This window comes from Anomaloglossus baeobatrachus, unplaced genomic scaffold (genome assembly GCF_048569485.1).
Source record: "Anomaloglossus baeobatrachus isolate aAnoBae1 unplaced genomic scaffold, aAnoBae1.hap1 Scaffold_188, whole genome shotgun sequence".
NCBI lineage: Eukaryota > Metazoa > Chordata > Amphibia > Anura > Aromobatidae > Anomaloglossus > Anomaloglossus baeobatrachus.
In genome coordinates, this window is record NW_027441958.1 from 23,689 (window position 1) to 167,867 (window position 144,179).

Consider the following 144,179-nt stretch of genomic DNA (forward strand, 5'->3'; position numbering starts at 1 on the left):
CACATTTTTCTCCAAAACTATAACAGATGCAAGCTTGTCCTGTTTGGTGGAGATAATATTTAATAAAATAAGTAGAAATCTACTAAAAGTTTCGTTTGTTTATATTGCCATCCTGAGATAATCGTCTCCATGCTCCAAATCCATTTTAAAGCCATTTCAAAGGCATTTTGCGCATACATGAAATGAACACATTTTTCTCCAAAACTATAACACATGCAAGCTTGTCCTGTTTGGTGGAGATGATATTTAATAAAATAAGTAGAAATCCACTAAAAGTTTTGTTTGGTTATCTTGCAATCCCGAGATAATCGTCTCCATGCTCCAAATCCATTTTAAAGCCATTTTTAAGGCATTTCGCGCATACATGAAATGAACACATTTTTCTCCAAAACTATAACAGATGCAAGCTTGTCCTGTTTGGTGGAGATGATATTTAATAAAATAAGTAGAAATCCACTAAAAGTTTTGTTTGGTTATCTTGCAATCCCGAGATAATCGTCTCCATGCTCCAAATCCATTTTAAAGCCATTTTTAAGGCATTTCGCGCATACATGAAATGAACACATTTTTCTCCAAAACTATAACAGATGCAAGCTTGTCCTGTTTGGTGGAGATAATATTTAATAAAATAAGTAGAAATCTACTAAAAGTTTCGTTTGTTTATATTGCCATCCTGAGATAATCGTCTCCATGCTCCAAATCCATTTTAAAGCCATTTCAAAGGCATTTTGCGCATACATGAAATGAACACATTTTTCTCCAAAACTATAACACATGCAAGCTTGTCCTGTTTGGTGGAGATGATATTTAGTAAAATAAGTAGAAATCCATTAAAAGTTTTGTTTGGTTATCTTGCAATCCCGAGATAATCGTCTCCATGCTCCAAATCCATTTTAAAGCCATTTTTAAGGCATTTCGCGCATACATGAAATGAACACATTTTTCTCCAAAACTATAACAGATGCAAGCTTGTCCTGTTTGGTGGAGATGATATTTAATAAAATAAGTAGAAATCCACTAAAAGTTTTGTTTGGTTATCTTGCAATCCCGAGATAATCGTCTCCATGCTCCAAATCCATTTTAAAGCCATTTTTAAGGCATTTCGCGCATACATGAAATGAACACATTTTTCTCCAAAACTATAACAGATGCAAGCTTGTCCTGTTTGGTGGAGATGATATTTAATAAAATAAGTAGAAATCCACTAAAAGTTTTGTTTGGTTATCTTGCAATCCCGAGATAATCGTCTCCATGCTCCAAATCCATTTTAAAGCCATTTTTAAGGCATTTCGCGCATACATGAAATGAACACATTTTTCTCCAAAACTATAACAGATGCAAGCTTGTCCTGTTTGGTGGAGATGATATTTAATAAAATAAGTAGAAATCCACTAAAAGTTTTGTTTGGTTATCTTGCAATCCCGAGATAATCGTCTCCATGCTCCAAATCCATTTTAAAGCCATTTCAAAGGCATTTTGCGCATACATGAAATGAACACATTTTTCTCCAAAACTATAACACATGCAAGCTTGTCCTGTTTGGTGGAGATGATATTTAATAAAATAAGTAGAAATCCACTAAAAGTTTTGTTTGGTTATCTTGCAATCCCGAGATAATCGTCTCCATGCTCCAAATCCATTTTAAAGCCATTTTTAAGGCATTTCGCGCATACATGAAATGAACACATTTTTCTCCAAAACTATAACAGATGCAAGCTTGTCCTGTTTGGTGGAGATGATATTTAATAAAATAAGTAGAAATCCACTAAAAGTTTTGTTTGGTTATCTTGCAATCCCGAGATAATCGTCTCCATGCTCCAAATCCATTTTAAAGCCATTTTTAAGGCATTTCGCGCATACATGAAATGAACACATTTTTCTCCAAAACTATAACAGATGCAAGCTTGTCCTGTTTGGTGGAGATGATATTTAATAAAATAAGTAGAAATCCACTAAACGTTTTGTTTGGTTATCTTGCAATCCCGAGATAATCGTCTCCATGCTCCAAATCCATTTTAAAGCCATTTTTAAGGCATTTCGCGCATACATGAAATGAACACATTTTTCTCCAAAACTATAACAGATGCAAGCTTGTCCTGTTTGGTGGAGATGATATTTAAATAAAATAAGTAGAAATCCACTAAAAGTTTTGTTTGGTTATATTGCAATCCCGAGATAATCGTCTCCATGCTCCAAATCCATTTTAAAGCCATTTTTAAGGCATTTCGCGCATACATGAAATGAACACATTTTTCTCCAAAACTATAACAGATGCAAGCTTGTCCTGTTTGGTGGAGATGATATTTAATAAAATAAGTAGAAATCCACTAAAAGTTTTGTTTGGTTATCTTGCAATCCGGAGATAATCGTCTCCATGCTCCAAATCCATTTTAAAGCCATTTTTAAGGCATTTCGCGCATACATGAAATGAACACATTTTTCTCCAAAACTATAACAGATGCAAGCTTGTCCTGTTTGGTGGAGATGATATTTAATAAAATAAGTAGAAATCCACTAAAAGTTTTGTTTGGTTATCTTGCAATCCCGAGATAATCGTCTCCATGCTCCAAATCCATTTTAAAGCCATTTTTAAGGCATTTCGCGCATACATGAAATGAACACATTTTTCTCCAAAACTATAACAGATGCAAGCTTGTCCTGTTTGGTGGAGATGATATTTAATAAAATAAGTAGAAATCCACTAAAAGTTTTGTTTGGTTATCTTGCAATCCCGAGATAATCGTCTCCATGCTCCAAATCCATTTTAAAGCCATTTTTAAGGCATTTCGCGCATACATGAAATGAACACATTTTTCTCCAAAACTATAACAGATGCAAGCTTGTCCTGTTTGGTGGAGATGATATTTAATAAAATAAGTAGAAATCCACTAAAAGTTTTGTTTGGTTATCTTGCAATCCCGAGATAATCGTCTCCATGCTCCAAATCCATTTTAAAGCCATTTTTAAGGCATTTCGCGCATACATGAAATGAACACATTTTTCTCCAAAACTATAACAGATGCAAGCTTGTCCTGTTTGGTGGAGATAATATTTAATAAAATAAGTAGAAATCTACTAAAAGTTTCGTTTTTTTATATTGCCATCCTGAGATAATCGTCTCCATGCTCCAAATCCATTTTAAAGCCATTTCAAAGGCATTTTGCGCATACATGAAATGAACACATTTTTCTCCAAAACTATAACACATGCAAGCTTGTCCTATTTGGTGGAGATGATATTTAATAAAATAAGTAGAAATCCACTAAAAGTTTTGTTTGGTTATCTTGCAATCCCGAGATAATCGTCTCCATGCTCCAAATCCATTTTAAAGCCATTTTTAAGGCATTTCGCGCATACATGAAATGAACACATTTTTCTCCAAAACTATAACAGATGCAAGCTTGTCCTGTTTGGTGGAGATGATATTTAATAAAATAAGTAGAAATCCACTAAAAGTTTTGTTTGGTTATCTTGCAAACCCGAGATAATCGTCTCCATGCTCCAAATCCATTTTAAAGCCATTTTTAAGGCATTTCGCGCATACATGAAATGAACACATTTTTCTCCAAAACTATAACAGATGCAGTCTCCGAAGAGTGCTCAAATGACATGGCAACAGCATGGGGAAGACCCCTTGAAGCATTTATCACTCAAAAGTCACAGCTGTGAATAATTTTGTCCGCGTTTTACGCCATTTTTACGGACTCTCCAGAAAACCTTCCAAAATGACACCAAAATGATTTTTCATAGCGGAAATGTTAAGGGCACATACCCAATAGTGAGATAGAGCTAATGTATGTTACTTTTTGAGATCAATACATGAAAGATTTTACGTAAAACAATTTGTGGCACTCCGATGTCCCTGAGAAGAGACGTACATAAAGGCTGTTTGGGTGGGAGAAGAGCGGAAGCTGTACCGTTGTAAAATGTTTATGATGCTTTTACATGTTTTACCGTTTTATTCTTTTTCAGTTGTGAAAATAAAACCGGTGATGGACGGGCAGCCCGCGGACGGTCTGCATTTTACTATAGGGGAATGTGGCGCCCTGGACAAGCCAGGTCGTCACAGGTACTACACCAACACACTCTACACTCCGGCTAGGCACACCGAAGCTAAACACAAATCCTAGTTGCCTTCCTCCAGGGGCTGATGTCCACACCAGGGGGTGGGCCAGGCGGTTGATCCCACCCACCGAGGAGTTCACAGTCCTGGAGGCGGGAAAAGGAGTCAGATTAGAGATCAGTTTTGGAGTTAGAGAAGTGAAGAGGAGAGGAGACTGACCGTGTCCGGGTGTGTGGCCCGGGCACTCAGCAAGGTTGGCAGACGGTGGTGACCTTCTGCAGGAGAGGCTGATTGGAGTGAACCGTACGGACCGGGGATGGGCGGTGGCCCGCCGGTACCAGATCGGGGAGTGAAGAGAAGCCAGCACCATCCGGCAGGGCCTACGGACCCCGACCAGGCTAGGAGTCGCCGTAAAACCGGTCAAATCCGTTAGCGACAGGAACCTCCAGGGTTTCCCAGCAGTCAAGACCCGATTGAAGGCAACAGCTCACACCGTAGAGGGAAGCACAGTCACCGCCAAGGCTACAGTTCCCAGGGCCAGAGCCTGCGGGCAAAAGGGGCTCCCTCAGAATCCATCCAAGCTGGGGAGCGGGTTACCGGTGGGAAGCCCGCTAGATTTTGGGGGAATAAAAGGGGTCCAACACCACATCCCCACAGGTGCACACCCACCCATCAAAGAGAGCTATAAGCCAATACCACCTTCACATTGCCAGTGTACCAAGGACATGTTGAGCAACATAAAGGCGGCTGCGGTTATCCGTGACAGTTGTAGCCTTTGGGCAGCTCTGTTGATCCTGTTAAAAAAGAAGGACGGCACCACTCCCCGTATTGAGGAATCGCTAGCTGCATTGAGAACTGCAAATTATTTTTCTACCCTTGATCTCACTAGTCACTATTGGCAAGTGTCCGTTGCTGAGGCAGACCGGGAGAAGACCGCCTTCGCCACCCCTATGGGTCTCTGCGAGTTCAAAAGCATGCCCTTCGAGCTGTGCAATGCGCCAGGAACCTTCCAGAGGCTGATGGAATGCTGCTTGGGACAAGATTTTAGGGTGTATAAAAAGGGAGATTAGATCCCGTGATCCCAACGTATTGTTACACCTCTATAAATCACTTGTAAGGCTACATCTGGAATATGGGAACCAGTTTTGGGCTCCACATTTTAAAAAGGACATTCAGAAGTTAGAGTCAGTTCAAAGGTGGGCAACTAGACTACTACAAGGAATGGAAGGCCTCCCATATGATGACAAGTTGAAAAAGTTATTAAGTGATTATTGGCTGCAATGGGGCTTTCTGGCTGGTGCCAGCCTCTCTTCTTAGCACACAGGAACCACAATCCCTACACCATGCTTCAATGGATTCTCTCATCCCAGCCCAGTAAAACTACATATTTTACACAGTCATAAGCAGCCAAAAGGGATCTATTCTATTCAATTGCAAATGATCTAGATAAGACTGAGAATAAGATACTGCACGGGACATAGCAGAGTTGGTCAAGTTGAGTGGAGATGAGTTTGCTATTTGGCACAGCTTTTTGCATCAATAAAGCAAGTAAAAGGTGTGAAAGATAAAAAAAAGGGTGAAAGTGTGAAAAGTGAATTGGCCAAATTGAGGTGCATATAAAGTTTTTGCTGTCTTTCAATTCACTAATGGGGCTCATTTGAATCAGGTGAATTGAGCTCTGCTTTTGGAAACTGGGTTAAGAAGGGGTGCACCGGTCCTGGAGGTACTGCAATACCAGGTCAATGCGTGGAGTGGACAGAGCAAGATTTTTTCCATCTCCTTGTTCTAAAAATCCATTTAATATATGGTCCCCAGAGAGGGGACGTATCAGATATTAAACTGATAAGAACAGATTTAATTTTTTTTTTTTTCTGTTTATCAGTAGGACTTCAAAATAACAAAGGTGATCGCCTCCCGTTGCCTGGGAACCGTCCAGGCACGAGAGGGCTATGTGTCACCAGAAGGCGCACACACTTCCTCAAGGCCGGCAGACGTGCAATCCCAGGCACCTTCCAGTACCGACCAAGGTAGCATCCTCCGAAACTACACTTGATCTTAGCCAAAAGGCCGAGAAGCTATAACCCGAATTGGTTACGGCCTTGAGTGGCACCCTGGCCTATACCGGACACATCTTAGGGAGAGGGAGACAAACCCATGCCTACAGAAGACATTTTGTCACCCAAGCCAACCCTTGAAAAGGCTGTTTTGCAGAGCAAAAACAAGAAGAATGGTGCTTTTTGCAGCCGCCGCCCACTGCAATGAATCTGAATAACTCCTCCTTTTGTACACAAGCACCTCCCCTCCCCCTTGCAGTCTTTCCAATTCATGATACAAAAAGACGGACGGACAGGACAGGACAGGACAGGCTGCCTGACTTTCCGTCACTGCCACCCTTTGCCATCCTTGCCCGTAGAAAGCCCTTTCATCATCCCCAAACCCTAATCTTTTCCCTTCCCTTCCCAGATGCGTCTCACTCCCTTTTATTAGGAAGTGAGCGCAGCCTTTTCTCCGTTCTGCACATGCGCGACGTTAAACACAAATGTGCAGGCGTGCGTTCCATTACCCTCACTGCATTCCACTCCCATACAGGAAGTGGGCGCAGCTATTACTACGGTCGCACATAAAAGAACCCACGGCCACCACTGCACATAGCTTACTCCACCACAGGACACCCACTTCTACACCAACGCAGGTAAGACAGGATCGGCACCTCTATGCTCCCGTTACAATCAGGCTCAGTCACCATGTGATAACGCTCTCAACTCTTTAGTTGCAGGCTCCCCTTGCTTCACCTCCACTGGCTGTGCTGCCATTTCCTCTCCCACCTGGAAGGTATACTTTATTCCACTATTTTCCTGTTTCTCTATTCCCCCTTTTCCCATAACCTACTTTTATCTGCATTTGTGGGGTATCTATATGCTATTTACATCATAGTTTTATTCATTAATATGGAAGGGAAGAGTGCCCATGAGAGTGTTGAACTGCGGAGAGCAAGAGATTAAGCTGCTCCGATTTGCCACCATTGATAAGCTGTTCTCAGTAGATACACATGCTATCCAAACAGCAGCATCCACCATTGCTTCAGCCCACCCATTCAGTGACAGCTCACCAAGTCAGCCAGAGGAGTGGTGTAAGGAATTACACGTAGGCACTGACTCCACACCTTCACATCACAAGAAGGGGGTCTACAGGCTAGTGCAAGAATACGAGCAAGTCTTCAGCAAACATCCGCTAGACTTTTGAAGAATAAAAGGGGTCAAACACTACATCCCCACAAGTGCACACCCACCCATCAAAGAGAGATATAAGCCAAAACTACCTGCACATTACCAGTGTACCAAGGACATGTTGAGCAACATGAAGGAGGCTGGGGTTATCCGTGACAGTTGTAGCCTCTGGGCAGCTCCGTTGGTCCTGTTAAAGAAGAAGGACAGCACCACTCCCCTGTATTGAGGAATAGCTAGCTGCATTGAGAACTGCAAATTATTTTTCTACCCTTGATCTCACTAGTCGCTATTGGCAAGTGTCCGTTGCTGAGGCAGACCGGGAGAAGACCGCCTTTGCCACCCCGATGGGTCTCTGCGAGTTCAAAAGCATGCCCTTCGAGCTGTGCAATTTGCCAGGAACCTTCCAGAGGCTGATGGAATGCTGCTTGGGACACCGAAACTTTGAAACGGTACTGCTATACCTTTATGATGTTATTGTTTATTCTAAAGCAAACAAGATTTTAGGGTGTATAAAAAGGGAGATTAGATCCGGTGATCCCAACGTATTGTTACCCCTCTATAAATCACTTGTAAGGCCACATCTGGAATATGGGGTAAAGTCCTGAGCAGGTTGATAACCATTGGTTTGAGCATGGTAGGGTGTAGTGCGCATCTTCCTGCATCGGTAAAAGCTGCAGAAGTCCTTGAAGATTTCCGCTTCAAAGGCTGTGCCTTGATCTGTGAGGACTCTCTCTGAGTAGCCATGAGGTCTGCATAAGTGTGCTTGGAAGACCTTCGCTGCAGTATGGGCCATTAGATCTTTGACTTGTACCACAACCATAAATCTCGAGTAGTTGTCTACCATCGTAAGTGCATACGTGAGCTCGCCTCGATATTCTGCAACAAAACTCCCTTTTTCGATTTCAGTTTCAGCAAACACTCCTCTTCCTGTAGAAAATATTTATCATTACCTAAGACAGTCATTCTAATGCATGACAATATTAAGGCAATTTAGTTAAAACTTGTTTTAACTCACCTTTAAGGGGATTGATGTATTTCATGGTCAATCCAGGTTTGTCAGTGATGGCACTGACATAATGTATGGCGTCTTTTTCGGGCGTTATCCTTTGCCTTTTCATTGTGAAAATCCAGTTGCCTATATCAAAGCAAATTCTACTACTTGTAAAGTATGCAGAAAATGAAATGTAGAACATATAACATCAACTGCTTAGGAACGCATCATAGGTTAGTACTTAAAAGGATATTGTCATGTTCTAGTCATAATGCAAGCTGGACATTTTTCATGTTACCCTGTAATCGCCGGCCTGTTCTAATGCTCACAAGCCAAGATATAGGCTCAGCTGCTAAGGCTTCCCTCTGCCTTCTGAATGAAACTTGAATATGTCTGGGTCACTGTGTATATAGCAGGTGCTCAGAAAAAATAAGAGTCAATTCAATAGAAATAGCTCTGGCACACTATAGTGATCAATAACGTAAGAAAAGAACTCTTGGAATGCTGAAAATTCTTTATTTGTGCAAAAGGATAATTCATCCAACGTTTCGACCTTGTTTTTAGGTCTTTATCAAGGATAAAGTTATCTGTTATCTAAGATCATAAAGGGTTACAAAACCATATAAACACGTAATTAGTACATAGTACAACATAACAGTACAATATATTGCTACTTGAGAGTACAATGGGTCAAATGACCATGATGCACATACAAAAAATTTTTCCAAAGCCATAGTGAAAACATTTGTACTGAGGAAAGAAAATTTCCACATGACCTATCTGGAGAAACATTCTGGATCAAACAACCAAAAATAGTCAAGCAGGTAAATACACACCTATATGGATAACAGGATGATATGTGTTCAATTGTATAGCGTCATTGCCATTAAGGTACAAATGGAAAACTTGCAATCCTATATAGTGAAGGAAATGAACACATATCATATCAAAGAACACAGGAACATGGGTGTGAGAAAAACCTCAATGTTTATACTTTGTTCTTTATAATGGTGTGAACATGTATATGTCTCAGTACCTTATGCACTTGAGAATTCTAGTGAGTAGATCATGAAAGCCTATTTCAGAACTGGAATCGGTAAATAATTGTAGGTGGAATCTAAATGAAAAGATGGTACAAGTGTTATCATGACACGTGGGCTATAACACAATGGACCGTGTGACAAAGAAGAAAGGAGAGAAAGAAGAGGAAGAAAATGCAACTACCTGTAACATTACGTGATAGTCACTGGTAAGTATCACTTGACAATTCAAGTGAAAAAGGATTCCTTTATTAAAGGGTTCTCAGTCGCCTCAGGATCATGAAATACTAGGGTAAATGATATGAGAATGGGTAAGAAGCACCACTAAAGGAAATATGAGATGCAGGACATATATCTATAAACCCCTGAACTACATGATAGAAATAAAAAGAAGAAAAAAGAAAAAAAAGAAGAAAGAAGAAGAACACATAGAATGCGGAAAGAGAATGGGTACAACTACCTGAGTTACTGCAGGGAGGCCCCTGGTTGGTATTGTGAGGGTTAGTGGAATTCCTTCACTGAAGGGTTCTCAGTTGCCTCAGGTTCGTGAAAAATGCTATAGACAAATAATGCCCGGAGAAAAGGGGTTCATATACAGCGAATAATGGTAATACAAGGTACATGTGTCACATGTAATAGTATATATATATATATTGTACTAAGCTCTACACCAGAAATAGAAAGTAGTCCCTCTGCCTTCTGTCTAGGTGCCCTGAGTTATGTCCTGTAAACTGTCACAGGGACCCAGACACACATGTGTAGTAGGGGAATATCCCTGCTGAGATGCCAGTGCTAGAGCACTCGTTTGCTGTGGAGTTGAACGCTATGTGAGCAGTTCTTACCTTCAATGAGCAGAAGTCTCTTTTTTCAGATTTCAATATCTCTGTGGGTATCTGGCAGAAATATGGAATACTCTTTACTGCTAAGACCCTGTACACCACTCCCACTAAAGGGGGCTTTACACGCTGCGACATCGCTAATGCGGAGTCGTTGGGGTCACGGAATTTGTGACGCACATCCGGCCGCATTAGCGATGTTGCTGCGTGTGACACCGATGAGCGATTTTGCATCGCTGCAAAAACGTGCAAAATCGCTCATCGGTGACATGGGTCTCCATTCTCGATTATCGTTACTGCAGCAGTAACGATGTAGTTCGTCGCTCCTGCGGCAGCACACATCGCTCCGTGTGACACCGCAGAAACGAGGAACCTCTCCTTACCTGCCTCCCAGCCGCTATGAGGAAGGAAGGAGGTGGGCGGGATGTTCCGGCCACTCATCTCCGCCCCTCCGCTGCTATTGGGCGGTCGCTCAGTGACGTCGCTGTGACGCCGCACGGACCGCCCCCTTAGAAAGGAGGCGGTTCGCCGGTCACAGCGACGTCGCCGGGCAGGTAAGTATGTGTGACGGGTCTGGTCGGTGTTGTGCAGCATGGGCAGCGATTTGCCCGTGTCGCGCAACAGATGGGGGCGGGTATCCACACTAGCGATATCGGGACCGATATCGCAGTGTGTAAAGTAGCCTTTAATAAACTGTGTAAAGGATTTTAAGTAAAAATCCACAATAAACCAGCGCTAGATGGGTTTTTATAATTTTATTAATAGACCACAAATAAAAATTTTTTTGCTATCCTTGTTTCAAGACAGAGTATTTGATAATATACAATACACTGATTATTACTAAAACCAAGGACCACATAAAACAAGGACCACATAAAATAAAAAATGAAAGTAATGAGAATAAAATTCTTTTGTATAACCAATTAACTTCGAGGTGATACAATATTCACATTGATTTAGTTTTACCAGTCTAATGTAATGCCCCGGCCGGTGGCATATATTTTGTTTGGTTAATAATTTAGACTTATACAATGAAAGATGTACTATACCACCCCTGGCTAACTTACAAGTTTTAAGTTGTACAATATAAGTTTGCGACGTTATATTCATATATAGGAAGGCAAACAATATTGGCAATTTAGTGGCACCCACCATACGTAATCTTACAGCACCTAATAAGGGAGGATTATTTGGCCTGAAAGGTTTTTTTCCATGCAAAAGCTGTATAGTATGTAAGAATACAAAAAATATTTCACGGAAATCCTTCTTACAGGGGCAGTCAGAAGTCATGATTAGAGAATTTATTACATGTCAATCAAAGGGAGTAGTATATTGCATTCAATGTCCCTGTCAGAAAAAATACATTGGGAGAACTATTAGACCCCTATGGAAAAGGGTGGGTGAGCACATTAGAAGTGTTAAAAATAAATGTACTAAGCACCCCCTATCCAGACATTATGTGTTAAAACATGGAGGGTCCTTTAAAGGATCCCAAGTATGGGGCGTACAAAAAATAACTAAGGATTGGAGAGGTGGCGATTTCATTAAAAAAATGTCACGAGCAGAAAGCCAAAGGATTTTTGAATTGAACACCTTGAAACCATATGGACTCAATAATGATATAAAACTGTTTGCTTTTAATTAATTTATATTTTTATAGGTAGAGGAGTAATAGGTACTGATAATAATACGGAGAGAAGGAAAAAAAAAAAAAAGCGATTGTCATGGAGATATATGTGTATATATGCATAATATATATTAAAATTGGTGCTTCACTTGCCCAAGGTTGATGTAGATATAAGGGGCTTTTCATATTATAGCAAATTTATATTACACCTTTATGATGTCCTTTTGTTAAATTTATTGTTGAAAAAAAGCATATGCATATATACACATTGTCTTCCCAGTATATGATGATACAAGCAAGGCTATATATAGGTCTTTTTAGAAAAACCTTTAGAAAAACCTTTGCACATAATTATATTATATGGCTATTATGAACGGTCTTTCACAAATTGATATATGTAGTGGTCATTGAATGTTGGTTGAATTTAAACATTGTTTAATTTTATGCAAATTATAACCAATTAAATATATGCATAAATAGTGCTCTAGGCAACAGCTGAGTTATCCTTGAGGAAGGGGGCCGTTACACGCCCCCGAAACGCGCGTCGGATCAGGACTCTGTTTTTGCCTACCTCACCTGTGCGGTGATAACCTGCCAAGTAATCTCTCCCTCGTGTGGAATCAACCGGCTTCCACTGGACACGGTACGGATTGCCTGCTGGAGAGGTTGAGAGGTTACCGCTGACATTTCCTTTGTCTGCAACCAGGATACATTGGTACCTCCAGCGGTTCTGCATTGCTCGTTTGGAAGCGGATCGGAGCCTTGTGTGGTGCTAACCTGCCAAGCAACTTCCTCCTGTGTGGAATCAGTCAGCTGACACTGGATACGGTCTGGACTGCCCGCTGGAGAGGCTGAGTAGTTACCGCTGATCTTATTGTTGTCCGCAGCCAACATCTTGGTGCTTTCAGTGGCTTCGTACTGCTTGATTTCGAAAGTACATTTGGGAGAATACGGGACCGGCTGGTTTGTGGCCTTGTGAAGTGTTATAAAGGCTCTGTAAAGAGGGATGTCGGTAACCATACATCTCCCCCAGAGCCAGCACTAGTCGCGGCCACTGGCCTCAAAACGTCCGCTCTGGAAGTCTAACAGGTCAATCCTGTACATAGCGGTTCCAGCCTAATCAACGGAGAAATCCGGGGTGTTTTTTGCGGTCAAGTTGTTGTGAGGTTTATTCCCCCAGGCCCTGGGGGCGAATATAACGTCGCAAACTTATATTGTACAACTTAAAACTTGTAAGTTAGCCAGGGGTGGTATAGTACATCTTTCATTGTATAAGTCTAAATTATTAACCAAACAAAATATATGCCACCGGCCGGGGCATTACATTAGACTGGTAAAACTAAATCAATGTGAATATTGTATCACCTCGAAGTTAATTGGTTATACAAAAGAATTTTATTCTCATTACTTTCATTTTTTATTTTATGTGGTCCTTGTTTTATGTGGTCCTTGGTTTTAGTAATAATCAGTTGGCTACAGATTCTATGCTGGGGATGGGCTGCATCTTAATGGGGAGGGTGCAGCTCTGCTGGGGCAGAAAATGGCTAGAAGGTTGGAGGAGTGTTTAAACTAGGAATGGGGGGTGAGGGTATTCACTTTATAGAAGGGGAATGTAGTGCAGATAGTGACCAGGGCACAAGTAATGAAATTGGGGGTGGTACGGGGGGAAGGGTTAGGACAGTCAATACAGTAAGCAGGAATATAGGTACAGAGTCATACGTAACGTGCATGTACACTAATGCCCGAAGCCTCACAAATAAGGTGGAGGAATTAGAATTAATATTGTTGGAAGAAAATTATGATATAGTGGGGATATCAGAGACATGGCTGGATGAGAGCTATGACTGGGCTGTTAATTTACAGGGTTATAGCCTATTCAGGAATGACCGTACAAATAAGCGAGGGGGAGGTGTGTGTCTATATGTAAAATCATCCTTAAAACCCATCCTGCGTGACAACATATGTGAGGGTACTGAGAATGTAGAGTCCCTATGGGTGGAGATAAGGGGGGGGGGAGTGAATAATAAAATACTGATAGGGGTGTGTTATAAGACGCCGAATATTATGGAAGAGGTAGAGAATCTCCTCATAAAGCAAATTGATAAAGCAGCGAGTCTCGGAGAGGTAATTATTATGGGGGACTTTAACTATCCTGATATAAATTGGGGAACAGAAACTTGCAGTTCCAGCAAAGGAAATAGATTTTTGATAACAATGAAAGATAATTACCTTTCACAAATGGTACAGGACCCCACAAGAGGGGGAGCACTACTAGACCTTGTACTAACCAATAGGCCAGACCGCATATCAAATATACAAGTTGGGGGTTACTTGGGGAATAGTGATCACAAAATAATAAGTTTTCACGTATTCTTTAGTAAGATGTATAGTAGAGGGGCTACAAGGACACTAAACTTCAGGAAAGCAAATTTTAAACGGCTGAGAGATGATCTTAGTGCAATAAACTGGGATGATGTACTAAGTAATAAAAGTACACAAAGCAAATGGGAGACTTTTATGAGCATCCTGAATAGGGCTTGTGCAGAAAATATACCCTATGGGAACAAACATGCTAGAAATAGGAGGAAACCCCTATGGCTAAATAGAGCTGTAAGGGAAGCAATAAAAGAAAAACAGAAAGCCTTAAAAGAATTAAAGAGGGTAGGTAGTGATGAGGCATTATATAATTATAGAAAATTAAATAAAATATGTAAAAAGCAAATTAAGTTAGCTAAGTTTGAGACAGAGAGACTCATTGCGAGAGAAAGTAAAAATAATCCTAAAATATTCTTTAACTACATAAACAGTAAAAAACTGAAAAGCGATAGTGTTGGCCCCCTTAAAAATAGTCTTGGTGAAATGGTGGAAGGGGATGAGGGTAAAGCCAACCTGCTGAATGACTTTTTTTCTACGGTTTTTATACAAGAAAATGCCATGGCAGATGACATGACCAGTGATGCCATAAATTCACCCTTGAATATTACCTGCTTAACCCAGCAGGAAGTACGCCGCCGCCTCGAAATCACTAAGGTTGACAAATCTCCGGGCCCGGATGGCATACACCCCAGAGTACTACAGGAATTGAATTCTGTGATAGATAGACCATTATTTTTAATCTTCTCAGATTCCTTAATAACAGGGTCGGTACCGCAGGACTGGCGCATAGCAAATGTGGTGCCAATATTCAAAAAGGGGACAAAAACTGAGCCGGGAAATTATAGGCCGGTAAGTTTAACCTCTACGGTTGGTAAAATCCTTGAGGGTTTCTTGAGAGATGCTATACTGGAGTATCTCAAGAAAAATAACCTTATGACAGAGTATCAACATGGGTTTATGAGGGATCGATCCTGTCAAACTAATTTGATCAGCTTCTATGAAGAGGTAAGTTCAAGCCTGGACCGGGGAAATGCAGTGGATGTTGTGTATATGGACTTTTCAAAAGCTTTTGATACGGTGCCACACAAAAGGTTGGTACATAAAATGAGAATAATGGGGATAGGGGAAAATATGTGTAACTGGGTTAAAAACTGGCACAGTGATAGGAAACAAAGGGTGGTTATTAATGGTACGTACTCGGACTGGGTCTCAGTTCATAGTGGGGTACCACAGGGGTCAGTATTGGGCCCGCTTCTTTTCAACATATTTATAAATGACCTTGTTGGGGGCATGCGGAGTAGAATTTCAATATTTGCAGATGATACTAAACTCTGCAGGGTAATCAATACAGAGGAGGATAATTTTATATTACAGGGAGATTTATGTAAATTGGAGGATTGGGCTGAGAAGTGGCAATTGAAGTTTAATGTAGATAAATGTAAGGTCATGCACTTGGGTAGAGGAAATAACATTTATGATTATGTACTTAATTGTAGAACACTGGGTAAAACAGACACAGAAAAAGACTTGGGTGTATGGGTGGATGGTAAACTTCACTTTAGTGGACAGTGTCAGGCAGCTGCTGCCAGGGCTAATAAAATAATGGGATGTATTAAAAGAGGTATAAGTGTTCATGAAAAAAATATAGTTCTACCTCTGTACAAGTCACTAGTGCGACCGCACTTAGAATACTGTGTACAATTCTGGTCACCGATATATAAGAAGGACATAGCTGAACTGGAGAGGGTGCAGAGAAGAGCGACCAAGATTATTAGAGGAATGGGGGGGCTGCAATACGAAGACAGGTTATTAAACTTGGGGTTATTTAGTCTGGAAAAACGAAGGCTTAGGGGGGATCTAATCACAATGTATAAATATATGAGGGGACAGTACAGAGACCTTTCCAAAGATCTATTTACACCTAGGCCTGCGACTGGAACACGGGGGCATCCGCTACGTCTTGAGGAAAGAAGGTTTAATCATAATCACAGACGAGGATTCTTTACTGTACGAGCAGTGAGACTATGGAACTCTCTGCCGCATGATGTTGTAATGAGTGATTCACTACTAACATTTAAGCAGAGCCTGGATGCCTTTCTTGAAAAATTTAATATAACCAGTTATGTATATTAGATTTTATGACAGGGTATTGATCCAGGGAACTAGTCTGATTGCCGGATGTGGAGTCAGGAAGGACATTTTTTTCCCCATTGGAACTTGTTTGCCACATTGGGGTTTTTTGCCTTCCTCTGGATCAACATGTTAGGCTACGGGTTGAACTAGATGGACTTAGAGTCTCCCTTCAACCTTAAAAACTATGATACTATGATACTATGATCAGTGTATTGTATATTATCAAATACTCTGTCTTGAAACAAGGATAGCAAAAAAATTTTTATTTGTGGTCTATTAATAAAATTATAAAAACCCATCTAGCGCTGGTTTATTGTGGATTTTTACTTAAAATCCTTTACACAGTTTATTAAAGGCTACTTTACACACTGCGATATCGGTCCCGATATCGCTAGTGTGGATACCCGCCCCCATCTGTTGCGCGACACGGGCAAATCGCTGCCCATGCTGCACAACACCGACCAGACCCGTCACACATACTTAGCTGCCCGGCGACGTCGCTGTGACCGGCGAACCGCCTCCTTTCTAAGGGGGCGGTCCGTGCGGCGTCACAGCGACGTCACTGAGCGACCGCCCAATAGCAGCGGAGGGGCGGAGATGAGTGGCCGGAACATCCCGCCCACCTCCTTCCTTCCTCATAGCGGCTGGGAGGCAGGTAAGGAGAGGTTCCTCGTTTCTGCGGTGTCACACGGAGCGATGTGTGCTGCCGCAGGAGCGACGAACTACATCGTTACTGCTGCAGTAACGATAATCGAGAATGGAGACCCATGTCACCGATGAGCGATTTTGCACGTTTTTGCAGCGATGCAAAATCGCTCATCGGTGTCACACGCAGCAACATCGCTAATGCGGCCGGATGTGCGTCACAAATTCCGTGACCCCAACGACTCCGCATTAGCGATGTCGCAGCGTGTAAAGCCCCCTTTAGTGGGAGTGGTGTACAGGGTCTTAGCAGTAAAGAGTATTCCATATTTCTGCCAGATACCCACAGAGATATTGAAATCTGAAAAAAGAGACTTCTGCTCATTGAAGGTAAGAACTGCTCACATAGCGTTCAACTCCACAGCAAACGAGTGCTCTAGCACTGGCATCTCAGCAGGGATATTCCCCTACTACACATGTGTGTCTGGGTCCCTGTGACAGTTTACAGGACATAACTCAGGGCACCTAGACAGAAGGCAGAGGGACTACTTTCTATTTCTGGTGTAGAGCTTAGTACAATATATATATATATATACTATTACATGTGACACATGTACCTTGTATTACCATTATTCGCTGTATATGAACCCCTTTTCTCCGGGCATTATTTGTCTATAGCATTTTTCACGAACCTGAGGCAACTGAGAACCCTTCAGTGAAGGAATTCCACTAACCCTCACAATACCAACCAGGGGCCTCCCTGCAGTAACTCAGGTAGTTGTACCCATTCTCTTTCCGCATTCTATGTGTTCTTCTTCTTTCTTCTTTTTTTTCTTTTTTCTTCTTTTTATTTCTATCATGTAGTTCAGGGGTTTATAGATATATGTCCTGCATCTCATATTTCCTTTAGTGGTGCTTCTTACCCATTCTCATATCATTTACCCTAGTATTTCATGATCCTGAGGCGACTGAGAACCCTTTAATAAAGGAATCCTTTTTCACTTGAATTGTCAAGTGATACTTACCAGTGACTATCACGTAATGTTACAGGTAGTTGCATTTTCTTCCTCTTCTTTCTCTCCTTTCTTCTTTGTCACACGGTCCATTGTGTTATAGCCCACGTGTCATGATAACACTTGTACCATCTTTTCATTTAGATTCCACCTACAATTATTTACCGATTCCAGTTCTGAAATAGGCTTTCATGATCTACTCACTAGAATTCTCAAGTGCATAAGGTACTGAGACATATACATGTTCACACCATTATAAAGAACAAAGTATAAACATTGAGGTTTTTCTCACACCCATGTTCCTGTGTTCTTTGATATGATATGTGTTCATTTCCTTCACTATATAGGATTGCAAGTTTTCCATTTGTACCTTAATGGCAATGACGCTATACAATTGAACACATATCATCCTGTTATCCATATAGGTGTGTATTTACCTGCTTGACTATTTTTGGTTGTTTGATCCAGAATGTTTCTCCAGATAGGTCATGTGGAAATTTTCTTTCCTCAGTACAAATGTTTTCACTATGGCTTTGGAAAAATTTTTTGTATGTGCATCATGGTCATTTGACCCATTGTACTCTCAAGTAGCAATATATGTTATGTTATGTTGTACTATGTACTAATTACGTGTTTATATGGTTTTGTAACCCTTTATGATCTTAGATAACTTTATCCTTGATAAAGACCTAAAAACAAGGTCGAAACGTTGGATGAATTATCCTTTTGCACAAATAAAGAATTTTCAGCATTCCAAGAGTTCTTTTCTTACGTTATTGATCACTATAGTGTGCCAGAGCTATTTCTATTGAATTGACTCTTATTTTTTCTGAGCACCTGCTATATACACAGTGACCCAGACATATTCAAGTTTCATTCAGAAGGCAGAGGGAAGCCTTAGCAGCTGAGCCTATATCTTGGCTTGTGAGCATTAGAACAGGCCGGCGATTACAGGGTAACATGAAAAATGTCCAGCTTGCATTATGACTAGAACATGACAATATCCTTTTAAGTACTAACCTATGATGCGTTCCTAAGCAGTTGATGTTATATGTTCTACATTTCATTTTCTGCATACTTTACAAGTAGTAGAATTTGCTTTGATATAGGCAACTGGATTTTCACAATGAAAAGGCAAAGGATAACGCCCGAAAAAGACGCCATACATTATGTCAGTGCCATCACTGACAAACCTGGATTGACCATGAAATACATCAATCCCCTTAAAGGTGAGTTAAAACAAGTTTTAACTAAATTGCCTTAATATTGTCATGCATTAGAATGACTGTCTTAGGTAATGATAAATATTTTCTACAGGAAGAGGAGTGTTTGCTGAAACTGAAATCGAAAAAGGGAGTTTTGTTGCAGAATATCGAGGCGAGCTCACGTATGCACTTACGATGGTAGACAACTACTCGATATTTATGGTTGTGGTACAAGTCAAAGATCTAATGGCCCATACTGCAGCGAAGGTCTTCCAAGCACACTTATGCAGACCTCATGGCTACTCAGAGAGAGTCCTCACAGATCAAGGCACAGCCTTTGAAGCGGAAATCTTCAAGGACTTCTGCAGCTTTTACCGATGCAGGAAGATGCGCACTACACCCTACCATGCTCAAACCAATGGTTATCAACCTGCTCAGGACTTTACCCCATATTCCAGATGTGGCCTTACAAGTGATTTATAGAGGGGTAACAATACGTTGGGATCACCGGATCTAATCTCCCTTTTTATACACCCTAAAATCTTGTTTGCTTTAGAATAAACAATAACATCATAAAGGTATAGCAGTACCGTTTCAAAGTTTCGGTGTCCCAAGCAGCATTCCATCAGCCTCTGGAAGGTTCCTGGCAAATTGCACAGCTCGAAGGGCATGCTTTTGAACTCGCAGAGACCCATCGGGGTGGCAAAGGCGGTCTTCTCCCGGTCTGCCTCAGCAACGGACACTTGCCAATAGCGACTAGTGAGATCAAGGGTAGAAAAATAATTTGCAGTTCTCAATGCAGCTAGCTATTCCTCAATACAGGGGAGTGGTGCTGTCCTTCTTCTTTAACAGGACCAACGGAGCTGCCCAGAGGCTACAACTGTCACGGATAACCCCAGCCTCCTTCATGTTGCTCAACATGTCCTTGGTACACTGGTAATGTGCAGGTAGTTTTGGCTTATATCTCTCTTAGATGGGTGGGTGTGCACTTGTGGGGATGTAGTGTTTGACCCCTTTTATTCTTCAAAAGTCTAGCGGATGTTTGCTGAAGACTTGCTCGTATTCTTGCACTAGCCTGTAGACCCCCTTCTTGTGATGTGAAGGTGTGGAGTCAGTGCCTACGTGTAATTCCTTACACCACTCCTCTGGCTGACTTGGTGAGCTGTCACTGAATGGGTGGGCTGAAGCAATGGTGGATGCTGCTGTTTGGATAGCATGTGTATCTACTGAGAACAGCTTATCAATGGTGGCAAATCGGAGCAGCTTAATCTCTTGCTCTCCGCAGTTCAACACTCTCATGGGCACTCTTCCCTTCCATATTAATGAATAAAACTATGATGTAAATAGCATATAGATACCCCACAAATGCAGATAAAAGTAGGTTATGGGAAACGGGGGAAGAGAGAAACAGGAAAATAGTGGAATAAAGTATACCTTCCAGGTGGGAGAGGAAATGGCAGCACAGCCAGTGGAGGTGAAGCAAGGGGAGCCTGCAACTAAAGAGTTGAGAGCGTTATCACATAGTGACTGAGCCTGATTGTAACGGGAGCATAGAGGTGCCGATCCTGTCTTACCTGCGTTGGTGTAGAAGTGGGTGTCCTGTGGTGGAGTCAGCTATGTGCAGTGGTGGCCGTGGGTTCTTTTATGTGCGACCGTAGTAATAGCTGCGCCCACTTCCTGTATGGGAGTGGAATGCAGTGAGGGTAATGGAACGCACGCCTGCGCATTTGTGTTTAACGTCGCGCATGTGCAGAACGGAGAAAAGGCTGCGCTCACTTCCTAATGAAAGGGAGTGAGACGCATCTGGGAAGGGAAGGGAAAAGATTAGGGTTTGGGGATGATGAAAGGGCTTTCTACGGGCAAGGATGGCAAAGGGTGGCAGTGACGGAAAGTCAGGCAGCCTGTCCTGTCCTGTCCTGTCCGTCCGTCTTTTTGTATCATGAATTGGAAAGACTGCAAGGGGGAGGGGAGGTGCTTGTGTCCAAAAGGAGGAGTTATTCAGATTCATTGCAGTGGGTGCAAAAAGCACCATTCTTCTTGTTTTTGCTCTGCAAAACAGCCTTTTCAAGGGTTGGCTTGGGTGACAAAATGTCTTCTGTAGGCGTGGGTTTGTCTCCCTCTCCCTAAGATGTGTCCGGTATAGGCCAGGGTGCCACTCAAGGCCGTAACCAATTCGGGTTATAGCTTCTCGGCCTTTTGGCTAAGATCAAGTGTAGTTTCGGAGGACGCTACCTTGGTCGGTACTGGAAGGTGCCTGGGATTGCACGTCTGCCGGCCTTGAGGAAGTGTGTGCGCCTTCTGGTGACACATAGCCCTCTTGTGCCTGGACGGTTCCCAGGCAACGGGAGGCGATCACCTTTGTTATTTTGAAGTCCTACTGATAAACAGAAAAAAAAAAAAATTAAATCTGTTCTTATCAGTTTAATATCTGATACGTCCCCTCTCTGGGGACCATATATTAAATGGATTTTTAGAACAAGGAGATGGAAAAAATCTTGCTCTGTCCACTGCACGCATTGACCTGGTATTGCAGTACCTCCAGGACCGGTGCACCCCTTCTTAACCCAGTTTCCAAAAGCAGAACTCAATTCACCTGATTCAAATGAGCCCCATTAGTGAATTGAAAGAAAGCAAAAACTTTATATGCACCTCAATTTGGCCAATTCACTTTTCACACTTTCACCCTTTTTTTTATCTTTCACACCTTTTACTTGCTTTATTGATGCAAAAAGCTGTGCCAAATAGCAAACTCATCTCCACTCAACTTGACCAACTCTGCTATGTCCCGTGCAGTATCTTATTCTCAGTCTTATCTAGATCATTTGCAATTGAATAGAATAGATCCCTTTTGGCTGCTTATGACTGTGTAAAATATGTAGTTTTACTGGGCTGGGATGAGAGAATCCATTGAAGCATGGTGTAGGGATTGTGGTTCCTGTGTGCTAAGAAGAGAGGCTGGCACCAGCCAGAAAGCCCCATTGCAGCCAATAATCACTTAATAACTTTTTCAACTTGTCATCATATGGGAGGCCTTCCATTCCTTGTAGTAGTCTAGTTGCCCACCTTTGAACTGACTCTAACTTCTGAATGTCCTTATTAAAATGTGGAGCCCAAAACTGGTTCCCATATTCCAGATGTAGCCTTACAAGTGATTTATAGAGGTGTAACAATACGTTGGGATCACGGGATCTAATCTCCCTTTTTATACACCCTAAAATCTTGTCCCAAGCAGCATTCCATCAGCCTCTGGAAGGTTCCTGGCGCATTGCACAGCTCGAAGGGCATGCTTTTGAACTCGCAGAGACCCATAGGGGTGGCGAAGGCGGTCTTCTCCCGGTCTGCCTCAGCAACGGACACTTGCCAATAGTGACTAGTGAGATCAAGGGTAGAAAAATAATTTGCAGTTCTCAATGCAGCTAGCGATTCCTCAATACGGGGAGTGGTGCCGTCCTTCTTTTTTAACAGGATCAACAGAGCTGCCCAAAGGCTACAACTGTCACGGATAACCCCAGCCGCCTTCATGTTGCTCAACATGTCCTTGGTACACTGGCAATGTGAAGGTGGTATTGGCTTATAGCTCTCTTTGATGGGTGGGTGTGCACCTGTGGGGATGTGGTGTTGGACCCCTTTTATTCCCCCAAAATCTAGCGGGCTTCCCACCGGTAACCCGCTCCCCAGCTTGGATGGATGCTGAGGGAGCCCCTTTTGCCCGCAGGCTCTGGCCCTGGGAACTGTAGCCTTGGCGGTGACTGTGCTTCCCTCTACGGTGTGAGCTGTTGCCTTCAATCGGGTCTTGACTGCTGGGAAACCCTGGAGGTTCCTGTCGCTAACGGATTTGACCGGTTTTACGGCGACTCCTAGCCTGGTCGGGGTCCGTAGGCCCTGCCGGATGGTGCTGGCTTCTCTTCACTCCCCGATCTGGTACCGGCGGGCCACCGCCCATCCCCGGTCCGTACGGTTCACTCCAATCAGCCTCTCCTGCAGAAGGTCACCACCGTCTGCCAACCTTGCTGAGTGCCCGGGCCACACACCCGGACACGGTCAGTCTCCTCTCCTCTTCACTTCTCTAACTCCAAAACTGATCTCTAATCTGACTCCTTTTCCCGCCTCCAGGACTGTGAACTCCTCGGTGGGTTGGATCAACCGCCTGGCCCACCCCCTGGTGTGGACATCAGCCCCTGGAGGAAGGCAACTAGGATTTGTGTTTAGCTTCGGTGTGCCTAGCCGGAGTGTAGAGTGTGTTGGTGTAGTACCTGTGACGACCTGGCTTGTCCAGGGCGCCACATTCCCCTATAGTAAAATGCAGACCGTCCGCGGGCTGCCCGTCCATCACCGGTTTTATTTTCACAACTGAAAAAGAATAAAACGGTAAAACATGTAAAAGCATCATAAACATTTTACAACGGTACAGCTTCCGCTCTTCTCCCACCCAAACAACCTGGCCCTGATGCTGCCCCTAAGAAGCGGGCAGCACCCCTTGACCCCAGTCCAGCACCAAGTTGCCCGAGCGGGTTCTGTCTCTTTCAGGGGGCCCACGTCCAAGGGGACCCCTGAACCCCCGGAGGATCGCCACCGGTTACGGTAGTGGCGGGCCTAGGCCATCCCTTTCCTCCAGGCCCATCCTCCCAAATCAGCCTCTCCGGAGGCGGTAACGGTGTCAAGCCAACAAACATTTTTATTTACATTGCACTAAGTTTGTGGTTGCCCTGCAAGTTCTCGGGCTTGTCCGTAAGCAGTTCCTTACGCAATGGTTGCACAGTCCCTACGGGGACAACAGTTGCCGGCAACGGCCGGTTTAATCACGGTTCAATCAGGTAAACTTCTTTGGTTGATCATCTTTACTTATCATTTAAAACTTTCAAACTGGTACACTCAACACATAAAGCCCCCCCCTTTTAAAGAGTAGTTTCCCTGTACCTAAGTGGGGGTCTACCTAGGTTGGGGCGAGTGGACCTTCGGGGTCCGGTGTCAGTGGTGACAGGCAGTGGGGCAGAGGGAACAGTCAGTTCCTCCTCCCTGCTATCATGTGGGGCAGGCGGAGGCGTAGGGGAGCTGGGTACAGGTACATCCCTGGGCACTGGCTCGCGGTTAACCGTTTCCATCATTTCTTCATCCACGGGTTGTGGGAACAGTATCACTGGAAGGATCACCGCACCGTTCTGTGTAGGCCAGTCTGCTGGAAAATCACCCATCATGGTGTGGATTACCTCTTTTTCCTTCTCCACTGGACTGGGAACTGGAGCCTCATCCGCTACTCTCAATGCTGGTGGGCACTTCTTCAGGTGGTCTCGGGAAACCGTGGCCAAAGTCCCCCCCTGGTCACGGCTGATCTGGTAGGCCTTCCCATTCTCCCATCCTGTGGGCTGGACTACATACGGGGTTTTTTCCCATTGATCATCCAGCTTGTGGGCCCTTCTTTTCCGCTTCAGCACTACATCCCCAGGTTGGAAGGAACCGGCAGGCGCCTTCTTGTTGAAGCACTGCTCCTGTTGTCCCCGACTCCGGCACAAGTTCTTTTCAACATACTCCTGGACCTGTCGGTACTGTGTCCTCCGCCGAGTGTCCCATTCAGCTGTCGACAGGAGTGCTTCTGAAGCTTCCAAGCCCATTTCCAGATCCACTGGTAGCCGGCCGGGACGAGCTCTCATCAGGTATGCTGGAGTGCATTTCGTAGAGCTGGAAGGGATGTTGTTGTACATATCGACCAGGTCAGGTAGCTTCTCCAGCCACAGGTTCCGCTCTTCCAGTGGTAACGTCTTGAGGAGGCCCAGGACCAAGTGGTTCATCTTTTCACAAATGCCATTGGTTTGGGCGTGGTAAGGCGTGGTCCGGATTTTCTTGCAGCCGTACAACTGGCAGAATTCCTGGAATACCTCTGCTTCAAAGGCCGGACCCTGGTCGGTAAGCACCCTCTCCGGGTACCAATGCGGTCAACAGAAATAAGCCTGGAAAGCCTTAGCAGCGGTGCGGCCGGTTAAGTCCTTAACTGGGACAACCACCAGGAACCTCGAGTAGTGGTCTACGATGGTCAGAGCGTAGGTGTACCCACTTCAGCTGGGGGTGAGCTTTACATGGTCAAGGGCAACCAGCTCCAGCGGTTGGTGTGTAATGATCGGGTGTAGGGGTGCCTTCTGGCTGGCCTCGTTCTTCCTTCTCAATGCGCAAGGGCCACATTCTCGGCACCAGGCCTCCACAGATTCCCGCATTCCACTCCAATAGAACCGCTCTCTTAACAACATCTCTAGCTTCTTCCACCCGAAGTGCACTGCACCATCATGGTATGCTTGCAGGACGGTGGGCACGTTAGCCTGGGGAATCACCAGCTGGCGGATCTTCTCGTGAGTCTTTGGATTAATCAGCTCGCGATACAACTTCCCCTGGTGTAGGTATAGCCGGGTCCGTTCTTGCCACAGACGTTGGGCTTCGGCAGGGGCAGCAGGGTCTATCCCAGCAGAACCCTGTTCCACTAGAGTCTTGACCAGGCGGACAGCAGGTGCCTGGTCCTGAGCTTCCTGCCAGTCCTGTCGGGGCAGCGGATCCAGGTTCACCCGTTGTTGGTAGACGTGCACCTTCTCAGTGAATGGCCGGTGAAATGCAGGCAACTCGATCTCTTTGAGGTCATCATCCTCTGGCCCCTCTTCCGACAGGTGGGGCATCCGGGAGAGTGCATTGGCATTGACGTTGGTACGGCCGGCCCGGTACTTGATGGTGAAATCGTAGTTGGCTAACCTGGTCACCCACCGCTGCTCCAACGCGCCCAGCTTGGCCGTATCTAGATGGGTCAGCAGGTTATTGTCTGTGTACGCGGTGAACTTGGCTGCTGCCAGGTAATGGCGGAACCGCTCGGTGATAGCCCACACCAGTGCCAAGAGCTCAAGCTTGAAGGAGATGTAGTTCTCAGGGTTCCTCTCAGTCGGTCGGAGTTTTCGGCTAGCATAAGCTATTACCTTTTCCCTTCTGTCTTGGACCTGGGATAGAACAGCCCCCAAGCCCACATTGCTGGCGTCGGTGTAGAGGATGAATGGGCGGCTGTAGTCAGGGTACGCTAGGATTTCCTCTCCGGTCAGGGCTGTTCTCAGCTGGCGGAAGGATTCCTCATGCTTTTCTTCCCACACCAATGGGGCTACTAGGGATCTACCACCCTTGGTCTGTCCTACGAGGAGGTCTTGCATGGGGGCAGCCATCTTTGTGTACCCCTTAATGAAGCGACGGTAATATCCCACCAGGCCCAGAAACTGCCTCACTTCCCTCACTGTGGTCGGTCTCGGCCAGTCTTGGATGGCGGTGATCTTCTCGGGGTTGGGGGCGACACCTTCCGCACCAACCACATGTCCTAGGTACTGCACTCTGGGTTTCAGCAGATGACACTTTGAGGGCTTCAACTTCATCCCATACTTGGCAAGGGACGCGAACACCTCGGCTAGGTACTCCAGGTGGGCTTCATACGTCTGTGAGTACACAATCACATCATCCAAGTACAGCAAAACGGTCCCATAGGCAGTCTTCTCTCGGTCTTCCGGTGCCACGGCCACCTGCCAGTACCCGCTGGTGAGGTCAAGGGTGGAGAAGTAGTTAGCGGTTCTCAGCGAGGCCAGGGACTCTTTGATGCGGGGCAGAGGGTAAGCATCCTTATGCGTTATCTGGTTAATCTTCCGGTAATCCACACACATCCGCATGGTGCCATCCTTCTTCTTAACCAGCACCAACGGAGCGGCCCAGGGACTACAGCTGTCCCTAATAACCCCTGCCTCCTTCATGTTCCTCAACATGTCTTTGGCGCATTGGTAGTGCGCAGGGGGAATAGGCCTGTATCTCTCTTTAATAGGGGAGTGTGTACCGGTAGGGATGTGGTGTTGAACCCCTTTAATCTGCCCAAAATCTAGAGGGTGCTTGCTAAAAACCCGCTCATACTCCTGTACCACCCGGTATACCCCTTCCTTGTGGTGTATGGGGGTATCATCAGTGCCGACATGTAGCTCTCGATACCACTCGCCTAACTCCCCCAGGGATGAGTGGGAACCGGCAGCAGGCGGTGTGACCGGGGGAACGGCTTCATGGATCGTGTGGGGATCTAGAGTGAGCAATTTGGCAAGGGTAGCGTACCGGGTGGTGCATGAATGCACACATATTGGTTTTATAATCTTATTGTATTACTTTATATTCTTATTTCACTTGTGCATATCTCCACCATAATCCTGGCTAAGAAATATAGCTTTTTTTGGGGTACACAGGTAGTAAGGTCTTCTTTCTATTTCTTTAGGGGTGATATAGCCTGGTGGAACTCTAGACCTCTAACATTATATATGCACCCTTTTTCTTTATGGTTCTTGGACACCTTATAACATTCTTCCATACATATATATCTTTCTCATAAATTATAAATAATTAGGCATTTTTATATATTTTATTTACATTTTCATAAATAACTTTTTACAAAGCATGGGGGACATTCTCACATACATATAATTTTCATGTACGCATTCTGAAAATTTACGCATAAACCGTACACACTCCTTTTTGTAACAATTTCTATAACTCATTCGCTGAACTCTCATCCCGGATATTCATTCTTACACCGAATTTCCTGTTATAACACAACATTCATGATTTTTATTCAATTTATTTTTATTTTTTAGGTTTATTAGTAGTGATGAGCGAGTACTAAAAAGCTCGGGTGCTCGAAGCTCGGGCCGAGCCTCCCAAGATACTCGTGTACTCGGCCCGAGCACCGAGCCCAATGTTATCCTATGGGAGACCCGAGTATTTTTGTGAAATGACCACCGGCAGCATGTAGAAACCCTAAAAATGGCACAAAAGTCTCCGAAGAGTGCTCAAATGACATGGCAACAGCATGGGGAAGACCCCTTGAAGCATTTATCACTCAAAAGTCACAGCTGTGAATAATTTTGTCCGCGTTTTACGCCATTTTTACGGACTCACCAGAAAACCTTCCAAAATGACACCAAAATGATTTTTCATAGCGGAAATGTTAAGGGCACATACCCAATAGTGAGATAGAGCTAATGTATGTTACTTTTTGAGATCAATACATGAAAGATTTTACGTAAAACATTGTGTGGCACTCCGATGTCCCTGAGAAGAGACGTACATAAAGGCCTCTGAGTCTAATGTGCCCATTTTGAGGAACTGAGTCTTTGTAGTATTTTCCTTTGCCAGGGCAGTCCAAAATTGTGAGGTTCACCAATGCCCCTGCATACAGACGTGCATGATGGCCTGTAAACCTGAAGTGCCCATTGTAAGGAAGTGGGTCTATTGTAGTATAGCCCTTAGGCAGGGCAGCCAAAAATTGGGAGGCTCCACGTTGTCCCTGGATAGAGACGTGCATGAGGGCCTCAAAACATTAAGTGTCCAGTGTCAGGAAGTGGGTGTATTATAGTATAGCCCTTAGGCAGGGCAGCCAAAAATTGGGAGGCTCCACGTTGTCCCTGGATAGAGACGTGCATGAGGGCCTCAAAACATTAAGTGTCCATTGTCAGGAAGTGGGTGTATTATAGTATAGCCCTTTGGCAGGGCAGCCAAAAATTGGGAGGCTCCACGTTGTCCCTGCATAGAGACGTGCATGAGGGCCTCAAAACATTGTTCCCATTGCAAAGGAGCGGGTCTCCTGTCGTTGTAACGTGGAGCCTCCCAATTTTTGGCTGCCCTGCCAAAGGGCTATACTACAAAAGACCCACTTCCTGACAATGGACACTTAATGTTTTGAGGCCCTCATGCACGTCTCTATCCAGGGACAACGTGGAGCCTCCCAATTTTTGGCTGCCCTGCCTAAGGGCTATACTATAATACACCCACTTCCTGACAATGGACACTTAATGTTTTGAGGCCCTCATGCACGTCTCTATCCAGGGACAACGTGGAGCCTCCCAATTTTTGGCTGCCCTGCCAAAGGGCTATACTATAATACACCCACTTCCTGACAATGGACACTTAATGTTTTGAGGCCCTCATGCACGTCTCTATCCAGGGACAACGTGGAGCCTCACAATTTTTGGCTGCCCTGCCAAAGGGCTATACTACAAAAGACCCACTTCCTTCCAATGGGCACTTCAGGTTTACAGGCCCTCATGCACGTCTCTATCCAGGGACAACGTGGAGCCTCCCAATTTTTGGCTGCCCTGCCTAAGGGCTATACTATAATACACCCACTTCCTGACAATGGACACTTAATGTTTTGAGGCCCTCATGCATGTCTCTATCCAGGGACAACGTGGAGCCTCCCAATTATTGGCTGCCCTGCCAAAGGGCTATACTACAAAAGACCCACTTCCTTCCAATGGGCACTTCAGGTTTACAGGCCCTCATGCACGTCTCTATCCAGGGACAACGTGGAGCCTCCCAATTTTTGGCTGCCCTGCCAAAGGGCTATACTACAAAAGACCCACTTCCTTCCAATGGGCACTTCAGGTTTACAGGCCCTCATGCACGTCTCTATCCAGGGACAACGTGGAGCCTCCCAATTTTTGGCTGCCCTGCCTAAGGGCTATACTATAATACACCCACTTCCTGACACTGGACACTTAATGTTTTGAGGCCCTCATGCACGTCTCTATCCAGGGACAACGTGGAGCCTCCCAATTTTTGGCTGCCCTGCCTAAGGGTTATACTACAATAGACCCACTTCCTTACAATGGGCACTTCAGGTTTACAAGCCATCATGCACGTCTGTATGCAGGGGCATTGGTGAACCTCACAATTTTGGACTGCCCTGGCAAAGGAAAATACTACAAAGACTCAGTTCCTCAAAATGGGCACATTAGACTCAGAGGCCTTTATGTACGTCTCTTCTCAGGGACATCGGAGTGCCACACAATGTTTTACGTAAAATCTTTCATGTATTGATCTCAAAAAGTAACATACATTAGCTTTATCTCACTATTGGGTATGTGCCCTTAACATTTCCGCTATGAAAAATCATTTTGGTGTCATTTTGGAAGGTTTTCTGGTGAGTCCGTAAAAATGGCGTAAAACGCGGACAAAATTATTCACAGCTGTGACTTTTGAGTGATAAATGCTTCAATGGGTCTTCCCCATGCTGTTGCCATGTCATTTGAGCACTCTTCGGAGACTTTTGTGCCATTTTTAGGGTTTCTACATGCTGCCGGTGGTCATTTCACAAAAATACTCGGGTCTCCCATAGGATAACATTGGGCTCGGTGCTCGGGCCGAGTACACGAGTATCTTGGGAGGCTCGGCCCGAGCTTCGAGCACCCGAGCTTTTTAGTACTCGCTCATCACTACTAATAAACCTAAAAAATAAAAATAAATTGAATAAAAATCATGAATGTTGTGTTATAACAGGAAATTCGGTGTAAGAATGAATATCCGGGATGAGAGTTCAGCGAATGAGTTATAGAAATTGTTACAAAAAGGAGTGTGTACGGTTTATGCGTAAATTTTCAGAATGCGTACATGAAAATTATATGTATGTGAGAATGTCCCCCATGCTTTGTAAAAAGTTATTTATGAAAATGTAAATAAAATATATAAAAATGCCTAATTATTTATAATTTATGAGAAAGATATATATGTATGGAAGAATGTTATAAGGTGTCCAAGAACCATAAAGAAAAAGGGTGCATATATAATGTTAGAGGTCTAGAGTTCCACCAGGCTATATCACCCCTAAAGAAATAGAAAGAAGACCTTACTACCTGTGTACCCCAAAAAAAGCTATATTTCTTAGCCAGGATTATGGTGGAGATATGCACAAGTGAAATAAGAATATAAAGTAATACAATAAGATTATAAAACCAATATGTGTGCATTCATGCACCACCCGGTACGCTACCCTTGCCAAATTGCTCACTCTAGATCCCCACACGATCCATGAAGCCGTTCCCCCGGTCACACCGCCTGCTGCCGGTTCCCACTCATCCCTGGGGGAGTTAGGCGAGTGGTATCGAGAGCTACATGTCGGCACTGATGATACCCCCATACACCACAAGGAAGGGGTATACCGGGTGGTACAGGAGTATGAGCGGGTTTTTAGCAAGCACCCTCTAGATTTTGGGCAGATTAAAGGGGTTCAACACCACATCCCTACCGGTACACACTCCCCTATTAAAGAGAGATACAGGCCTATTCCCCCTGCGCACTACCAATGCGCCAAAGACATGTTGAGGAACATGAAGGAGGCAGGGGTTATTAGGGACAGCTGTAGTCCCTGGGCCGCTCCGTTGGTGCTGGTTAAGAAGAAGGATGGCACCATGCGGATGTGTGTGGATTACCGGAAGATTAACCAGATAACGCATAAGGATGCTTACCCTCTGCCCCGCATCAAAGAGTCCCTGGCCTCGCTGAGAACCGCTAACTACTTCTCCACCCTTGACCTCACCAGCGGGTACTGGCAGGTGGCCGTGGCACCGGAAGACCGAGAGAAGACTGCCTATGGGACCGTTTTGCTGTACTTGGATGATGTGATTGTGTACTCACAGACGTATGAAGCCCACCTGGAGCACCTAGCCGAGGTGTTCGCGTCCCTTGCCAAGTATGGGATGAAGTTGAAGCCCTCAAAGTGTCATCTGCTGAAACCCAGAGTGCAGTACCTAGGACATGTGGTTGGTGCGGAAGGTGTCGCCCCCAACCCCGAGAAGATCACCGCCATCCAAGACTGGCCGAGACCGACCACAGTGAGGGAAGTGAGGCAGTTTCTGGGCCTGGTGGGATATTACCGTCGCTTCATTAAGGGGTACACAAAGATGGCTGCCCCCATGCAAGACCTCCTCGTAGGACAGACCAAGGGTGGTAGATCCCTAGTAGCCCCATTGGTGTGGGAAGAAAAGCATGAGGAATCCTTCCGCCAGCTGAGAACAGCCCTGACCGGAGAGGAAATCCTAGCGTACCCTGACTACAGCCGCCCATTCATCCTCTACACCGACGCCAGCAATGTGGGCTTGGGGGCTGTTCTATCCCAGGTCCAAGACAGAAGGGAAAAGGTAATAGCTTATGCTAGCCGAAAACTCCGACCGACTGAGAGGAACCCTGAGAACTACATCTCCTTCAAGCTTGAGCTCTTGGCACTGGTGTGGGCTATCACCGAGCGGTTCCGCCATTACCTGGCAGCAGCCAAGTTCACCGCGTACACAGACAATAACCTGCTGACCCATCTAGATACGGCCAAGCTGGGCGCGTTGGAGCAGCGGTGGGTGACCAGGTTAGCCAACTACGATTTCACCATCAAGTACCGGGCCGGCCGTACCAACGTCAATGCCAATGCACTCTCCCGGATGCCCCACCTGTCAGAAGAGGGGCCAGAGGATGATGACCTCGAAGAGATCGAGTTGCCTGCATTTCACCGGCCATTCACTGAGAAGGTGCACGTCTACCAACAACGGGGCCTCCCATATGATGACAAGTTGAAAAAGTTATTAAGTGATTATTGGCTGCAATGGGGCTTTCTGGCTGGTGCCAGCCTCTCTTCTTAGCACACAGGAACCACAACCCCTACACCATGTTTCAATGGATTCTCTCATCCCAGCCCAGTAAAACTACATATTTTACACAGTCATAAGTAGCCAAAAGGGATCTATTCTATTCAATTGCAAATGATCTAGATAAGACTGAGAATAAGATACTGCACGGGACATAGCAGAGTTGGTCAAGTTGAGTGGAGATGAGTTTGCTATTTGGCACAGCTTTTTGCATCAATAAAGCAAGTAAAAGGTGTGAAAGATAAAAAAAAGGGTGAAAGTGTGAAAAGTGAATTGGCCAAATTGAGGTGCATATAAAGTTTTTGCTTTCTTTCAATTCACTAATGGGGCTCATTTGAATCAGGTGAATTGAGTTCTGCTTTTGGAAACTGGGTTAAGAAGGGGTGCACCGGTCCTGGAGGTACTGCAATACCAGGTCAATGCGTGCAGTGGACAGAGCAAGATTTTTTCCATCTCCTTGTTCTAAAAATCCATTTAATATATGGTCCCCAGAGAGGGGACGTATCAGATATTAAACTGATAAGAACAGATTTAAATTTTTTTTTTTTCTGTTTATCAGTAGGACTTCAAAATAACAAAGGTGATCGCCTCCCGTTGCCTGGGAACCGTCCAGGCACAAGAGGGCTATGTGTCACCAGAAGGCGCACACACTTCCTCAAGGCCGGCAGACGTGCAATCCCAGGCACCTTCCAGTACCGACCAAGGTAGCGTCCTCCGAAACTACACTTGATCTTAGCCAAAAGGCCGAGAAGCTATAACCCGAATTTGTTACGGCCTTGAGTGGCACCCTGGCCTATACCGGACACATCTTAGGGAGAGGGAGACAAACCCACGCCTACAGAAGACATTTTGTCACCAAGCCAACCCTTGAAAAGGCTGTTTTGCAGAGCAAAAACAAGAAGAATGGTGCTTTTTGCAGCCGCCGCCCACTGCAATGAATCTGAATAACTCCTCCTTTTGGACACAAGCACCTCCCCTCCCCCTTGCAGTCTTTCCAATTCATGATACAAAAAGACGGACGGACAGGACAGGACAGGACAGGCTGCCTGACTTTCCGTCACTGCCACCCTTTGCCATCCTTGCCCGTAGAAAGCCCTTTCATCATCCCCAAACCCTAATCTTTTCCCTTCCCTTCCCAGATGCGTCTCACTCCCTTTCATTAGGAAGTGAGCGCAGCCTTTTCTCCGTTCTGCACATGCGCGACGTTAAACACAAATGCGCAGGTGTGACGCCCTAGCAGCAGTCGGACTGCTCGGCAGACACTTTGATGAAAAACAAAAAGGTTTTTTACGGGGGAGAATATTTGTGACGCCACCTGCGGTGTGCGGTAATAAGGAATACCGCCGCTGCTGTATGGGAGTGCCGGGGCTGATGGTGTTGGGGCAGCCTGGTGGTGATTCCCTCCGCAGGTAGGGGCCCCGGGACTCAGGGTAGGGAATAGGTAGGAACAGCCTATATTGATATAGGGCCGGCAGGACGCTGGGGGCCAGGGTACTCACTCAGGTGTGATGACGCATTCAGTGGACACAGACTCTGAGGTAAACAAAGTCTCTTGGTACTGCTGCACTCGGTGACTGCACGTGCGGTGGTCCCTTTCAGTGATTCTGTGGTGGACTGGAGCCTTCCTCCATACACTGTATACTGTGTGTGTCCCTGGCCCCGTTGGCTTGAAACCTTCGGGTCCCGTCCCTCTTTTTAATTGGGACCTGCTCTTAGCAGCTGGCACGTGGGATTTTCTGTGACTGCTCTGTGTGGGAAGTCCTATCCCTCCGCTGTGCTGACGCCGCTAATCTCTGAGCCGTCAAGTACAGGCCACTGTCTGCGACCCAGCCAGGCTCTCCTCAGGGAGCTCTTAATCCCCAGGTCCTCTCTCTTTTTCAGTTACTACCAACTGTCTAACTGACTCCTCCCACCAGCCTGTCTGACTCATAGGTGGGCGGTTCCTTTCCCAGCTGGAACCACGCCCCTGGTGTGCCTGACAAGTGTAGTGTTTGGGTGACTAGGATTTGTGCTGTTAGTACAGAATCACTGTTGCGGACCCCGGAACCAAGGAGGGTGGGCCCTGCACCAAGGATAGAGAATAGTGCAGTTCCCTGTGACACCCTGGATTAGTCCAGGGGCGTCACATTCCCCCTTGGTTAAACGTAGCTCGTCCCCGAGCTACAGTGCACCCAGAGTGTTTATTTTTATCTGCAAAAAGTGAACATTTTAATAAGAAAAACATATCTATCCATCCCACGCAGGGGAGGCACTTGAACCCAACGTTTCGCTTTCCCAGTCCTTCATCCCACCCCCAAAGTTCCAAAAGGAGGCAAGCCACCGTTCCTGTTGGTGGCCAGACCTGGGCCATATGTCTCCCAGGTCTCTCCTCCACCTGTGTCTTCTCCTGTAGGTGGGGATGCAGTCCGTGGCTATGAATGGGAAATAACCATTTACAATAGCACCAGTTCGTGCTGGCTACCACCAGTCCTGTAGCCAAAGGTCCATTTTCAATAAAACTTATCATTGGTCGTCAATCAGGTCATGAATCCAGGTAATTAAAATAAAATCAACATTCTTCTTATCAACACTCTATATCAACATGTCTTACATGACTATCTTTAGCATGGAAAATAGTAGAATTAAAAGCATGGAAAATACTAAACATTTTTAAATTTACTCTATATTTAGACTATTTACATTAGGGTAGAGTAGCCGGGTTCCGCTACCATTCCTCATCTCTGAACCTATGTGGGGGCTGACCAAAGTTCACACGGGTGGACCTTCTCAGCTCCTGGCTTCCCTCTAACCCTTGTACTGTGGTGTTTGCTACTACCTGTTCCCCACTACTGGTGCTAGGTGTTGTAGGTGGTAATCTACGTGTTCGTGGTGCTGGTATGGGTACTTCTCTAGGTGCAATGATTTCAGGCCTCCTTGGTTCTGGTTCTTCCGCGGGTTGCGGGAATGTGAGTACAGGCACAATCACTGCTCCATTGTACATAGGCCAATCTTCCGGGAAGTCACCTAGGATGGTGTGGATCACTCTCTTCTTTTTCTCAGTCACTTGAGGTTGGGGCTGTTCTTCCTTCTGGATGTTCAGGGGTTCAGGGCACTTTTTCAAGTGGTCACGGGAAATTACAGCTGTGGTTCTTCCTTGGTCCTTGCTGACAAGACAGGTCTTCTGGTTGTTGAAATTGGAAGGCTGGACCACATATGGCTCTCTTTCCCACTGGTCGTCCAGTTTATGCATCTTTCTTTTTCTTTTTAAGACCACTTCTCCTGGTGAAAATGGAGGGGCTTGGGCTTGCTTGTTAAAGCTTCTTTCTTGCTTTTCCCTACTTTGGTCCAGATTCTCCTCGACATACTCTTGAATTTGCCTGTATTGAGCTCTACGCTTGGTATCCCAATCTGCATTTGGGGAATAAACTTCAGGCATCTCAACTTCCATCTCCAGATCCACTGGCAGTTACTGAGGCCCGGTCCTGATCTGTCCAGGTCTCCGCCTCCAGCTCTGCGGCGCCTGATAACTGGCCGAGTAGTACAGACGCTTGCTGCCGGTCATTCATCCCAAACATATCCAGGAGTGTGCGGATTTTTCTTTTGAATCCTTGCAGAGTGTCAGGGGAACCATCATATTGTGGTAGCCAGGTAGCGCCTGGCACATACGGTAAAGTCATTGGCATTATCTGCGCGGTCGCTCGTGCGTCCATGTCACCTTGATCTTGAGGGGGAACTGCCGCTGCGCTCGCTTCACCCGGCGCCGACATCTTTCTATGCCCCCTTGGTTTTCAGCAGCAAGATGGCGGCAACTGAATTTTTTTTTTTTTTATTCACTTTGGGCTCAACAGTTTTGGAGAAGGCGCACGTCACCCAGGTTAGTGGGTCCAGTCCAATCCTGTTCGTGACGCCAAAAATCAATGTGTGACGCCCTAGCAGCAGTCGGACTGCTCGGCAGACACTTTGATGAAAAACAAAAAGGTTTTTTACGGGGGAGAATATTTGTGACGCCACCTGCGGTGTGCGGTAATAAGGAATACCGCCGCTGCTGTATGGGAGTGCCGGGGCTGATGGTGTTGGGGCAGCCTGGTGGTGATTCCCTCCGCAGGTAGGGGCCCCGGGACTCAGGGTAGGGAATAGGTAGGAACAGCCTATATTGATATAGGGCCGGCAGGACGCTGGGGGCCAGGGTACTCACTCAGGTGTGATGACGCATTCAGTGGACACAGACTCTGAGGTAAACAAAGTCTCTTGGTACTGCTGCACTCGGTGACTGCACGTGCGGTGGTCCCTTTCAGTGATTCTGTGGTGGACTGGAGCCTTCCTCCATACACTGTATACTGTGTGTGTCCCTGGCCCCGTTGGCTTGAAACCTTCGGGTCCCGTCCCTCTTTTTAATTGGGACCTGCTCTTAGCAGCTGGCACGTGGGATTTTCTGTGACTGCTCTGTGTGGGAAGTCCTATCCCTCCGCTGTGCTGACGCCGCTAATCTCTGAGCCGTCAAGTACAGGCCACTGTCTGCGACCCAGCCAGGCTCTCCTCAGGGAGCTCTTAATCCCCAGGTCCTCTCTCTTTTTCAGTTACTACCAACTGTCTAACTGACTCCTCCCACCAGCCTGTCTGACTCATAGGTGGGCGGTTCCTTTCCCAGCTGGAACCACGCCCCTGGTGTGCCTGACAAGTGTAGTGTTTAGGTGACTAGGATTTGTGCTGTTAGTACAGAATCACTGTTGCGGACCCCGGAACCAAGGAGGGTGGGCCCTGCACCAAGGATAGAGAATAGTGCAGTTCCCTGTGACACCCTGGATTAGTCCAGGGGCGTCACACAGGCGTGCGTTCCATTACCCTCACTGCATTCCACTCCCATACAGGAAGTGGGCGCAGCTATTACTACGGTCGCACATAAAAGAACCCACGGCCACCACTGCACATAGCTGACTCCACCACAGGACACCCACTTCTACACCAACGCAGGTAAGACAGGATCGGCACCTCTATGCTCCCGTTACAATCAGGCTCAGTCACCATGTGATAACGCTCTCAACTCTTTAGTTGCAGGCTCCCCTTGCTTCACCTCCACTGGCTGTGCTGCCATTTCCTCTCCCACCTGGAAGGTATACTTTATTCCACTATTTTCCTGTTTCTCTCTTCCCCCTTTTCCCATAACCTACTTTTATCTGCATTTGTGGGGTATCTATATGCTATTTACATCATAGTTTTATTCATTAATATGGAAGGGAAGAGTGCCCATGAGAGTGTTGAACTGCGGAGAGCAAGAGATTAAGCTGCTCCGATTTGCCACCATTGATAAGCTGTTCTCAGTAGATACACATGCTATCCAAACAGCAGCATCCACCATTGCTTCAGCCCACCCATTCAGTGACAGCTCACCAAGTCAGCCAGAGGAGTGGTGTAAGGAATTACACGTAGGCACTGACTCCACACCTTCACATCACAAGAAGGGGGTCTACAGGCTAGTGCAAGAATACGAGCAAGTCTTCAGCAAACATCCGCTAGACTTTTGAAGAATAAAAGGGGTCAAACACTACATCCCCACAAGTGCACACCCACCCATCAAAGATAGATATAAGCCAAAACTACCTGCACATTACCAGTGTACCAAGGACATGTTGAGCAACATGAAGGAGGCTGGGGTTATCCGTGACAGTTGTAGCCTCTGGGCAGCTCCGTTGGTCCTGTTAAAGAAGAAGGACAGCACCACTCCCCTGTATTGAGGAATAGCTAGCTGCATTGAGAACTGCAAATTATTTTTCTACCCTTGATCTCACTAGTCGCTATTGGCAAGTGTCCGTTGCTGAGGCAGACCGGGAGAAGACCGCCTTTGCCACCCCGATGGGTCTCTGCGAGTTCAAAAGCATGCCCTTCGAGCTGTGCAATTTGCCAGGAACCTTCCAGAGGCTGATGGAATGCTGCTTGGGACACCGAAACTTTGAAACGGTACTGCTATACCTTTATGATGTTATTGTTTATTCTAAAGCAAACAAGATTTTAGGGTGTATAAAAAGCGAGATTAGATCCGGTGATCCCAACGTATTGTTACCCCTCTATAAATCACTTGTAAGGCCACAATCATACATACATACATCTTTCATTGTATAAGTCTAAATTATTAACCAAACAAAATATATGCCACCGGCCGGGGCATTACATTAGACTGGTAAAACTAAATCAATGTGAATATTGTATCACCTCGAAGTTAATTGGTTATACAAAAGAATTTTATTCTCATTACTTTCATTTTTTATTTTATGTGGTCCTTGTTTTATGTGGTCCTTGGTTTTAGTAATAATCAGTGTATTGTATATTATCAAATACTCTGTCTTGAAACAAGGATAGCAAAAAATGTTTTATTTGTGGTCTATTAATAAAATTATAAAAACCCATCTAGCGCTGGTTTATTGTGGATTTTTACTTAAAATCCTTTACACAGTTTATTAAAGGCTACTTTACACACTGCGATATCGGTCCCGATATCGCTAGTGTGGATACCCGCCCCCATCTGTTGCGCGACACGGGCAAATCGCTGCCCATGCTGCACAACACCGACCAGACCCGTCACACATACTTACCTGCCCGGCGACGTCGCTGTGACCGGCGAACCGCCTCCTTTCTAAGGGGGCGGTCCGTGCGGCGTCACAGCGACGTCACTGAGCGACCGCCCAATAGCAGCGGAGGGGCGGAGATGAGTGGCCGGAACATCCCGCCCACCTCCTTCCTTCCTCATAGCGGCTGGGAGGCAGGTAAGGAGAGGTTCCTCGTTTCTGCGGTGTCACACGGAGCGATGTGTGCTGCCGCAGGAGCGACGAACTACATCGTTACTGCTGCAGTAACGATAATCGAGAATGGAGACCCATGTCACCGATGAGCGATTTTGCACGTTTTTGCAGCGATGCAAAATCGCTCATCGGTGTCACACGCAGCAACATCGCTAATGCGGCCGGATGTGCGTCACAAATTCCGTGACCCCAACGACTCCGCATTAGCGATGTCGCAGCGTGTAAAGCCCCCTTTAGTGGGAGTGGTGTACAGGGTCTTAGCAGTAAAGAGTATTCCATATTTCTGCCAGATACCCACAGAGATATTGAAATCTGAAAAAAGAGACTTCTGCTCATTGAAGGTAAGAACTGCTCACATAGCGTTCAACTCCACAGCAAACGAGTGCTCTAGCACTGGCATCTCAGGAGGGATATTCCCCTACTACACATGTGTGTCTGGGTCCCTGTGACAGTTTACAGGACATAACTCAGGGCACCTAGACAGAAGGCAGAGGGACTACTTTCTATTTCTGGTGTAGAGCTTAGTACAATATATATATATATACTATTACATGTGACACATGTACCTTGTATTACCATTATTCGCTGTATATGAACCCCTTTTCTCCGGGCATTATTTGTCTATAGCATTTTTCACGAACCTGAGGCAACTGAGAACCCTTCAGTGAAGGAATTCCACTAACCCTCACAATACCAACCAGGGGCCTCCCTGCAGTAACTCAGGTAGTTGTACCCATTCTCTTTCCGCATTCTATGTGTTCTTCTTCTTTCTTCTTTTTTTTCTTTTTTCTTCTTTTTATTTCTATCATGTAGTTCAGGGGTTTATAGATATATGTCCTGCATCTCATATTTCCTTTAGTGGTGCTTCTTACCCATTCTCATATCATTTACCCTAGTATTTCATGATCCTGAGGCGACTGAGAACCCTTTAATAAAGGAATCCTTTTTCATTTGAATTGTCAAGTGATACTTACCAGTGACTATCACGTAATGTTACAGGTAGTTGCATTTTCTTCCTCTTCTTTCTCTCCTTTCTTCTTTGTCACACGGTCCATTGTGTTATAGCCCACGTGTCATGATAACACTTGTACCATCTTTTCATTTAGATTCCACCTACATTTATTTACCGATTCCAGTTCTGAAATAGGCTTTCATGATCTACTCACTAGAATTCTCAAGTGCATAAGGTACTGAGACATATACATGTTCACACCATTATAAAGAACAAAGTATAAACATTGAGGTTTTTCTCACACCCATGTTCCTGTGTTCTTTGATATGATATGTGTTCATTTCCTTCACTATATAGGATTGCAAGTTTTCCATTTGTACCTTAATGGCAATGACGCTATACAATTGAACACATATCATCCTGTTATCCATATAGGTGTGTATTTACCTGCTTGACTATTTTTGGTTGTTTGATCCAGAATGTTTCTCCAGATAGGTCATGTGGAAATTTTCTTTCCTCAGTACAAATGTTTTCACTATGGCTTTGGAAAACTTTTTTGTATGTGCATCATGGTCATTTGACCCATTGTACTCTCAAGTAGCAATATATTGTACTGTTATGTTGTACTATGTACTAATTACGTGTTTATATGGTTTTGTAACCCTTTATGATCTTAGATAACTTTATCCTTGATAAAGACCTAAAAACAAGGTCGAAACGTTGGATGAATTATCCTTTTGCACAAATAAAGAATTTTCAGCATTCCAAGAGTTCTTTTCTTACGTTATTGATCACTATAGTGTGCCAGAGCTATTTCTATTGAATTGACTGTTATTTTTTCTGAGCACCTGCTATATACACAGTGACCCAGACATATTCAAGTTTCATTCAGAAGGCAGAGGGAAGCCTTAGCAGCTGAGCCTATATCTTGGCTTGTGAGCATTAGAACAGGCCGGCGATTACAGGGTAACATGAAAAATGTCCAGCTTGCATTATGACTAGAACATGACAATATCCTTTTAAGTACTAACCTATGATGCGTTCCTAAGCAGTTGATGTTATATGTTCTACATTTCATTTTCTGCATACTTTACAAGTAGTAGAATTTGCTTTGATATAGGCAACTGGATTTTCACAATGAAAAGGCAAAGGATAACGCCCGAAAAAGACGCCATACATTATGTCAGTGCCATCACTGACAAACCTGGATTGACCATGAAATACATCAATCCCCTTAAAGGTGAGTTAAAACAAGTTTTAACTAAATTGCCTTAATATTGTCATGCATTAGAATGACTGTCTTAGGTAATGATAAATATTTTCTACAGGAAGAGGAGTGTTTGCTGAAACTGAAATCGAAAAAGGGAGTTTTGTTGCAGAATATCGAGGCGAGCTCACGTATGCACTTACGATGGTAGACAACTACTCGAGATTTATGGTTGTGGTACAAGTCAAAGATCTAATGGCCCATACTGCAGCGAAGGTCTTCCAAGCACACTTATGCAGACCTCATGGCTACTCAGAGAGAGTCCTCACAGATCAAGGCACAGCCTTTGAAGCGGAAATCTTCAAGGACTTCTGCAGCTTTTACCGATGCAGGAAGATGCGCACTACACCCTACCATGCTCAAACCAATGGTTATCAACCTGCTCAGGACTTTACCCCATATTCCAGATGTGGCCTTACAAGTGATTTATAGAGGGGTAACAATACGTTGGGCTCACCGGATCTAATCTCCCTTTTTATACACCCTAAAATCTTGTTTGCTTTAGAATAAACAATAACATCATAAAGGTATAGCAGTACCGTTTCAAAGTTTCGGTGTCCCAAGCAGCATTCCATCAGCCTCTGGAAGGTTCCTGGCAAATTGCACAGCTCGAAGGGCATGCTTTTGAACTCGCAGAGACCCATCGGGGTGGCAAAGGCGGTCTTCTCCCGGTCTGCCTCAGCAACGGACACTTGCCAATAGCGACTAGTGAGATCAAGGGTAGAAAAATAATTTGCAGTTCTCAATGCAGCTAGCTATTCCTCAATACAGGGGAGTGGTGCTGTCCTTTTTCTTTAACAGGACCAACGGAGCTGCCCAGAGGCTACAACTGTCACGGATAACCCCAGCCTCCTTCATGTTGCTCAACATGTCCTTGGTACACTGGTAATGTGCAGGTAGTTTTGGCTTATATCTCTCTTTGATGGGTGGGTGTGCACTTGTGGGGATGTAGTGTTTGACCCCTTTTATTCTTCAAAAGTCTAGCGGATGTTTGCTGAAGACTTGCTCGTATTCTTGCACTAGCCTGTAGACCCCCTTCTTGTGATGTGAAGGTGTGGAGTCAGTGCCTACGTGTAATTCCTTACACCACTCCTCTGGCTGACTTGGTGAGCTGTCACTGAATGGGTGGGCTGAAGCAATGGTGGATGCTGCTGTTTGGATAGCATGTGTATCTACTGAGAACAGCTTATCAATGGTGGCAAATCGGAGCAGCTTAATCTCTTGCTCTCCGCAGTTCAACACTCTCATGGGCACTCTTCCCTTCCATATTAATGAATAAAACTATGATGTAAATAGCATATAGATACCCCACAAATGCAGATAAAAGTAGGTTATGGGAAAAGGGGGAAGAGAGAAACAGGAAAATAGTGGAATAAAGTATACCTTCCAGGTGGGAGAGGAAATGGCAGCACAGCCAGTGGAGGTGAAGCAAGGGGAGCCTGCAACTAAAGAGTTGAGAGCGTTATCACATGGTGACTGAGCCTGATTGTAACGGGAGCATAGAGGTGCCGATCCTGTCTTACCTGCGTTGGTGTAGAAGTGGGTGTCCTGTGGTGGAGTCAGCTATGTGCAGTGGTGGCCGTGGGTTCTTTTATGTGCGACCGTAGTAATAGCTGCGCCCACTTCCTGTATGGGAGTGGAATGCAGTGAGGGTAATGGAACGCACGCCTGTGTGACGCCCCTGGACTAATCCAGGGTGTCACAGGGAACTGCACTATTCTCTATCCTTGGTGCAGGGCCCACCCTCCTTGGTTCCGGGGTCCGCAACAGTGATTCTGTACTAACAGAACAAATCCTAGTCACCCAAACACTACACTTGTCAGGCACACCAGGGGCGTGGTTCCAGCTGGGAAAGGAACCGCCCACCTATGAGTCAGACAGGCTGGTGGGAGGAGTCAGTTAGACAGTTGGTAGTAACTGAAAAAGAGAGAGGACCTGGGGATTAAGAGCTCCCTGAGGAGAGCCTGGCTGGGTCGCAGACAGTGGCCTGTACTTGACGGCTCAGAGATTAGCGGCGTCAGCACAGCGGAGGGATAGGACTTCCCACACAGAGCAGTCACAGAAAATCCCACGTGCCAGCTGCTAAGAGCAGGTCCCAATTAAAAAGAGGGACGGGACCCGAAGGTTTCAAGCCAACGGGGCCAGGGACACACACAGTATACAGTGTATGGAGGAAGGCTCCAGTCCACCACAGAATCACTGAAAGGGACCACCGCACGTGCAGTCACCGAGTGCAGCAGTACCAAGAGACTTTGTTTACCTCAGAGTCTGTGTCCACTGAATGCGTCATCACACCTGAGTGAGTACCCTGGCCCCCAGCGTCCTGCCGGCCCTATATCAATATAGGCTGTTCCTACCTATTCCCTACCCTGAGTCCCGGGGCCCCTACCTGCGGAGGGAATCACCACCAGGCTGCCCCAACACCATCAGCCCCGGCACTCCCATACAGCAGTGGCGGTATTCCTTATTACCGCACACCGCAGGTGGCGTCACAAATATTCTCCCCCGTAAAAAACCTTTTTGTTTTTCATCAAAGTGTCTGCCGAGCAGTCCAACTGCTGCTAGGGCGTCACACATTGACTTTTGGCGTCACGAACAGGATTGGACTGGACCCACTAACCTGGGTGACGTGCGCCTTCTCCAAAACTGTTGAGCCCAAAGTGAATAAAAAAAAAAAAAATTCAGTTGCCGCCATCTTGCTGCTGAAAACCAAGGGGGCATAGAAAGATGTCGGCGCCGGGTGAAGCGAGCGCAGCGGCAGTTCCCCCTCAAGATCAAGGTGACATGGACGCACGAGCGACCGCGCAGATAATGCCAATGACTTTACCGTATGTGCCAGGCGCTACCTGGCTACCACAATATGATGGTTCCCCTGACACTCTGCAAGGATTCAAAAGAAAAATCCGCACACTCCTGGATATGTTTGGGATGAATGACCGGCAGCAAGCGTCTGTACTACTCGGCCAGTTATCAGGCGCCGCAGAGCTGGAGGCGGAGACCTGGACAGATCAGGACCGGGCCTCAGTAACTGCCAGTGGATCTGGAGATGGAAGTTGAGATGCCTGAAGTTTATTCCCCAAATGCAGATTGGGATACCAAGCGTAGAGCTCAATACAGGCAAATTCAAGAGTATGTCGAGGAGAATCTGGACCAAAGTAGGGAAAAGCAAGAAAGAAGCTTTAACAAGCAAGCCCAAGCCCCTCCATTTTCACCAGGAGAAGTGGTCTTAAAAAGAAAAAGAAAGATGCATAAACTGGACGACCAGTGGGAAAGAGAGCCATATGTGGTCCAGCCTTCCAATTTCAACAACCAGAAGACCTGTCTTGTCAGCAAGGACCAAGGAAGAACCACAGCTGTAATTTCCCGTGACCACTTGAAAAAGTGCCCTGAACCCCTGAACATCCAGAAGGAAGAACAGCCCCAACCTCAAGTGACTGAGAAAAAGAAGAGAGTGATCCACACCATCCTAGGTGACTTCCCGGAAGATTGGCCTATGTACAATGGAGCAGTGATTGTGCCTGTACTCACATTCCCGCAACCCGCGGAAGAACCAGAACCAAGGAGGCCTGAAATCATTGCACCTAGAGAAGTACCCATACCAGCACCACGAACACGTAGATTACCACCTACAACACCTAGCACCAGTAGTGGGGAACAGGTAGTAGCAAACACCACAGTACAAGGGTTAGAGGGAAGCCAGGAGCTGAGAAGGTCCACCCGTGTGAACTTTGGTCAGCCCCCACATAGGTTCAGAGATGAGGAATGGTAGCGGAACCCGGCTACTCTACCCTAATGTAAATAGTCTAAATATAGAGTAAATTTAAAAATGTTTAGTATTTTCCATGCTTTTAATTCTACTATTTTCCATGCTAAAGATAGTCATGTAAGACATGTTGATATAGAGTGTTGATAAGAAGAATGTTGATTTTATTTTAATTACCTGGATTCATGACCTGATTGACGACCAATGATAAGTTTTATTGAAAATGGACCTTTGGCTACAGGACTGGTGGTAGCCAGCACGAACTGGTGCTATTGTAAATGGTTATTTCCCATTCATAGCCACGGACTGCATCCCCACCTACAGGAGAAGACACAGGTGGAGGAGAGACCTGGGAGACATATGGCCCAGGTCTGGCCACCAACAGGAACGGTGGCTTGCCTCCTTTTGGAACTTTGGGGGTGGGATGAAGGACTGGGAAAGCGAAACGTTGGGTTCAAGTGCCTCCCCTGCGTGGGATGGATAGATATGTTTTTCTTATTAAAATGTTCACTTTTTGCAGATAAAAATAAACACTCTGGGTGCACTGTAGCTCGGGGACGAGCTACGTTTAACCAAGGGGGAATGTGACGCCCCTGGACTAATCCAGGGTGTCACAGGGAACTGCACTATTCTCTATCCTTGGTGCAGGGCCCACCCTCCTTGGTTCCGGGGTCCGCAACAGTGATTCTGTACTAACAGCACAAATCCTAGTCACCCAAACACTACACTTGTCAGGCACACCAGGGGCGTGGTTCCAGCTGGGAAAGGAACCGCCCACCTATGAGTCAGACAGGCTGGTGGGAGGAGTCAGTTAGACAGTTGGTAGTAACTGAAAAAGAGAGAGGACCTGGGGATTAAGAGCTCCCTGAGGAGAGCCTGGCTGGGTCGCAGACAGTGGCCTGTACTTGACGGCTCAGAGATTAGCGGCGTCAGCACAGCGGAGGGATAGGACTTCCCACACAGAGCAGTCACAGAAAATCCCACGTGCCAGCTGCTAAGAGCAGGTCCCAATTAAAAAGAGGGACGGGACCCGAAGGTTTCAAGCCAACGGGGCCAGGGACACACACAGTATACAGTGTATGGAGGAAGGCTCCAGTCCACCACAGAATCACTGAAAGGGACCACCGCACGTGCAGTCACCGAGTGCAGCAGTACCAAGAGACTTTGTTTACCTCAGAGTCTGTGTCCACTGAATGCGTCATCACACCTGAGTGAGTACCCTGGCCCCCAGCGTCCTGCCGGCCCTATATCAATATAGGCTGTTCCTACCTATTCCCTACCCTGAGTCCCGGGGCCCCTACCTGCGGAGGGAATCACCACCAGGCTGCCCCAACACCATCAGCCCCGGCACTCCCATACAGCAGCGGCGGTATTCCTTATTACCGCACACCGCAGGTGGCGTCACAAATATTCTCCCCCGTAAAAAACCTTTTTGTTTTTCATCAAAGTGTCTGCCGAGCAGTCCGACTGCTGCTAGGGCGTCACACCTGCGCATTTGTGTTTAACGTCGCGCATGTGCAGAACGGAGAAAAGGCTGCGCTCACTTCCTAATGAAAGGGAGTGAGACGCATCTGGGAAGGGAAGGGAAAAGATTAGGGTTTGGGGATGATGAAAGGGCTTTCTACGGGCAAGGATGGCAAAGGGTGGCAGTGACGGAAAGTCAGGCAGCCTGTCCTGTCCTGTCCTGTCCGTCCGTCTTTTTGTATCATGAATTGGAAAGACTGCAAGGGGGAGGGGAGGTGCTTGTGTCCAAAAGGAGGAGTTATTCAGATTCATTGCAGTGGGCAGAGGCTGCAAAAAGCACCATTCTTCTTGTTTTTGCTCTGCAAAACAGCCTTTTCAAGGGTTGGCTTGGTGACAAAATGTCTTCTGTAGGCGTGGGTTTGTCTCCCTCTCCCTAAGATGTGTCCGGTATAGGCCAGGGTGCCACTCAAGGCCGTAACCAATTCGGGTTATAGCTTCTCGGCCTTTTGGCTAAGATCAAGTGTAGTTTCGGAGGACGCTACCTTGGTCGGTACTGGAAGGTGCCTGGGATTGCACGTCTGCCGGCCTTGAGGAAGTGTGTGCGCCTTCTGGTGACACATAGCCCTCTTGTGCCTGGACGGTTCCCAGGCAACGGGAGGCGATCACCTTTGTTATTTTGAAGTCCTACTGATAAACAGAAAAAAAAAAAAATTAAATCTGTTCTTATCAGTTTAATATCTGATACGTCCCCTCTCTGGGGACCATATATTAAATGGATTTTTAGAACAAGGAGATGGAAAAAATCTTGCTCTGTCCACTGCACGCATTGACCTGGTATTGCAGTACCTCCAGGACCGGTGCACCCCTTCTTAACCCAGTTTCCAAAAGCAGAACTCAATTCACCTGATTCAAATGAGCCCCATTAGTGAATTGAAAGAAAGCAAAAACTTTATATGCACCTCAATTTGGCCAATTCACTTTTCACACTTTCACCCTTTTTTTTATCTTTCACACCTTTTACTTGCTTTATTGATGCAAAAAGCTGTGCCAAATAGCAAACTCATCTCCACTCAACTTGACCAACTCTGCTATGTCCCGTGCAGTATCTTATTCTCAGTCTTATCTAGATCATTTGCAATTGAATAGAATAGATCCCTTTTGGCTACTTATGACTGTGTAAAATATGTAGTTTTACTGGGCTGGGATGAGAGAATCCATTGAAGCATGGTGTAGGGATTGTGGTTCCTGTGTGCTAAGAAGAGAGGCTGGCACCAGCCAGAAAGCCCCATTGCAGCCAATAATCACTTAATAACTTTTTCAACTTGTCATCATATGGGAGGCCCCGTTGTTGGTAGACGTGCACCTTCTCAGTGAATGGCCGGTGAAATGCAGGCAACTCGATCTCTTCGAGGTCATCATCCTCTGGCCCCTCTTCCGACAGGTGGGGCATCCGGGAGAGTGCATTGGCATTGACGTTGGTACGGCCGGCCCGGTACTTGATGGTGAAATCGTAGTTGGCTAACCTGGTCACCCACCGCTGCTCCAACGCGCCCAGCTTGGCCGTATCTAGATGGGTCAGCAGGTTATTGTCTGTGTACGCGGTGAACTTGGCTGCTGCCAGGTAATGGCGGAACCGCTCGGTGATAGCCCACACCAGTGCCAAGAGCTCAAGCTTGAAGGAGATGTAGTTCTCAGGGTTCCTCTCAGTCGGTCGGAGTTTTCGCTAGCATAAGCTATTACCTTTTCCCTTCTGTCTTGGACCTGGGATAGAACAGCCCCCAAGCCCACATTGCTGGCGTCGGTGTAGAGGATGAATGGGCGGCTGTAGTCAGGGTACGCTAGGATTTCCTCTCCGGTCAGGGCTGTTCTCAGCTGGCGGAAGGATTCCTCATGCTTTTCTTCCCACACCAATGGGGCTACTAGGGATCTACCACCCTTGGTCTGTCCTACGAGGAGGTCTTGCATGGGGGCAGCCATCTTTGTGTACCCCTTAATGAAGCGACGGTAATATCCCACCAGGCCCAGAAACTGCCTCACTTCCCTCACTGTGGTCGGTCTCGGCCAGTCTTGGATGGCGGTGATCTTCCCGGGGTTGGGGGCGACACCTTCCGCACCAACCACATGTCCTAGGTACTGCACTCTGGGTTTCAGCAGATGACACTTTGAGGGCTTCAACTTCATCCCATACTTGGCAAGGGACGCGAACACCTCGGCTAGGTGCTCCAGGTGGGCTTCATACGTCTGTGAGTACACAATCACATCATCCAAGTACAGCAAAACGGTCCCATAGGCAGTCTTCTCTCGGTCTTCCGGTGCCACGGCCACCTGCCAGTACCCGCTGGTGAGGTCAAGGGTGGAGAAGTAGTTAGCGGTTCTCAGCGAGGCCAGGGACTCTTTGATGCGGGGCAGAGGGTAAGCATCCTTATGCGTTATCTGGTTAATCTTCCGGTAATCCACACACATCCGCATGGTGCCATCCTTCTTCTTAACCAGCACCAACGGAGCGGCCCAGGGACTACAGCTGTCCCTAATAACCCCTGCCTCCTTCATGTTCCTCAACATGTCTTTGGCGCATTGGTAGTGCGCAGGGGGAATAGGCCTGTATCTCTCTTTAATAGGGGAGTGTGTACCGGTAGGGATGTGGTGTTGAACCCCTTTAATCTGCCCAAAATCTAGAGGGTGCTTGCTAAAAACCCGCTCATACTCCTGTACCACCCGGTATACCCCTTCCTTGTGGTGTATGGGGGTATCATCAGTGCCGACATGTAGCTCTCGATACCACTCGCCTAACTCCCCCAGGGATGAGTGGGAACCGGCAGCAGGCGGTGTGACCGGGGGAACGGCTTCATGGATCGTGTGGGGATCTAGAGTGAGCAATTTGGCAAGGGTAGCGTACCGGGTGGTGCATGAATGCACACATATTGGTTTTATAATCTTATTGTATTACTTTATATTCTTATTTCACTTGTGCATATCTCCACCATAATCCTGGCTAAGAAATATAGCTTTTTTTGGGGTACACAGGTAGTAAGGTCTTCTTTCTATTTCTTTAGGGGTGATATAGCCTGGTGGAACTCTAGACCTCTAACATTATATATGCACCCTTTTTCTTTATGGTTCTTGGACACCTTATAACATTCTTCCATACATATATATCTTTCTCATAAATTATAAATAATTAGGCATTTTTATATATTTTATTTACATTTTCATAAATAACTTTTTACAAAGCATGGGGGACATTCTCACATACATATAATTTTCATGTACGCATTCTGAAAATTTACGCATAAACCGTACACACTCCTTTTTGTAACAATTTCTATAACTCATTCGCTGAACTCTCATCCCGGATATTCATTCTTACACCGAATTTCCTGTTATAACACAACATTCATGATTTTTATTCAATTTATTTTTATTTTTTAGGTTTATTAGTAGTGATGAGCGAGTACTAAAAAGCTCGGGTGCTCGAAGCTCGGGCCGAGCCTTCCAAGATACTCGTGTACTCGGCCCGAGCACCGAGCCCAATGTTATCCTATGGGAGACCCGAGTATTTTTGTGAAATGACCACCGGCAGCATGTAGAAACCCTAAAAATGGCACAAAGTCTCCGAAGAGTGCTCAAATGACATGGCAACAGCATGGGGAAGACCCCTTGAAGCATTTATCACTCAAAAGTCACAGCTGTGAATAATTTTGTCCGCGTTTTACGCCATTTTTACGGACTCACCAGAAAACCTTCCAAAATGACACCAAAATGATTTTTCATAGCGGAAATGTTAAGGGCACATACCCAATAGTGAGATAAAGCTAATGTATGTTACTTTTTGAGATCAATACATGAAAGATTTTACGTAAAACATTGTGTGGCACTCCGATGTCCCTGAGAAGAGACGTACATAAAGGCCTCTGAGTCTAATGTGCCCATTTTGAGGAACTGAGTCTTTGTAGTATTTTCCTTTGCCAGGGCAGTCCAAAATTGTGAGGTTCACCAATGCCCCTGCATACAGACGTGCATGATGGCCTGTAAACCTGAAGTGCCCATTGTAAGGAAGTGGGTCTATTGTAGTATAACCCTTAGGCAGGGCAGCCAAAAATTGGGAGGCTCCACGTTGTCCCTGGATAGAGACGTGCATGAGGGCCTCAAAACATTAAGTGTCCAGTGTCAGGAAGTGGGTGTATTATAGTATAGCCCTTAGGCAGGGCAGCCAAAAATTGGGAGGCTCCACGTTGTCCCTGGATAGAGACGTGCATGAGGGCCTGTAAACCTGAAGTGCCCATTGGAAGGAAGTGGGTCTTTTGTAGTATAGCCCTTTGGCAGGGCAGCCAAAAATTGGGAGGCTCCACGTTGTCCCTGGATAGAGACGTGCATGAGGGCCTGTAAACCTGAAGTGCCCATTGGAAGGAAGTGGGTCTTTTGTAGTACAGCCCTTTGGCAGGGCAGCCAATAATTGGGAGGCTCCACGTTGTCCCTGGATAGAGACATGCATGAGGGCCTCAAAACATTAAGTGTCCATTGTCAGGAAGTGGGTGTATTATAGTATAGCCCTTAGGCAGGGCAGCCAAAAATTGGGAGGCTCCACGTTGTCCCTGGATAGAGACGTGCATGAGGGCCTCAAAACATTAAGTGTCCATTGTCAGGAAGTGGGTCTTTTGTAGTATAGCCCTTTGGCAGGGCAGCCAAAAATTGGGAGGCTCCACGTTACAACGACAGGAGACCCGCTCCTTTGCAATGGGAACAATGTTTTGAGGCCCTCATGCACGTCTCTATGCAGGGACAACGTGGAGCCTCCCAATTTTTGGCTGCCCTGCCAAAGGGCTATACTATAATACACCCACTTCCTGACAATGGACACTTAATGTTTTGAGGCCCTCATGCACGTCTCTATCCAGGGACAACGTGGAGCCTCCCAATTTTTGGCTGCCCTGCCAAAGGGCTATACTACAAAAGACCCACTTCCTGACAATGGACACTTAATGTTTTGAGGCCCTCATGCACGTCTCTATCCAGGGACAACGTGGAGCCTCCCAATTTTTGGCTGCCCTGCCTAAGGGCTATACTATAATACACCCACTTCCTGACAATGGACACTTAATGTTTTGAGGCCCTCATGCACGTCTCTATCCAGGGACAACGTGGAGCCTCCCAATTTTTGGCTGCCCTGCCAAAGGGCTATACTACAAATGACCCACTTCCTGACAATGGACACTTAATGTTTTGAGGCCCTCATGCACGTCTCTATCCAGGGACAACGTGGAGCCTCCCAATTTTTGGCTGCACTGCCTAAGGGCTATACTATAATACACCCACTTCCTGACAATGGACACTTAATGTTTTGAGGCCCTCATGCACGTCTCTATCCAGGGACAACGTGGAGCCTCCCAATTTTTGGCTGCCCTGCCAAAGGGCTATACTATAATACACCCACTTCCTGACAATGGACACTTAATGTTTTGAGGCCCTCATGCACGTCTCTATCCAGGGACAACGTGGAGCCTCCCAATTTTTGGCTGCCCTGCCAAAGGGCTATACTACAAAAGACCCACTTCCTTCCAATGGGCACTTCAGGTTTACAGGCCCTCATGCACGTCTCTATCCAGGGACAACGTGGAGCCTCCCAATTTTTGGCTGCCCTGCCTAAGGGCTATACTATAATACACCCACTTCCTGACAATGGACACTTAATGTTTTGAGGCCCTCATGCATGTCTCTATCCAGGGACAACGTGGAGCCTCCCAATTTTTGGCTGCCCTGCCAAAGGGCTATACTACAAAAGACCCACTTCCTTCCAATGGGCACTTCAGGTTTACAGGCCCTCATGCACGTCTCTATCCAGGGACAACGTGAAGCCTCCCAATTTTTGGCTGCCCTGCCAAAGGGCTATACTACAAAAGACCCACTTCCTTCCAATGGGCACTTCAGGTTTACAGGCCCTCATGCACGTCTCTATCCAGGGACAACGTGGAGCCTCCCAATTTTTGGCTGCCCTGCCTAAGGGCTATACTATAATACACCCACTTCCTGACACTGGACACTTAATGTTTTGAGGCCCTCATGCACGTCTCTATCCAGGGACAACGTGGAGCCTCCCAATTTTTGGCTGCCCTGCCTAAGGGCTATACTACAATAGACCCACTTCCTTACAATGGGCACTTCAGGTTTACAGGCCTTCATGCACGTCTGTATGCAGGGGCATTGGTGAACCTCACAATTTTGGACTGCCCTGGCAAAGGAAAATACTACAAAGACTCAGTTCCTCAAAATGGGCACATTAGACTCAGAGGCCTTTATGTACGTCTCTTCTCAGGGACATCGGAGTGCCACACAATGTTTTACGTAAAATCTTTCATGTATTGATCTCAAAAAGTAACATACATTAGCTCTATCTCACTATTGGGTATGTGCCCTTAACATTTCCGCTATGAAAAATCATTTTGGTGTCATTTTGGAAGGTTTTCTGGTGAGTCCGTAAAAATGGCGTAAAACGCGGACAAAATTATTCACAGCTGTGACTTTTGAGTGATAAATGCTTCAAGGGGTCTTCCCCATGCTGTTGCCATGTCATTTGAGCACTCTTCGGAGACTTTTGTGCCATTTTTAGGGTTTCTACATGCTGCCGGTGGTCATTTCACAAAAATACTCGTGTCTCCCATAGGATAACATTGGGCTCGGTGCTCGGGCCGAGTACACGAGTATCTTGGGAGGCTCGGCCCGAGCTTCGAGCACCCGAGCTTTTTAGTACTCGCTCATCAGTACTAATAAACCTAAAAAATAAAAATAAATTGAATAAAAATCATGAATGTTGTGTTATAACAGGAAATTCGGTGTAAGAATGAATATCCGGGATGAGAGTTCAGCGAATGAGTTATAGAAATTGTTACAAAAAGGAGTGTGTACGGTTTATGCGTAAATTTTCAGAATGCGTACATGAAAATTATATGTATGTGAGAATGTCCCCCATGCTTTGTAAAAAGTTATTTATGAAAATGTAAATAAAATATATAAAAATGCCTAATTATTTATAATTTATGAGAAAGATATATATGTATGGAAGAATGTTATAAGGTGTCCAAGAACCATAAAGAAAAAGGGTGCATATATAATGTTAGAGGTCTAGAGTTCCACCAGGCTATATCACCCCTAAAGAAATAGAAAGAAGACCTTACTACCTGTGTACCCCAAAAAAAGCTATATTTCTTAGCCAGGATTATGGTGGAGATATGCACAAGTGAAATAAGAATATAAAGTAATACAATAAGATTATAAAACCAATATGTGTGCATTCATGCACCACCCGGTACGCTACCCTTGCCAAATTGCTCACTCTAGATCCCCACACGATCCATGAAGCCGTTCCCCCGGTCACACCGCCTGCTGCCGGTTCCCACTCATCCCTGGGGGAGTTAGGCGAGTGGTATCGAGAGCTACATGTCGGCACTGATGATACCCCCATACACCACAAGGAAGGGGTATACCGGGTGGTACAGGAGTATGAGCGGGTTTTTTGCAAGCACCCTCTAGATTTTGGGCAGATTAAAGGGGTTCAACACCACATCCCTACCGGTACACACTCCCCTATTAAAGAGAGATACAGGCCTATTCCCCCTGCGCACTACCAATGCGCCAAAGACATGTTGAGGAACATGAAGGAGGCAGGGGTTATTAGGGACAGCTGTAGTCCCTGGGCCGCTCCGTTGGTGCTGGTTAAGAAGAAGGATGGCACCATGCGGATGTGTGTGGATTACCGGAAGATTAACCAGATAACGCATAAGGATGCTTACCCTCTGCCCCGCATCAAAGAGTCCCTGGCCTCGCTGAGAACCGCTAACTACTTCTCCACCTTTGACCTCACCAGCGGGTACTGGCAGGTGGCCGTGGCACCGGAAGACCGAGAGAAGACTGCCTATGGGACCGTTTTGCTGTACTTGGATGATGTGATTGTGTACTCACAGACGTATGAAGCCCACCTGGAGTACCTAGCCGAGGTGTTCGCGTCCCTTGCCAAGTATGGGATGAAGTTGAAGCCCTCAAAGTGTCATCTGCTGAAACCCAGAGTGCAGTACCTAGGACATGTGGTTGGTGCGGAAGGTGTCGCCCCCAACCCCGAGAAGATCACCGCCATCCAAGACTGGCCGAGACCGACCACAGTGAGGGAAGTGAGGCAGTTTCTGGGCCTGGTGGGATATTACCGTCGCTTCATTAAGGGGTACACAAAGATGGCTGCCCCCATGCAAGACCTCCTCGTAGGACAGACCAAGGGTGGTAGATCCCTAGTAGCCCCATTGGTGTGGGAAGAAAAGCATGAGGAATCCTTCCGCCAGCTGAGAACAGCCCTGACCGGAGAGGAAATCCTAGCGTACCCTGACTACAGCCGCCCATTCATCCTCTACACCGACGCCAGCAATGTGGGCTTGGGGGCTGTTCTATCCCAGGTCCAAGACAGAAGGGAAAAGGTAATAGCTTATGCTAGCCGAAAACTCCGACCGACTGAGAGGAACCCTGAGAACTACATCTCCTTCAAGCTTGAGCTCTTGGCACTGGTGTGGGCTATCACCGAGCGGTTCCGCCATTACCTGGCAGCAGCCAAGTTCACCGCGTACACAGACAATAACCTGCTGACCCATCTAGATACGGCCAAGCTGGGCGCGTTGGAGCAGCGGTGAGTGACCAGGTTAGCCAACTACGATTTCACCATCAAGTACCGGGCCGGCCGTACCAACGTCAATGCCAATGCACTCTCCCGGATGCCCCACCTGTCGGAAGAGGGGCCAGAGGATGATGACCTCGAAGAGATCGAGTTGCCTGCATTTCACCGGCCATTCACTGAGAAGGTGCACGTCTACCAACAACGGGTGAACCTGGATCCGCTGCCCCGACAGGACTGGCAGGAAGCTCAGGACCAGGCACCTGCTGTCCGCCTGGTCAAGACTTTAGTGGAACAGGGTTCTGCTGGGATAGACCCTGCTGCCCCTGCCGAAGCCCAACGTCTGTGGCAAGAACGGACCCGGCTATACCTACACCAGGGGAAGTTGTATCGCGAGCTGATTAATCCAAAGACTCACGAGAAGATCCGCCAGCTGGTGATTCCCCAGGCTAACGTGCCCACCGTCCTGCAAGCATACCATGATGGTGCAGTGCACTTCGGGTGGAAGAAGCTAGAGATGTTGTTAAGAGAGCGGTTCTATTGGAGTGGAATGCGGGAATCTGTGGAGGCCTGGTGCCGAGAATGTGGCCCTTGCGCATTGAGAAGGAAGGACGAGGCCAGCCAGAAGGCACCCCTACACCCGATCATTACACACCAACCGCTGGAGCTGGTTGCCCTTGACCATGTAAAGCTCACCCCCAGCCGAAGTGGGTACACCTACGCTCTGACCATCGTAGACCACTACTCGAGGTTCCTGGTGGTTGTCCCAGTTAAGGACTTAACCGGCCGCACCGCTGCTAAGGCTTTCCAGGCTTATTTCTGTTGACCGCATTGGTACCCGGAGAGGGTGCTTACCGACCAGGGTCCGGCCTTTGAAGCAGAGGTATTCCAGGAATTCTGCCAGTTGTACGGCTGCAAGAAAATCCGGACCACGCCTTACCACGCCCAAACCAATGGCATTTGTGAAAAGATGAACCACTTGGTCCTGGGCCTCCTCAAGACGTTACCACTGGAAGAGCGGAACCTGTGGCTGGAGAAGCTACCTGACCTGGTCGATATGTACAACAACATCCCTTCCAGCTCTACGAAATGCACTCCAGCATACCTGATGAGAGCTCGTCCCGGCCGGCTACCAGTGGATCTGGAAATGGGCTTGGAAGCTTCAGAAGCACTCCTGTCGACAGCTGAATGGGACACTCGGCGGAGGACACAGTACCGACAGGTCCAGTAGTATGTTGAAAAGAACTTGTGCCGGAGTCGGGGACAACAGGAGCAGTGCTTCAACAAGAAGGCGCCTGCCGGTTCCTTCCAACCTGGGGATGTAGTGCTGAAGCGGAAAAGAAGGGCCCACAAGCTGGATGATCAATGGGAAAAAACCCCGTATGTAGTCCAGCCCACAGGATGGGAGAATGGGAAGGCCTACCAGATCAGCCGTGACCAGGGGGGGACTTTGGCCACGGTTTCCCGAGACCACCTGAAGAAGTGCCCACCAGCATTGAGAGTAGCGGATGAGGCTCCAGTTCCCAGTCCAGTGGAGAAGGAAAAAGAGGTAATCCACACCATGATGGGTGATTTTCCAGCAGACTGGCCTACACAGAACGGTGCGGTGATCCTTCCAGTGATACTGTTCCCACAACCCGTGGATGAAGAAATGATGGAAACGGTTAACCGCGAGCCAGTGCCCAGGGATGTACCTGTACCCAGCTCCCCTACGCCTCCGCCTGCCCCACATGATAGCAGGGAGGAGGAACTGACTGTTCCCTCTGCCCCACTGCCTGTCACCACTGACACCGGACCCCGAAGGTCCACTCGCCCCAACCTAGGTAGACCCCCACTTAGGTACAGGGAAACTACTCTTTAAAAAGGGGGGGGCTTTATGTGTTGAGTGTACCAGTTTGAAAGTTTTAAATGATAAGTAAAGATGATCAACCAAAGAAGTTTACCTGATTGAACCGTGATTAAACCGGCCGTTGCCGGCAACTGTTGTCCCCGTAGGGACTGTGCAACCATTGCGTAAGGAACTGCTTACGGACAAGCCCGAGAACTTGCAGGGCAACCACAAACTTAGTGCAATGTAAATAAAAATGTTTGTTGGCTTGACACCGTTACCGCCTCCGGAGAGGCTGATTTGGGAGGATGGGCCTGGAGGAAAGGGATGGCCTAGGCCCGCCACTACCGTAACCGGTGGCGATCCTCCGGGGGTTCAGGGGTCCCCTTGGACGTGGGCCCCCTGAAAGAGACAGAACCCGCTCGGGCAACTTGGTGCTGGACTGGGGTCAAGGGGTGCTGCCCGCTTCTTAGGGGCAGCATCAGGGCCAGGTTGTTTGGGTGGGAGAAGAGCGGAAGCTGTACCGTTGTAAAATGTTTATGATGCTTTTACATGTTTTACCGTTTTATTCTTTTTCAGTTGTGAAAATAAAACCGGTGATGGACGGGCAGCCCGCAGACGGTCTGCATTTTACTATAGGGGAATGTGGCGCCCTGGACAAGCCAGGTCGTCACAGGTACTACACCAACACACTCTACACTCCGGCTAGGCACACCGAAGCTAAACACAAATCCTAGTTGCCTTCCTCCAGGGGCTGATGTCCACACCAGGGGGTGGGCCAGGCGGTTGATCCCACCCACCGAGGAGTTCACAGTCCTGGAGGCGGGAAAAGGAGTCAGATTAGAGATCAGTTTTGGAGTTAGAGAAGTGAAGAGGAGAGGAGACTGACCGTGTCCGGGTGTGTGGCCCGGGCACTCAGCAAGGTTGGCAGACGGTGGTGACCTTCTGCAGGAGAGGCTGATTGGAGTGAACCGTACGGACCGGGGATGGGCGGTGGCCCGCCGGTACCAGATCGGGGAGTGAAGAGAAGCCAGCACCATCCGGCAGGGCCTACGGACCCCGACCAGGCTAGGAGTCGCCGTAAAACCGGTCAAATCCGTTAGCGACAGGAACCTCCAGGGTTTCCCAGCAGTCAAGACCCGATTGAAGGCAACAGCTCACACCGTAGAGGGAAGCACAGTCACCGCCAAGGCTACAGTTCCCAGGGCCAGAGCCTGCGGGCAAAAGGGGCTCCCTCAGCATCCATCCAAGCTGGGGAGCGGGTTACCGGTGGGAAGCCCGCTAGATTTTGGGGGAATAAAAGGGGTCCAACACCACATCCCCACAGGTGCACACCCACCCATCAAAGAGAGCTATAAGCCAATACCACCTTCACATTGCCAGTGTACCAAGGACATGTTGAGCAACATGAAGGCGGCTGGGGTTATCCGTGACAGTTGTAGCCTTTGGGCAGCTCTGTTGATCCTGTTAAAAAAGAAGGACGGCACCACTCCCCGTATTGAGGAATCGCTAGCTGCATTGAGAACTGCAAATTATTTTTCTACCCTTGATCTCACTAGTCACTATTGGCAAGTGTCCGTTGCTGAGGCAGACCGGGAGAAGACCGCCTTCGCCACCCCTATGGGTCTCTGCGAGTTCAAAAGCATGCCCTTCGAGCTGTGCAATGCGCCAGGAACCTTCCAGAGGCTGATGGAATGCTGCTTGGGACAAGATTTTAGGGTGTATAAAAAGGGAGATTAGATCCCGTGATCCCAACGTATTGTTACACCTCTATAAATCACTTGTAAGGCTACATCTGGAATATGGGAACCAGTTTTGGGCTCCACATTTTAATAAGGACATTCAGAAGTTAGAGTCAGTTCAAAGGTGGGCAACTAGACTACTACAAGGAATGGAAGGCCTCCCATATGATGACAAGTTGAAAAAGTTATTAAGTGATTATTGGCTGCAATGGGGCTTTCTGGCTGGTGCCAGCCTCTCTTCTTAGCACAAAGGAACCACAATCCCTACACCATGCTTCAATGGATTCTCTCATCCCAGCCCAGTAAAACTACATATTTTACACAGTCATAAGCAGCCAAAAGGGATCTATTCTATTCAATTGCAAATGATCTAGATAAGACTGAGAATAAGATACTGCACGGGACATAGCAGAGTTGGTCAAGTTGAGTGGAGATGAGTTTGCTATTTGGCACAGCTTTTTGCATCAATAAAGCAAGTAAAAGGTGTGAAAGATAAAAAAAAGGGTGAAAGTGTGAAAAGTGAATTGGCCAAATTGAGGTGCATATAAAGTTTTTGCTTTCTTTCAATTCACTAATGGGGCTCATTTGAATCAGGTGAATTGAGTTCTGCTTTTGGAAACTGGGTTAAGAAGGGGTGCACCGGTCCTGGAGGTACTGCAATACCAGGTCAATGCGTGCAGTGGACAGAGCAAGATTTTTTCCATCTCCTTGTTCTAAAAATCCATTTAATATATGGTCCCCAGAGAGGGGACGTATCAGATATTAAACTGATAAGAACAGATTTAATTTTTTTTTTTTTCTGTTTATCAGTAGGACTTCAAAATAACAAAGGTGATCGCCTCCCGTTGCCTGGGAACCGTCCAGGCACAAGAGGGCTATGTGTCACCAGAAGGCGCACACACTTCCTCAAGGCCGGCAGACGTGCAATCCCAGGCACCTTCCAGTACCGACCAAGGTAGCGTCCTCCGAAACTACACTTGATCTTAGCCAAAAGGCCGAGAAGCTATAACCCGAATTGGTTACGGCCTTGAGTGGCACCCTGGCCTATACCGGACACATCTTAGGGAGAGGGAGACAAACCCACGCCTACAGAAGACATTTTGTCACCCAAGCCAACCCTTGAAAAGGCTGTTTTGCAGAGCAAAAACAAGAAGAATGGTGCTTTTTGCAGCCGCCGCCCACTGCAATGAATCTGAATAACTCCTCCTTTTGGACACAAGCACCTCCCCTCCCCTTTGCAGTCTTTCCAATTCATGATACAAAAAGACGGACGGACAGGACAGGACAGGACAGGCTGCCTGACTTTCCGTCACTGCCACCCTTTGCCATCCTTGCCCGTAGAAAGCCCTTTCATCATCCCCAAACCCTAATCTTTTCCCTTCCCTTCCCAGATGCGTCTCACTCCCTTTCATTAGGAAGTGAGCGCAGCCTTTTCTCCGTTCTGCACATGCGCGACGTTAAACACAAATGCGCAGGCGTGCGTTCCATTACCCTCACTGCATTCCACTCCCATACAGGAAGTGGGCGCAGCTATTACTACGGTCGCACATAAAAGAACCCACGGCCACCACTGCACATAGCTGACTCCACCACAGGACACCCACTTCTACACCAACGCAGGTAAGACAGGATCGTCACCTCTATGCTCCCGTTACAATCAGGCTCAGTCACCATGTGATAACGCTCTCAACTCTTTAGTTGCAGGCTCCCCTTGCTTCACCTCCACTGGCTGTGCTGCCATTTCCTCTCCCACCTGGAAGGTATACTTTATTCCACTATTTTCCTGTTTCTCTCTTCCCCCGTTTCCCATAACCTACTTTTATCTGCATTTGTGGGGTATCTATATGCTATTTACATCATAGTTTTATTCATTAATATGGAAGGGAAGAGTGCCCATGAGAGTGTTGAACTGCGGAGAGCAAGAGATTAAGCTGCTCCGATTTGCCACCATTGATAAGCTGTTCTCAGTAGATACACATGCTATCCAAACAGCAGCATCCACCATTGCTTCAGCCCACCCATTCAGTGACAGCTCACCAAGTCAGCCAGAGGAGTGGTGTAAGGAATTACACGTAGGCACTGACTCCACACCTTCACATCACAAGAAGGGGGTCTACAGGCTAGTGCAAGAATACGAGCAAGTCTTCAGCAAACATCCGCTAGACTTTTGAAGAATAAAAGGGGTCAAACACTACATCCCCACAAGTGCACACCCACCCATCTAAGAGAGATATAAGCCAAAACTACCTGCACATTACCAGTGTACCAAGGACATGTTGAGCAACATGAAGGAGGCTGGGGTTATCCGTGACAGTTGTAGCCTCTGGGCAGCTCCGTTGGTCCTGTTAAAGAAGAAGGACAGCACCACTCCCCTGTATTGAGGAATAGCTAGCTGCATTGAGAACTGCAAATTATTTTTCTACCCTTGATCTCACTAGTCGCTATTGGCAAGTGTCCGTTGCTGAGGCAGACCGGGAGAAGACCGCCTTTGCCACCCCGATGGGTCTCTGCGAGTTCAAAAGCATGCCCTTCGAGCTGTGCAATTTGCCAGGAACCTTCCAGAGGCTGATGGAATGCTGCTTGGGACACCGAAACTTTGAAACGGTACTGCTATACCTTTATGATGTTATTGTTTATTCTAAAGCAAACAAGATTTTAGGGTGTATAAAAAGGGAGATTAGATCCGGTGATCCCAACGTATTGTTACCCCTCTATAAATCACTTGTAAGGCCACATCTGGAATATGGGGTAAAGTCCTGAGCAGGTTGATAACCATTGGTTTGAGCATGGTAGGGTGTAGTGCGCATCTTCCTGCATCGGTAAAAGCTGCAGAAGTCCTTGAAGATTTCCGCTTCAAAGGCTGTGCCTTGATCTGTGAGGACTCTCTCTGAGTAGCCATGAGGTCTGCATAAGTGTGCTTGGAAGACCTTCGCTGCAGTATGGGCCATTAGATCTTTGACTTGTACCACAACCATAAATCTCGAGTAGTTGTCTACCATCGTAAGTGCATACGTGAGCTCGCCTCGATATTCTGTAACAAAACTCCCTTTTTCGATTTCAGTTTCAGCAAACACTCCTCTTCCTGTAGAAAATATTTATCATTACCTAAGACAGTCATTCTAATGCATGACAATATTAAGGCAATTTAGTTAAAACTTGTTTTAACTCACCTTTAAGGGGATTGATGTATTTCATGGTCAATCCAGGTTTGTCAGTGATGGCACTGACATAATGTATGGCGTCTTTTTCGGGCGTTATCCTTTGCCTTTTCATTGTGAAAATCCAGTTGCCTATATCAAAGCAAATTCTACTACTTGTAAAGTATGCAGAAAATGAAATGTAGAACATATAACATCAACTGCTTAGGAACGCATCATAGGTTAGTACTTAAAAGGATATTGTCATGTTCTAGTCATAATGCAAGCTGGACATTTTTCATGTTACCCTGTAATCGCCGGCCTGTTCTAATGCTCACAAGCCAAGATATAGGCTCAGCTGCTAAGGCTTCCCTCTGCCTTCTGAATGAAACTTGAATATGTCTGGGTCACTGTGTATATAGCAGGTGCTCAGAAAAAATAAGAGTCAATTCAATAGAAATAGCTCTGGCACACTATAGTGATCAATAACGTAAGAAAAGAACTCTTGGAATGCTGAAAATTCTTTATTTGTGCAAAAGGATAATTCATCCAACGTTTCGACCTTGTTTTTAGGTCTTTATCAAGGATAAAGTTATCTAAGATCATAAAGGGTTACAAAACCATATAAACACGTAATTAGTACATAGTACAACATAACAGTACAATATATTGCTACTTGAGAGTACAATGGGTCAAATGACCATGATGCACATACAAAAAATTTTTCCAAAGCCATAGTGAAAACATTTGTACTGAGGAAAGAAAATTTCCACATGACCTATCTGGAGAAACATTCTGGATCAAACAACCAAAAATAGTCAAGCAGGTAAATACACACCTATATGGATAACAGGATGATATGTGTTCAATTGTATAGCGTCATTGCCATTAAGGTACAAATGGAAAACTTGCAATCCTATATAGTGAAGGAAATGAACACATATCATATCAAAGAACACAGGAACATGGGTGTGAGAAAAACCTCAATGTTTATACTTTGTTCTTTATAATGGTGTGAACATGTATATGTCTCAGTACCTTATGCACTTGAGAATTCTAGTGAGTAGATCATGAAAGCCTATTTCAGAACTGGAATCGGTAAATAATTGTAGGTGGAATCTAAATGAAAAGATGGTACAAGTGTTATCATGACACGTGGGCTATAACACAATGGACCTTGTGACAAAGAAGAAAGGAGAGAAAGAAGAGGAAGAAAATGCAACTACCTGTAACATTACGTGATAGTCACTGGTAAGTATCACTTGACAATTCAAGTGAAAAAGGATTCCTTTATTAAAGGGTTCTCAGTCGCCTCAGGATCATGAAATACTAGGGTAAATGATATGAGAATGGGTAAGAAGCACCACTAAAGGAAATATGAGATGCAGGACATATATCTATAAACCCCTGAACTACATGATAGAAATAAAAAGAAGAAAAAAGAAAAAAAAGAAGAAAGAAGAAGAACACATAGAATGCGGAAAGAGAATGGGTACAACTACCTGAGTTACTGCAGGGAGGCCCCTGGTTGGTATTGTGAGGGTTAGTGGAATTCCTTCACTGAAGGGTTCTCAGTTGCCTCAGGTTCGTGAAAAATGCTATAGACAAATAATGCCCGGAGAAAAGGGGTTCATATACAGCGAATAATGGTAATACAAGGTACATGTGTCACATGTAATAGTATATATATATATATTGTACTAAGCTCTACACCAGAAATAGAAAGTAGTCCCTCTGCCTTAGTTTTTTTTTTTTTAGTTTTTAAGGTTGAAGGGAGACTCTAAGTCCATCTAGTTCAACCTGTAGGCTAACATGTTGATCCAGAGGAAGGCAAAAAAACCCCAATGTGGCAAACAAGTTCCAATGGGGAAAAAATTTCCTTCCTGACTCCACATCCGGCAATCAGACTAGTTCCCTGGATCAATACCCTGTCATAAAATCTAATATACATAACTGGTAATATTACATTTTTCAAGAAAGGCGTCCAGGCTCTGCTTAAATGTTAGTAGTGAATCACTCATTACAACATCATGTGGCAGAGAGTTCCATAGTCTCACTGCTCGTACAGTAAAGAATCCTCGTCTGTGATTATGATTAAACCTTCTTTCCTCAAGACGTAGTGGATGCCCCCGTGTTCCAGTCGCAGGCCTTGGTGTAAAAAGATCTTTGGAAAGGTCTCTGTACTGTCCCCTCATATATTTATACATTGTGATTAGATCCCCCCTAAGCCTTCGTTTTTCCAAACTAAATAACCCCAAGTTTAATAACCTGTCTTGGTATTGCAGCCCACCCATTCCTCTAATAATCTTGGTGGCTCTTCTCTGCACCCTCTCCAGTTCAGCTATGTCCTTCTTATATATCGGTGACCAGAATTGTACACAGTATTCTACGTGCGGTCGCACTAGTGACTTGTACAGAGGTAGAACTATATTTTTTTCATGAACACTTATACCTCTTTTAATACATCCCATTATTTTATTAGCCCTGGCAGCAGCTGCCTGACACTGTCCACTAAAGTGAAGTTTACCATCCACCAATACACCCAAGTCTTTTTCTGTGTCTGTTTTACCCAGTGTTCTACGATTAAGTACATAATCATAAATGTTATTTCCTCTACCCAAGTGCATGACCTTACATTTATCTACATTAAACTTCAATTGCCACTTCTCAGCCCAATCCTCCAATTTACATAAATCTCCCTGTAATATAAAATTATCCTCCTCTGTATTGATTACCCTGCAGAGTTTAGTATCATCTGCAAATATTGAAATTCTACTCCGCATGCCCCCAACAAGGTCATTTATAAATATGTTGAAAAGAAGTGGGCCCAATACTGACCCCTGTGGTACCCCACTATGAACTGAGACCCAGTCCGAGTACGTACCATTAATAACCACCCTTTGTTTCCTATCATTTAGCCAGTTTTTAACCCAGTTACACATATTTTCCCCTATCCCCATTATTCTCATTTTATGTACCAACCTTTTGTGTGGCACCGTATCAAAAGCTTTTGAAAAGTCCATATACACAACATCCACTGCATTTCCCTGGTCCAGACTTGAACTTACCTCTTCATAGAAGCTGATCAAATTAGTTTGACAGGATCGATCCCTCATAAACCCATGTTGATACTCTGTCATAAGGTTATTTTTCTTGAGATACTCCAATATAGCATCTCTCAAGAAACCCTCAAGGATTTTACCAACCGTAGAGGTTAAACTTACTGGCCTATAATTTCCCGGCTCAGTTTTTGTCCCCTTTTTGAATATTGGCACCACATTTGCTATGCGCCAGTCCTGCGGTACCGACCCTGTTATTAAGGAATCTGAGAAGATTAAAAATAATGGTCTATCTATCACAGAACTCAATTCCTGTAGTACTCTGGGGTGTATGCCATCCGGGCCCGGAGATTTGTCAACCTTAGTGATTTCGAGGCGGCGGCGTACTTCCTGCTGGGTTAAGCAGGTAATATTCAAGTGTGAATTTATGGTATCACTGGTCATGTCATCTGCCATGGCATTTTCTTGTATAAAAACCGTAGAAAAAAAGTCATTCAGCAGGTTGGCTTTACCCTCATCCCCTTCCACCATTTCACCAAGACTATTTTTAAGGGGGCCAACACTATCGCTTTTCAGTTTTTTACTGTTTATGTAGTTAAAGAATATTTTAGGATTATTTTTACTTTCTCTCGCAATGAGTCTCTCTGTCTCAAACTTAGCTAACTTAATTTGCTTTTTACATATTTTATTTAATTTTCTATAATTATATAATGCCTCATCACTACCTACCCTCTTTAATTCTTTTAAGGCTTTCTGTTTTTCTTTTATTGCTTCCCTTTCAGCTCTATTTAGCCATAGGGGTTTCCTCCTATTTCTAGCATGTTTGTTCCCATAGGGTATATTTTCTGCACAAGCCCTATTCAGGATGCTCATAAAAGTCTCCCATTTGCTTTGTGTACTTTTATTACTTAGTACATCATCCCAGTTTATTGCACTAAGATCATCTCTCAACCGTTTAAAATTTGCTTTCCTGAAGTTTAGTGTCCTTGTAGCCCCTCTACTAGACATCTTACTAAAGAATACATGAAAACTTATTATTTTGTGATCACTATTCCCCAAGTAACCCCCAACTTGTATATTTGATATGCGGTCTGGCCTATTGGTTAGTACAAGGTCTAGTAGTGCTCCCCCTCTTGTGGGGTCCTGTACCATTTGTGAAAGGTAATTATCTTTCATTGTTATCAAAAATCTATTTCCTTTGCTGGAACTGCAAGTTTCTGTTCCCCAATTTATATCAGGATAGTTAAAGTCCCCCATAATAATTACCTCTCCGAGACTCGCTGCTTTATCAATTTGCTTTATGAGGAGATTCTCTACCTCTTCCATAATATTCGGCGTCTTATAACACACCCCTATCAGTATTTTATTATTCATTCTCCCCCCCCTTATCTCCACCCATAGGGACTCTACATTCTCAGTACCCTCACATATGTTGTCACGCAGGATGGGTTTTAAGGATGATTTTACATATAGACACACACCTCCCCCTCGCTTATTTGTACGGTCATTCCTGAATAGGCTATAACCCTGTAAATTAACAGCCCAGTCATAGCTCTCATCCAGCCATGTCTCTGATATCCCCACTATATCATAATTTTCTTCCAACAATATTAATTCTAATTCCTCCACCTTATTTGTGAGGCTTCGGGCATTAGTGTACATGCACGTTACGTATGACTCTGTACCTGTATTCCTGCTTACTGTATTAACTGTCCTAACCCTTCCCCCCGTACCACCCCCAATTTCATTACTTGTGCCCTGGTCACTATCTGCACTACATTCCCCTTCTATAAAGTGAATACCCTCGCCCCCCATTCCTAGTTTAAACACTCCTCCAACCTTCTAGCCATTTTCTGCCCCAGCAGAGCTGCACCTTCCCCATTAAGATGCAGCCCATCCCTAGCATAGAATCTGTAGCCAACTGAAAAGTCGGCCCAATTCTCCAGGAACCCAAAACCCTCTTTCCTACACCAATTCCTGAGCCACCTGTTAACCTCCCTGATCTCCCTTTGCCTCTCTAGTGTGGCTCGTGGCACAGGTAGTATTTCCGAAAATACCACCTTTGAGGTCCATGCTTTAAGCTTACAACCTAATTCCCTGAAATCATCTTTAAGGACCTTCCACCTACCTCTAACTTTGTCATTTGTGCCAATGTGTACAATGACCGCTGGGTCCTCCCCAGCCCCTCCCAGTAATCTGTCAACCCGATCAGCGATGTGCCGAACTCGAGCGCCAGGAAGACAACACACTGTTCGGCGATCCCTGTCTTTGTGACAGATTGCCCTATCTGTCCCCCTAATAATTGAGTCCCCCACTACCAGTACCTGTCTTGCCTGCCCTGCACTCCTATTCCCCCCCTTACTGGAGCAGACACTCCTCTGGCGTTCAGAGGTCATGCCTTGCTGCAGCAATGCTACCCCTGTAATGACATCCCCCTCATCTGCCAAGTTTGCAAACCTATTGGGGTGTGTCAGTTCAGGACTAGCCTTCCTAGCACTTTTCCCTTTACCCCCCTTTCTAACTGTCACCCAGCTACCTACCTCACCGTCCTGCCGCTCCCTACTACGATCCTCCCCCACATCTGACCCAGCAAGCTGCTGCTCAGTGAGCAGCAAACTCCTTTCCATATTGCTAATGCATCTCAGAGTTGCCAGCTGCTCATTTAGATCCAGTATCTGGGCTTCCAAATGTGCAACTTGCTCACATCTCGAACAACAGTATGCACCCTCGAACGGCTTTTCAAGGACTGCATACATGAGACAAGATGTACACTGGATCGCATTAGCAATAGTGGAGCACATTTTCTAATGGGGATAGCACTAAACAAATGTTAAGTAATTAAACAACTAAATACAAACAATTCTACTCACACTTATTTTTGCTCACACTTTGCTCACTCACGCTCACAATGAAGAAGACAGGCTAAAACTCGCGCGCCGCTAGGCGCGCGGTTTTCAGAAGTCTTCCTTCCGGCTGTAACGGCCAAAACCCGGTTCTCCTTGAGCTCGCGGTGACTCTTCACTTATCCCAGAAGGCACTGGGAATATGCAAATTATCCTCGCAAGACTCCTTCCCTGGCTTTCAGAAGTCTTCCTTCCGGCTGTAACGGCCAAAACCCGGTTCTCCTTGAGCTCGCGGTGACTCTTCACTTATCCCAGAAGGCACTGGGAATATGCAAATTATCCTCGCAAGACTCCTTCCCTGGCTTTCAGAAGTCTTCCTTCCGGCCTTCTGTCTAGGTGCCCTGAGTTATGTCCTGTAAACTGTCACAGGGACCCAGACACACATGTGTAGTAGGGGAATATCCCTGCTGAGATGCCAGTGCTAGAGCACTCGTTTGCTGTGGAGTTGAACGCTATGTGAGCAGTTCTTACCTTCAATGAGCAGAAGTCTCTTTTTTCAGATTTCAATATCTCTGTGGGTATCTGGCAGAAATATGGAATACTCTTTACTGCTAAGACCCTGTACACCACTCCCACTAAAGGGGGCTTTACACGCTGCGACATCGCTAATGCGGAGTCGTTGGGGTCACGGAATTTGTGACGCACATCCGGCCGCATTAGCGATGTTGCTGCGTGTGACACCGATGAGCGATTTTGCATCGCTGCAAAAACGTGCAAAATCGCTCATCGGTGACATGGGTCTCCATTCTCGATTATCGTTACTGCAGCAGTAACGATGTAGTTCGTCGCTCCTGCGGCAGCACACATCGCTCCGTGTGACACCGCAGAAACGAGGAACCTCTCCTTACCTGCCTCCCAGCCGCTATGAGGAAGGAAGGAGGTGGGCGGGATGTTCCGGCCACTCATCTCCGCCCCTCCGCTGCTATTGGGCGGTCGCTCAGTGACGTCGCTGTGACGCCGCACGGACCGCCCCCTTAGAAAGGAGGCGGTTCGCCGGTCACAGCGACGTCGCCGGGCAGGTAAGTATGTGTGACGGGTCTGGTCGGTGTTGTGCAGCATGGGCAGCGATTTGCCCGTGTCGCGCAACAGATGGGGGCGGGTATCCACACTAGCGATATCGGGACCGATATCGCAGTGTGTAAAGTAGCCTTTAATAAACTGTGTAAAGGATTTTAAGTAAAAATCCACAATAAACCAGCGCTAGATGGGTTTTTATAATTTTATTAATAGACCACAAATAAAAAATTTTTTGCTATCCTTGTTTCAAGACAGAGTATTTGATAATATACAATACACTGATTATTACTAAAACCAAGGACCACATAAAACAAGGACCACATAAAATAAAAAATGAAAGTAATGAGAATAAAATTCTTTTGTATAACCAATTAACTTCGAGGTGATACAATATTCACATTGATTTAGTTTTACCAGTCTAATGTAATGCCCCGGCCGGTGGCATATATTTTGTTTGGTTAATAATTTAGACTTATACAATGAAAGATGTACTATACCACCCCTGGCTAACTTACAAGTTTTAAGTTGTACAATATAAGTTTGCGACGTTATATTCGCCCCCAGGGCCTGGGGGAATAAACCTCACAACAACTTGACCGCAAAAAACACCCCGGATTTCTCCGTTGATTAGGCTGGAACCGCTATGTACAGGATTGACCTGTTAGACTTCCAGAGCGGACGTTTTGAGGCCAGTGGCCGCGACTAGTGCTGGCTCTGGGGGAGATGTATGGTTACCGACATCCCTCTTTACAGAGCCTTTATAACACTTCACAAGGCCACAAACCAGCCGGTCCCGTATTCTCCCAAATGTACTTTCGAAATCAAGCAGTACGAAGCCACTGAAAGCACCAAGATGTTGGCTGCGGACAACAATAAGATCAGCGGTAACTACTCAGCCTCTCCAGCGGGCAGTCCAGACCGTATCCAGTGTCAGCTGACTGATTCCACACAGGAGGAAGTTGCTTGGCAGGTTAGCACCACACAAGGCTCCGATCCGCTTCCAAACGAGCAATGCAGAACCGCTGGAGGTACCAATGTATCCTGGTTGCAGACAAAGGAAATGTCAGCGGTAACCTCTCAACCTCTCCAGCAGGCAATCCGTACCGTGTCCAGTGGAAGCCGGTTGATTCCACACGAGGGAGAGATTACTTGGCAGGTTATCACCGCACAGGTGAGGTAGGCAAAAACAGAGTCCTGATCCGACGCGCGTTTCGGGGGCGTGTAACGGCCCCCTTCCTCAAGGATAACTCAGCTGTTGCCTAGAGCACTATTTATGCATATATTTAATTGGTTATAATTTGCATAAAATTAAACAATGTTTAAATTCAACCAACATTCAATGACCACTACATATATCAATTTGTGAAAGACCGTTCATAATAGCCATATAATATAATTATGTGCAAAGGTTTTTCTAAAGGTTTTTCTAAAAAGACCTATATATAGCCTTGCTTGTATCATCATATACTGGGAAGACAATGTGTATATATGCATATGCTTTTTTTCAACAATAAATTTAACAAAAGGACATCATAAAGGTGTAATATAAATTTGCTATAATATGAAAAGCCCCTTATATCTACATCAACCTTGGGCAAGTGAAGCACCAATTTTAATATATATTATGCATATATACACATATATCTCCATGACAATCGCTTTTTTTTTTTTTTTTTTTTTTCCTTCTCTCCGTATTATTATCAGTACCTATTACTCCTCTACCTATAAAAATATAAATTAATTAAAAGCAAACAGTTCTATATCATTATTGAGTCCATATGGTTTCAAGGTGTTCAATTCAAAAATCCATTGGCTTTCTGCTCGTGACATTTTTTTAATGAAATCGCCACCTCTCCAATCCTTAGTTATTTTTTGTACGCCCCATACTTGGGATCCTTTAAAGGACCCTCCATGTTTTAACACATAATGTCTGGATAGGGGGTGCTTAGTACATTTATTTTTAACACTTCTAATATGCTCACCCACCCTTTTCCATAGGGGTCTAATAGTTCTCCCAATGTATTTTTTCTGACAGGGACATTGAATGCAATATACTACTCCATTTGATTGACATGTAATAAATTCTCTAATCATGACTTCTGACTGCCCCTGTAAGAAGGATTTCCGTGAAATATTTTTTGTATTCTTACATACTATACAGCTTTTGCATGGAAAAAAACCTTTCAGGCCAAATAATCCTCCCTTATTAGGTGCTGTAAGATTACGTATGGTGGGTGCCACTAAATTGCCAATATTGTTTGCCTTCCTATATATGAATATAACGTCGCAAACTTATATTGTACAACTTAAAACTTGTAAGTTAGCCAGGGGTGGTATAGTACATCTTTCATTGTATAAGTCTAAATTATTAACCAAACAAAATATATGCCACCGGCCGGGGCATTACATTAGACTGGTAAAACTAAATCAATGTGAATATTGTATCACCTCGAAGTTAATTGGTTATACAAAAGAATTTTATTCTCATTACTTTCATTTTTTATTTTATGTGGTCCTTGTTTTATGTGGTCCTTGGTTTTAGTAATAATCAGTGTATTGTATATTATCAAATACTCTGTCTTGAAACAAGGATAGCAAAAAATTTTTTATTTGTGGTCTATTAATAAAATTATAAAAACCCATCTAGCGCTGGTTTATTGTGGATTTTTACTTAAAATCCTTTACACAGTTTATTAAAGGCTACTTTACACACTGCGATATCGGTCCCGATATCGCTAGTGTGGATACCCGCCCCCATCTGTTGCGCGACACGGGCAAATCGCTGCCCATGCTGCACAACACCGACCAGACCCGTCACACATACTTACCTGCCCGGCGACGTCGCTGTGACCGGCGAACCGCCTCCTTTCTAAGGGGGCGGTCCGTGCGGCGTCACAGCGACGTCACTGAGCGACCGCCCAATAGCAGCGGAGGGGCGGAGATGAGTGGCCGGAACATCCCGCCCACCTCCTTCCTTCCTCATAGCGGCTGGGAGGCAGGTAAGGAGAGGTTCCTCGTTTCTGCGGTGTCACACGGAGCGATGTGTGCTGCCGCAGGAGCGACGAACTACATCGTTACTGCTGCAGTAACGATAATCGAGAATGGAGACCCATGTCACCGATGAGCGATTTTGCACGTTTTTGCAGCGATGCAAAATCGCTCATCGGTGTCACACGCAGCAACATCGCTAATGCGGCCGGATGTGCGTCACAAATTCCGTGACCCCAACGACTCCGCATTAGCGATGTCGCAGCGTGTAAAGCCCCCTTTAGTGGGAGTGGTGTACAGGGTCTTAGCAGTAAAGAGTATTCCATATTTCTGCCAGATACCCACAGAGATATTGAAATCTGAAAAAAGAGACTTCTGCTCATTGAAGGTAAGAACTGCTCACATAGCGTTCAACTCCACAGCAAACGAGTGCTCTAGCACTGGCATCTCAGCAGGGATATTCCCCTACTACACATGTGTGTCTGGGTCCCTGTGACAGTTTACAGGACATAACTCAGGGCACCTAGACAGAAGGCAGAGGGACTACTTTCTATTTCTGGTGTAGAGCTTAGTACAATATATATATATATATATACTATTACATGTGACACATGTACCTTGTATTACCATTATTCGCTGTATATGAACCCCTTTTCTCCGGGCATTATTTGTCTATAGCATTTTTCACGAACCTGAGGCAACTGAGAACCCTTCAGTGAAGGAATTCCACTAACCCTCACAATACCAACCAGGGGCCTCCCTGCAGTAACTCAGGTAGTTGTACCCATTCTCTTTCCGCATTCTATGTGTTCTTCTTCTTTCTTCTTTTTTTTCTTTTTTCTTCTTTTTATTTCTATCATGTAGTTCAGGGGTTTATAGATATATGTCCTGCATCTCATATTTCCTTTAGTGGTGCTTCTTACCCATTCTCATATCATTTACTCTAGTATTTCATGATCCTGAGGCGACTGAGAACCCTTTAATAAAGGAATCCTTTTTCACTTGAATTGTCAAGTGATACTTACCAGTGACTATCACGTAATGTTACAGGTAGTTGCATTTTCTTCCTCTTCTTTCTCTCCTTTCTTCTTTGTCACACGGTCCATTGTGTTATAGCCCACGTGTCATGATAACACTTGTACCATCTTTTCATTTAGATTCCACCTACAATTATTTACCGATTCCAGTTCTGAAATAGGCTTTCATGATCTACTCACTAGAATTCTCAAGTGCATAAGGTACTGAGACATATACATGTTCACACCATTATAAAGAACAAAGTATAAACATTGAGGTTTTTCTCACACCCATGTTCCTGTGTTCTTTGATATGATATGTGTTCATTTCCTTCACTATATAGGATTGGAAGTTTTCCATTTGTACCTTAATGGCAATGACGCTATACAATTGAACACATATCATCCTGTTATCCATATAGGTGTGTATTTACCTGCTTGACTATTTTTGGTTGTTTGATCCAGAATGTTTCTCCAGATAGGTCATGTGGAAATTTTCTTTCCTCAGTACAAATGTTTTCACTATGGCTTTGGAAAAATTTTTTGTATGTGCATCATGGTCATTTGACCCATTGTACTCTCAAGTAGCAATATATTGTACTGTTATGTTGTACTATGTACTAATTACGTGTTTATATGGTTTTGTAACCCTTTATGATCTTAGATAACAGATAACTTTATCCTTGATAAAGACCTAAAAACAAGGTCGAAACGTTGGATGAATTATCCTTTTGCACAAATAAAGAATTTTCAGCATTCCAAGAGTTCTTTTCTTACGTTATTGATCACTATAGTGTGCCAGAGCTATTTCTATTGAATTGACTCTTATTTTTTCTGAGCACCTGCTATATACACAGTGACCCAGACATATTCAAGTTTCATTCAGAAGGCAGAGGGAAGCCTTAGCAGCTGAGCCTATATCTTGGCTTGTGAGCATTAGAACAGGCCGGCGATTACAGGGTAACATGAAAAATGTCCAGCTTGCATTATGACTAGAACATGACAATATCCTTTTAAGTACTAACCTATGATGCGTTCCTAAGCAGTTGATGTTATATGTTCTACATTTCATTTTCTGCATACTTTACAAGTAGTAGAATTTGCTTTGATATAGGCAACTGGATTTTCACAATGAAAAGGCAAAGGATAACGCCCGAAAAAGACGCCATACATTATGTCAGTGCCATCACTGACAAACCTGGATTGACCATGAAATACATCAATCCCCTTAAAGGTGAGTTAAAACAAGTTTTAACTAAATTGGCTTAATATTGTCATGCATTAGAATGACTGTCTTAGGTAATGATAAATATTTTCTACAGGAAGAGGAGTGTTTGCTGAAACTGAAATCGAAAAAGGGAGTTTTGTTGCAGAATATCGAGGCGAGCTCACGTATGCACTTACGATGGTAGACAACTACTCGAGATTTATGGTTGTGGTACAAGTCAAAGATCTAATGGCCCATACTGCAGCGAAGGTCTTCCAAGCACACTTATGCAGACCTCATGGCTACTCAGAGAGAGTCCTCACAGATCAAGGCACAGCCTTTGAAGCGGAAATCTTCAAGGACTTCTGCAGCTTTTACCGATGCAGGAAGATGCGCACTACACCCTACCATGCTCAAACCAATGGTTATCAACCTGCTCAGGACTTTACCCCATATTCCAGATGTGGCCTTACAAGTGATTTATAGAGGGGTAACAATACGTTGGGATCACCGGATCTAATCTCCCTTTTTATACACCCTAAAATCTTGTTTGCTTTAGAATAAACAATAACATCATAAAGGTATAGCAGTACCGTTTCAAAGTTTCGGTGTCCCAAGCAGCATTCCATCAGCCTCTGGAAGGTTCCTGGCAAATTGCACAGCTCGAAGGGCATGCTTTTGAACTCGCAGAGACCCATCGGGGTGGCAAAGGCGGTCTTCTCCCGGTCTGCCTCAGCAACGGACACTTGCCAATAGCGACTAGTGAGATCAAGGGTAGAAAAATAATTTGCAGTTCTCAATGCAGCTAGCTATTCCTCAATACAGGGGAGTGGTGCTGTCCTTCTTCTTTAACAGGACCAACGGAGCTGCCCAGAGGCTACAACTGTCACGGATAACCCCAGCCTCCTTCATGTTGCTCAACATGTCCTTGGTACACTGGTAATGTGCAGGTAGTTTTGGCTTATATCTCTCTTTGATGGGTGGGTGTGCACTTGTGGGGATGTAGTGTTTGACCCCTTTTATTCTTCAAAAGTCTAGCGGATGTTTGCTGAAGACTTGCTCGTATTCTTGCACTAGCCTGTAGACCCCCTTCTTGTGATGTGAAGGTGTGGAGTCAGTGCCTACGTGTAATTCCTTACACCACTCCTCTGGCTGACTTGGTGAGCTGTCACTGAATGGGTGGGCTGAAGCAATGGTGGATGCTGCTGTTTGGATAGCATGTGTATCTACTGAGAACAGCTTATCAATGGTGGCAAATCGGAGCAGCTTAATCTCTTGCTCTCCGCAGTTCAACACTCTCATGGGCACTCTTCCCTTCCATATTAATGAATAAAACTATGATGTAAATAGCATATAGATACCCCACAAATGCAGATAAAAGTAGGTTATGGGAAAAGGGGGAAGAGAGAAACAGGAAAATAGTGGAATAAAGTATACCTTCCAGGTGGGAGAGGAAATGGCAGCACAGCCAGTGGAGGTGAAGCAAGGGGAGCCTGCAACTAAAGAGTTGAGAGCGTTATCACATGGTGACTGAGCCTGATTGTAACGGGAGCATAGAGGTGCCGATCCTGTCTTACCTGCGTTGGTGTAGAAGTGGGTGTCCTGTGGTGGAGTCAGCTATGTGCAGTGGTGGCCGTGGGTTCTTTTATGTGCGACCGTAGTAATAGCTGCGCCCACTTCCTGTATGGGAGTGGAATGCAGTGAGGGTAATGGAACGCACGCCTGCGCATTTGTGTTTAACGTCGCGCATGTGCAGAACGGAGAAAAGGCTGCGCTCACTTCCTAATAAAAGGGAGTGAGACGCATCTGGGAAGGGAAAAGATTAGGGTTTGGGGATGATGAAAGGGCTTTCTACGGGCAAGGATGGCAAAGGGTGGCAGTGACGGAAAGTCAGGCAGCCTGTCCTGTCCTGTCCTGTCCGTCCGTCTTTTTGTATCATGAATTGGAAAGACTGCAAGGGGGAGGGGAGGTGCTTGTGTCCAAAAGGAGGAGTTATTCAGATTCATTGCAGTGGGCGGCGGCTGCAAAAAGCACCATTCTTCTTGTTTTTGCTCTGCAAAACAGCCTTTTCAAGGGTTGGCTTGGGTGACAAAATGTCTTCTGTAGGCGTGGGTTTGTCTCCCTCTCCCTAAGATGTGTCCGGTATAGGCCAGGGTGCCACTCAAGGCCGTAACCAATTCGGGTTATAGCTTCTCGGCCTTTTGGCTAAGATCAAGTGTAGTTTCGGAGGACGCTACCTTGGTCGGTACTGGAAGGTGCCTGGGATTGCACGTCTGCCAGCCTTGAGGAAGTGTGTGCGCCTTCTGGTGACACATAGCCCTCTCGTGCCTGGACGGTTCCCAGGCAACGGGAGGCGATCACCTTTGTTATTTTGAAGTCCTACTGATAAACAGAAAAAAAAAAAAATTAAATCTGTTCTTATCAGTTTAATATCTGATACGTCCCCTCTCTGGGGACCATATATTAAATGGATTTTTAGAACAAGGAGATGGAAAAAATCTTGCTCTGTCCACTCCACGCATTGACCTGGTATTGCAGTACCTCCAGGACCGGTGCACCCCTTCTTAACCCAGTTTCCAAAAGCAGAGCTCAATTCACCTGATTCAAATGAGCCCCATTAGTGAATTGAAAGAAAGCAAAAACTTTATATGCACCTCAATTTGGCCAATTCACTTTTCACACTTTCACCCTTTTTTTTATCTTTCACACCTTTTACTTGCTTTATTGATGCAAAAAGCTGTGCCAAATAGCAAACTCATCTCCACTCAACTTGACCAACTCTGCTATGTCCCGTGCAGTATCTTATTCTCAGTCTTATCTAGATCATTTGCAATTGAATAGAATAGATCCCTTTTGGCTGCTTATGACTGTGTAAAATATGTAGTTTTACTGGGCTGGGATGAGAGAATCCATTGAAGCATGGTGTAGGGATTGTGGTTCCTGTGTGCTAAGAAGAGAGGCTGGCACCAGCCAGAAAGCCCCATTGCAGCCAATAATCACTTAATAACTTTTTCAACTTGTCATCATATGGGAGGCCTTCCATTCCTTGTAGTAGTCTAGTTGCCCACCTTTGAACTGACTCTAACTTCTGAATGTCCTTTTTAAAATGTGGAGCCCAAAACTGGTTCCCATATTCCAGATGTAGCCTTACAAGTGATTTATAGAGGTGTAACAATACGTTGGGATCACGGGATCTAATCTCCCTTTTTATACACCCTAAAATCTTGTCCCAAGCAGCATTCCATCAGCCTCTGGAAGGTTCCTGGCGCATTGCACAGCTCGAAGGGCATGCTTTTGAACTCGCAGAGACCCATAGGGGTGGCGAAGGCGGTCTTCTCCCGGTCTGCCTCAGCAACGGACACTTGCCAATAGTGACTAGTGAGATCAAGGGTAGAAAAATAATTTGCAGTTCTCAATGCAGCTAGCGATTCCTCAATACGGGGAGTGGTGCCGTCCTTCTTTTTTAATAGGATCAACAGAGCTGCCCAAAGGCTACAACTGTCACGGATAACCCCAGCCGCCTTCATGTTGCTCAACATGTCCTTGGTACACTGGCAATGTGAAGGTGGTATTGGCTTATAGCTCTCTTTGATGGGTGGGTGTGCACCTGTGGGGATGTGGTGTTGGACCCCTTTTATTCCCCCAAAATCTAGCGGGCTTCCCACCGGTAACCCGCTCCCCAGCTTGGATGGATTCTGAGGGAGCCCCTTTTGCCCGCAGGCTCTGGCCCTGGGAACTGTAGCCTTGGCGGTGACTGTGCTTCCCTCTACGGTGTGAGCTGTTGCCTTCAATCGGGTCTTGACTGCTGGGAAACCCTGGAGGTTCCTGTCGCTAACGGATTTGACCGGTTTTACGGCGACTCCTACTCCTAGCCTGGTCGGGGTCCGTAGGCCCTGCCGGATGGTGCTGGCTTCTCTTCACTCCCCGATCTGGTACCGGCGGGCCACCGCCCATCCCCGGTCCGTACGGTTCACTCCAATCAGCCTCTCCTGCAGAAGGTCACCACCGTCTGCCAACCTTGCTGAGTGCCCGGGCCACACACCCGGACACGGTCAGTCTCCTCTCCTCTTCACTTCTCTAACTCCAAAACTGATCTCTAATCTGACTCCTTTTCCCGCCTCCAGGACTGTGAACTCCTCGGTGGGTGGGATCAACCGCCTGGCCCACCCCCTAGTGTGGACATCAGCCCCTGGAGGAAGGCAACTAGGATTTGTGTTTAGCTTCGGTGTGCCTAGCCGGAGTGTAGAGTGTGTTGGTGTAGTACCTGTGACGACCTGGCTTGTCCAGGGCGCCACATTCCCCTATAGTAAAATGCAGACCGTCCGCGGGCTGCCCGTCCATCACCGGTTTTATTTTCACAACTGAAAAAGAATAAAACGGTAAAACATGTAAAAGCATCATAAACATTTTACAACGGTACAGCTTCCGCTCTTCTCCCACCCAAACAGCCTTTATGTACGTCTCTTCTCAGGGACATCGGAGTGCCACACAATGTTTTACGTAAAATCTTTCATGTATTGATCTCAAAAAGTAACATACATTAGCTCTATCTCACTATTGGGTATGTGCCCTTAACATTTCCGCTATGAAAAATCATTTTGGTGTCATTTTGGAAGGTTTTCTGGTGAGTCCGTAAAAATGGCGTAAAACGCGGACAAAATTATTCACAGCTGTGACTTTTGAGTGATAAATGCTTCAAGGGGTCTTCCCCATGCTGTTGCCATGTCATTTGAGCACTCTTCGGAGACTGCATCTGTTATAGTTTTGGAGAAAAATGTGTTCATTTCATGTATGCGCGAAATGCCTTAAAAATGGCTTTAAAATGGATTTGGAGCATGGAGACGATTATCTCGGGATTGCAAGATAACCAAACAAAACTTTTAGTGGATTTCTACTTATTTTATTAAATATCATCTCCACCAAACAGGACAAGCTTGCATCTGTTATAGTTTTGGAGAAAAATGTGTTCATTTCATGTATGCGCGAAATGCCTTAAAAATGGCTTTAAAATGGATTTGGAGCATGGAGACGATTATCTCGGGATTGCAAGATAACCAAACAAAACTTTTAGTGGATTTCTACTTATTTTATTAAATATCATCTCCACCAAATAGGACAAGCTTGCATGTGTTATAGTTTTGGAGAAAAATGTGTTCATTTCATGTATGCGCAAAATGCCTTTGAAATGGCTTTAAAATGGATTTGGAGCATGGAGACGATTATCTCAGGATGGCAATATAAAAAAACGAAACTTTTAGTAGATTTCTACTTATTTTATTAAATATTATCTCCACCAAACAGGACAAGCTTGCATCTGGTATAGTTTTGGAGAAAAATGTGTTCATTTCATGTATGCGCGAAATGCCTTAAAAATGGCTTTAAAATGGATTTGGAGCATGGAGACGATTATCTCGGGATTGCAAGATAACCAAACAAAACTTTTAGTGGATTTCTACTTATTTTATTAAATATCATCTCCACCAAACAGGACAAGCTTGCATCTGTTATAGTTTTGGAGAAAAATGTGTTCATTTCATGTATGCGCGAAATGCCTTAAAAATGGCTTTAAAATGGATTTGGAGCATGGAGACGATTATCTCGGGATTGCAAGATAACCAAACAAAACTTTTAGTGGATTTCTACTTATTTTATTAAATATCATCTCCACCAAACAGGACAAGCTTGCATCTGTTATAGTTTTGGAGAAAAATGTGTTCATTTCATGTATGCGCGAAATGCCTTAAAAATGGCTTTAAAATGGATTTGGAGCATGGAGACGATTATCTCGGGATTGCAAGATAACCAAACAAAACTTTTAGTGGATTTCTACTTATTTTATTAAATATCATCTCCACCAAACAGGACAAGCTTGCATCTGTTATAGTTTTGGAGAAAAATGTGTTCATTTCATGTATGCGCGAAATGCCTTAAAAATGGCTTTAAAATGGATTTGGAGCATGGAGACGATTATCTCCGGATTGCAAGATAACCAAACAAAACTTTTAGTGGATTTCTACTTATTTTATTAAATATCATCTCCACCAAACAGGACAAGCTTGCATCTGTTATAGTTTTGGAGAAAAATGTGTTCATTTCATGTATGCGCGAAATGCCTTAAAAATGGCTTTAAAATGGATTTGGAGCATGGAGACGATTATCTCGGGATTGCAATATAACCAAACAAAACTTTTAGTGGATTTCTACTTATTTTATTAAATATCATCTCCACCAAACAGGACAAGCTTGCATCTGTTATAGTTTTGGAGAAAAATGTGTTCATTTCATGTATGCGCGAAATGCCTTAAAAATGGCTTTAAAATGGATTTGGAGCATGGAGACGATTATCTCGGGATTGCAAGATAACCAAACAAAACGTTTAGTGGATTTCTACTTATTTTATTAAATATCATCTCCACCAAACAGGACAAGCTTGCATCTGTTATAGTTTTGGAGAAAAATGTGTTCATTTCATGTATGCGCGAAATGCCTTAAAAATGGCTTTAAAATGGATTTGGAGCATGGAGACGATTATCTCGGGATTGCAATATAACCAAACAAAACTTTTAGTGGATTTCTACTTATTTTATTAAATATCATCTCCACCAAACAGGACAAGCTTGCATCTGTTATAGTTTTGGAGAAAAATGTGTTCATTTCATGTATGCGCGAAATGCCTTAAAAATGGCTTTAAAATGGATTTGGAGCATGGAGACGATTATCTCGGGATTGCAAGATAACCAAACAAAACTTTTAGTGGATTTCTACTTATTTTATTAAATATCATCTCCACCAAACAGGACAAGCTTGCATGTGTTATAGTTTTGGAGAAAAATGTGTTCATTTCATGTATGCGCAAAATGCCTTTGAAATGGCTTTAAAATGGATTTGGAGCATGGAGACGATTATCTCGGGATTGCAAGATAACCAAACAAAACTTTTAGTGGATTTCTACTTATTTTATTAAATATCATCTCCACCAAACAGGACAAGCTTGCATCTGTTATAGTTTTGGAGAAAAATGTGTTCATTTCATGTATGCGCGAAATGCCTTAAAAATGGCTTTAAAATGGATTTGGAGCATGGAGACGATTATCTCCGGATTGCAAGATAACCAAACAAAACTTTTAGTGGATTTCTACTTATTTTATTAAATATCATCTCCACCAAACAGGACAAGCTTGCATCTGTTATAGTTTTGGAGAAAAATGTGTTCATTTCATGTATGCGCGAAATGCCTTAAAAATGGCTTTAAAATGGATTTGGAGCATGGAGACGATTATCTCGGGATTGCAAGATAACCAAACAAAACTTTTAGTGGATTTCTACTTATTTTATTAAATATCATCTCCACCAAACAGGACAAGCTTGCATGTGTTATAGTTTTGGAGAAAAATGTGTTCATTTCATGTATGCGCAAAATGCCTTTGAAATGGCTTTAAAATGGATTTGGAGCATGGAGACGATTATCTCAGGATGGCAATATAAACAAACGAAACTTTTAGTAGATTTCTACTTATTTTATTAAATATTATCTCCACCAAACAGGACAAGCTTGCATCTGTTATAGTTTTGGAGAAAAATGTGTTCATTTCATGTATGCGCGAAATGCCTTAAAAATGGCTTTAAAATGGATTTGGAGCATGGAGACGATTATCTCGGGATTGCAAGATAACCAAACAAAACTTTTAGTGGATTTCTACTTATTTTATTAAATATCATCTCCACCAAACAGGACAAGCTTGCATCTGTTATAGTTTTGGAGAAAAATGTGTTCATTTCATGTATGCGCGAAATGCCTTAAAAATGGCTTTAAAATGGATTTGGAGCATGGAGACGATTATCTCAGGATGGCAATATAAACAAACGAAACTTTTAGTAGATTTCTACTTATTTTATTAAATATTATCTCCACCAAACAGGACAAGCTTGCATCTGTTATAGTTTTGGAGAAAAATGTGTTCATTTCATGTATGCGCGAAATGCCTTAAAAATGGCTTTAAAATGGATTTGGAGCATGGAGACGATTATCTCGGGATTGCAAGATAACCAAACAAAACTTTTAGTGGATTTCTACTTATTTTATTAAATATCATCTCCACCAAACAGGACAAGCTTGCATCTGTTATAGTTTTGGAGAAAAATGTGTTCATTTCATGTATGCGCGAAATGCCTTAAAAATGGCTTTAAAATGGATTTGGAGCATGGAGACGATTATCTCGGGATTGCAAGATAACCAAACAAAACTTTTAGTGGATTTCTACTTATTTTATTAAATATCATCTCCACCAAACAGGACAAGCTTGCATGTGTTATAGTTTTGGAGAAAAATGTGTTCATTTCATGTATGCGCAAAATGCCTTTGAAATGGCTTTAAAATGGATTTGGAGCATGGAGACGATTATCTCAGGATGGCAATATAAACAAACGAAACTTTTAGTAGATTTCTACTTATTTTATTAAATATTATCTCCACCAAACAGGACAAGCTTGCATCTGTTATAGTTTTGGAGAAAAATGTGTTCATTTCATGTATGCGCGAAATGCCTTAAAAATGGCTTTAAAATGGATTTGGAGCATGGAGACGATTATCTCGGGATTGCAAGATAACCAAACAAAACTTTTAGTGGATTTCTACTTATTTTATTAAATATCATCTCCACCAAACAGGACAAGCTTGCATCTGTTATAGTTTTGGAGAAAAATGTGTTCATTTCATGTATGCGCGAAATGCCTTAAAAATGGCTTTAAAATGGATTTGGAGCATGGAGACGATTATCTCGGGATTGCAAGATAACCAAACAAAACTTTTAGTGGATTTCTACTTATTTTATTAAATATCATCTCCACCAAACAGGACAAGCTTGCATGTGTTATAGTTTTGGAGAAAAATGTGTTCATTTCATGTATGCGCAAAATGCCTTTGAAATGGCTTTAAAATGGATTTGGAGCATGGAGACGATTATCTCAGGATGGCACTATAAACAAACGAAACTTTTAGTAGATTTCTACTTATTTTATTAAATATTATCTCCACCAAACAGGACAAGCTTGCATCTGTTATAGTTTTGGAGAAAAATGTGTTCATTTCATGTATGCGCGAAATGCCTTAAAAATGGCTTTAAAATGGATTTGGAGCATGGAGACGATTATCTCGGGATTGCAAGATAACCAAACAAAACTTTTAGTGGATTTCTACTTATTTTATTAAATATCATCTCCACCAAACAGGACAAGCTTGCATCTGTTATAGTTTTGGAGAAAAATGTGTTCATTTCATGTATGCGCGAAATGCCTTAAAAATGGCTTTAAAATGGATTTGGAGCATGGAGACGATTATCTCGGGATTGCAAGATAACCAAACAAAACTTTTAGTGGATTTCTACTTATTTTATTAAATATCATCTCCACCAAACAGGACAAGCTTGCATGTGTTATAGTTTTGGAGAAAAATGTGTTCATTTCATGTATGCGCAAAATGCCTTTGAAATGGCTTTAAAATGGATTTGGAGCATGGAGACGATTATCTCAGGATGGCAATATAAACAAACGAAACTTTTAGTAGATTTCTACTTATTTTATTAAATATTATCTCCACCAAACAGGACAAGCTTGCATCTGTTATAGTTTTGGAGAAAAATGTGTTCATTTCATGTATGCGCGAAATGCCTTAAAAATGGCTTTAAAATGGATTTGGAGCATGGAGACGATTATCTCGGGATTGCAAGATAACCAAACAAAACTTTTAGTGGATTTCTACTTATTTTATTAAATATCATCTCCACCAAACAGGACAAGCTTGCATCTGTTATAGTTTTGGAGAAAAATGTGTTCATTTCATGTATGCGCGAAATGCCTTAAAAATGGCTTTAAAATGGATTTGGAGCATGGAGACGATTATCTCGGGATTGCAAGATAACCAAACAAAACTTTTAGTGGATTTCTACTTATTTTATTAAATATCATCTCCACCAAACAGGACAAGCTTGCATCTGTTATAGTTTTGGAGAAAAATGTGTTCATTTCATGTATGCGCGAAATGCCTTAAAAATGGCTTTAAAATGGATTTGGAGCATGGAGACGATTATCTCGGGATTGCAAGATAACCAAACAAAACTTTTAGTGGATTTCTACTTATTTTATTAAATATCATCTCCACCAAACAGGACAAGCTTGCATCTGTTATAGTTTTGGAGAAAAATGTGTTCATTTCATGTATGCGCGAAATGCCTTAAAAATGGCTTTAAAATGGATTTGGAGCATGGAGACGATTATCTTGGGATTGCAATATAACCAAACAAAACTTTTAGTGGATTTCTACTTATTTTATTAAATATCATCTCCACCAAACAGGACAAGCTTGCATCTGTTATAGTTTTGGAGAAAAATGTGTTCATTTCATGTATGCGCGAAATGCCTTAAAAATGGCTTTAAAATGGATTTGGAGCATGGAGACGATTATCTCGGGATTGCAAGATAACCAAACAAAACGTTTAGTGGATTTCTACTTATTTTATTAAATATCATCTCCACCAAACAGGACAAGCTTGCATCTGTTATAGTTTTGGAGAAAAATGTGTTCATTTCATGTATGCGCGAAATGCCTTAAAAATGGCTTTAAAATGGATTTGGAGCATGGAGACGATTATCTCGGGATTGCAAGATAACCAAACAAAACTTTTAGTGGATTTCTACTTATTTTATTAAATATCATCTCCACCAAACAGGACAAGCTTGCATCTGTTATAGTTTTGGAGAAAAATGTGTTCATTTCATGTATGCGCGAAATGCCTTAAAAATGGCTTTAAAATGGATTTGGAGCATGGAGACGATTATCTCGGGATTGCAAGATAACCAAACAAAACTTTTAGTGGATTTCTACTTATTTTATTAAATATCATCTCCACCAAACAGGACAAGCTTACATCTGTTATAGTTTTGGAGAAAAATGTGTTCATTTCATGTATGCGCGAAATGACTTAAAAATGGCTTTAAAATGGATTTGGAGCATGGAGACGATTATCTCGGGATTGCAAGATAACCAAACAAAACTTTTAGTGGATTTCTACTTATTTTATTAAATATCATCTCCACCAAACAGGACAAGCTTGTATCTGTTATAGTTTTGGAGAAAAATGTGTTCATTTCATGTATGCGCGAAATGCCTTAAAAATGGCTTTAAAATGGATTTGGAGCATGGAGACGATTATCTCGGGATTGCAAGATAACCAAACAAAACTTTTAGTGGATTTCTACTTATTTTATTAAATATCATCTCCACCAAACAGGACAAGCTTGCATCTGTTATAGTTTTGGAGAAAAATGTGTTCATTTCATGTATGCGCGAAATGCCTTAAAAATGGCTTTAAAATGGATTTGGAGCATGGAGACGATTATCTCGGGATTGCAAGATAACCAAACAAAACTTTTAGTGGATTTCTACTTATTTTATTAAATATCATCTCCACCAAACAGGACAAGCTTGCATGTGTTATAGTTTTGGAGAAAAATGTGTTCATTTCATGTATGCGCAAAATGCCTTTGAAATGGCTTTAAAATGGATTTGGAGCATGGAGACGATTATCTCAGGATGGCAATATAAACAAACGAAACTTTTAGTAGATTTCTACTTATTTTATTAAATATTATCTCCACCAAACAGGACAAGCTTGCATCTGTTATAGTTTTGGAGAAAAATGTGTTCATTTCATGTATGCGCGAAATGCCTTAAAAATGGCTTTAAAATGGATTTGGTGCATGGAGACGATTATCTCGGGATAGCAAGATAACCAAACAAAACTTTTAGTGGATTTCTACTTATTTTATTAAATATCATCTCCACCAAACAGGACAAGCTTGCATCTGTTATAGTTTTGGAGAAAAATGTGTTCATTTCATGTATGCGCGAAATGCCTTAAAAATGGCTTTAAAATGGATTTGGAGCATGGAGACGATTATCTCGGGATTGCAATATAACCAAACAAAACTTTTAGTGGATTTCTACTTATTTTATTAAATATCATCTCCACCAAACAGGACAAGCTTGCATCTGTTATAGTTTTGGAGAAAAATGTGTTCATTTCATGTATGCGCGAAATGCCTTAAAATGGCTTTAAAATGGATTTGGAGCATGGAGACGATTATCTCGGGATTGCAAGATAACCAAACAAAACTTTTAGTGGATTTCTACTTATTTTATTAAATATCATCTCCACCAAACAGGACAAGCTTGCATCTGTTATAGTTTTGGAGAAAAATGTGTTCATTTCATGTATGCGCGAAATGCCTTAAAAATGGCTTTAAAATGGATTTGGAGCATGGAGACGATTATCTCGGGATTGCAAGATAACCAAACAAAACTTTTAGTGGATTTCTACTTATTTTATTAAATATCATCTCCACCAAACAGGACAAGCTTGCATCTGTTATAGTTTTGGAGAAAAATGTGTTCATTTCATGTATGCGCGAAATGCCTTAAAAATGGCTTTAAAATGGATTTGGAGCATGGAGACGATTATCTCGGGATTGCAAGATAACCAAACAAAACTTTTAGTGGATTTCTACTTATTTTATTAAATATCATCTCCACCAAACAGGACAAGCTTGCATGTGTTATAGTTTTGGAGAAAAATGTGTTCATTTCATGTATGCGCAAAATGCCTTTAAAATGGCTTTAAAATGGATTTGGAGCATGGAGACGATTATCTCAGGATGGCAATATAAACAAACGAAACTTTTAGCAGATTTCTACTTATTTTATTAAATATTATCTCCACCAAACAGGACAAGCTTGCATCTGTTATAGTTTTGGAGAAAAATGTGTTCATTTCATGTATGCGCGAAATGCCTTAAAAATGGCTTTAAAATGGATTTGGAGCATGGAGACGATTATCTCGGGATTGCAAGATAACCAAACAAAACTTTTAGTGGATTTCTACTTATTTTATTAAATATTATCTCCACCAAACAGGACAAGCTTGCATCTGTTATAGTTTTGGAGAAAAATGTGTTCATTTCATGTATGCGCGAAATGCCTTAAAATGCCTTTGAAATGGCTTTAAAATGGATTTTAAAATGCCTTTGAAATGGACTTTAAAATGCCTTTGAAATGGCTTTAAAATGGATTTGGAGCATGGAGACGATTATCTCAGGATGGCAATATAAACAAACGAAACTTTTAGTAGATTTCAACTTATTTTATTAAATATTATCTCCACCAAACAGGACAAGCTTGCATCTGTTATAGTTTTGGAGAAAAATGTGTTCATTTCATGTATGCGCGAAATGCCTTAAAAATGGCTTTAAAATGGATTTGGAGCATGGAGACGATTATCTCGGGATTGCAAGATAACCAAACAAAACTTTTAGTGGATTTCTACTTATTTTATTAAATATCATCTCCACCAAACAGGACAAGCTTGCATCTGTTATAGTTTTGGAGAAAAATGTGTTCATTTCATGTATGCGCGAAATGCCTTAAAAATGGCTTTAAAATGGATTTGGAGCATGGAGACGATTATCTCGGGATTGCAATATAACCAAACAAAACTTTTAGTGGATTTCTACTTATTTTATTAAATATCATCTCCACCAAACAGGACAAGCTTGCATCTGTTATAGTTTTGGAGAAAAATGTGTTCATTTCATGTATGCGCGAAATGCCTTAAAAATGGCTTTAAAATGGATTTGGAGCATGGAGACGATTATCTCGGGATTGCAAGATAACCAAACAAAACTTTTAGTGGATTTCTACTTATTTTATTAAATATCATCTCCACCAAACAGGACAAGCTTGCATCTGTTATAGTTTTGGAGAAAAATGTGTTCATTTCATGTATGCGCGAAATGCCTTAAAATGGCTTTAAAATGGATTTGGAGCATGGAGACGATTATCTCGGGATTGCAAGTTAACCAAACAAAACTTTTAGTGGATTTCTACTTATTTTATTAAATATCATCTCCATCAAACAGGACAAGCTTGCATCTGTTATAGTTTTGGAGAAAAATGTGTTCATTTCATGTATGCGCGAAATGCCTTAAAAATGGCTTTAAAATGGATTTGGAGCATGGAGACGATTATCTCGGGATTGCAAGATAACCAAACAAAACTTTTAGTGGATTTCTACTTATTTTATTAAATATCATCTCCACCAAACAGGACAAGCTTGCATCTGTTATAGTTTTGGAGAAAAATGTGTTCATTTCATGTATGCGCGAAATGCCTTAAAAATGGCTTTAAAATGGATTTCGAGCATGGAGACGATTATCTCGGGATTGCAAGATAACCAAACAAAACTTTTAGTGGATTTCTACTTATTTTATTAAATATCATCTCCACCAAACAGGACAAGCTTGCATCTGTTATAGTTTTGGAGAAAAATGTGTTCATTTCATGTATGCGCGAAATGCCTTAAAAATTGCTTTAAAATGGATTTGGAGCATGGAGACGATTATCTCGGGATTGCAAGATAACCAAACAAAACTTTTAGTGGATTTCTACTTATTTTATTAAATATCATCTCCACCAAACAGGACAAGCTTGCATCTGTTATAGTTTTGGAGAAAAATGTGTTCATTTCATGTATGCGCGAAATGCCTTAAAAATGGCTTTAAAATGGATTTGGAGCATGGAGACGATTATCTCGGGATTGCAATATAACCATACAAAACTTTTAGTGGATTTCTACTTATTTTATTAAATATCATCTCCACCAAACAGGACAAGCTTGCATCTGTTATAGTTTTGGAGAAAAATGTGTTCATTTCATGTATGCGCGAAATGCCTTAAAAATGGCTTTAAAATGGATTTGGAGCATGGAGACCATTATCTCGGGATTGCAAGATAACCAAACAAAACTTTTAGTGGATTTCTACTTATTTTATTAAATATCATCTCCACCAAACAGGACAAGCTTGCATCTGTTATAGTTTTGGAGAAAAATGTGTTCATTTCATGTATGCGCGAAATGCCTTAAAAATGGCTTTAAAATGGATTTGGAGCATGGAGACGATTATCTCGGGATTGCAAGATAACCAAATAAAACTTTTAGTTGATTTCTACTTATTTTATTAAATATCATCTCCACCAAACAGGACAAGCTTGCATCTGTTATAGTTTTGGAGAAAAATGTGTTCATTTCATGTATGCGCGAAATGCCTTAAAAATGGCTTTAAAATGGATTTGGAGCATGGAGACGATTATCTCGGGATTGCAAGATAACCAAACAAAACTTTTAGTGGATTTCTACTTATTTTATTAAATATCATCTCCACCAAACAGGACAAGCTTGCATCTGTTATAGTTTTGGAGAAAAATGTGTTCATTTCATGTATGCGCGAAATGCCTTAAAAATGGCTTTAAAATGGATTTGGAGCATGGAGACGATTATCTCGGGATTGCAAGATAACCAAACAAAACTTTTAGTGGATTTCTACTTATTTTATTAAATATCATCTCCACCAAACAGGACAAGCTTGCATCTGTTATAGTTTTGGAGAAAAATGTGTTCATTTCATGTATGCGCGAAATGCCTTAAAAATGGCTTTAAAATGGATTTGGAGCATGGAGACGATTATCTCGGGATTGCAAGATAACCAAACAAAACTTTTAGTGGATTTCTACTTATTTTATTAAATATCATCTCCACCAAACAGGACAAGCTTGCATCTGTTATAGTTTTGGAGAAAAATGTGTTCATTTCATGTATGCGCGAAATGCCTTAAAAATGGCTTTAAAATGGATTTGGAGCATGGAGACGATTATCTCGGGATTGCAAAATAACCAAACAAAACTTTTAGTGGATTTCTACTTATTTTATTAAATATCATCTCCACCAAACAGGACAAGCTTGCATCTGTTATAGTTTTGGAGAAAAATGTGTTCATTTCATGTATGCGCGAAATGCCTTAAAAATGGCTTTAAAATGGATTTGGAGCATGGAGACGATTATCTCGGGATTGCAAGATAACCAAACAAAACTTTTAGTGGATTTCTACTTATTTTATTAAATATCATCTCCACCAAACAGGACAAGCTTGCATCTGTTATAGTTTTGGAGAAAAATGTGTTCATTTCATGTATGCGCGAAATGCCTTAAAAATGGCTTTAAAATGGATTTGGAGCATGGAGACGATTATCTCGGGATTGCAATATAACCAAACAAAACTTTTAGTGGATTTCTACTTATTTTATTAAATATCATCTCCACCAAACAGGACAAGCTTGCATCTGTTATAGTTTTGGAGAAAAATGTGTTCATTTCATGTATGCGCGAAATGCCTTAAAAATGGCTTTAAAATGGATTTGGAGCATGGAGACGATTATCTCGGGATTGCAAGATAACCAAACAAAACTTTTAGTGGATTTCTACTTATTTTATTAAATATCATCTCCACCAAACAGGACAAGCTTGCATCTGTTATAGTTTTGGAGAAAAATGTGTTCATTTCATGTATGCGCGAAATGCCTTAAAATGGCTTTAAAATGGATTTGGAGCATGGAGACGATTATCTCGGGATTGCAAGATAACCAAACAAAACTTTTAGTGGATTTCTACTTATTTTATTAAATATCATCTCCACCAAACAGGACAAGCTTGCATCTGTTATAGTTTTGGAGAAAAATGTGTTCATTTCATGTATGCGCGAAATGCCTTAAAAATGGCTTTAAAATGGATTTGGAGCATGGAGACGATTATCTCGGGATTGCAAGATAACCAAACAAAACTTTTAGTGGATTTCTACTTATTTTATTAAATATCATCTCCACCAAACAGGACAAGCTTGCATCTGTTATAGTTTTGGAGAAAAATGTGTTCATTTCATGTATGCGCGAAATGCCTTAAAAATGGCTTTAAAATGGATTTCGAGCATGGAGACGATTATCTCGGGATTGCAAGATAACCAAACAAAACTTTTAGTGGATTTCTACTTATTTTATTAAATATCATCTCCACCAAACAGGACAAGCTTGCATCTGTTATAGTTTTGGAGAAAAATGTGTTCATTTCATGTATGCGCGAAATGCCTTAAAAATTGCTTTAAAATGGATTTGGAGCATGGAGACGATTATCTCGGGATTGCAAGATAACCAAACAAAACTTTTAGTGGATTTCTACTTATTTTATTAAATATCATCTCCACCAAACAGGACAAGCTTGCATCTGTTATAGTTTTGGAGAAAAATGTGTTCATTTCATGTATGCGCGAAATGCCTTAAAAATGGCTTTAAAATGGATTTGGAGCATGGAGACGATTATCTCGGGATTGCAATATAACCATACAAAACTTTTAGTGGATTTCTACTTATTTTATTAAATATCATCTCCACCAAACAGGACAAGCTTGCATCTGTTATAGTTTTGGAGAAAAATGTGTTCATTTCATGTATGCGCGAAATGCCTTAAAAATGGCTTTAAAATGGATTTGGAGCATGGAGACCATTATCTCGGGATTGCAAGATAACCAAACAAAACTTTTAGTGGATTTCTACTTATTTTATTAAATATCATCTCCACCAAACAGGACAAGCTTGCATCTGTTATAGTTTTGGAGAAAAATGTGTTCATTTCATGTATGCGCGAAATGCCTTAAAAATGGCTTTAAAATGGATTTGGAGCATGGAGACGATTATCTCGGGATTGCAAGATAACCAAATAAAACTTTTAGTTGATTTCTACTTATTTTATTAAATATCATCTCCACCAAACAGGACAAGCTTGCATCTGTTATAGTTTTGGAGAAAAATGTGTTCATTTCATGTATGCGCGAAATGCCTTAAAAATGGCTTTAAAATGGATTTGGAGCATGGAGACGATTATCTCGGGATTGCAAGATAACCAAACAAAACTTTTAGTGGATTTCTACTTATTTAATTAAATATCATCTCCACCAAACAGGACAAGCTTGCATGTGTTATAGTTTTGGAGAAAAATGTGTTCATTTCATGTATGCGCAAAATGCCTTTGAAATGGCTTTAAAATGGATTTGGAGCATGGAGACGATTATCTCAGGATGGCAATATAAACAAACAAAACTTTTAGTAGATTTCTACTTATTTTATTAAATATTATCTCCACCAAACAGGACAAGCTTGCATCTGTTATAGTTTTGGAGAAAAATGTGTTCATTTCATGTATGCGCGAAATGCCTTAAAAATGGCTTTAAAATGGATTTGGAGCATGGAGACGATTATCTCGGGATTGCAAGATAACCAAACAAAACTTTTAGTGGATTTCTACTTATTTTATTAAATATCATCTCCACCAAACAGGACAAGCTTGCATCTGTTATAGTTTTGGAGAAAAATGTGTTCATTTCATGTATGCGCGAAATGCCTTAAAAATGTCTTTAAAATGGATTTGGAGCATGGAGACGATTATCTCGGGATTGCAAGATAACCAAACAAAACTTTTAGTGGATTTCTACTTATTTTATTAAATATCATCTCCACCAAACAGGACAAGCTTGCATCTGTTATAGTTTTGGAGAAAAATGTGTTCATTTCATGTATGCGCGAAATGCCTTAAAAATGGCTTTAAAATGGATTTGGAGCATGGAGACGATTATCTCGGGATTGCAAGATAACCAAACAAAACTTTTAGTGGATTTCTACTTATTTTATTAAATATCATCTCCACCAAACAGGACAAGCTTGCATCTGTTATAGTTTTGGAGAAAAATGTGTTCATTTCATGTATGCGCGAAATGCCTTAAAAATGGCTTTAAAATGGATTTGGAGCATGGAGACGATTATCTCGGGATTGCAAGATAACCAAACAAAACTTTTAGTGGATTTCTACTTATTTTATTAAATATCATCTCCACCAAACAGGACAAGCTTGCATCTGTTATAGTTTTGGAGAAAAATGTGTTCATTTCATGTATGCGCGAAATGCCTTAAAAATGGCTTTAAAATGGATTTGGAGCATGGAGACGATTATCTCGGGATTGCAATATAACCAAACAAAACTTTTAGTGGATTTCTACTTATTTTATTAAATATCATCTCCACCAAACAGGACAAGCTTGCATCTGTTATAGTTTTAGAGAAAAATGTGTTCATTTCATGTATGCGCGAAATGCCTTAAAAATGGCTTTAAAATGGATTTGGAGCATGGAGACGATTATCTCGGGATTGCAAGATAACCAAACAAAACTTTTAGTGGATTTCTACTTATTTTATTAAATATCATCTCCACCAAACAGGACAAGCTTGCATCTGTTATAGTTTTGGAGAAAAATGTGTTCATTTCATGTATGCGCGAAATGCCTTAAAAATGGCTTTAAAATGGATTTGGAGCATGGAGACGATTATCTCAGGATGGCAATATAAACAAACGAAACTTTTAGTAGATTTCTACTTATTTTATTAAATATTATCTCCACCAAACAGGACAAGCTTGCATCTGTTATAGTTTTGGAGAAAAATGTGTTCATTTCATGTATGCGCGAAATGCCTTAAAAATGGCTTTAAAATGGATTTGGAGCATGGAGACGATTATCTCGGGATTGCAAGATAACCAAACAAAACTTTTAGTGGATTTCTACTTATTTTATTAAATATCATCTCCACCAAACAGGACAAGCTTGCATCTGTTATAGTTTTGGAGAAAAATGTGTTCATTTCATGTATGCGCGAAATGCCTTAAAAATGGCTTTAAAATGGATTTGGAGCATGGAGACGATTATCTCGGGATTGCAAGATAACCAAACAAAACTTTTAGTGGATTTCTACTTATTTTATTAAATATCATCTCCACCAAACAGGACAAGCTTGCATCTGTTATAGTTTTGGAGAAAAATGTGTTCATTTCATGTATGCGCGAAATGCCTTAAAAATGGCTTTAAAATGGATTTGGAGCATGGAGACGATTATCTCGGGATTGCAAGATAACCAAACAAAACTTTTAGTGGATTTCTACTTATTTTATTAAATATCATCTCCACCAAACAGGACAAGCTTGCATCTGTTATAGTTTTGGAGAAAAATGTGTTCATTTCATGTATGCGCGAAATGCCTTAAAAATGGCTTTAAAATGGATTTGGAGCATGGAGACGATTATCTCGGGATTGCAATATAACCAAACAAAACTTTTAGTGGATTTCTACTTATTTTATTAAATATCATCTCCACCAAACAGGACAAGCTTGCATCTGTTATAGTTTTAGAGAAAAATGTGTTCATTTCATGTATGCGCGAAATGCCTTAAAAATGGCTTTAAAATGGATTTGGAGCATGGAGACGATTATCTCGGGATTGCAAGATAACCAAACAAAACTTTTAGTGGATTTCTACTTATTTTATTAAATATCATCTCCACCAAACAGGACAAGCTTGCATCTGTTATAGTTTTGGAGAAAAATGTGTTCATTTCATGTATGCGCGAAATGCCTTAAAAATGGCTTTAAAATGGATTTGGAGCATGGAGACGATTATCTCAGGATGGCAATATAAACAAACGAAACTTTTAGTAGATTTCTACTTATTTTATTAAATATTATCTCCACCAAACAGGACAAGCTTGCATCTGTTATAGTTTTGGAGAAAAATGTGTTCATTTCATGTATGCGCGAAATGCCTTAAAAATGGCTTTAAAATGGATTTGGAGCATGGAGACGATTATCTCGGGATTGCAAGATAACCAAACAAAACTTTTAGTGGATTTCTACTTATTTTATTAAATATCATCTCCACCAAACAGGACAAGCTTGCATGTGTTATAGTTTTGGAGAAAAATGTGTTCATTTCATGTATGCGCAAAATGCCTTTGAAATGGCTTTAAAATGGATTTGGAGCATGGAGACGATTATCTCAGGATGGCAATATAAACAAACGAAACTTTTAGTAGATTTCTACTTATTTTATTAAATATTATCTCCACCAAACAGGACAAGCTTGCATCTGTTATAGTTTTGGAGAAAAATGTGTTCATTTCATGTATGCGCGAAATGCCTTAAAAATGGCTTTAAAATGGATTTGGAGCATGGAGACGATTATCTCGGGATTGCAAGATAACCAAACAAAACTTTTAGTGGATTTCTACTTATTTTATTAAATATCATCTCCACCAAACAGGACAAGCTTGCATCTGTTATAGTTTTGGAGAAAAATGTGTTCATTTCATGTATGCGCGAAATGCCTTAAAAATGGCTTTAAAATGGATTTGGAGCATGGAGACGATTATCTCGGGATTGCAAGATAACCAAACAAAACTTTTAGTGGATTTCTACTTATTTTATTAAATATCATCTCCACCAAACAAGACAAGCTTGCATGTGTTATAGTTTTGGAGAAAAATGTGTTCATTTCATGTATGCGCAAAATGCCTTTGAAATGGCTTTAAAATGGATTTGGAGCATGGAGACGATTATCTCAGGATGGCAATATAAACAAACGAAACTTTTAGTAGATTTCTACTTATTTTATTAAATATTATCTCCACCAAACAGGACAAGCTTGCATCTGTTATAGTTTTGGAGAAAAATGTGTTCATTTCATGTATGCGCGAAATGCCTTAAAAATGGCTTTAAAATGGATTTGGAGCATGGAGACGATTATCTCGGGATTGCAAGATAACCAAACAAAACTTTTAGTGGATTTCTACTTATTTTATTAAATATCATCTCCACCAAACAGGACAAGCTTGCATCTGTTATAGTTTTGGAGAAAAATGTGTTCATTTCATGTATGCGCGAAATGCCTTAAAAATGGCTTTAAAATGGATTTGGAGCATGGAGACGATTATCTCGGGATTGCAAGATAACCAAACAAAACTTTTAGTGGATTTCTACTTATTTTATTAAATATCATCTCCACCAAACAGGACAAGCTTGCATCTGTTATAGTTTTGGAGAAAAATGTGTTCATTTCATGTATGCGCGAAATGCCTTAAAAATGGCTTTAAAATGGATTTGGAGCATGGAGACGATTATCTCGGGATTGCAATATAACCAAACAAAACTTTTAGTGGATTTCTACTTATTTTATTAAATATCATCTCCACCAAACAGGACAAGCTTGCATCTGTTATAGTTTTGGAGAAAAATGTGTTCATTTCATGTATGCGCGAAATGCCTTAAAAATGGCTTTAAAATGGATTTGGAGCATGGAGACGATTATCTCGGGATTGCAAGATAACCAAACAAAACTTTTAGTGGATTTCTACTTATTTTATTAAATATCATCTCCACCAAACAGGACAAGCTTGCATCTGTTATAGTTTTGGAGAAAAATTTGTTCATTTCATGTATGCGCGAAATGCCTTAAAAATGGCTTTAAAATGGATTTGGAGCATGGAGACGATTATCTCGGGATTGCAAGATAACCAAACAAAACTTTTAGTGGATTTCTACTTATTTTATTAAATATCATCTCCACCAAACAGGACAAGCTTGCATCTGTTATAGTTTTGGAGAAAAATGTGTTCATTTTATGTATGCGCGAAATGCCTTAAAAATGGCTTTAAAATGGATTTGGAGCATGGAGACGATTATCTCGGGATTGCAAGATAACCAAACAAAACTTTTAGTGGATTTCTACTTATTTTATTAAATATCATCTCCACCAAACAGGACAAGCTTGCATGTGTTATAGTTTTGGAGAAAAATGTGTTCATTTCATGTATGCGCAAAATGCCTTTGAAATGGCTTTAAAATGGATTTGGAGCATGGAGACGATTATCTCGGGATTGCAAGATAACCAAACAAAACTTTTAGTGGATTTCTACTTATTTTATTAAATATCATCTCCACCAAACAGGACAAGCTTGCATCTGTTATAGTTTTGGAGAAAAATGTGTTCATTTCATGTATGCGCGAAATGCCTTAAAAATGACTTTAAAATGGATTTGGAGCATGGAGACGATTATCTCGGGATTGCAAGATAACCAAACAAAACTTTTGGTGGATTTCTACTTATTTTATTAAATATCATCTCCACCAAACAGGACAAGCTTGCATCTGTTATAGTTTTGGAGAAAAATGTGTTCATTTCATGTATGCGCGAAATGCCTTAAAAATGGCTTTAAAATGGATTTGGAGCATGGAGACGATTATCTCGGGATTGCAAGATAACCAAACAAAACTTTTAGTGGATTTCTACTTATTTTATTAAATATCATCTCCACCAAACAGGACAAGCTTGCATCTGTTATAGTTTTGGAGAAAAATGTGTTCATTTCATGTATGCGCGAAATGCCTTAAAAATGGCTTTAAAATGGATTTGGAGCATGGAGACGATTATCTCGGGATTGCAAGATAACCAAACAAAACTTTTAGTGGATTTCTACTTATTTTATTAAATATCATCTCCACCAAACAGGACAAGCTTGCATGTGTTATAGTTTTGGAGAAAAATGTGTTCATTTCATGTATGCGCAAAATGCCTTTGAAATGGCTTTAAAATGGATTTGGAGCATGGAGACGATTATCTCAGGATGGCAATATAAACAAACGAAACTTTTAGTAGATTTCTACTTATTTTATTAAATATTATCTCCACCAAACAGGACAAGCTTGCATCTGTTATAGTTTTGGAGAAAAATGTGTTCATTTCATGTATGCGCGAAATGCCTTAAAAATGGCTTTAAAATGGATTTGGAGCATGGAGACGATTATCTCGGGATTGCAAGATAACCAAACAAAACTTTTAGTGGATTTCTACTTATTTTATTAAATATCATCTCCACCAAACAGGACAAGCTTGCATGTGTTATAGTTTTGGAGAAAAATGTGTTCATTTCATGTATGCGCAAAATGCCTTTGAAATGGCTTTAAAATGGATTTGGAGCATGGAGACGATTATCTCGGGATTGCAAGATAACCAAACAAAACTTTTAGTGGATTTCTACTTATTTTATTAAATATCATCTCCACCAAACAGGACAAGCTTGCATCTGTTATAGTTTTGGAGAAAAATGTGTTCATTTCATGTATGCGCGAAATGCCTTAAAAATGGCTTTAAAATGGATTTGGAGCATGGAGACGATTATCTCGGGATTGCAAGATAACCAAACAAAACTTTTAGTGGATTTCTACTTATTTTATTAAATATCATCTCCACCGAACAGGACAAGCTTGCATCTGTTATAGTTTTGGAGAAAAATGTGTTCATTTCATGTATGCGCGAAATGCCTTAAAAATGGCTTTAAAATGGATTTGGAGCATGGAGACGATTATCTCGGGATTGCAAGATAACCAAACAAAACGTTTAGTGGATTTCTACTTATTTTATTAAATATCATCTCCACCAAACAGGACAAGCTTGCATCTGTTATAGTTTTGGAGAAAAATGTGTTCATTTCATGTATGCGCGAAATGCCTTAAAAATGGCTTTAAAATGGATTTGGAGCATAGAGACGATTATTTTGGGATTGCAAGATAACCAAACAAAACTTTTAGTGGATTTCTACTTATTTTATTAAATATCATCTCCACCAAACAGGACAAGCTTGCATGTGTTATAGTTTTGGAGAAAAATGTGTTCATTTCATGTATGCGCAAAATGCCCTTGAAATGGCTTTAAAATGGATTTGGAGCATGGAGACGATTATCTCAGGATGGTAATATAAACAAACGAAACTTTTAGTAGATTTCTACTTATTTTATTAAATATTATCTCCACCAAACAGGACAAGCTTGCATCTGTTATAGTTTTGGAGAAAAATGTGTTCATTTCATGTATGCGCGAAATGCCTTAAAATGGCTTTAAAATGGTTTTGGAGCATGGAGACGATTATCTCGGGATTGCAAGATAACCAAACAAAACTTTTAGTGGATTTCTACTTATTTTATTAAATATCATCTCCACCAAACAGGACAAGCTTGCATCTGTTATAGTTTTGGAGAAAAATGTGTTCATTTCATGTATGCGCGAAATGCCTTAAAAATGGCTTTAAAATGGATTTGGAGCATGGAGACGATTATCTCGGGATTGCAAGATAACCAAACAAAACTTTTAGTGGATTTCTACTTATTTTATTAAATATCATCTCCACCAAACAGGACAAGCTTGCATCTGTTATAGTTTTGGAGAAAAATGTGTTCATTTCATGTATGCGCGAAATGCCTGAAAAATGGCTTTAAAATGGATTTGGAGCATGGAGACGATTATCTCGGGATTGCAATATAACCAAACAAAACTTTTAGTGGATTTCTACTTATTTTATTAAATATCATCTCCACCAAACAGGACAAGCTTGCATCTGTTATAGTTTTGGAGAAAAATGTGTTCATTTCATGTATGCGCGAAATGCCTTAAAAATGGCTTTAAAATGGATTTGGAGCATGGAGACGATTATCTCGGGATTGCAAGATAACCAAACAAAACTTTTAGTGGATTTCTACTTATTTTATTAAATATCATCTCCACCAAACAGGACAAGCTTGCATCTGTTATAGTTTTGGAGAAAAATGTGTTCATTTCATGTATGCGCGAAATGCCTTAAAAATGGCTTTAAAATGGATTTGGAGCATGGAGACGATTATCTCAGGATGGCAATATAAACAAACGAAACTTTTAGTAGATTTCTACTTATTTTATTAAATATTATCTCCACCAAACAGGACAAGCTTGCATCTGTTATAGTTTTGGAGAAAAATGTGTTCATTTCATGTATGCGCGAAATGCCTTAAAAATGGCTTTAAAATGGATTTGGAGCATGGAGACGATTATCTCGGGATTGCAAGATAACCAAACAAAACTTTTAGTGGATTTCTACTTATTTTATTAAATATCATCTCCACCAAACAGGACAAGCTTGCATGTGTTATAGTTTTGGAGAAAAATGTGTTCATTTCATGTATGCGCGAAATGCCTTAAAAATGGCTTTAAAATGGATTTGGAGCATGGAGACGATTATCTCGGGATTGCAAGATAACCAAACAAAACTTTTAGTGGATTTCTACTTATTTTATTAAATATCATCTCCACCAAACAGGACAAGCTTGCATCTGTTATAGTTTTGGAGAAAAATGTGTTCATTTCATGTATGCGCGAAATGCCTTAAAAATGGCTTTAAAATGGATTTGGAGCATGGAGACGATTATCTCGGGATTGCAAGATAACCAAACAAAACTTTTAGTGGATTTCTACTTATTTTATTAAATATCATCTCCACCAAACAGGACAAGCTTGCATCTGTTATAGTTTTGGAGAAAAATGTGTTCATTTCATGTATGCGCGAAATGCCTTAAAAATGGCTTTAAAATGGATTTGGAGCATGGAGACGATTATCTCGGGATTGCAAGATAACCAAACAAAACTTTTAGTGGATTTCTACTTATTTTATTAAATATCATCTCCACCAAACAGGACAAGCTTGCATGTGTTATAGTTTTGGAGAAAAATGTGTTCATTTCATGTATGCGCAAAATGCCTTAAAAATGGCTTTAAAATGGATTTGGAGCATGGAGACGATTATCTCGGGATTGCAAGATAACCAAACAAAACTTTTAGTGGATTTCTACTTATTTTATTAAATATCATCTCCACCAAACAGGACAAGCTTGCATCTGTTATAGTTTTGGAGAAAAATGTGTTCATTTCATGTATGCGCGAAATGCCTTAAAAATGGCTTTAAAATGGATTTGGAGCATGGAGACGATTATCTCGGGATTGCAAGATAACCAAACAAAACTTTTAGTGGATTTCTACTTATTTTATTAAATATCATCTCCACCAAACAGGACAAGCTTGCATCTGTTATAGTTTTGGAGAAAAATGTGTTCATTTCATGTATGCGCGAAATGCCTTAAAAATGGCTTTAAAATGGATTTGGAGCATGGAGACGATTATCTCGGGATTGCAAGATAACCAAACAAAACTTTTAGTGGATTTCTACTTATTTTATTAAATATCATCTCCACCAAACAGGACAAGCTTGCATCTGTTAAAGTTTTGGAGAAAAATGTGTTCATTTCATGTATGCGCGAAATGCCTTAAAAATGGCTTTAAAATGGATTTGGAGCATGGAGACGATTATCTCGGGATTGCAAGATAACCAAACAAAACTTTTAGTGGATTTCTACTTATTTTATTAAATATCATCTCCACCAAACAGGACAAGCTTGCATCTGTTATAGTTTTGGAGAAAAATGTGTTCATTTCATGTATGCGCGAAATGCCTTAAAAATGGCTTTAAAATGGATTTGGAGCATGGAGACGATTATCTCGGGATTGCAAGATAACCAAACAAAACTTTTAGTGGATTTCTACTTATTTTATTAAATATCATCTCCACCAAACAGGACAAGCTTGCATCTGTTATAGTTTTGGAGAAAAATGTGTTCATTTCATGTATGCGCGAAATGCCTTAAAAATGGCTTTAAAATGGATTTGGAGCATGGAGACGATTATCTCGGGATTGCAAGATAACCAAACAAAACTTTTAGTGGATTTCTACTTATTTTATTAAATATCATCTCCACCAAACAGGACAAGCTTGCATCTGTTATAGTTTTGGAGAAAAATGTGTTCATTTCATGTATGCGCGAAATGCCTTAAAAATGGCTTTAAAATGGATTTGGAGCATGGAGACGATTATCTCGGGATTGCAAGATAACCAAACAAAACTTTTAGTGGATTTCTACTTATTTTATTAAATATCATCTCCACCAAACAGGACAAGCTTGCATCTGTTATAGTTTTGGAGAAAAATGTGTTCATTTCATGTATGCGCGAAATGCCTTAAAAATGGCTTTAAAATGGATTTGGAGCATGGAGACGATTATCTCGGGATTGCAAGATAACCAAACAAAACTTTTAGTGGATTTCTACTTATTTTATTAAATATCATCTCCACCAAACAGGACAAGCTTGCATCTGTTATAGTTTTGGAGAAAAATGTGTTCATTTCATGTATGCGCGAAATGCCTTAAAAATGGCTTTAAAATGGATTTGGAGCATGGAGACGATTATCTCGGGATTGCAAGATAACCAAACAAAACTTTTAGTGGATTTCTACTTATTTTATTAAATATCATCTCCACCAAACAGGACAAGCTTGCATCTGTTATAGTTTTGGAGAAAAATGTGTTCATTTCATGTATGCGCGAAATGCCTTAAAAATGGCTTTAAAATGGATTTGGAGCATGGAGACGATTATCTCGGGATTGCAAGATAACCAAACAAAACTTTTAGTGGATTTCTACTTATTTTATTAAATATCATCTCCACCAAACAGGACAAGCTTGCATCTGTTATAGTTTTGGAGAAAAATGTGTTCATTTCATGTATGCGCGAAATGCCTTAAAAATGGCTTTAAAATGGATTTGGAGCATGGAGACGATTATCTCGGGATTGCAAGATAACCAAACAAAACTTTTAGTGGATTTCTACTTATTTTATTAAATATCATCTCCACCAAACAGGACAAGCTTGCATGTGTTATAGTTTTGGAGAAAAATGTGTTCATTTCATGTATGCGCAAAATGCCTTAAAAATGGCTTTAAAATGGATTTGGAGCATGGAGACGATTATCTCAGGATGGCAAGATAACCAAACAAAACTTTTAGTGGATTTCTACTTATTTTATTAAATATCATCTCCACCAAACAGGACAAGCTTGCATCTGTTATAGTTTTGGAGAAAAATGTGTTCATTTCATGTATGCGCGAAATGCCTTAAAAATGGCTTTAAAATGGATTTGGAGCATGGAGACGATTATCTCGGGATTGCAAGATAACCAAACAAAACTTTTAGTGGATTTCTACTTATTTTATTAAATATCATCTCCACCAAACAGGACAAGCTTGCATGTGTTATAGTTTTGGAGAAAAATGTGTTAATTTCATGTATGCGCAAAATGCCTTTGAAATGGCTTTAAAATGGATTTGGAGCATGGAGACGATTATCTCGGGATTGCAAGATAACCAAACAAAACTTTTAGTGGATTTCTACTTATTTTATTAAATATCATCTCCACCAAACAGGACAAGCTTGCATCTGTTATAGTTTTGGAGAAAAATGTGTTCATTTCATGTATGCGCGAAATGCCTTAAAAATGGCTTTAAAATGGATTTGGAGCATGGAGACGATTATCTCGGGATTGCAAGATAACCAAACAAAACTTTTAGTGGATTTCTACTTATTTTATTAAATATCATCTCCACCAAACAGGACAAGCTTGCATGTGTTATAGTTTTGGAGAAAAATGTGTTCATTTCATGTATGCGCAAAATGCCTTAAAAATGGCTTTAAAATGGATTTGGACCATGGAGACGATTATCTCAGGATGGCAATATAAACAAACGAAACTTTTAGTAGATTTCTACTTATTTTATTAAATATTATCTCCACCAAACAGGACAAGCTTGCATCTGTTATAGTTTTGGAGAAAAATGTGTTCATTTCATGTATGCGCGAAATGCCTTAAAAATGGCTTTAAAATGGATTTGGAGCATGGAGACGATTATCTCGGGATTGCAAGATAACCAAACAAAACTTTTAGTGGATTTCTACTTATTTTATTAAATATCATCTCCACCAAACAGGACAAGCTTGCATCTGTTATAGTTTTGGAGAAAAATGTGTTCATTTCATGTATGCGCGAAATGCCTTAAAAATGGCTTTAAAATGGATTTGGAGCATGGAGACGATTATCTCGGGATTGCAAGATAACCAAACAAAACTTTTAGTGGATTTCTACTTATTTTATTAAATATCATCTCCACCAAACAGGACAAGCTTGCATGTGTTATAGTTTTGGAGAAAAATGTGTTCATTTCATGTATGCGCAAAATGCCTTAAAAATGGCTTTAAAATGGATTTGGAGCATGGAGACGATTATCTCAGGATGGCAATATAAACAAACGAAACTTTTAGTAGATTTCTACTTATTTTATTAAATATTATCTCCACCAAACAGGACAAGCTTGCATCTGTTATAGTTTTGGAGAAAAATGTGTTCATTTCATGTATGCGCGAAATGCCTTAAAAATGGCTTTAAAATGGATTTGGAGCATGGAGACGATTATCTCGGGATTGCAAGATAACCAAACAAAACTTTTAGTGGATTTCTACTTATTTTATTAAATATCATCTCCACCAAACAGGACAAGCTTGCATCTGTTAAAGTTTTGGAGAAAAATGTGTTCATTTCATGTATGCGCGAAATGCCTTAAAAATGGCTTTAAAATGGATTTGGAGCATGGAGACGATTATCTCGGGATTGCAAGATAACCAAACAAAACTTTTAGTGGATTTCTACTTATTTTATTAAATATCATCTCCACCAAACAGGACAAGCTTGCATCTGTTATAGTTTTGGAGAAAAATGTGTTCATTTCATGTATGCGCGAAATGCCTTAAAAATGGCTTTAAAATGGATTTGGAGCATGGAGACGATTATCTCGGGATTGCAATATAACCAAACAAAACTTTTAGTGGATTTCTACTTATTTTATTAAATATCATCTCCACCAAACAGGACAAGCTTGCATCTGTTATAGTTTTGGAGAAAAATGTGTTCATTTCATGTATGCGCGAAATGCCTTAAAAATGGCTTTAAAATGGATTTGGAGCATGGAGACGATTATCTCGGGATTGCAAGATAACCAAACAAAACTTTTAGTGGGTTTCTACTTATTTTATTAAATATCATCTCCACCAAACAGGACAAGCTTGCATCTGTTATAGTTTTGGAGAAAAATGTGTTCATTTCATGTATGCGCGAAATGCCTTAAAAATGGCTTTAAAATGGATTTGGAGCATGGAGACGATTATCTCGGGATTGCAAGATAACCAAACAAAACTTTTAGTGGATTTCTACTTATTTTATTAAATATCATCTCCACCAAACAGGACAAGCTTGCATCTGTTATAGTTTTGGAGAAAAATGTGTTCATTTCATGTATGCGCGAAATGCCTTAAAAATGGCTTTAAAATGGATTTGGAGCATGGAGACGATTATCTCGGGATTGCAATATAACCAAACAAAACTTTTAGTGGATTTCTACTTATTTTATTAAATATCATCTCCACCAAACAGGACAAGCTTGCATCTGTTATAGTTTTGGAGAAAAATGTGTTCATTTCATGTATGCGCGAAATGCCTTAAAAATGGCTATAAAATGGATTTGGAGCATGGAGACGATTATCTCGGGATTGCAATATAACCAAACAAAACTTTTAGTGGATTTCTACTTATTTTATTAAATATCATCTCCACCAAACAGGACAAGCTTGCATCTGTTATAGTTTTGGAGAAAAATGTGTTCATTTCATGTATGCGCGAAATGCCTTAAAAATGGCTTTAAAATGGATTTGGAGCATGGAGACGATTATCTCGGGATTGCAAGATAACCAAACAAAACGTTTAGTGGATTTCTACTTATTTTATTAAATATCATCTCCACCAAACAGGACAAGCTTGCATCTGTTATAGTTTTGGAGAAAAATGTGTTCATTTCATGTATGCGCGAAATGCCTTAAAAATGGCTTTAAAATGGATTTGGAGCATGGAGACGATTATCTCGGGATTGCAAGATAACCAAACAAAACTTTTAGTGGATTTCTACTTATTTTATTAAATATCATCTCCACCAAACAGGACAAGCTTGCATCTGTTATAGTTTTGGAGAAAAATGTGTTCATTTCATGTATGCGCGAAATGCCTTAAAAATGGCTTTAAAATGGATTTGGAGCATGGAGACGATTATCTCAGGATGGCAATATAAACAAACGAAACTTTTAGTAGATTTCTACTTATTTTATTAAATATTATCTCCACCAAACAGGACAAGCTTGCATCTGTTATAGTTTTGGAGAAAAATGTGTTCATTTCATGTATGCGCGAAATGCCTTAAAAATGGCTTTAAAATGGATTTGGAGCATGGAGACGATTATCTCGGGATTGCAAGATAACCAAACAAAACTTTTAGTGGATTTCTACTTATTTTATTAAATATCATCTCCACCAAACAGGACAAGCTTGCATGTGTTATAGTTTTGGAGAAAAATGTGTTCATTTCATGTATGCGCGAAATGCCTTAAAAATGGCTTTAAAATGGATTTGGAGCATGGAGACGATTATCTCGGGATTGCAAGATAACCAAACAAAACTTTTAGTGGATTTCTACTTATTTTATTAAATATCATCTCCACCAAACAGGACAAGCTTGCATCTGTTATAGTTTTGGAGAAAAATGTGTTCATTTCATGTATGCGCGAAATGCCTTAAAAATGGCTTTAAAATGGATTTGGAGCATGGAGACGATTATCTCGGGATTGCAAGATAACCAAACAAAACTTTTAGTGGATTTCTACTTATTTTATTAAATATCATCTCCACCAAACAGGACAAGCTTGCATCTGTTATAGTTTTGGAGAAAAATGTGTTCATTTCATGTATGCGCGAAATGCCTTAAAAATGGCTTTAAAATGGATTTGGAGCATGGAGACGATTATCTCGGGATTGCAAGATAACCAAACAAAACTTTTAGTGGATTTCTACTTATTTTATTAAATATCATCTCCACCAAACAGGACAAGCTTGCATGTGTTATAGTTTTGGAGAAAAATGTGTTCATTTCATGTATGCGCAAAATGCCTTAAAAATGGCTTTAAAATGGATTTGGAGCATGGAGACGATTATCTCGGGATTGCAAGATAACCAAACAAAACTTTTAGTGGATTTCTACTTATTTTATTAAATATCATCTCCACCAAACAGGACAAGCTTGCATCTGTTATAGTTTTGGAGAAAAATGTGTTCATTTCATGTATGCGCGAAATGCCTTAAAAATGGCTTTAAAATGGATTTGGAGCATGGAGACGATTATCTCGGGATTGCAAGATAACCAAACAAAACTTTTAGTGGATTTCTACTTATTTTATTAAATATCATCTCCACCAAACAGGACAAGCTTGCATCTGTTATAGTTTTGGAGAAAAATGTGTTCATTTCATGTATGCGCGAAATGCCTTAAAAATGGCTTTAAAATGGATTTGGAGCATGGAGACGATTATCTCGGGATTGCAAGATAACCAAACAAAACTTTTAGTGGATTTCTACTTATTTTATTAAATATCATCTCCACCAAACAGGACAAGCTTGCATCTGTTAAAGTTTTGGAGAAAAATGTGTTCATTTCATGTATGCGCGAAATGCCTTAAAAATGGCTTTAAAATGGATTTGGAGCATGGAGACGATTATCTCGGGATTGCAAGATAACCAAACAAAACTTTTAGTGGATTTCTACTTATTTTATTAAATATCATCTCCACCAAACAGGACAAGCTTGCATCTGTTATAGTTTTGGAGAAAAATGTGTTCATTTCATGTATGCGCGAAATGCCTTAAAAATGGCTTTAAAATGGATTTGGAGCATGGAGACGATTATCTCGGGATTGCAAGATAACCAAACAAAACTTTTAGTGGATTTCTACTTATTTTATTAAATATCATCTCCACCAAACAGGACAAGCTTGCATCTGTTATAGTTTTGGAGAAAAATGTGTTCATTTCATGTATGCGCGAAATGCCTTAAAAATGGCTTTAAAATGGATTTGGAGCATGGAGACGATTATCTCGGGATTGCAAGATAACCAAACAAAACTTTTAGTGGATTTCTACTTATTTTATTAAATATCATCTCCACCAAACAGGACAAGCTTGCATCTGTTATAGTTTTGGAGAAAAATGTGTTCATTTCATGTATGCGCGAAATGCCTTAAAAATGGCTTTAAAATGGATTTGGAGCATGGAGACGATTATCTCGGGATTGCAAGATAACCAAACAAAACTTTTAGTGGATTTCTACTTATTTTATTAAATATCATCTCCACCAAACAGGACAAGCTTGCATCTGTTATAGTTTTGGAGAAAAATGTGTTCATTTCATGTATGCGCGAAATGCCTTAAAAATGGCTTTAAAATGGATTTGGAGCATGGAGACGATTATCTCGGGATTGCAAGATAACCAAACAAAACTTTTAGTGGATTTCTACTTATTTTATTAAATATCATCTCCACCAAACAGGACAAGCTTGCATGTGTTATAGTTTTGGAGAAAAATGTGTTCATTTCATGTATGCGCAAAATGCCTTAAAAATGGCTTTAAAATGGATTTGGAGCATGGAGACGATTATCTCAGGATGGCAAGATAACCAAACAAAACTTTTAGTGGATTTCTACTTATTTTATTAAATATCATCTCCACCAAACAGGACAAGCTTGCATCTGTTATAGTTTTGGAGAAAAATGTGTTCATTTCATGTATGCGCGAAATGCCTTAAAAATGGCTTTAAAATGGATTTGGAGCATGGAGACGATTATCTCGGGATTGCAAGATAACCAAACAAAACTTTTAGTGGATTTCTACTTATTTTATTAAATATCATCTCCACCAAACAGGACAAGCTTGCATGTGTTATAGTTTTGGAGAAAAATGTGTTCATTTCATGTATGCGCAAAATGCCTTTGAAATGGCTTTAAAATGGATTTGGAGCATGGAGACGATTATCTCGGGATTGCAAGATAACCAAACAAAACTTTTAGTGGATTTCTACTTATTTTATTAAATATCATCTCCACCAAACAGGACAAGCTTGCATCTGTTATAGTTTTGGAGAAAAATGTGTTCATTTCATGTATGCGCGAAATGCCTTAAAAATGGCTTTAAAATGGATTTGGAGCATGGAGACGATTATCTCGGGATTGCAAGATAACCAAACAAAACTTTTAGTGGATTTCTACTTATTTTATTAAATATCATCTCCACCAAACAGGACAAGCTTGCATGTGTTATAGTTTTGGAGAAAAATGTGTTCATTTCATGTATGCGCAAAATGCCTTAAAAATGGCTTTAAAATGGATTTGGAGCATGGAGACGATTATCTCAGGATGGCAATATAAACAAACGAAACTTTTAGTAGATTTCTACTTATTTTATTAAATATTATCTCCACCAAACAGGACAAGCTTGCATCTGTTATAGTTTTGGAGAAAAATGTGTTCATTTCATGTATGCGCGAAATGCCTTAAAAATGGCTTTAAAATGGATTTGGAGCATGGAGACGATTATCTCGGGATTGCAAGATAACCAAACAAAACTTTTAGTGGATTTCTACTTATTTTATTAAATATCATCTCCACCAAACAGGACAAGCTTGCATCTGTTATAGTTTTGGAGAAAAATGTGTTCATTTCATGTATGCGCGAAATGCCTTAAAAATGGCTTTAAAATGGATTTGGAGCATGGAGACGATTATCTCGGGATTGCAAGATAACCAAACAAAACTTTTAGTGGATTTCTACTTATTTTATTAAATATCATCTCCACCAAACAGGACAAGCTTGCATGTGTTATAGTTTTGGAGAAAAATGTGTTCATTTCATGTATGCGCAAAATGCCTTAAAAATGGCTTTAAAATGGATTTGGAGCATGGAGACGATTATCTCAGGATGGCAATATAAACAAACGAAACTTTTAGTAGATTTCTACTTATTTTATTAAATATTATCTCCACCAAACAGGACAAGCTTGCATCTGTTATAGTTTTGGAGAAAAATGTGTTCATTTCATGTATGCGCGAAATGCCTTAAAAATGGCTTTAAAATGGATTTGGAGCATGGAGACGATTATCTCGGGATTGCAAGATAACCAAACAAAACTTTTAGTGGATTTCTACTTATTTTATTAAATATCATCTCCACCAAACAGGACAAGCTTGCATCTGTTAAAGTTTTGGAGAAAAATGTGTTCATTTCATGTATGCGCGAAATGCCTTAAAAATGGCTTTAAAATGGATTTGGAGCATGGAGACGATTATCTCGGGATTGCAAGATAACCAAACAAAACTTTTAGTGGATTTCTACTTATTTTATTAAATATCATCTCCACCAAACAGGACAAGCTTGCATCTGTTATAGTTTTGGAGAAAAATGTGTTCATTTCATGTATGCGCGAAATGCCTTAACAATGGCTTTAAAATGGATTTGGAGCATGGAGACGATTATCTCGGGATTGCAATATAACCAAACAAAACTTTTAGTGGATTTCTACTTATTTTATTAAATATCATCTCCACCAAACAGGACAAGCTTGCATCTGTTATAGTTTTGGAGAAAAATGTGTTCATTTCATGTATGCGCGAAATGCCTTAAAAATGGCTTTAAAATGGATTTGGAGCATGGAGACGATTATCTCGGGATTGCAAGATAACCAAACAAAACTTTTAGTGGATTTCTACTTATTTTATTAAATATCATCTCCACCAAACAGGACAAGCTTGCATCTGTTATAGTTTTGGAGAAAAATGTGTTCATTTCATGTATGCGCGAAATGCCTTAAAAATGGCTTTAAAATGGATTTGGAGCATGGAGACGATTATCTCGGGATTGCAAGATAACCAAACAAAACTTTTAGTGGATTTCTACTTATTTTATTAAATATCATCTCCACCGAACAGGACAAGCTTGCATCTGTTATAGTTTTGGAGAAAAATGTGTTAATTTCATGTATGCGCGAAATGCCTTAAAAATGGCTTAAAAATGGATTTGGAGCATGGAGACGATTATCTCGGGATTGCAAGATAACCAAACAAAACTTTTAGTGGATTTCTACTTATTTTATTAAATATCATCTCCACCAAACAGGACAAGCTTGCATCTGTTATAGTTTTGGAGAAAAATGTGTTCATTTCATGTATGCGCGAAATGCCTAAAAAATGGCTTTAAAATGGATTTGGAGCATGGAGACGATTATCTCGGGATTGCAAGATAACCAAACAAAACTTTTAGTGGATTTCTACTTATTTTATTAAATATCATCTCCACCAAACAGGACAAGCTTGCATCTGTTATAGTTTTGGAGAAAAATGTGTTCATTTCATGTATGCGCGAAATGCCTTAAAAATGGCTTTAAAATGGATTTGGAGCATGGAGACGATTATGTAAAGCTTGTCCTGTTTGGTGGAGATGATATTTAATAAAATAAGTAGAAATCCACTAAAAGTTTTGTTTGGTTATCTTGCAATCCCGAGATAATCGTCTCCATGCTCCAAATCCATTTTAAAGCCATTTTTAAGGCATTTCGCGCATACATGAAATGAACACATTTTTCTCCAAAACTATAACAGATGCAAGCTTGTCCTGTTTGGTGGAGATGATATTTAATAAAATAAGTAGAAATCCACTAAAAGTTTTGTTTGGTTATATTGCAATCCCGAGATAATCGTCTCCATGCTCCAAATCCATTTTAAAGCCATTTTTAAGGCATTTCGCGCATACATGAAATGAACACATTTTTCTCCAAAACTATAACAGATGCAAGCTTGTCCTGTTTGGTGGAGATGATATTTAATAAAATAAGTAGAAATCCACTAAAAGTTTTGTTTGGTTATCTTGCAATCCCGAGAAAATCGTCTCCATGCTCCAAATCCATTTTAAAGCCATTTTTAACGCATTTCGAGCATACATGAAATGAACACATTTTTCTCCAAAACTATAACAGATGCAAGCTTGTCCTGTTTGGTGGAGATGATATTTAATAAAATAAGTAGAAATCCACTAAAAGTTTTGTTTGGTTATCTTGCAATCCCGAGATAATCGTCTCCATGCTCCAAATCCATTTTAAAGCCATTTTTAAGGCATTTCGCGCATACATGAAATGAACACATTTTTCTCCAAAACTATAACAGATGCAAGCTTGTCCTGTTTGGTGGAGATGATATTTAATAAAATAAGTAGAAATCCACTAAAAGTTTTGTTTGGTTATCTTGCAATCCCGAGATAATCGTCTCCATGCTCCAAATCCATTTTAAAGCCATTTTTAAGGCATTTCGCGCATACATGAAATGAACACATTTTTCTCCAAAACTATAACAGATGCAAGCTTGTCCTGTTTGGTGGAGATGATATTTAATAAAATAAGTAGAAATCCACTAAAAGTTTTGTTTGGTTATCTTGCAATCCCGAGATAATCGTCTCCATGCTCCAAATCCATTTTAAAGCCATTTTTAAGGCATTTCGCGCATACATGAAATGAACACATTTTTCTCCAAAACTATTAAAGATGCAAGCTTGTCCTGTTTGGTGGAGATGATATTTAATAAAATAAGTAGAAATCCACTAAAAGTTTTGTTTGGTTATCTTGCAATCCCGAGATAATCGTCTCCATGCTCCAAATCCATTTTAAAGCCATTTTTAAGGCATTTCGCGCATACATGAAATGAACACATTTTTCTCCAAAATTATAACAGATGCAAGCTTGTCCTGTTTGGTGGAGATGATATTTAATAAAATAAGTAGAAATCCACTAAAAGTTTTGTTTGGTTATCTTGCAATCCCGAGATAATCGTCTCCATGCTCCAAATCCATTTTAAAGCCATTTTTAAGGCATTTCGCGCATACATGAAATGAACACATTTTTGTCCAAAACTATAACAGATGCAAGCTTTTCCTGTTTGGTGGAGATGATATTTAATAAAATAAGTAGAAATCCACTAAAAGTTTTGTTTGGTTATCTTGCAATCCCGAGATAATCGTCTCCATGCTCCAAATCCATTTTAAAGCCATTTTTAAGGCATTTCGCGCATACATGAAATGAACACATTTTTCTCCAAAACTATAACAGATGCAAGCTTGTCCTGTTTGGTGGAGATGATATTTAATAAAATAAGTAGAAATCCACTAAAAGTTTTGTTTGGTTATCTTGCAATCCCGAGATAATCGTCTCCATGCTCCAAGTCCATTTTAAAGCCATTTTTAAGGCATTTCGCGCATACATGAAATGAACACATTTTTCTCCAAAACTATAACAGATGCAAGCTTGTCCTGTTTGGTGGAGATGATATTTAATAAAATAAGTAGAAATCCACTAAAAGTTTTGTTTGGTTATCTTGCAATCCCGAGATAATCGTCTCCATGCTCCAAATCCATTTTAAAGCCATTTTTAAGGCATTTCGCGCATACATGAAATGAACACATTTTTCTCCAAAACTATAACAGATGCAAGCTTGTCCTGTTTGGTGGAGATGATATTTAATAAAATAAGTAGAAATCCACTAAAAGTTTTGTTTGGTTATCTTGCAATCCCGAGATAATCGTCTCCATGCTCCAAATCCATTTTAAAGCCATTTTTAAGGCATTTCGCGCATACATGAAATGAACACATTTTTCTCCAAAACTATAACAGATGCAAGCTTGTCCTGTTTGGTGGAGATGATATTTAATAAAATAAGTAGAAATCCACTAAAAGTTTTGTTTGGTTATCTTGCAATCCCGAGATAATCGTCTCCATGCTCCAAATCCATTTTAAAGCCATTTTTAAGGCATTTCGCGCATACATGAAATGAACACATTTTTCTCCAAAACTATAACAGATGCAAGCTTGTCCTGTTTGGTGGAGATGATATTTAATAAAATAAGTAGAAATCCACTAAAAGTTTTGTTTGGTTATCTTGCAATCCCGAGATAATCGTCTCCATGCTCCAAATCCATTTTAAAGCCATTTTTAAGGCATTTCGCGCATACATGAAATGAACACATTTTTCTCCAAAACTATAACAGATGCAAGCTTGTCCTGTTTGGTGGAGATGATATTTAATAAAATAAGTAGAAATCCACTAAAAGTTTTGTTTGGTTATCTTGCAATCCCGAGATAATCGTCTCCATGCTCCAAATCCATTTTAAAGCCATTTCAAAGGCATTTTGCGCATACATGAAATGAACACATTTTTCTCCAAAACTATAACACATGCAAGCTTGTCCTGTTTGGTGGAGATGATATTTAATAAAATAAGTAGAAATCCACTAAAAGTTTTGTTTGGTTATCTTGCAATCCCGAGATAATCGTCTCCATGCTCCAAATCCATTTTAAAGCCATTTTAAGGCATTTCGCGCATACATGAAATGAACACATTTTTCTCCAAAACTATAACAGATGCAAGCTTGTCCTGTTTGGTGGAGATGATATTTAATAAAATAAGTAGAAATCCACTAAAAGTTTTGTTTGGTTATCTTGCAATCCCGAGATAATCGTCTCCATGCTCCAAATCCATTTTAAAGCCATTTTTAAGGCATTTCGCGCATACATGAAATGAACACATTTTTCTCCAAAACTATAACAGATGCAAGCTTGTCCTGTTTGGTGGAGATGATATTTAATAAAATAAGTAGAAATCCACTAAAAGTTTTGTTTGGTTATCTTGCAATCCCGAGATAATCATCTCCATGCTCCAAATCCATTTTAAAGCCATTTTTAAGGCATTTCGCGCATACATGAAATGAACACATTTTTCTCCAAAACTATAACAGATGCAAGCTTGTCCTGTTTGGTGGAGATGATATTTAATAAAATAAGTAGAATCCACTAAAAGTTTTGTTTGGTTATATTGCAATCCCGAGATAATCGTCTCCATGCTCCAAATCCATTTTAAAGCCATTTTTAAGGCATTTCGCGCATACATGAAATGAACACATTTTTCTCCAAAACTATAACAGATGCAAGCTTGTCCTGTTTGGTGGAGATGATATTTAATAAAATAAGTAGAAATCCACTAAAAGTTTTGTTTGGTTATCTTGCAATCCCGAGATAATCGTCTCCATGCTCCAAATCCATTTTAAAGCCATTTTTAAGGCATTTCGCGCATACATGAAATGAACACATTTTTCTCCAAAACTATAACAGATGCAAGCTTGTCCTGTTTGGTGGAGATGATATTTAATAAAATAAGTAGAAATCCACTAAACGTTTTGTTTGGTTATCTTGCAATCCCGAGATAATCGTCTCCATGCTCCAAATCCATTTTAAAGCCATTTTTAAGGCATTTCGCGCATACATGAAATGAACACATTTTTCTCGAAAACTAACAGATGCAAGCTTGTCCTGTTTGGTGGAGATGATATTTAATAAAATAAGTAGAAATCCACTAAAAGTTTTGTTTGGTTATCTTGCAATCCCGAGATAATCGTCTCCATGCTCCAAATCCATTTTAAAGCCATTTTTAAGGCATTTCGCGCATACATGAAATTAACACATTTTTCTCCAAAACTATAACAGATGCAAGCTTGTCCTGTTTGGTGGAGATGATATTTAATAAAATAAGTAGAAATCCACTAAAAGTTTTGTTTGGTTATCTTGCAATCCCGAGATAATCGTCTCCATGCTCCAAATCCATTTTAAAGCCATTTCAAAGGCATTTTGCGCATACATGAAATGAACACATTTTTCTCCAAAACTATAACACATGCAAGCTTGTCCTGTTTGGTGGAGATGATATTTAATAAAATAAGTAGAAATCCACTAAAAGTTTTGTTTGGTTATCTTGCAATCCCGAGATAATCGTCTCCATGCTCCAAATCCATTTTAAAGCCATTTTTAAGGCATTTCGCGCATACATGAAATGAACACATTTTTCTCCAAAACTATAACAGATGCAAGCTTGTCCTGTTTGGTGGAGATGATATTTAATAAAATAAGTAGAAATCCACTAAAAGTTTTGTTTGGTTATCTTGCAATCCCGAGATAATCGTCTCCATGCTCCAAATCCATTTTAAAGCCATTTTTAAGGCATTTCGCGCATACATGAAATGAACACATTTTTCTCCAAAACTATAACAGATGCAAGCTTGTCCTGTTTGGTGGAGATGATATTTAATAAAATAAGTAGAAATCCACTAAAAGTTTTGTTTGGTTATATTGCAATCCCGAGATAATCGTCTCCATGCTCCAAGTCCATTTTAAAGCCATTTTTAAGGCATTTCGCGCATACATGAAATGAACACATTTTTCTCCAAAACTATAACAGATGCAAGCTTGTCCTGTTTGGTGGAGATGATATTTAATAAAATAAGTAGAAATCTACTAAAAGTTTTGTTTGGTTATCTTGCAATCCCGAGATAATCGTCTCCATGCTCCAAGTCCATTTTAAAGCCATTTTTAAGGCATTTCGCGCATACATGAAATGAACACATTTTTCTCCAAAACTATAACAGATGCAAGCTTGTCCTGTTTGGTGGAGATGATATTTAATAAAATAAGTAGAAATCCACTAAAAGTTTTGTTTGGTTATCTTGCAATCCCGAGATAATCGTCTCCATGCTCCAAGTCCATTTTAAAGCCATTTTTAAGGCATTTCGCGCATACATGAAATGAACACATTTTTCTCCAAAACTATAACAGATGCAAGCTTGTCCTGTTTGGTGGAGATGATATTTAATAAAATAAGTAGAAATCTACTAAAAGTTTTGTTTGGTTATCTTGCAATCCCGAGATAATCGTCTCCATGCTCCAAGTCCATTTTAAAGCCATTTTTAAGGCATTTCGCGCATACATGAAATGAACACATTTTTCTCCAAAACTATAACAGATGCAAGCTTGTCCTGTTTGGTGGAGATGATATTTAATAAAATAAGTAGAAATCCACTAAAAGTTTTGTTTGGTTATCTTGCAATCCCGAGATAATCGTCTCCATGCTCCAAATCCATTTTAAAGCCATTTTTAAGGCATTTCGCGCATACATGAAATGAACACATTTTTCTCCAAAACTATAACAGATGCAAGCTTGTCCTGTTTGGTGGAGATGATATTTAATAAAATAAGTAGAAATCCACTAAAAGTTTTGTTTGGTTATATTGCAATCCCGAGATAATCGTCTCCATGCTCCAAGTCCATTTTAAAGCCATTTTTAAGGCATTTCGCGCATACATGAAATGAACACATTTTTCTCCAAAACTATAACAGATGCAAGCTTGTCCTGTTTGGTGGAGATGATATTTAATAAAATAAGTAGAAATCTACTAAAAGTTTTGTTTGGTTATCTTGCAATCCCGAGATAATCGTCTCCATGCTCCAAGTCCATTTTAAAGCCATTTTTAAGGCATTTCGCGCATACATGAAATGAACACATTTTTCTCCAAAACTATAACAGATGCAAGCTTGTCCTGTTTGGTGGAGATGATATTTAATAAAATAAGTAGAAATCCACTAAAAGTTTTGTTTGGTTATCTTGCAATCCCGAGATAATCGTCTCCATGCTCCAAATCCATTTTAAAGCCATTTTTAAGGCATTTCGCGCATACATGAAATGAACACATTTTTCTCCAAAACTATAACAGATGCAAGCTTGTCCTGTTTGGTGGAGATGATATTTAATAAAATAAGTAGAAATCCACTAAAAGTTTTGTTTGGTTATCTTGCAATCCCGAGATAATCGTCTCCATGCTCCAAATCCATTTTAAAGCCATTTTTAAGGCATTTCGCGCATACATGAAATGAACACATTTTTCTCCAAAACTATAACAGATGCAAGCTTGTCCTGTTTGGTGGAGATGATATTTAATAAAATAAGTAGAAATCCACTAAAAGTTTTGTTTGGTTATCTTGCAATCCCGAGATAATCGTCTCCATGCTCCAAATCCATTTTAAAGCCATTTTTAAGGCATTTCGCGCATACATGAAATGAACACATTTTTCTCCAAAACTATAACAGATGCAAGCTTGTCCTGTTTGGTGGAGATGATATTTAATAAAATAAGTAGAAATCCACTAAAAGTTTTGTTTGGTTATCTTGCAATCCCGAGATAATCGTCTCCATGCTCCAAATCCATTTTAAAGCCATTTTTAAGGCATTTCGCGCATACATGAAATGAACACATTTTTCTCCAAAACTATAACAGATGCAAGCTTGTCCTGTTTGGTGGAGATGATATTTAATAAAATAAGTAGAAATCTACTAAAAGTTTTGTTTGGTTATCTTGCAATCCCGAGATAATCGTCTCCATGCTCCAAGTCCATTTTAAAGCCATTTTTAAGGCATTTCGCGCATACATGAAATGAACACATTTTTCTCCAAAACTATAACAGATGCAAGCTTGTCCTGTTTGGTGGAGATGATATTTAATAAAATAAGTAGAAATCCACTAAAAGTTTTGTTTGGTTACCTTGCAATCCCGAGATAATCGTCTCCATGCTCCAAATCCATTTTAAAGCCATTTTTAAGGCATTTCGCGCATACATGAAATGAACACATTTTTCTCCAAAACTATAACAGATGCAAGCTTGTCCTGTTTGGTGGAGATGATATTTAATAAAATAAGTAGAAATCCACTAAAAGTTTTGTTTGGTTATCTTGCAATCCCGAGATAATCGTCTCCATGCTCCAAATCCATTTTAAAGCCATTTTTAAGGCATTTCGCGCATACATGAAATGAACACATTTTTCTCCAAAACTATAACAGATGCAAGCTTGTCCTGTTTGGTGGAGATGATATTTAATAAAATAAGTAGAAATCCACTAAAAGTTTTGTTTGGTTATCTTGCAATCCCGAGATAATCGTCTCCATGCTCCAAATCCATTTTAAAGCCATTTTTAAGGCATTTCGCGCATACATGAAATGAACACATTTTTCTCCAAAACTATAACAGATGCAAGCTTGTCCTGTTTGGTGGAGATAATATTTAATAAAATAAGTAGAAATCTACTAAAAGTTTCGTTTGTTTATATTGCCATCCTGAGATAATCGTCTCCATGCTCCAAATCCATTTTAAAGCCATTTCAAAGGCATTTTGCGCATACATGAAATGAACACATTTTTCTCCAAAACTATAACACATGCAAGCTTGTCCTGTTTGGTGGAGATGATATTTAATAAAATAAGTAGAAATCCACTAAAAGTTTTGTTTGGTTATCTTGCAATCCCGAGATAATCGTCTCCATGCTCCAAATCCATTTTAACCCCTTAAGGACGAAGCCAGTTTTGTACTTAATGACCAGGCCATTTTTTGCAATTCTGACCAGTGTCACTTTATGAGGTCATAACTCTGGAACGCTTCAACGGATCCCGGTGATTCTGACATTGTTTTTTCGTGACATATTGTACTTTATGATAGTTATAAATTTAGAACGATATTTTTTGCTTTTATTTGTGAAAAAATCGGAAATTTGATGAAAATTTTGAAAATTTTGCAATTTTCAAACTTTTAATTTTTATGCCCTTAACCCAGAGAGTTATGTCACACAAAACAGTTAATAAATAACATTTCCCACATGTCTACTTTACATTAGCGCACTTTCTGAAACAAAATGTTTTGGGGTTAGGAAGTTAGAAGGGGTCAAAGTTCATCAGCAATTTCCCATTTTTTCAACAAAATTCACAAAACCAGTTTTTTTAGGGACCACATCACATTTGAAGTGACTTTGAGAGGCCTAAGTGACAGAAAATACCTAAAAGTGACACCATTCTCAAAACAGCACGCCTCAAAGTACTCAAAACCACATCCAAGAAGTTTATTAACCCTTCAGGTGCTTCACAGGAACTAAAGCAAAGTGGAATGAAAAAAAGCAAAAAATAAAATTTTACCTAAAATGTTGCTCTACCCCAAATTTATTCACTTTTAGAAGAAATAACACAACAAAATGAACCCCAAAACTTGTTACCCACTTTCTTATGAACGCGCCAATACCCCACATGTGGTCAGAAACCTTTGTTTGGACAAATGGGAGGGCTCGGAACAGAAGGAGCAATATTTGAATTTTGGAAAGCAAATTTGGCTGAAATAGATTGCGGGCACCATGTTGCATTTACATGTCCGCCAAGGCACCTAAACAGCAGAAACCCCTTACAAGTGACACCATTTTGGAAACTAGACCCCTTAAGGCTTCTATCTAGGGGTATAGTGAGCATTTTGGATCCACAGGTACTTCACAGATTTTGATAACGTTACGTTGTCACATTGAAAATTTTCATTTTTTTCTCAAAAATGTTGCTTTAGCATCAATTTTTTCACTTTTTCAAGAGGTAATTCCAAAAATGTGACCCCAATGTTTGTTACCCACTTTTTTATGAGCGCGGTGATACCTCACTTGTGGTCTGAAACCTTTGTTTGGAGAAATGGGAGGGCTTGGAACGAAAGGAGCAATATTTGAATTTTGGAAAGGAAATTTGGCTGAAAAAGATTGCGGGCACCATGTCGCATTTGGAGGACCCCTAAGGTACGTAAACAGCAAAAAAACACCACAAGTGACCCCATATTGGAAACTAGGCCCCTCAAGGAATTTATCTTGATGTTTGGTGAGTACCCTGAACCCCCAGGTGCTTTACAGAAGTTTATAACGTTGAGCCATGAAAATAAAAAAATAAAATTTTACCACAAAATTGTTACTTCAACCAGGTAGCTTTTTTTTTCACAAGGGTAACAGGAAAAAAATCACCATGAAATTTATTGCGCAATTTCTCCTGAGTTTGTTGATATCTTGTATGTGGTGGAAATCAACTGTTTGGGCACACTACAGGGCTCAGAAGAGAAGGAGTGCAATTTGACTGCAAAATTGGCTGGAATCAATAGCGGACGCCATGTTGCATTAGGAGAACCCCTGAGGTGCCTAAGCAGTGGAGGTCCCCCACAAGTGACCCCATTCTGGAAATAAGACTCCTCAAGGCTTTAATCTAGGTGTATATTGAGCATTTTGAATCCACGAATACTTCATAGAATTTGATAAGCTTAGGTTGCCATATTGAAATTTTCATTTTTTTCACAAAAATGTTGATTTAGCGACACATTTTTCACTTTTTCAAGAGGCAACAACAAAACGTGGACCCCACAGGTTGTTATCTAATTTCTTGTGAGCGCAGGGATACCACACATGTGGCCAAAAACCTTTGTTTGGATAAATGGGAGGGCTTGGAATGGAAGGAGCACCATTTGAATTTTGGAAAAGTTGAAGTAAATTGCGCGCACCATGTCACATTAGCAGGGCCCCTTGGGCACCTATACATCAGAAACCCCCCACAAGTGACCTCATTTTGGAAACTGGACCCCTCAAGGATTTTATTCAGGAGTATAGTAAACATTTTGAATCCACAGGTACTTCACAAAACTGTTGCTGTAGCAAAAAATTTCTCACTGTTAAGGGGGCTTTACACGCTGCGACATCGCTAATGCGGAGTCGTTAGGGTCACGGAATTGGTGACGCACATCCGGCCGCATTAGCGATGTTGCTGCGTGTGACACCGATGAGCGATTTTGCATCGTTGCAAAAACGTGCAAAATCGCTCATCGGTGACATGGGGGTCCATTCTCGATTATCGTTACTGCAGCAGTAACGATGTAGTTCGTCGCTCCTGCGGCAGCACACATCGCTATGTATGACGCCGCAGGAACGAGGAAGCTCCCCTTACCTGCCTCCCGGCCGCTATGAGGAAGGAAGGAGGTGGGCGGGATGTTCCGGCCACTCATCTCCGCCCCTCCGCTTCTATTGGGCGGCCGCTCAGTGACGTCACTGTGACGCCACACGGACCGCCCCCTTAGAAAGGAGGCGGTTTGCCGGTCACAGCGACGTCGCCGGGCAGGTAAGTATGTGTGACGCATCTGCGCGATGTTGTGCGGCACGGGCAGCGATTGCCCGTGTCGCACAACAGATGGGGGCGGGTACCCACGCTAGCGATATCGGGACCGATATCGCAGCGTGTAAAGTAGCCTTTAGGCTATGTAGCCATGATCCAGCGACACGGCGTCTAGTACCCAGTGTCAGCCTCCTGCAGAAATGTGAGTGTTGTCCACGGGAGAACGCAGCTGCCCATGCCCACGATTTGGGTTCAGGCTGCTGTGGACTTTAGTTCTATTCTACCTGCAAAGAACACTCATCTCCGCAGCATAAATTGACATCCTGAGGCTCGGGAAGCTGCGCCACAGGTCGATTTATGCTGCGGAGAAAAGAAACACAGTGGGCACGGGATTTCTAAAAATCCTGCCACTGTGCTTCTACTGCACAACGCAGCGTTATGGACGCAGGGAAAACACTCTGCGCCCAAAACGTTGCAAACCCTGATTGTGGGCACACAGCGTAAAATGCTACAATGGATGAATGGATAGATGTCAAACATATATAACGTCCCACCCCCCTGCATATTCTAAGCTGGCGCCCTTTAGTGCCTTTCATGTGACACTAAAGGATGCCTAGCCTTGTATTTAGCCCAAAAAAAAAAAAAGAATTAAAATAAATGACGTGGGGTCCCCCCTATTTTTGATAGCCAGCTAGGGTAAAGCAGACAGCTGTAGCCTGCAAACCACAGCTGACAGCTTCATCTTGTCTGGTGATCAATTTGGAGGGCTCCCCAAGCTGTGTTTTTTTTTTAATTATTTATAAATAAATAATTAAAAAAAAAAAACAAACGTGGGGTCCCCCCAAATTAGATCACCAGCCAAGGTGAAGCTGACAGCTGGGGTCTGGTATTCTCAGGATGGGAAGAGCCACGGTTATTGGACTCTTCCCAGCCTAAAAATAGCAGGCCGCAGCCGCCCCAGAAGTGGCGCATCCATTAGATGCGCCAATTCTGGTGCTTCGCCCCAGCTCATCCCGCGCCCTGGTGCGTTGGCTAACGGGGTAATGAATGGGGTTGATACCAGGTGTGTAATGTCACCTGGCATCAAGCCCAGCAATTAGTTATGTCACGGCGTCTATCAGATACCCGACATAACTAATTGACAGTAATAAAAAAAAAATTGACAACAAAAAAAAATTTATTTGAAAAAACACTCCCCAAAACATTCCCTGATTGACCAATTTATTGAAAAGAAAAAAAAAAAATCCACAATAATCCATTTGGATGTCCCACGTCGCCTCTGGACCTTCTAGAATATGGGGGACACGTTCAGGGAACGTATCCCCCATTTTCTAGGAGGGCAGACCCTCCATTTGAGGAGAGTGGGTGCAAAGAATCTGCACCCACTCTCCCTGGGTCACAGCTGCAGAGTGCGAGCAGCCAGCGTCCTCAACACAGGAAGCTGACAGCTGCGCTCTGCTCATGTGCCCGGAGTGTGCAGAGAAGGAGCCGGAGGAGGGGGCCGCGGGGGATCAGAGCTGCGACAGGTATGTCTGACACCGGGGGAAACCGGGGAACACCAGGGGGGGGTAGGGGGGATCCCGGCAGGGCCTGGGGAGCAGGTTTCTGTCGTATGTGTTATGGCACATACGACAGAAACCATAGGAACAGTGGAAATGTGGCCGGCGCGCTGCTGTGATCGCCGGTGCGCGCGGCCATCTTGGATTTTCGGGAGGGGGTTGGGGGTCGGGGGGGCACTTTGGGGACACCGGGGGACCGGAGGGAACCGGGAAAAAGATTTATCTCCCATCTGGCATGTTTGATCATGCCAGATGGGAGATAAATCATTTTTTACCGGCGCGGTCATTTACTATAACTTGATGATCGGTATACGGTGTATACCGGTCATCAGGTGAGCGGGGACCGGAAAAACCGGCCCGAATCATGATCTCCAGGGTCTCAGCTACCCCCGGCAGCTGAGACCCCGGAAATTTTCTGACTCTGGGGGGCGCTAGACCCTTTTTTCCGACCGCCGTTAAAAAGCGGCGGATCGGAAAAAGTACCCTTATTTACCGCCGTTAAAAGGCGTATCGGCGGTCGTAAAGGGGTTAAAGCCATTTTTAAGGCATTTCGCGCATACATGAAATGAACACATTTTTCTCCAAAACTATAACAGATGCAAGCTTGTCCTGTTTGGTGGAGATGATATTTAATAAAATAAGTAGAAATCCACTAAAAGTTTTGTTTGGTTATCTTGCAATCCCGAGATAATCGTCTCCATGCTCCAAATCCATTTTAAAGCCATTTCAAAGGCATTTTGCGCATACATGAAATGAACACATTTTTCTCCAAAACTATAACACATGCAAGCTTGTCCTGTTTGGTGGAGATGATATTTAATAAAATAAGTAGAAATCCACTAAAAGTTTTGTTTGGTTATCTTGCAATCCCGAGATAATCGTCTCCATGCTCCAAATCCATTTTAAAGCCATTTTAAGGCATTTCGCGCATACATGAAATGAACACATTTTTCTCCAAAACTATAACAGATGCAAGCTTGTCCTGTTTGGTGGAGATGATATTTAATAAAATAAGTAGAAATCCACTAAAAGTTTTGTTTGGTTATCTTGCAATCCCGAGATAATCGTCTCCATGCTCCAAATCCATTTTAAAGCCATTTTTAAGGCATTTCGCGCATACATGAAATGAACACATTTTTCTCCAAAACTATAACAGATGCAAGCTTGTCCTGTTTGGTGGAGATGATATTTAATAAAATAAGTAGAAATCCACTAAAAGTTTTGTTTGGTTATCTTGCAATCCCGAGATAATCGTCTCCATGCTCCAAATCCATTTTAAAGCCATTTTTAAGGCATTTCGCGCATACATGAAATGAACACATTTTTCTCCAAAACTATAACAGATGCAAGCTTGTCCTGTTTGGTGGAGATGATATTTAATAAAATAAGTAGAAATCCACTAAAAGTTTTGTTTGGTTATCTTGCAATCCCGAGATAATCGTCTCCATGCTCCAAATCTATTTTAAAGCCATTTCAAAGGCATTTTGCGCATACATGAAATGAACACATTTTTCTCCAAAACTATAACACATGCAAGCTTGTCCTGTTTGGTGGAGATGATATTTAATAAAATAAGTAGAAATCCACTAAAAGTTTTGTTTGGTTATCTTGCAATCCCGAGATAATCGTCTCCATGCTCCAAATCCATTTTAAAGCCATTTTTAAGGCATTTCGCGCATACATGAAATTAACACATTTTTGTCCAAAACTATAACAGATGCAAGCTTGTCCTGTTTGGTGGAGATGATATTTAATAAAATAAGTAGAAATCCACTAAAAGTTTTGTTTGGTTATCTTGCAATCCCGAGATAATCGTCTCCATGCTCCAAATCCATTTTAAAGCCATTTCAAAGGCATTTTGCGCATACATGAAATGAACACATTTTTCTCCAAAACTATAACACATGCAAGCTTGTCCTGTTTGGTGGAGATGATATTTAATAAAATAAGTAGAAATCCACTAAAAGTTTTGTTTGGTTATCTTGCAATCCCGAGATAATCGTCTCCATGCTCCAAATCCATTTTAAAGCCATTTTTAAGGCATTTCGCGCATACATGAAATGAACACATTTTTCTCCAAAACTATAACAGATGCAAGCTTGTCCTGTTTGGTGGAGATGATATTTAATAAAATAAGTAGAAATCCACTAAAAGTTTTGTTTGGTTATCTTGCAATCCCGAGATAATCGTCTCCATGCTCCAAATCCATTTTAAAGCCATTTTTAAGGCATTTCGCGCATACATGAAATGAACACATTTTTCTCCAAAACTATAACAGATGCAAGCTTGTCCTGTTTGGTGGAGATGATATTTAATAAAATAAGTAGAAATCCACTAAAAGTTTTGTTTGGTTATCTTGCAATCCCGAGATAATCGTCTCCATGCTCCAAATCTATTTTAAAGCCATTTCAAAGGCATTTTGCGCATACATGAAATGAACACATTTTTCTCCAAAACTATAACACATGCAAGCTTGTCCTGTTTGGTGGAGATGATATTTAATAAAATAAGTGGAAATCCACTAAAAGTTTTGTTTGGTTATCTTGCAATCCCGAGATAATCGTCTCCATGCTCCAAATCCATTTTAAAGCCATTTTTAAGGCATTTCGCGCATACATGAAATGAACACATTTTTCTCCAAAACTATAACACATGCAAGCTTGTCCTGTTTGGTGGAGATAATATTTAATAAAATAAGTAGAAATCTACTAAAAGTTTCGTTTGTTTATATTGCCATCCTGAGATAATCGTCTCCATGCTCCAAATCCATTTTAAAGCCATTTCAAAGGCATTTTGCGCATACATGAAATGAACACATTTTTCTCCAAAACTATAACACATGCAAGCTTGTCCTGTTTGGTGGAGATGATATTTAATAAAATAAGTAGAAATCCACTAAAAGTTTTGTTTGGTTATCTTGCAATCCCGAGATAATCGTCTCCATGCTCCAAATCCATTTTAAAGCCATTTTTAAGGCATTTCGCGCATACATGAAATGAACACATTTTTCTCCAAAACTATAACAGATGCAAGCTTGTCCTGTTTGGTGGAGATGATATTTAATAAAATAAGTAGAAATCCACTAAAAGTTTTGTTTGGTTATCTTGCAATCCCGAGATAATCGTCTCCATGCTCCAAATCCATTTTAAAGTCATTTTTAAGGCATTTCGCGCATACATGAAATGAACACATTTTTCTCCAAAACTATAACAGATGCAAGCTTGTCCTGTTTGGTGGAGATGATATTTAATAAAATAAGTAGAAATCCACTAAAAGTTTTGTTTGGTTATCTTGCAATCCCGAGATAATCGTCTCCATGCTCCAAATCCATTTTAAAGCCATTTTTAAGGCATTTCGCGCATACATGAAATGAACACATTTTTCTCCAAAACTATAACAGATGCAAGCTTGTCCTGTTTGGTGGAGATAATATTTAATAAAATAAGTAGAAATCTACTAAAAGTTTCGTTTGTTTATATTGCCATCCTGAGATAATCGTCTCCATGCTCCAAATCCATTTTAAAGCCATTTCAAAGGCATTTTGCGCATACATGAAATTAACACATTTTTCTCCAAAACTATAACACATGCAAGCTTGTCCTGTTTGGTGGAGATGATATTTAATAAAATAAGTAGAAATCCACTAAAAGTTTTGTTTGGTTATCTTGCAATCCCGAGATAATCGTCTCCATGCTCCAAATCCATTTTAAAGCCCTTTTTAAGGCATTTCGCGCATACATGAAATGAACACATTTTTCTCCAAAACTATAACAGATGCAAGCTTGTCCTGTTTGGTGGAGATGATATTTAATAAAATAAGTAGAAATCCACTAAAAGTTTTGTTTGGTTATCTTGCAATCCCGAGATAATCGTCTCCATGCTCCAAATCCATTTTAAAGCCATTTTTAAGGCATTTCGCGCATACATGAAATGAACACATTTTTCTCCAAAACTATAACAGATGCAAGCTTGTCCTGTTTGGTGGAGATGATATTTAATAAAATAAGTAGAAATCCACTAAAAGTTTTGTTTGGTTATCTTGCAATCCCGAGATAATCGTCTCCATGCTCCAAATCTATTTTAAAGCCATTTCAAAGGCATTTTGCGCATACATGAAATGAACACATTTTTCTCCAAAACTATAACACATGCAAGCTTGTCCTGTTTGGTGGAGATGATATTTAATAAAATAAGTGGAAATCCACTAAAAGTTTTGTTTGGTTATCTTGCAATCCCGAGATAATCGTCTCCATGCTCCAAATCCATTTTAAAGCCATTTTTAAGGCATTTCGCGCATACATGAAATGAACACATTTTTCTCCAAAACTATAACAGATGCAAGCTTGTCCTGTTTGGTGGAGATAATATTTAATAAAATAAGTAGAAATCTACTAAAAGTTTCGTTTGTTTATATTGCCATCCTGAGATAATCGTCTCCATGCTCCAAATCCATTTTAAAGCCATTTCAAAGGCATTTTGCGCATACATGAAATGAACACATTTTTCTCCAAAACTATAACACATGCAAGCTTGTCCTGTTTGGTGGAGATGATATTTAATAAAATAAGTAGAAATCCACTAAAAGTTTTGTTTGGTTATCTTGCAATCCCGAGATAATCGTCTCCATGCTCCAAATCCATTTTAAAGCCATTTTTAAGGCATTTCGCGCATACATGAAATGAACACATTTTTCTCCAAAACTATAACAGATGCAAGCTTGTCCTGTTTGGTGGAGATGATATTTAATAAAATAAGTAGAAATCCACTAAAAGTTTTGTTTGGTTATCTTGCAATCCCGAGATAATCGTCTCCATGCTCCAAATCCATTTTAAAGTCATTTTTAAGGCATTTCGCGCATACATGAAATGAACACATTTTTCTCCAAAACTATAACAGATGCAAGCTTGTCCTGTTTGGTGGAGATGATATTTAATAAAATAAGTAGAAATCTACTAAAAGTTTTGTTTGGTTATCTTGCAATCCCGAGATAATCGTCTCCATGCTCCAAATCCATTTTAAAGCCATTTCAAAGGCATTTTTCGCATACATGAAATGAACACATTTTTCTCCAAAACTATAACACATGCAAGCTTGTCCTGTTTGGTGGAGATGATATTTAATAAAATAAGTAGAAATCCACTAAAAGTTTTGTTTGGTTATCTTGCAATCCCGAGATAATCGTCTCCATGCTCCAAATCCATTTTAAAGCCATTTTTAAGGCATTTCGCGCATACATGAAATGAACACATTTTTCTCCAAAACTATAACAGATGCAAGCTTGTCCTGTTTGGTGGAGATGATATTTAATAAAATAAGTAGAAATCCACTAAAAGTTTTGTTTGGTTATCTTGCAATCCCGAGATAATCGTCTCCATGCTCCAAATCCATTTTAAAGCCATTTTTAAGGCATTTCGCGCATACATGAAATGAACACATTTTTCTCCAAAACTATAACAGATGCAAGCTTGTCCTGTTTGGTGGAGATAATATTTAATAAAATAAGTAGAAATCTACTAAAAGTTTCGTTTGTTTATATTGCCATCCTGAGATAATCGTCTCCATGCTCCAAATCCATTTTAAAGCCATTTCAAAGGCATTTTGCGCATACATGAAATGAACACATTTTTCTCCAAAACTATAACACATGCAAGCTTGTCCTGTTTGGTGGAGATGATATTTAATAAAATAAGTAGAAATCCACTAAAAGTTTTGTTTGGTTATCTTGCAATCCCGAGATAATCGTCTCCATGCTCCAAATCCATTTTAAAGCCATTTTTAAGGCATTTCGCGCATACATGAAATGAACACATTTTTCTCGAAAACTATAACAGATGCAAGCTTGTCCTGTTTGGTGGAGATGATATTTAATAAAATAAGTAGAAATCCACTAAAAGTTTTGTTTGGTTATCTTGCAATCCCGAGATAATCGTCTCCATGCTCCAAATCTATTTTAAAGCCATTTCAAAGGCATTTTGCGCATACATGAAATGAACACATTTTTCTCCAAAACTATAGCACATGCAAGCTTGTCCTGTTTGGTGGAGATGATATTTAATAAAATAAGTAGAAATCCACTAAAAGTTTTGTTTGGTTATCTTGCAATCCCGAGATAATCGTCTCCATGCTCCAAATCCATTTTAAAGCCATTTTTAAGGCATTTCGCGCATACATGAAATTAACACATTTTTGTCCAAAACTATAACAGATGCAAGCTTGTCCTGTTTGGTGGAGATGATATTTAATAAAATAAGTAGAAATCCACTAAAAGTTTTGTTTGGTTATCTTGCAATCCCGAGATAATCGTCTCCATGCTCCAAATCCATTTTAAAGCCATTTCAAAGGCATTTTGCGCATACATGAAATGAACACATTTTTCTCCAAAACTATAACACATGCAAGCTTGTCCTGTTTGGTGGAGATGATATTTAATAAAATAAGTAGAAATCCACTAAAAGTTTTGTTTGGTTATCTTGCAATCCCGAGATAATCGTCTCCATGCTCCAAATCCATTTTAAAGCCATTTTTAAGGCATTTCGCGCATACATGAAATGAACACATTTTTCTCCAAAACTATAACAGATGCAAGCTTGTCCTGTTTGGTGGAGATGATATTTAATAAAATAAGTAGAAATCCACTAAAAGTTTTGTTTGGTTATCTTGCAATCCCGAGATAATCGTCTCCATGCTCCAAATCCATTTTAAAGCCATTTTTAAGGCATTTCGCGCATACATGAAATGAACACATTTTTCTCCAAAACTATAACAGATGCAAGCTTGTCCTGTTTGGTGGAGATGATATTTAATAAAATAAGTAGAAATCCACTAAAAGTTTTGTTTGGTTATCTTGCAATCCCGAGATAATCGTCTCCATGCTCCAAATCTATTTTAAAGCCATTTCAAAGGCATTTTGCGCATACATGAAATGAACACATTTTTCTCCAAAACTATAACACATGCAAGCTTGTCCTGTTTGGTGGAGATGATATTTAATAAAATAAGTGGAAATCCACTAAAAGTTTTGTTTGGTTATCTTGCAATCCCGAGATAATCGTCTCCATGCTCCAAATCCATTTTAAAGCCATTTTTAAGGCATTTCGCGCATACATGAAATGAACACATTTTTCTCCAAAACTATAACACATGCAAGCTTGTCCTGTTTGGTGGAGATAATATTTAATAAAATAAGTAGAAATCTACTAAAAGTTTCGTTTGTTTATATTGCCATCCTGAGATAATCGTCTCCATGCTCCAAATCCATTTTAAAGCCATTTCAAAGGCATTTTGCGCATACATGAAATGAACACATTTTTCTCCAAAACTATAACACATGCAAGCTTGTCCTGTTTGGTGGAGATGATATTTAATAAAATAAGTAGAAATCCACTAAAAGTTTTGTTTGGTTATCTTGCAATCCCGAGATAATCGTCTCCATGCTCCAAATCCATTTTAAAGCCATTTTTAAGGCATTTCGCGCATACATGAAATGAACACATTTTTCTCCAAAACTATAACAGATGCAAGCTTGTCCTGTTTGGTGGAGATGATATTTAATAAAATAAGTAGAAATCCACTAAAAGTTTTGTTTGGTTATCTTGCAATCCCGAGATAATCGTCTCCATGCTCCAAATCCATTTTAAAGTCATTTTTAAGGCATTTCGCGCATACATGAAATGAACACATTTTTCTCCAAAACTATAACAGATGCAAGCTTGTCCTGTTTGGTGGAGATGATATTTAATAAAATAAGTAGAAATCCACTAAAAGTTTTGTTTGGTTATCTTGCAATCCCGAGATAATCGTCTCCATGCTCCAAATCCATTTTAAAGCCATTTTTAAGGCATTTCGCGCATACATGAAATGAACACATTTTTCTCCAAAACTATAACAGATGCAAGCTTGTCCTGTTTGGTGGAGATAATATTTAATAAAATAAGTAGAAATCTACTAAAAGTTTCGTTTGTTTATATTGCCATCCTGAGATAATCGTCTCCATGCTCCAAATCCATTTTAAAGCCATTTCAAAGGCATTTTGCGCATACATGAAATGAACACATTTTTCTCCAAAACTATAACACATGCAAGCTTGTCCTGTTTGGTGGAGATGATATTTAATAAAATAAGTAGAAATCCACTAAAAGTTTTGTTTGGTTATCTTGCAATCCCGAGATAATCGTCTCCATGCTCCAAATCCATTTTAAAGCCCTTTTTAAGGCATTTCGCGCATACATGAAATGAACACATTTTTCTCCAAAACTATAACAGATGCAAGCTTGTCCTGTTTGGTGGAGATGATATTTAATAAAATAAGTAGAAATCCACTAAAAGTTTTGTTTGGTTATCTTGCAATCCCGAGATAATCGTCTCCATGCTCCAAATCCATTTTAAAGCCATTTTTAAGGCATTTCGCGCATACATGAAATGAACACATTTTTCTCCAAAACTATAACAGATGCAAGCTTGTCCTGTTTGGTGGAGATGATATTTAATAAAATAAGTAGAAATCCACTAAAAGTTTTGTTTGGTTATCTTGCAATCCCGAGATAATCGTCTCCATGCTCCAAATCTATTTTAAAGCCATTTCAAAGGCATTTTGCGCATACATGAAATGAACACATTTTTCTCCAAAACTATAACACATGCAAGCTTGTCCTGTTTGGTGGAGATGATATTTAATAAAATAAGTGGAAATCCACTAAAAGTTTTGTTTGGTTATCTTGCAATCCCGAGATAATCGTCTCCATGCTCCAAATCCATTTTAAAGCCATTTTTAAGGCATTTCGCGCATACATGAAATGAACACATTTTTCTCCAAAACTATAACAGATGCAAGCTTGTCCTGTTTGGTGGAGATAATATTTAATAAAATAAGTAGAAATCTACTAAAAGTTTCGTTTGTTTATATTGCCATCCTGAGATAATCGTCTCCATGCTCCAAATCCATTTTAAAGCCATTTCAAAGGCATTTTGCGCATACATGAAATGAACACATTTTTCTCCAAAACTATAACACATGCAAGCTTGTCCTGTTTGGTGGAGATGATATTTAATAAAATAAGTAGAAATCCACTAAAAGTTTTGTTTGGTTATCTTGCAATCCCGAGATAATCGTCTCCATGCTCCAAATCCATTTTAAAGCCATTTTTAAGGCATTTCGCGCATACATGAAATGAACACATTTTTCTCCAAAACTATAACAGATGCAAGCTTGTCCTGTTTGGTGGAGATGATATTTAATAAAATAAGTAGAAATCCACTAAAAGTTTTGTTTGGTTATCTTGCAATCCCGAGATAATCGTCTCCATGCTCCAAATCCATTTTAAAGTCATTTTTAAGGCATTTCGCGCATACATGAAATGAACACATTTTTCTCCAAAACTATAACAGATGCAAGCTTGTCCTGTTTGGTGGAGATGATATTTAATAAAATAAGTAGAAATCTACTAAAAGTTTTGTTTGGTTATCTTGCAATCCCGAGATAATCGTCTCCATGCTCCAAATCCATTTTAAAGCCATTTCAAAGGCATTTTTCGCATACATGAAATGAACACATTTTTCTCCAAAACTATAACACATGCAAGCTTGTCCTGTTTGGTGGAGATGATATTTAATAAAATAAGTAGAAATCCACTAAAAGTTTTGTTTGGTTATCTTGCAATCCCGAGATAATCGTCTCCATGCTCCAAATCCATTTTAAAGCCATTTTTAAGGCATTTCGCGCATACATGAAATGAACACATTTTTCTCCAAAACTATAACAGATGCAAGCTTGTCCTGTTTGGTGGAGATGATATTTAATAAAATAAGTAGAAATCCACTAAAAGTTTTGTTTGGTTATCTTGCAATCCCGAGATAATCGTCTCCATGCTCCAAATCCATTTTAAAGCCATTTTTAAGGCATTTCGCGCATACATGAAATGAACACATTTTTCTCCAAAACTATAACAGATGCAAGCTTGTCCTGTTTGGTGGAGATAATATTTAATAAAATAAGTAGAAATCTACTAAAAGTTTCGTTTGTTTATATTGCCATCCTGAGATAATCGTCTCCATGCTCCAAATCCATTTTAAAGCCATTTCAAAGGCATTTTGCGCATACATGAAATGAACACATTTTTCTCCAAAACTATAACACATGCAAGCTTGTCCTGTTTGGTGGAGATGATATTTAATAAAATAAGTAGAAATCCACTAAAAGTTTTGTTTGGTTATCTTGCAATCCCGAGATAATCGTCTCCATGCTCCAAATCCATTTTAAAGCCATTTTTAAGGCATTTCGCGCATACATGAAATGAACACATTTTTCTCGAAAACTATAACAGATGCAAGCTTGTCCTGTTTGGTGGAGATGATATTTAATAAAATAAGTAGAAATCCACTAAAAGTTTTGTTTGGTTATCTTGCAATCCCGAGATAATCGTCTCCATGCTCCAAATCTATTTTAAAGCCATTTCAAAGGCATTTTGCGCATACATGAAATGAACACATTTTTCTCCAAAACTATAGCACATGCAAGCTTGTCCTGTTTGGTGGAGATGATATTTAATAAAATAAGTAGAAATCCACTAAAAGTTTTGTTTGGTTATCTTGCAATCCCGAGATAATCGTCTCCATGCTCCAAATCCATTTTAAAGCCATTTTTAAGGCATTTCGCGCATACATGAAATGAACACATTTTTCTCCAAAACTATAACAGATGCAAGCTTGTCCTGTTTGGTGGAGATAATATTTAATAAAATAAGTAGAAATCTACTAAAAGTTTCGTTTGTTTATATTGCCATCCTGAGATAATCGTCTCCATGCTCCATATCCATTTTAAAGCCATTTCAAAGGCATTTTGCGCATACATGAAATGAACACATTTTTCTCCAAAACTATAACACATGCAAGCTTGTCCTGTTTGGTGGAGATGATATTTAATAAAATAAGTAGAAATCCATAAAAGTTTTGTTTGGTTATCTTGCAATCCCGAGATAATCGTCTCCATGCTCCAAATCCATTTTAAAGCCATTTTTAAGGCATTTCGCGCATACATGAAATGAACACATTTTTCTCCAAAACTATAACAGATGCAAGCTTGTCCTGTTTGGTGGAGATGATATTTAATAAAATAAGTAGAAATCCACTAAAAGTTTTGTTTGGTTATCTTGCAATCCCGAGATAATCGTCTCCATGCTCCAAATCCATTTTAAAGCCATTTTTAAGGCATTTCGCGCATACATGAAATGAACACATTTTTCTCCAAAACTATAACAGATGCAAGCTTGTCCTGTTTGGTGGAGATGATATTTAATAAAATAAGTAGAAATCCACTAAAAGTTTTGTTTGGTTATCTTGCAATCCCGAGATAATCGTCTCCATGCTCCAAATCCATTTTAAAGTCATTTTTAAGGCATTTCGCGCATACATGAAATGAACACATTTTTCTCCAAAACTATAACAGATGCAAGCTTGTCCTGTTTGGTGGAGATGATATTTAATAAAATAAGTAGAAATCTACTAAAAGTTTTGTTTTGTTATCTTGCAATCCCGAGATAATCGTCTCCATGCTCCAAATCCATTTTAAAGCCATTTCAAAGGCATTTTGCGCATACATGAAATGAACACATTTTTCTCCAAAACTATAACACATGCAAGCTTGTCCTGTTTGGTGGAGATGATATTTAATAAAATAAGTAGAAATCCACTAAAAGTTTTGTTTGGTTATCTTGCAATCCCGAGATAATCGTCTCCATGCTCCAAATCCATTTTAAAGCCATTTTTAAGGCATTTCGCGCATACATGAAATGAACACATTTTTCTCCAAAACTATAACAGATGCAAGCTTGTCCTGTTTGGTGGAGATGATATTTAATAAAATAAGTAGAAATCCACTAAAAGTTTTGTTTGGTTATCTTGCAATCCCGAGATAATCGTCTCCATGCTCCAAATCCATTTTAAAGCCATTTTTAAGGCATTTCGCGCATACATGAAATGAACACATTTTTCTCCAAAACTATAACAGATGCAAGCTTGTCCTGTTTGGTGGAGATGATATTTAATAAAATAAGTAGAAATCCACTAAAAGTTTTGTTTGGTTATCTTGCAATCCCGAGATAATCGTCTCCATGCTCCAAATCCATTTTAAAGCCATTTTTAAGGCATTTCGCGCATACATGAAATGAACACATTTTTCTCCAAAACTATAACAGATGCAAGCTTGTCCTGTTTGGTGGAGATGATATTTAATAAAATAAGTAGAAATCCACTAAAAGTTTTGTTTGGTTATATTGCAATCCCGAGATAATCGTCTCCATGCTCCAAATCCATTTTAAAGCCATTTTTAAGGCATTTCGCACATACATGAAATGAACACATTTTTCTCCAAAACTATAACAGATGCAAGCTTGTCCTGTTTGGTGGAGATGATATTTAATAAAATAAGTAGAAATCCACTAAAAGTTTTGTTTGGTTATCTTGCAATCCCGAGATAATCGTCTCCATGCTCCAAATCCATTTTAAAGCCATTTTTAAGGCATTTCGCGCATACATGAAATGAACACATTTTTCTCCAAAACTATAACAGATGCAAGCTTGTCCTGTTTGGTGGAGATGATATTTAATAAAATAAGTAGAAATCCACTAAACGTTTTGTTTGGTTATATTGCAATCCCGAGATAATCGTCTCCATGCTCCAAATCCATTTTAAAGCCATTTTTAAGGCATTTCGCGCATACATGAAATGAACACATTTTTCTCCAAAACTATAACAGATGCAAGCTTGTCCTGTTTGGTGGAGATAATATTTAATAAAATAAGTAGAAATCCACTAAAAGTTTTGTTTGGTTATCTTGCAATCCCGAGATAATCGTCTCCATGCTCCAAATCCATTTTAAAGTCATTTTTAAGGCATTTCACGCATACATGAAATGAACACATTTTTCTCCAAAACTATAACAGATGCAAGCTTGTCCTGTTTGGTGGAGATGATATTTAATAAAATAAGTAGAAATCTACTAAAAGTTTTGTTTGGTTATCTTGCAATCCCGAGATAATCGTCTCCATGCTCCAAATCCATTTTAAAGCCATTTCAAAGGCATTTTGCGCATACATGAAATGAACACATTTTTCTCCAAAACTATAACACATGCAAGCTTGTCCTGTTTGGTGGAGATGATATTTAATAAAATAAGTAGAAATCCACTAAAAGTTTTGTTTGGTTATCTTGCAATCCCGAGATAATCGTCTCCATGCTCCAAATCCATTTTAAAGCCATTTTTAAGGCATTTCGCGCATACATGAAATGAACACATTTTTCTCCAAAACTATAACAGATGCAAGCTTGTCCTGTTTGGTGGAGATGATATTTAATAAAATAAGTAGAAATCCACTAAAAGTTTTGTTTGGTTATCTTGCAATCCCGAGATAATCGTCTCCATGCTCCAAATCCATTTTAAAGCCATTTTAAGGCATTTCGCGCATACATGAAATGAACACATTTTTCTCCAAAACTATAACAGATGCAAGCTTGTCCTGTTTGGTGGAGATGATATTTAATAAAATAAGTAGAAATCCACTAAAAGTTTTGTTTGGTTATCTTGCAATCCCGAGATAATCGTCTCCATGCTCCAAATCCATTTTAAAGCCATTTTTAAGGCATTTCGCGCATACATGAAATGAACACATTTTTCTCCAAAACTATAACAGATGCAAGCTTGTCCAGTTTGGTGGAGATGATATTTAATAAAATAAGTAGAAATCCACTAAAAGTTTTGTTTGGTTATATTGCAATCCCGAGATAATCGTCTCCATGCTCCAAATCCATTTTAAAGCCATTTTTAAGGCATTTCGCACATACATGAAATGAACACATTTTTCTCCAAAACTATAACAGATGCAAGCTTGTCCTGTTTGGTGGAGATGATATTTAATAAAATAAGTAGAAATCCACTAAAAGTTTTGTTTGGTTATCTTGCAATCCCGAGATAATCGTCTCCATGCTCCAAATCCATTTTAAAGCCATTTTTAAGGCATTTCGCGCATACATGAAATGAACACATTTTTCTCCAAAACTATAACAGATGCAAGCTTGTCCTGTTTGGTGGAGATGATATTTAATAAAATAAGTAGAAATCCACTAAAAGTTTTGTTTGGTTATCTTGCAATCCCGAGATAATCGTCTCCATGCTCCAAATCCATTTTAAAGCCATTTTTAAGGCATTTCGCGCATACATGAAATGAACACATTTTTCTCCAAAACTATAACAGATGCAAGCTTGTCCTGTTTGGTGGAGATGATATTTAATAAAATAAGTAGAAATCCACTAAAAGTTTTGTTTGGTTATCTTGCAATCCCGAGATAATCGTCTCCATGCTCCAAATCCATTTTAAAGCCATTTTTAAGGCATTTCGCGCATACATGAAATGAACACATTTTTCTCCAAAACTATAACAGATGCAAGCTTGTCCTGTTTGGTGGAGATGATATTTAATAAAATAAGTAGAAATCCACTAAAAGTTTTGTTTGGTTATCTTGCAATCCCGAGATAATCGTCTCCATGCTCCAAATCCATTTTAAAGCCATTTTTAAGGCATTTCGCGCATACATGAAATGAACACATTTTTCTCCAAAACTATAACAGATGCAAGCTTGTCCTGTTTGGTGGAGATGATATTTAATAAAATAAGTAGAAATCCACTAAAAGTTTTGTTTGGTTATCTTGCAATCCCGAGATAATCGTCTCCATGCTCCAAATCCATTTTAAAGCCATTTTTAAGGCATTTCGCGCATACATGAAATGAACACATTTTTCTCCAAAACTATAACAGATGCAAGCTTGTCCTGTTTGGTGGAGATGATATTTAATAAAATAAGTAGAAATCCACTAAAAGTTTTGTTTGGTTATCTTGCAATCCCGAGATAATCGTCTCCATGCTTCAAATCCATTTTAAAGCCATTTTTAAGGCATTTCGCGCATACATGAAATGAACACATTTTTCTCCAAAACTATAACAGATGCAAGCTTGTCCTGTTTGGTGGAGATGATATTTAATAAAATAAGTAGAAATCCACTAAAAGTTTTGTTTGGTTATCTTGCAATCCCGAGATAATCGTCTCCATGCTCCAAATCCATTTTAAAGCCATTTTTAAGGCATTTCGCGCATACATGAAATGAACACATTTTTCTCCAAAACTATAACACATGCAAGCTTGTCCTGTTTGGTGGAGATAATATTTAATAAAATAAGTAGAAATCTACTAAAAGTTTCGTTTGTTTATATTGCCATCCTGAGATAATCGTCTTCATGCTCCAAATCCATTTTAAAGCCATTTCAAAGGCATTTTGCGCATACATGAAATGAACACATTTTTCTCCAAAACTATAACACATGCAAGCTTGTCCTTTTTGGTGGAGATGATATTTAATAAAATAAGTAGAAATCCACTAAAAGTTTTGTTTGGTTATCTTGCAATCCCGAGATAATCGTCTCCATGCTCCAAATCCATTTTAAAGCCATTTTTAAGGCATTTCGCGCATACATGAAATGAACACATTTTTCTCCAAAACTATAACAGATGCAAGCTTGTCCTGTTTGGTGGAGATGATATTTAATAAAATAAGTAGAAATCCACTAAAAGTTTTGTTTGGTTATCTTGCAATCCCGAGATAATCGTCTCCATGCTCCAAATCCATTTTAAAGCCATTTTTAAGGCATTTCGCGCATACATGAAATGAACACATTTTTCTCCAAAACTATAACAGATGCAAGCTTGTCCTGTTTGGTGGAGATGATATTTAATAAAATAAGTAGAAATCCACTAAAAGTTTTGTTTGGTTATCTTGCAATCCCGAGATAATCGTCTCCATGCTCCAAATCCATTTTAAAGCCATTTTTAAGGCATTTCGCGCATACATGAAATGAACACATTTTTCTCCAAAACTATAACAGATGCAAGCTTGTCCTGTTTGGTGGAGATGATATTTAATAAAATAAGTAGAAATCCACTAAACGTTTTGTTTGGTTATCTTGCAATCCCGAGATAATCGTCTCCATGCTCCAAATCCATTTTAAAGCCATTTTTAAGGCATTTCGCGCATACATGAAATGAACACATTTTTCTCCAAAACTATAACAGATGCAAGCTTGTCCTGTTTGGTGGAGATAATATTTAATAAAATAAGTAGAAATCTACTAAAAGTTTCGTTTGTTTATATTGCCATCCTGAGATAATCGTCTCCATGCTCCAAATCCATTTTAAAGCCATTTTTAAGGCATTTCGCGCATACATGAAATGAACACATTTTTCTCCAAAACTATAACAGATGCAAGCTTGTCCTGTTTGGTGGAGATGATATTTAATAAAATAAGTAGAAATCCACTAAAAGTTTTGTTTGGTTATCTTGCAATCCCGAGATAATCGTCTCCATGCTCCAAATCCATTTTAAAGCCATTTTTAAGGCATTTCGCGCATACATGAAATGAACACATTTTTCTCCAAAACTATAACAGATGCAAGCTTGTCCTGTTTGGTGGAGATGATATTTAATAAAATAAGTAGAAATCCACTAAAAGTTTTGTTTGGTTATATTGCAATCCCGAGATAATCGTCTCCATGCTCCAAATCCATTTTAAAGCCATTTTTAAGGCATTTCGCGCATACATGAAATGAACACATTTTTCTCCAAAACTATAACAGATGCAAGCTTGTCCTGTTTGGTGGAGATGATATTTAATAAAATAAGTAGAAATCCACTAAAAGTTTTGTTTGGTTATCTTGCAATCCCGAGATAATCGTCTCCATGCTCCAAATCCATTTTAAAGCCATTTTTAAGGCATTTCGCGCATACATGAAATGAACACATTTTTCTCCAAAACTATAACAGATGCAAGCTTGTCCTGTTTGGTGGAGATAATATTTAATAAAATAAGTAGAAATCTGCTAAAAGTTTCGTTTGTTTATATTGCCATCCTGAGATAATCGTCTCCATGCTCCAAATCCATTTTAAAGCCATTTCAAAGGCATTTTGCGCATACATGAAATGAACACATTTTTCTCCAAAACTATAACACATGCAAGCTTGTCCTGTTTGGTGGAGATGATATTTAATAAAATAAGTAGAAATCCACTAAAAGGTTTGTTTGGTTATCTTGCAATCCCGAGATAATCGTCTCCATGCTCCAAATCCATTTTAAAGCCATTTTTAAGGCATTTCGCGCATACATGAAATGAACACATTTTTCTCCAAAACTATAACAGATGCAAGCTTGTCCTGTTTGGTGGAGATGATATTTAATAAAATAAGTAGAAATCCACTAAAAGTTTTGTTTGGTTATCTTGCAATCCCGAGATAATCGTCTCCATGCTCCAAATCCATTTTAAAGCCATTTTTAAGGCATTTCGCGCATACATGAAATGAACACATTTTTCTCCAAAACTATAACAGATGCAAGCTTGTCCTGTTTGGTGGAGATGATATTTAATAAAATAAGAAGAAATCCACTAAAAGTTTTGTTTGGTTATCTTGCAATCCCGAGATAATCGTCTCCATGCTCCAAATCCATTTTAAAGCCATTTTTAAGGCATTTCGCGCATACATGAAATGAACACATTTTTTTCCAAAACTATAACAGATGCAAGCTTGTCCTGTTTGGTGGAGATGATATTTAATAAAATAAGTAGAAATCCACTAAAAGTTTTGTTTGTTTATCTTGCAATCCCGAGATAATCGTCTCCATGCTCCAAATCCATTTTAAAGCCATTTTTAAGGCATTTCGCGCATACATGAAATGAACACATTTTTCTCCAAAACTATAACAGATGCAAGCTTGTCCTGTTTGGTGGAGATGATATTTAATAAAATAAGTAGAAATTCACTAAAAGTTTTGTTTGGTTATCTTGCAATCCCGAGATAATCGTCTCCATGCTCCAAATCGATTTTAAAGCCATTTTTAAGGCATTTCGCGCATACATGAAATGAACACATTTTTCTCCAAAACTATAACAGATGCAAGCTTGTCCTGTTTGGTGGAGATAATATTTAATAAAATAAGTAGAAATCTACTAAAAGTTTCGTTTGTTTATATTGCCATCCTGAGATAATCGTCTCCATGCTCCAAATCCATTTTAAAGCCATTTCAAAGGCATTTTGCGCATACATGAAATGAACACATTTTTCTCCAAAACTATAACACATGCAAGCTTGTCCTGTTTGGTGGAGATGATATTTAATAAAATAAGTAGAAATCCACTAAAAGTTTTGTTTGGTTATCTTGCAATCCCGAGATAATCGTCTCCATGCTCCAAATCCATTTTAAAGCCATTTTTAAGGCATTTCGCGCATACATGAAATGAACACATTTTTCTCCAAAACTATAACAGATGCAAGCTTGTCCTGTTTGGTGGAGATGATATTTAATAAAATAAGTAGAAATCCACTAAAAGTTTTGTTTGGTTATCTTGCAATCCCGAGATAATCGTCTCCATGCTCCAAATCCATTTTAAAGCCATTTTTAAGGCATTTCGCGCATACATGAAATGAACACATTTTTCTCCAAAACTATAACAGATGCAAGCTTGTCCTGTTTGGTGGAGATGATATTTAATAAAATAAGTAGAAATCCACTAAAAGTTTTGTTTGGTTATCTTGCAATCCCGAGATAATCGTCTCCATGCTCCAAATCCATTTTAAAGCCATTTTTAAGGCATTTCGCGCATACATGAAATGAACACATTTTTCTCCAAAACTATAACAGATGCAAGCTTGTCCTGTTTGGTGGAGATGATATTTAATAAAATAAGTAGAAATCCACTAAAAGTTTTGTTTGGTTATCTTGCAATCCCGAGATAATCGTCTCCATGCTCCAAATCCATTTTAAAGCCATTTTTAAGGCATTTCGCGCATACATGAAATGAACACATTTTTCTCCAAAACTATAACAGATGCAAGCTTGTCCTGTTTGGTGGAGATGATATTTAATAAAATAAGTAGAAATCCACTAAAAGTTTTGTTTGGTTATCTTGCAATCCCGAGATAATCGTCTCCATGCTCCAAATCCATTTTAAAGCCATTTTTAAGGCATTTCGCGCATACATGAAATGAACACATTTTTCTCCAAAACTATAACAGATGCAAGCTTGTCCTGTTTGGTGGAGATGATATTTAATAAAATAAGTAGAAATCCACTAAAAGTTTTGTTTGGTTATCTTGCAATCCCGAGATAATCGTCTCCATGCTCCAAATCCATTTTAAAGCCATTTTTAAGGCATTTCGCGCATACATGAAATGAACACATTTTTCTCCAAAACTATAACAGATGCAAGCTTGTCCTGTTTGGTGGAGATGATATTTAATAAAATAAGTAGAAATCCACTAAAAGTTTTGTTTGGTTATATTGCAATCCCGAGATAATCGTCTCCATGCTCCAAATCCATTTTAAAGCCATTTTTAAGGCATTTCGCGCATACATGAAATGAACACATTTTTCTCCAAAACTATAACTGATGCAAGCTTGTCCTGTTTGGTGGAGATGATATTTAATAAAATAAGTAGAAATCCACTAAAAGTTTTGTTTGGTTATCTTGCAATCCCGAGATAATCGTCTCCATGCTCCAAATCCATTTTAAAGCCATTTTTAAGGCATTTCGCGCATACATGAAATGAACACATTTTTCTCCAAAACTATAACAGATGCAAGCTTGTCCTGTTTGGTGGAGATGATATTTAATAAAATAAGTAGAAATCCACTAAAAGTTTTGTTTGGTTATCTTGCAATCCCGAGATAATCGTCTCCATGCTCCAAATCCATTTTAAAGCCATTTCTAAGGCATTTCGCGCATACATGAAATGAACACATTTTTCTCCAAAACTATAACAGATGCAAGCTTGTCCTGTTTGGTGGAGATAATATTTAATAAAATAAGTAGAAATCTACTAAAAGTTTCGTTTGTTTATATTGCCATCCTGAGATAATCGTCTCCATGCTCCAAATCCATTTTAAAGCCATTTCAAAGGCATTTTGCGCATACATGAAATGAACACATTTTTCTCCAAAACTATAACACATGCAAGCTTGTCCTGTTTGGTGGAGATGATATTTAATAAAATAAGTAGAAATCCACTAAAAGTTTTGTTTGGTTATCTTGCAATCCCGAGATAATCGTCTCCATGCTCCAAATCCATTTTAAAGCCATTTTTAAGGCATTTCGCGCATACATGAAATGAACACATTTTTCTCCAAAACTATAACAGATGCAAGCTTGTCCTGTTTGGTGGAGATGATATTTAATAAAATAAGTAGAAATCCACTAAAAGTTTTGTTTGGTTATCTTGCAATCCCGAGATAATCGTCTCCATGCTCCAAATCCATTTTAAAGCCATTTTTAAGGCATTTCGCGCATACATGAAATGAACACATTTTTCTCCAAAACTATAACAGATGCAAGCTTGTCCTGTTTGGTGGAGATAATATTTAATAAAATAAGTAGAAATCTACTAAAAGTTTCGTTTGTTTATATTGCCATCCTGAGATAATCGTCTCCATGCTCCAAATCCATTTTAAAGCCATTTCAAAGGCATTTTCCGCATACATGAAATGAACAAATTTTTCTCCAAAACTATAACACATGCAAGCTTGTCCTGTTTGGTGGAGATGATATTTAATAAAATAAGTAGAAATCCACTAAAAGTTTTGTTTGGTTATCTTGCAATCCCGAGATAATCGTCTCCATGCTCCAAATCCATTTTAAAGCCATTTTTAAGGCATTTCGCGCATACATGAAATGAACACATTTTTCTCCAAAACTATAACAGATGCAAGCTTGTCCTGTTTGGTGGAGATGATATTTAATAAAATAAGTAGAAATCCTCTAAAAGTTTTGTTTGGTTATCTTGCAATCCCGAGATAATCGTCTCCATGCTCCAAATCCATTTTAAAGCCATTTTTAAGGCATTTCGCGCATACATGAAATGAACACATTTTTCTCCAAAACTAT

At 40.8% G+C, this 144,179-nt stretch overlaps 6 pseudogenes; 3 read left to right on the forward strand and 3 right to left on the reverse strand.

The window, feature by feature from the left end:
• Positions 1 to 5,764: 5,764 nt before the first annotated feature.
• LOC142260813 (U2 spliceosomal RNA) lies at positions 5,765 to 5,965 on the reverse strand (annotated as a pseudogene).
• Positions 5,966 to 21,504: 15,539 nt separating this feature from the next.
• LOC142260801 (U2 spliceosomal RNA) lies at positions 21,505 to 21,711 on the forward strand (annotated as a pseudogene).
• An 11,271-nt stretch (positions 21,712 to 32,982) lies between these two features.
• On the reverse strand, positions 32,983 to 33,189 carry LOC142260807 (U2 spliceosomal RNA; annotated as a pseudogene).
• Positions 33,190 to 47,484: 14,295 nt separating this feature from the next.
• On the forward strand, positions 47,485 to 47,691 carry LOC142260802 (U2 spliceosomal RNA; annotated as a pseudogene).
• Positions 47,692 to 59,669: 11,978 nt separating this feature from the next.
• LOC142260803 (U2 spliceosomal RNA) lies at positions 59,670 to 59,876 on the reverse strand (annotated as a pseudogene).
• A 16,847-nt stretch (positions 59,877 to 76,723) lies between these two features.
• On the forward strand, positions 76,724 to 76,930 carry LOC142260799 (U2 spliceosomal RNA; annotated as a pseudogene).
• Positions 76,931 to 144,179: the final 67,249 nt, after the last annotated feature.